Source organism: Lygodium microphyllum, chromosome 15 (assembly GCF_053477565.2).
Source record: "Lygodium microphyllum isolate KBCC chromosome 15, Lygodium_microphyllum_v1.1.10, whole genome shotgun sequence".
Taxonomy (NCBI): Eukaryota; Viridiplantae; Streptophyta; class Polypodiopsida; order Schizaeales; family Lygodiaceae; genus Lygodium; species Lygodium microphyllum.
In genome coordinates this window covers 129,252,814-129,396,992 of record NC_141149.1, presented here as the reverse complement: position 1 = coordinate 129,396,992, position 144,179 = coordinate 129,252,814, and the positions used below count along the sequence as shown (strand labels likewise).

General features: G+C 41.1%; 2 protein-coding genes across 3 annotated transcripts; both read right to left on the bottom strand.

Annotated features, from left to right (window-relative positions):
• Positions 1–1,402: 1,402 nt before the first annotated feature.
• LOC148025055 (ENTH/VHS protein) lies at positions 1,403–5,158 on the bottom strand. The gene is made up of 2 exons (XM_087694751.1): positions 4,726–5,158; positions 1,403–3,665 (listed from the first exon to the last, which is right to left on the bottom strand). Exons 1-2 carry the CDS (start codon positions 4,990–4,992, stop codon positions 1,872–1,874), a joined length of 2,061 nt encoding a protein of 686 aa, XP_087550877.1. The 5' UTR covers positions 4,993–5,158; the 3' UTR covers positions 1,403–1,871.
• A 32,750-nt stretch (positions 5,159–37,908) lies between these two features.
• LOC148025054 (uncharacterized) lies at positions 37,909–96,633 on the bottom strand. 2 transcript variants are annotated; one of them, XM_087694749.1, is made up of 10 exons: positions 92,600–96,633; positions 80,575–80,764; positions 80,334–80,484; positions 79,565–79,700; positions 78,518–78,592; positions 78,335–78,434; positions 75,894–76,164; positions 53,453–53,495; positions 53,269–53,372; positions 37,909–38,876 (listed from the first exon to the last, which is right to left on the bottom strand). In XM_087694749.1, the coding sequence occupies exons 1-10, from the start codon at positions 96,597–96,599 to the stop codon at positions 38,442–38,444; spliced, it is 5,505 nt and encodes a 1,834-aa protein (XP_087550875.1). In that variant the 5' UTR covers positions 96,600–96,633; the 3' UTR covers positions 37,909–38,441. The 2 variants fall into 2 exon arrangements, with proteins under 2 accessions (XP_087550875.1, XP_087550876.1); XM_087694750.1 differs by having other exon boundaries at positions 80,334–80,481.
• Positions 96,634–144,179: the final 47,546 nt, after the last annotated feature.

The window sequence follows — 144,179 nt, the reverse complement described above, 5'->3', positions numbered from 1 at the left end:
TCAATGTCAACTCACTCCCATGCAAAATGATTGTGAGACAACATCCTTGATTTTTTTAGAGAGGGTATTTAAAGACAATTTCATTGCAAAATGAAGTTTTAATCATACCTTAATTAATGCATTTATTTTCACCCAAATAAAGGAGGGGGAATTCTTGTGGGACTTCCTATCATATACTTTGGGCCATCCATTTCTCGAAAAGAGATTGTAAATTACTTCACATCATTAAAGCCAAGTCAGAATGTTATCAATCTTGTACGAACCATCGCCATTGTCCAAGTTGTCTTCATGCAAAGCAATTCCTTCAGACATCTCCAATAGCTCTGTAAAGGTGATCAAAAGGAAAAAGTTTCCATATGTAGATTTTCTAACATATTTTGATATCTCTAAAAACATGTCAACTTCTTCTTTTATGTCTTCAAGATCGTCTTTTGAAACATAAGCCTATAAGACATGGCAGGTGCACAACCACATCTACAACATTAACGTACACTCCCATGCAAACTTAAGCAAGTCCAACTACAAAATCGTGCATCATGGTTGGGTCTCCCATGTGCACATCCATACCCTTGAAGGGAATATCTTGCTTACTTTGTACATCAGTTTCTATAATGCTTCCCATCTTGCCTTGCCACTACAAATCAATAAGAATTAATGCTGGAAATGTGAGTTTGCCTATTGCTTGCCTGCCTCTAGGCACATGTGAGGCTTCAGTGGCATAACCCATTCCCAGCAATTGTACTACATCATCACGATGCTCCTTGTCTAACCTTGTTGCCCTAGCAAAAGGATAAAAAGCGAGTTGTTGTAGTTCTCATGTAAATATACATGACTATTTTACCATTTCACTGATTCAGGATAGCCCAAACCAACATGAGCAGCCATTAGGGATACAAATATCACAAATGTTATTAACAAGAGAGATGTCGAATTGAATTAGAAGCATGTTCATGATTTTCACATCGCAACAATCGGCAAAACCTGCACATCTTTATTTAGGATTTGCTTTCCAATTTTACACATTTCCTTTCTCAAAAAAGGAGTATTAGTTTTACTTCTTTCTCAAAAAAAGGAGAAAATTAGTGGCAATAAAATGACATATAGTTGCACATGTAAAACGCTTACTTGAATTACCTCCATTGCTATGTTTACACCTCCAAGCAAAAAGTTTTTGTTGAGGCATTTTCAAGAACTTGGCATTGTAATCAAGGTGTAAAAATACATTGTGTTATAAATTGTCAACAATTTGTTGTGATCCTTAAAAACTATTTTGGCAGCTCCAAAAATGTATTAGATGTTAATTGTGATACGGATGACCAGGGATTTCACCTGGTGTTCAATCAAGTTGGCTAAGGTTTATTAACTAGTATTGTTGAAGAACTGCAAGCAAGTACTTTTAATTGACGGACACAAGATCATAATCACAATAAACAGTTTTGGGACCAAGTTCAATAAACTTTGCTCAGACATCATGGCCATGAAAATTTGCTTTGATATGTGTGGACTAGTGCTGAAACATACTTTTTTACAAAATGCTCTTTGACATAAAATAAAGCATCGGTCTGTTCCAGGTACTGTAAGTTGGTATGCCTTCAAACACTCCACGTACACTGTTGTCCTGAAACACATCCAACATGTGGTGGGTGCATAATAAAGCATTCTGATGGGTGCATATCCCACTGAACCTAGAATGAGCACTACTACACAGCATGATATTCCCTTTAACTGTGCCACAAGATAGGTCTATGATCGACCTTGCCTCCCAAATGTCAAGTTCTGAGAGTTATCTGATTACAATACAGCATGGCCAGTTGCCAGATCTGTGTCCATATCTGCAGAGTTTATCAAGTAGCATGCTTTGACAGGTCAGTTCACCATTGATTTGCAAATGCCTCTTTATATGCAGCCTCCTGCTCCCGTGTAAGCACCCTGATAGTTGCATCATTAGCTCGACCACTGAGTAATCTTCCCCCAAGTCTGTCTTTTGCAGTACATTTGGGTTGCAGCATCGCTTTCAAAGAAGCCTTAGCCTTCTTGCTTTTTTGTTTGGGATCATCTAACCTTTCCAGGTCTTCCCCAATAGCTTCTCCAAGACCTTGAGAGGTCTGTGCAAGTGCGGCATTTCGCAGAACCACAGCATTATGCTCCCTATCTCTTTTAGCCTGAAGCCGTTTCTCAATTTTCTTGTTCAGCTCTTCCTCATCCTTCTTTCTGATGTTTGCCACAGCTTTCTGAGCAACCATTTTAACAAAAACCCTTTCTGACACGATTGACTTGCTATCCAACTCAACAGATTTACTGCTTCCTGCTGCTGATGCAGAACTGCAAGTTCTAGGTGAAAGGATGGGATTGCCATGCTCATGTCGTGGTACAACAGGACCATGTAAAGGGCACACCTTCAAGTCCCGCCTCTGGCACAGTCCTCCATTCTTCAATGGTGCAGAGCATGGTGGTATCTCTGACTGGGCTGATGTATAATAAGAGGCCCGCATAGTCATTTCTGCCACCTTCTCGGCTGGAAGCAGAGCATCGAAGTCAACTTTGCCCCAATGGCTCTCGAGTAGCAAACCCCTTTGATTCACTGGAACCACATCCTCTGCTCCCCACCTATCAAGATATGAACCCCATGGTACAACTGGAGCGTCTTCTAGAAGCTTTTTCCTGACTGGATCAATCTCTTGCCCAGAAGCCCTTTTCGAGCCATCGGAATTTGCAGCTGCATCAGATAGTATGGACCTAGTTCCTACTTCAGAAGTCAGCGTCTGTAACTTTGGCATCGAGCACATAGACTTGGGAATTTCTTGAACATCAGTATTCACAACCCCTCCATCCTCCCATATCAAGTCATCATCTTCATTCATATCCTCACCTACATTGCCAGGGTCTACACCCATTTCACAACATCTTGTTTTGGCTGAAACCAACTGATTACGAGTGTCAATAACACACCTGAGCAGGGAATTGTGAACCTCTACATCTTGTGGGTCTACCCTCATTAAAATGGGCATCCATCCCTGAGTTAAAGGAATATACTTGCTGACAATAAGTCTACACAATTCACGAATAGTATCAAACACAGGCTTGTTATCTTGGGTCTCACCAAGGATTGCTGGTTGACAACTTGCTTCCTCCAAGGCTCGACGAAGGCTGTTAGTAGTGTGCTCTTCATAATTGGAAGTAGACGCATCCACCCTTGCTGAAGCATTCTGTGCTTGCATGCTTGACAAAATTTCAAAGCATTCATCCAGTTGATTCAACGTGGACTGAATCTCAGCAGATAAGGCTGGGTAATCACCTTTCAATTTCTCATACTTCTTTTGAGCTAAGACCTTTGACCGCTCTTCCCTTTCTTTCCTCTGCTGATCTGCTCGAGCAGCAGCCTCTCTTAGATTTGGGAACTGCAGGTGTAATGTGTTTTTCAAGTATTCATAACCCAACCTAAGAGGCTTGTAATGTGGCCCAAACATATCATTCCATTTCTCCAAGATCTCCATGCTTTTGGCCCTCAAAACAGTGGCACGATTTGCAGGAGGAGGAAGAGGACAGTCAGAGCGATAGCCAACAGTATGAAGCATGAACAATTCAAAATCTTTCACCAGTAGGGTCCGGAAGAGCTTCGACCTTGTAAAGAGCTCATCAGCAACTAACAAGGTAAGATAACGAACCTGCTCAAGTATAAAAATATAATGTTAAAAAAGGCAGCCCGTCATCAAAATTTGAACAACAAAAAATGGCTCTAAAGGGAAACATATTTGACAGTAAGCATGTCTTTAAAACAAAGCACTCTGACACACCAACCAAAAATGCACATGCATGTGGGATTCCAGAGGGGCCAAGTAATACATTTCAAGAACCCCTTTATCCAGCAAATAGAGAGTATCAGTTTCTTGACAAGGAAAACCTACTCAAAAGTTTTATGGCATGATGGCCCAAAATGGTGCAGATGCTTGATGGACAATCTGCTTATGCATCGCAAAATGAAATTGAATAAAGTGAGTGTCAGGCAAGCAAGGATGGTACAACATTGTATGGGGTCTCAATACCCCACTTAGCCCCTCCTTGCAAATGGGTAAATGCTTCAGTGCTGAGCTGAACAGAGAGGAGTAGTTGATTTCTAAATGCCTTCAATCGCGCAGACAGGGCTGGCTGGAAACAATAATGGTGGTAAAATAAACCCGAGTGCAGACAGTGGCAACTTATCCCTATCAGCACAATCTTCTACAGGAGGGGTAAGACCACCTTTTTAGAGCTTAAATGCCCCCTACTTTGTCACACACGCATATCACTCTTTCTTTGAGGATAAGATAGCTCTAATGGGCCTAACCCTTTTCCAGCCATTGCAGGAACAATGATTGGCACAATCCTATAAAGAAGTTTGGACAACTAGAAAACGGTACCACATGTTTGACCGAGATTCCAGCCTACAGCTAGCTTTCAGGTTCTCACATTTTCGTCTTAACATTGACAAACATCTGCTTTGTAGCTTGACAAGATTGCTTTCTTATACATAGAAGTCCACAAACATGTATTATTTATTTGAGGATTGATAAACATATGTGACCATATAAGCAATTAAGCAACTGCCGAAACCTAATTTCATGGTTATGCAGAAAATGATGATGGACATTCAACTAAAAGCCCCCTTCTTGCATTTATATTTGCATAGACATCAAACCCAGTTCCCAGCGCAGATTACATGCGAGAATGTCAAAAATTCTGATGTACCTGAGCGTGGTTTTGTTTGAGCCTATGAAGCAAAGCGTCGAAGGCGGTGCAGACGAGGGCATCAGAAGTGCGGACAATCTGCTTGATGGACTTGATCAAGGCAAGATCCAGGCCATCGCCAGGCGAGGTGGTGATCGAATCGATAAGGGAGGCGAGGTGGGATGATGTACTACTACCATTCTGGTTGCTGATGCTGCTGTCAGGCGCCTCTTCGTGTGGGGAGCCTGTTTTCTTCCTCCCCATGTTATTAACGAACGATAAAGGCATTCTTCAGAATCCTTCCTCTGCTAAAAATCCCTTCTGTATCCTGCATCCTCCGTCACAATCCAATCCTTTTCCTGTTATGGATCCCTGGGGTATATATACCTCGTTTTTCCTGCACCCTGCGTCACGATCCTCCTGAGTCCTGTTATCAGAGCTCTCGGTCTCTGTATTATATATATCGATATATAAATTGATACCAAAGAGGTAATCTATAAATAACTTACGAGTAAATAATATTCTTTTGTAATTTATAAGTTATTTACATGTTCTTTTGTAATTTAATGCAAGAGTATTTTGTTATTTCATATTTACATTCATTTATAACTTAATGCAAAAGGAGTAGTATATTATGTAATGATTGCAACATCTCTAAAAAGATGCAATTCCTTCATCCATGGTAAAGAGTTGTTCTTGTTCTTTTTCCTTAGAAACCTTGAACTTTTGAAGATGCCTCAACGAATGTATCCCTCCAAACCGCTTACATTGACAAGAGTTGGCCTTCTTCAGCAAGATAGCATAGGCCTCGGAAATGACTTCAAATAGAATAGCTCAAGGACTCCTATCCTATTGCTATTGTGACCAAAAAGGGCTTTATTTTTAAATAAACAAATAGATATGCATAATATAACCCTTAAGACTACCCATACTCTATAAAACTCCTCATTTAAGTTGCCTCTATCTCCAAGCAAGGCTTATTCCCACCTCATTGCATGATGTGAGACAATCTTTTTCATTGCCTTCATCAATATGTTTCGACATATTTTCACCTCCGTACAATCCCATATGATATGTTTCACTGATTCCTATTCTGCTTGACAAAAGGGCCACATTGGTAAGATGCTTATGGACTCCGTATGTTTTTTGGTAGGTAACTTATTGGCCTTTATTCTCCAAAAAAGCATATTAAGCTTCAACAAGGGGGTCATATGTATATCCTCTTAAATGTTTTGTGAGGTGCCTACTCTAAAACCCTTAGGAGTCCTAGTGAACCAAAACCCAAAGTCCATGCACAATACTATCAAGTTTCCCCTTGAGAAATTGTGGACTTAATTGGACATAGGAGTTTCGCTTCTACTTCACAAGGGAAGTATGGGACAATCACCCCTAATAAATGTCCTACACTCACCTAATAAGGGTCACTTTGCAACCAATCAAATGTGAGAGTAGGCTAGCATCGTACTTAGTTCATAGAGAGGAGAGCTATATTTTAAACTTCCATAGCCATCAAGACAAGTATTTCACTGTATGCCATTAAATTTGTTTTGGAGGGGTTAGGGGGGGCGGGGGGGGGGGGGGGGGGAGTGTGATAAACCTGCACTCGTTATGCACTCAACACGGCACAGAAAGGTAACACGATATGAGCTCAAGGTATACTCTTGTATGATTCAATCCAAAAGCGGGACAACATAGACGCATCCCAGGACTACACCCTCGTGACGCCGCACATAAGAGGGTTCACCATTGGGCATAGGGAATCACACGTAGAGTGGAAACAAGGCAGGGCTTTGAGTCACTACTACTCCCTATATAGGTGCAATCAGTAGCAACGGCATGGTATAGCTACAAAGCCCTTACACTCACCCCCGCTTACTGGATTGCTGACCTCAGCAATCTAAGGGTAGCGTTTGTTATTTGACTCATCCGGGGTCTTAACGCAGCTTTTCCTAGCAAGCTGGTCAGTGTCTGCCGGTCTAAGGGGACTGCGGGGTCTTAACACAGTCTATACTATCAGACTGGCCAGTGTCTGCCGCACTAAGACGTTGGGGCTTTTTCTTTTTTGATGGAGTTATTTGTGATGATTGCTACCATGCGAGTCCACCCTCGACTCGATTACATTTGAGGAGTGGAGGCACATTTGGGGTCTATGATTGAGAACCACATTATTTGTTGAAGTGTTGAGACGGCTCAAGGGTCGGTAGAAGGAGCAGGGGGGTTCTCCTCGAGCCAAAGGGCGAAGGCATCCTTTCCGCGTTCACGGGCCTCCGCTTCTGAGATCCAAGTGGCCTCCTTGAGTGGACGCCCGCGCCACTTGGTGAGGTATTCGGGGAAGCCTCTTTGTTCCCGGCGTTAGAGGAATGCTTCTACTTCGAAGGGACCATTGGAATGGAGCATTGGTACGCGCCGTCCCCATTGGTTGTTGGGATAGAACCTGCGCAGAAGACGAGCATGAAATGCATTATGAACACAAACACTGTCTGGCAGGTCCAGCTTGTAGGTGACTTCGTTTAGCACTTGAGTGATTCGGTAGGGTCCATAGTAGCGGTGATTGAACTTGGGGGTCATGTTTTTGGGAAGTGACATATTCTTAGAGCTCACCAGGACCAGGTCTCCTTTGGCGAATAGTACCGCCTTTCTCTTCTTGTTTGCTTGCTCTGTCATTGTTATCTTGCTCTGCTCGAGACTTTGCTTAGCTGCTGCATTGCGATCTCTCCATTTCTTCAAGAATTCTTCTGCATCTTGATCCTCCGCTTTGGCCGCTCTGGATGCTAAGGCCAGTGGTGTAATGACTTCTTTTCCTGTGGCTAACTCAAAGGGAGTGTACCCCGTAGCCGAGTGGATGAAGCTATTATAATGGAATTTCAAGACATCAAGGTACAAGGCCCAATCTTTCTGATCCACTCTAGCATAGCTGCGGAGGTAATCTTCGATGCCTTGGTTGACTCGTTCTGTCTGTCCATCTGTCTCCGGGTGGAAGGATGATGAGAATCTCAGTTGGGTTTCCAGAGTCTTGAAGAGTTCCTTCCACATGTCGCTCATGAATCTTCCATCTCTATCTGATACAATGGCCAGTGGTAAGCCATGCAGTTTGAATACATGTGTGAAGAAGAGGCGTGCTACCTCCTTGTCATTCAATGGTGGTTTGGCCGGGATGAAGTGGGCCTGTTTGGAGAAATAGCCCACCACTACAAAGATGATTGTGTACCCATGGGATTCTGGTAGCTCCACAATGAAGTCCATGCTGATGACATCCCATGGGCGATTAGGTACTGGTAATGGTTGTAGTAGTCCGGCTGGTCTTGATCTTGGTGCTTTGACCATTTGGCAAGTGGGGCAAGTTTTGATGTAGTCTATCACTTCTTCCTTCATGTTCGGCCAAAAGAACTGCTTCCTAAGGGCCTCCAAGGTTTTGCTTTGCCCTTTGTGGCCTCCAATCTTGCCGTTGTGTATCTCATGCAGGATGAGTTTCTTTAATTCCACATTGTTGGGGATATACAATCTCTTGCCTAAAAATAGAATACCCTCTTCTAAGGTGTACATTCCATGTGGTGTCTTCTCTGCTTCCACATCTTTGATTATCTTGTGCATTTCTTGATCTTGTTCTAGGGCCTCTTTGACAAGTTCTATGAAGTTGCTGCTGACCACACTGATAGCTTTCAGGTCCGCTTTTCGGCTCAAGGCATCTGCTATTTTATTAGTAGAGCCGGGTTTGTGCTTAATCTCCAGGTCAAATTCGGCTAGAAGTCTAGCCAGCGGGCTTGCTTTGCTGATAACTTGGGTTGGGATTGGAAGTATTTGAGGGAGATATTGTCGGTGAAGACTATTGTATGCTTGTCTTGAACATAGTGCTTCCATTTTCTAAGGCAGTGGATGACTGCCAACATTTCTTTCTCATGTGTGCTCCACCTTGTTTTAGCATCGGTGAATTTCTTTGACTCATACGCAATGGGGTGACCCTCTTGGACCAGTACACCCCCTATGCCATAGTCAGATGCATCTGTAGAGATTTCAAAGGGTTTGGTGAAGTTCGGCACCCTTAGGGCGGGAGTTTGGCTCATGCACTTCTTCATCTGCTCAAAGGCTTCCTGCTGCGCGTTCCCCCATGTAAAAGAGTGGTCTTCTTTGGTGAGGTGGGAGAGGGGGGCAGTGATAAGGCTGTAATCTTTGATGAATCTTCGACAAAATACTGTGAAGCCTAGGAACTCCCACACTTCTCTTACAGTTTTCAGTACATGCCATCTTTGGACAGCTTCCACTTTCTTAGGGTCCACTTTGATTCCATCTGCTCCTACAATAAAGCCTAAGAATTCAAATTCTTTCACTGCGAACTCACATTTTTTCGGCTTGGCATATAACTGATGCTGCCGCAATTTCTCAAAAACTTTGCGCAAGTGTTGCTTGTGCTCTTCTAAGGTCTTGATGTAGACTAGGAGGTCATCTATGTAGATAATGACAAAGATATCTATCTCCGGTCTAAAAATTCCATCCATGAGGCCACAAAATGTGCCTGGCCCATTGCTTAGGCCGAACCCTAATACTAACCACTCAAAACTACCATATCGGGTACGGAAGGCTGTTTTTGGGATATCTTCTTCGGCTATGCGGATTTGGTGGTATCCTGATCTAAGATCAATCCGACTGAAGTGCTTGGCCCTATGCAGTCTATCTAAGAGGTCTTCCACTAGGGGCATAGGGTATTTGTTTTTTATGGTGATTTTGTTAAGAGCCCTATAATCTACACAGAGTCTAAGTCCCCCATCCTTCTTCTTTACAAACAACACTGGAGCACCAAAGGGGGATTTGCTAGGGCGGATGAATCCTTGTTCTTCTAGTTCATGTAGTTGCTTCTTCACTTCCATGAGCTTGGTGTGGTTCATGCGATAGGGAGCTCGTGCCGGTGGGGCAGACCCTGGAATTAGCTCAATCTTGTGATCCACATCTCGTCTGGGTGGTAGACCCTTGGGTAGTTCGGCTGGCATTACATCTTTGAATTCTTCAAGTATTTCTGCCACTTCTGTGTTCCTCTTCTCTTGTTTGGGTTTCTTGCCATTTTCTTCTTCTTCAATTGGTTGGATCATACACAGATAGACCATATCTCCTTGCTTGACTGACTTCTCGACTTGCTTTGCACTGCATGTCATGATACGTGGCCTGATACCGGTCCCTTGGACCGGTGCTTTTTGGGTCTGGCCCTTTGGTTGGTTTGTAGTTGGTTTTACTATTTGACATGATACTCCTGGCTTATTCTCCTTCATTTGCACCTTGATTGGGGTCCTACCAGGTAGCTGCATTCTTTCGCATGGTACTCTTACGCCTTCTCCTTGCATATCTAGCATCATTTCATTCACACCCTTACCAAACATTGCAATGACATACTTGTCATAGAATTCTAAGCCTAATATCACTTCAAAATCATCCATGGGGATTACTAAGAAGTTGAGTTTCGCTTTCCACTTGTCGGCTTCCACTTGGACTGCAAAGACTTGTTTTACTTCCTTGGCTTCTCCTTGTGTGAATGTTACTGTTAATCCTTCTGGGGCTTTTGATAGCTTCAATCCATGTTTTGCTGCACACTGTGGTGTCATGAAGTTGTGTGTTGCTCCTGTGTCCACCATGATAGGTTGGTTTCCTTCGCCCATTCGGGCTTTGATGTATAGATGGTGGACTGCCGCTACCCTGGCTGCCATGCATTGGGGTCGGGCACTAACTGACCCTACCCTTGTGTGATCCATACTCTCTTCACTCCCATTTGGAATTTCCTGGATACGCGGTGGTAGTGGTTCTTCTCCTCCATATGCACAAGTTGCATTCACCCTTGATCCGCTCGATGAAGCTGTGTCTTCTATTGGGCATCTGTTTTGGTAGTGTGGACCCCCGCATTTGAAGCATCTGATGTCGGTGGAAGGGCCTGGGGGTCTCCACCATGATGTGTTTGATCTTGCGGGCCCATATGATGTGCTAGGGGTTGGCCTGTAGTGATTGTTTCCCCATCTCCCTGCTCCTCTTGGTACTAATGCGGTTTGGGATACGGCCGTGGTGTTAGTGGTGTTTTGACTCCTTGTATCTGTGAATGCCCCTCTAGGAGCATTGGGCCTTTGGTTCCATGAGTTGTTGTTGTTGAAGGTGTTGTTGAAGTTGTTGTTGAACCTGTTTTGATTTCCTTGTGCTGTTCTTCTGCCTTCCAGGTCCACCAGTCGTTCCGCCATTCTCATGGCTTCTGCTAAGCTTGTTGGCTCCTGTCTCTCCACATCTCTTCTAGCCCATTCTTGCATCCCAAACAAAAATCCATGTAGCTTAGTGTCAATATCCATGTTTGGTAGCTGCAGCATGATTTGTCTATATTTGCTGACATACTCTTTAATCTTTCCCTATGCTTGCTTGAGGTTCCTCCATTCATCTCTCACTTTGAATTTCTCCAGCTTTGGAATAAAGTAGTCCTTCAGTTCTTCCCACGAACAGATTGTGTGGCCCTGCTCTTGTTCTAACAGGTACCAACTGGCAGCGTCCTCCTCCAAGTAAATGGCTGCCACCTCCGCCTTCCTGTCTTCGGTAATTCTTGAATACTTTAAGTACCTATCCACCTCTCCGATCCATTTCTTCAGAACCAACCCATCTCTCTCTCCCTTGTACTTGGCGGGTTGGGGCATCTTGAATTTTCCATAATCATCTTCTGAACTACTGCTATCTTCCTCTTCTTTGCGATGGTGCTTCTTCTCCTTCGTCTTGTCTTTCTTTTTGCTTCCTAATTCTACTACTTTCTCCTTCTCCTTCCTTGTATCTTGCGCTCTCCTAGATGACTCCTCTCTACGCGTTCTATCCATCTCCTCTTGCATTCGGTGTCTCTTCTCCTCTTCTTGTTGTTGACTCACCCATTCTCTATAGCCCTGCTCTACTTCTAGTTTTTTCCTCCTTTCTTCCTCTTCCTCTTTCATCTGCATGTTCCTCCATATTGATTCTAGCATGTCTGACATACCATCTAATTGTCTTTCTAGTCCGTCCACCTTCTCCTCTTGGGCCACTCTCCATTCTTGTCCCCTACTCTTCTTCCTCTCCTCCAGTGTGGGGAGGGTGATGTTCTCCCTTTCTTCCTCCATGTGGTTGGTGGTGGTGTTGACGCGGGGAAGCCGCGTTTCACCTGTGGTGGTGTGGGTCGTGCCGCGAGGAAGCCGTGTCATGTCTTCAGACGGTGGGATGTCGCGGTTGAGACGTCATACCGGAGCGATGCGTCGGGGGTCGACGCGACGTGGGGCGACACGACTGAAAGGTGAGAAGGATCGAAGCTTGCACACGAGCTATGGCGAGAGAGCAAGAGCAAGAAAGAGAGAGACAAGAAATGGGAACTCCAATAGTCACAATGTGTGACCGGGCCTTCCTTTATTTACTAGTCACTAAAAAATGAATGTAAAGAATAAAGTGACGTGACGGGCGCTCGTCACTTGCAGTGTGCAGTGGCGAGTACTGTCAGTGTAGTAATACACGGGGTGGCACGGTGGAGGCGCCTTTACCCCAACAACCTCCCACTTAAAGGCCAATCTGCCCCAGTGAGAAAGAAAGAAAAGAAAAAGACAGTACAACTGTACATAGGTACAAGGGATGAGGAAAGGCAATATCTCATCCAACGCCCATCAATCTCCTGAGGAAGGCAAAGCGCTCAGTAGTGAGGCTTTTCGTGAGCAGATCTGCAGGATTCTCGTCAGTGGAGATATTGACAAGGTCAACAGACTTGTCCTCCACGACACCGCGTATGAAGTGATACCTCACCTCAATGTGTTTTGTCTTCGCATGGAAGACTGGATTCTTAGCCAACTGAATGGCACTCATAGAATCCGAATGCAGTGTATGTATAGCATCAATCCCAAGGTCAGCAACTAGACGGCCTAGCCATATGGCCTCCTTGCAAGCCTCAGTGGCTGCAACATACTCGGCCTTAGTGGTAGACAAAGCCGTACACTTCTGAACCCTGGACATCCAAGAGACAGCACCTCCAGCATAGGTGAATACATAGCCAGAAGTGGACTTCCTACTATCTGCATGTCCTGCATAATGGGAGTCAGTGTACCCCACGACCCCTGTATCCTGGCTGCTATAGCAAATACACATATCTGTTGTGCCCTTCAGGTAGCTCATGATACCCTTCAAGGCATCCCAATGTTTCCTACCAGATGTAGCCATATAGCGTGCCACAACACCAACTGCAAAGGCAATATCTGGACGAGTGGCTATCATAGCATATATCAAACTGCCCACGGCTGAAGCATAAGGGATCTGGGCCATCTCGGCCCTCTGCTCGTCTGTCTGCGGACAATTGGCTTGTGATACCTTCACATAAGAAGGCAATGGACAGCCAATAGGCTTTACGTCCTGCATGCGGAAGCGCTCAAGGACTTTATAAATATACTCTCTCTGTGACAAGTAGAGGAGTCCTTGATGCATGTCGCGTCTAATGCGCATACGAAGTATGTGAGAGGCCTGTCCCAAATCCTTCATCTCAAAGCTCTTCTTCAGCTGAGATTTAAGAGCATCTAGCTCATCATGAGCTTTCCCTGCTATCAGTATATCATCCACATAGAGTACCAAAATAAGCAATGAACCATCACGGGCTTTCTTCGTGTAAAGACACAGATCCATAGCACTCCTGCTGTAGCCCTGTGACTGCATAAAGGCATCAAACTTATGATACCATTCCCTAGGTGCCTGCTTCAAGCCATAAAGACTTTTCTTCAACTTGCACACTAGGTGCTCCCTGCCAGGTTCTGCAAAGCCCTTAGGCTGCTCCATATAGATCTCATCATGCAAGTCTCCATGTAAGAAAGCCGTCTTGACATCCATCTGATATAGATCTAAGTCAAGTTGAGCAACCAAAGCCAAGACCAAGCGCAGGGTGGTCATCTTAACCACAGGAGAAAAGACCTCATCAAAGTCTACACCATGCTCCTGCTTAAAACCCTTTGCTACCAATCTAGCCTTGTATGCCGGCTTGGGGTGTCCAGGGGTACTTTTCAGCTTGTACACCCACTTGCATGGCAAAGCCTTCTTGCCCTTAGGCAAGGCAATCAAATCCCAAGTCTCATTCTTATGCAAGGAGTCGATCTCAGACTGCATAGCCCTCTCCCAGGAGTGACTGTCACCCCTGCGCATAGCCTCATCATAAGTGAAAGGCTCTCCTGCATCTGTAACCAAAATATAATGCATAGAGGGCTGAAATCTATCAGGTGGACGTCTGTCTCTAGCAGACCATCTCACTGTAGGCTCTGCTGCCTGCCCAGCTGCCTGTCCAACACCCTGACCATGAGCATCTGCTGCAGCTGTAGGCTGTCCAACTGGCTGTGCAGGAACTCTAGGCTCCTCCTGAAAGATCACTCTGCGGATCTCAACCACTTTCTCAGGCTGCCTGTGCATCTTGTCTTCATGGAAGACTACATCATGGTTGTGTACTGTTTTCCGTGTGTGCGGATCCCATAGGCGATAGCCCATCCCTCCTGAATCACCATAACCAAGAAAGATACATTTAATGCTCTTTGGATCCAACTTACTCCTCTTGTCCTTGGGCACATGGCAGAATGCCTCACATCCAAAGACACGGAGATGCGCATAAGAGGGTGGCTTACCAGCCCAAACTTCCTCTGCAACCTGGAAATCCAATCCACTAGAAGGCGATCGGTTTATGACATGCACTGCCGTACTAACTGCCTCAGCCCAAAAGCTCTGTGGTAGGCCTGCATGGCTAAGCATAGAGCGGACACGCTCCTGAATAGTCATGTTCATGCGCTCAGCCAAACGATTCTGGGCGGGGGTGTAAGGGGCGGTCAACTGACGCTTAATACCCCTGTCATCACGAAACTGCTCAAAAGCACGTGAGACATATTCTCCCCCATTGTCAGTCCTAAGGCATTTCAGCCTATACCCAGTCTGGTTCTCAACAAGAGCAAGCAAACGCTGAAAGACTGCCAAGACATCGGACTTTTGCTTTATGGGATAAGCCCACACTTTCCTAGAAAAATCATCAATGAAGGTAACAAAGTACTTCGCACCACCCATAGACATACACGGCATGGGCCCACAAACATCTGAATGCACCAAAGCCAAGGGCTCACTCATGCATAGCCTACTCGATTTCTTATGCGTAGACCTATTCTGCTTACCATAAAGACAATGATCACACGAGTCAAAACGTGCATAGTCCAAAGGCGGAAGATACTGCAAACCAGATAACATTTTCATTTCCTTCAAACACATATGCCCCAAACAGGCATGCCAAAGTGATACATGTGGGATAGAACCCACTGCCAAAACATGGTCTATAGAAGACCCAGATACAACAAGAGGATAGAGGCTGCCAGCCTTGGCGCCTCTAGCAAGCACAAGTCTGCCTTTGGTAATCTTCCAGGCAGAATCCCCAAAACAGACATGAAACCCTGCATCATCCAACTGTCCTGCAGACATAAGACTGAGCGTAAGCGCAGGTACATGACGTACATCCCTGAGCAAAAAGAAACTGCCAGTGGAAAACTGCAACTGAATATCTCCACAGCCCACAATATCAAGAGACCTGTCATCTCCAAGTCTGACTGATCCAGATACAGTACGGTAAGAGTGAAACCACTCACGGTAATGCGTCACATGGAAGGACGCACCTAAATCCAATAACCAGCACTGTGCATACATACTAGGTGTCTCAGTCAAGTGTGAGGCATCAGAAGAACTAGCTGCAAGTATGAACTCATCACTACCATCGGAATCCTCGGTCTGCATGACATTAATTTCTTCAATCTTGATGCTGGACTTCGCAGGTACTATGCTGCGATCAGAGGACTTCTCTTGCACTTTCTCTTTGCCCTTATCCTTGCGCTTCTCATTGCGCAACTCATGGCACTGTGGTCTGATATGGCCCTTTTTCCCACAATGATGACAAGTGACATTAGCGTTGCGTCCACGCGACTTACTACGCGACTTTCCACGAGATTTAGACCGACCCTTCTGCGAGTCACGGCCACGGTTATTACCACGATCATTCATGTCATTCCTGCCTCTAACTGTCAAAGCATGTGAAACACGAGAGGCATCCAAGTTTTTGCGATTAACCTCTTCCTGCAGAAGAGCACTCTCAACATCATTCAGTTTCAGAGTAGCACTAGAGGCACATAGGGTAGTGCGGAATACATCCCATGACTCATTCAGAGTCCCAAGCAAGAAAAGAGGAGTTACTTCCTCTCCAAAGGTGATATCCTGCAAAGTCAGGTTCTTCAGTATAGCATGGAACTGGCTCAAGTGAGCAGACATAGTCACATTATCCTTCATGCGTAGATCCATAAGCTGCTTCAACCAATACATCTGACTCGCCGGACTTTTCTTATCATAAAGATTCTTGATCTTATTCCATAGATCCCATGCACTCTGTGCTTCCTCAAATACATTATAATGTACCTGTTCAGTGAGAGACAATACAATCGTGGACTTGCATAGCTCATCAAGTTCAAGCCAGTCGTCATTGTCTATAGTTTCAGGCTGCTCCCCACTCAACCGAAGTGGCTTAATCTGAGATTTCTGCACTAAGACCTGCCAAATTTGACTCTTCCAATAAGAGTAGTTGGTACCATCCAACTTTGTGATGTTAAATATGGCATTATCAGTCGAAGAGGATGCCACAATGCAGGTTGGAAATGCACAGACAATGGAAAACTGCTGGCTGTTTTACTGCAGAAAATGCCCAAAATCCACTGAAATGAGCTCCAAATGGCGAGAAAAGTGTGCCAAAAGATGCTGCCCACTTAGTACTAGGTGCGGTACACCAAATCAAGATATTTTAGCATAAAAAATACTGCTCAGTCCACCAATAAATGCTTGCTGTAATATATTTCAGAATTGCAATAATGAGAGCAAACCGTCCCAAAATTTGATCTAATGTCAACTGAACAATGCTAGGTCCAAAGTCGGCATAAAGAGGAAAAAGCAAAGCCAAATGACAGTGAAAATATATGAGCATAACATCGAGAGATGTCAAATAGCATCTGCCAGTAAGAGGCACACCCCCAGACAGTCTAGGCAAAATGTAGAACCAACTGCCAAAACCTAACACAAATAGGTGTCTGCTAAAAAGAAAGCGGATCCAAAATTAAGACTTAGCTCATAAGCATCCTGTGAACCAAGACATATACTCAATGCAACATCCAATTTTCGGAGTATAATCCCAAAGTCTCAATACATCCATAACTGCTCAATGACATAGACTGCTCCAATAGCATGTAATCCCTGCTCAAGGTCAAGTAAGCATGCAAGATGCTCCCACTGGCACAAAAGGCGTACAATCAAGTTAAGGGCTCAAGCAACCCAAGACAAAGTACCAGTGACAAGTGACCAAGTCAATGCGTCATACGCTTCCCAAGAGCATGACATACATGAAGCAACTAATGTAGCAACCACTAAGCAAGACATAATCCCAATGGCAAGATCTCTATCAAGTCAATACATCCAGTAGCAAGCCAAAGCCAATATCCTTGTGAGTCGGAAGTGCTCAAAACATCCAAATTGGAGCTCCAAAATATTTGTCAAGCATGGACGAACTAAGAGGCATCAACCACGGACCAAAGCATGTAATGCATAGAGCTTATCCGTCAAGTACAGACAATAGGCATAAGCGGCCCAAATGCCAGTCAAGTCGACCAAACTGCCAATGACAAACCAATAACAACGGAGCAAATGCGATGCTCAAAATCATTCCAGAATCACGATCATGAGTTCGAAGTCGATCCCCAAAGTGTAATACATCATGACATAACCCATAGCATACATCCGGTATCGATAGAGAAGCAATACATGTGACAAATGAGCTTCAGCCCACTCATGTACAGCAGCTCTAAACAGTCCAAAACTGTCAATTTCTAGCCCAAAAACAATTCCAAATCATGGGCAAATCGAATGCATACATTCCCAAGACATTAGGCATCATGTAGACCGCATACGGGCATCAAACAAGGTAACCGGAGTAGAGTATAAGCATCAAATGCCAATGCCAAGTGTGGCTGCCCTGTTTCCAGCACTGTATAACAGTAAATAACAGTCCCAAATCAGCCAATATTTCAGGCCAAAATCATGGCATAATCATGTGCATACATTCCCAAGGCACTAGGCATCATATAGACCGCATACGGGCATCAAATAGCACAACCGGAATGGAGTATAAGCAACAAATGCTAATGCCAATGGTGTTGCCCTATTTTCAGCCTGTTATGACAGTCCCAAATTTGAAGAAATCAGCCCCGAATGATCAAGACCAATGCCCAAAGCTTGAATGACATCAAACATGAAGTCTATAGCCCTCTTGATCAAGGTAGAGAGCAAGAAGCAATGGCCAAGTGTGGAGCTGAAGTAGACGAGTGCTAACAGCCTGGAAAAAAATGGTGCAATCTGCCCTGTTGGTGCTGAACTTGCTGCGGCTACACATGGGCTGAAAAGGGGGTAATGGGGGGCTCAAGAAGGGCCTATCAAAGGCCTATGACAAGCCTCTTTGAGCCTTGATAGGTGTAAGGCACAATATGAGGAGAATAAGCTTCAAGAGTTTGAAGCCATGGCTGCCCTTGCTGTTTGCAACCTGTAGACTGAAATAAAACCCTCAAAGAATGATCAAATACCTCAGTATCAATGCCTTGAAGGTGCCTCAATAGGCCGGGAAGGTGCTCGGGAAGCCGGGGAGTGACGGGAGCTCGGGGAGATCGGATATGGCTGCCGGGATGGAGATCCAATACGTGAAGGGAGTCGATGCGAAGGTAGAGAAGCACCGAGTCGAGCTCGAGCAAGAGGAAGCCAAGCTCTGATACCAGTTGAAAGGTGAGAAGGATCGAAGCTTGCACACGAGCTATGGCGGGAGAGCAAGAGCAAGAAAGAGAGAGACAAGAAATGGGAACTCCAACAGTCACAATGTGTGATCGGGCCTTCCTTTATTTACTAGTCATTAAAAAATGAATGTAAATAATAAAGTGACGTGACGGGCGCCCACCACCTGCAGTGTGTAGTGGCGGGTACTGTCAGTGTAGTAATACACGGGGCGGCACGGCGGAGGCGCCTTTACCCCAACAACGACGTGGGGCGTCGCATTGTGGGTCGTTACGACTTCGATCTCTTCGGGGCACTGGATCTTTCCTCCTGCTTCCGTGAGCACTCCTTCACTTGAGCAAGAGTTGCTCTGATACCAAGTGTGATAAACCTGCACTCGTTACGCACTCAACACGGCACAGAAAGGTAACACGATATGAGCTCAAGGTATACTCTTGTATGATTCAATCCAAAAGCGGGACAACATAGACGCATCCCAGGACTACACCCTCGTGATGCCGCACATAAGAGGGTTCACCACTGGGCATAGGGAATCACATGTAGAGTGGAAACAAGGCAGGGCTTTGAGTCACTACTACTCCCTATATAGGTGCAATCGGTAGCAACGGCATGGTATAGCTACAAAGCCCTTACAGGGGGGGGGATGAAGGGGTTCATGTTTTAGCAACTCTCTATCTAGTGTTAGAAAAGTTACCAAACTTATTAAGTCCACCTAGCTATAGACTCTTAGTTCTCAAGACTAAGGCATTTTACTTTCCTCGATGAGTTTATTTTAGTCATCTAATTGGCAAGGTATATTACCACACTATATAAATATATTAAAGTAGCTTCTTTAAATTAATCTACTACATATAGTTCATTACCAATCCTTTAAGAACATGGACAAACACTTCAAAAAGCAATCTTACTATATTATTATTTTGGTTGTAGCTTCAATAATTACTAGAGGACAAAAATCTTTTCCAACCTCTTAAAATCTCCCCAAGCCTCTTTCCAAACCCAAACCTCTGGACAAAATTCAAATTAAAAAGTGGCAGCATTGAATATCATTAAATCGCTCTCTCTCCTTTACACATAATAACAACGGCTCTCTCTCTCTCTCTCTCTCCCCTAAAAAAACATGCAAGACCAACTTGCTCTCTCTTAGAGGGAGCCTCCTCTCTCTCTCTCTCTCTCTCTCTCTCTCTCTCTCTCCATGCGAATAGAGAGTAGGGGAGGAGCCTAGGAGAGAGTGCACCGGTCGCGCGCACACACACACACTCTCTCTCTGTCTCTCTATGGCTCATAAGTCTACCCTGATTTGCGCATGACTATGTCAATGTGGTCTAGAAATGTGGCGCAGCTTCACAAGCATCATCAGGGGAGGATATGCAAGAGCTGCAAAAAACTTCTCTCTCTCTGTCTCTGTCTCTTTCTCTCTCTCTCTCTCTCTCTCTTTCTCTCGCTTTTTCTCTCTCTCACAACTCCACAAGCAGCCAGGGACTACAAAAGGGATGTAAAAGATGTATATATATATCTGTCTCCACAGGCAACAAGTACAATGCAAGGGTAAAAGCCTTCTTGTGTGTGTGTGTGTGACTGACAATGGCAAGGGTGTGGTGAATGAGAGGGTGATTGTGGCGAATAGGAGGGTGACTATGGCAAGGTTGTGGCAAACAACTAGCAGTAGGCAACAATAGACTAGCACACATGAGGTGGAGGCTCTCTCTCTCTCTTCTCTCTCTCTCTCTCTCTCTCTCTCTCTCTCTCTCTCTCTCTCTCGTAGTTGCATAAGCAGTAAATATGATGCAAGGGCTGCAAAAGCCCTCCCTCCCTCCCTCTGTGTGTGTGTGTGTGTGTGTGTGTGTGTGACTTACAGTGGTGAGGTTGTGGCGAATAAGAGTGCAACTAATAGTGGCGAGGCTATGGTGAACAGCTAGTAGTAGGCAGCAATAGCAAACCAACACACAAGAGGACGCAACAATGCCAATCAATGACAACAGTAAGTAGAGGAGAGGCATGGCATATCACGAACACGAGAGAGAGAGAGAGAGAGAGAGAGAGAGAGAGAGAGAGAGAGAGAGAGAGAGAGAGAGAGAGAGAGAGAGAGAGAGAGAGAGAGAGAGAGAGAGAGATATAGAGGAGATAAAAAGACAAGGGGATAGAAAAGGGAGGGAGGGAGGGTGAGAGAGAGAGAGAGAGAGAGAGAGAGAGAGAGAGAGAGAGAGAGAGAGAGAGAGAGAGAGAGAGAGAGAGAGAGAGAGAGAGAGAGAGAGAGAGAGAGAGAGAGAGAGAGAGAGAGAGAGAGAGAGAGAGAGAGAGAGAGAGAGAGAGAGACATATATATAGAGGAGATAAAAAGACAAGGGGATAGAAAAGGGAGGGAGGGAGGGTGTGGGGGAGAGAGAGAGAGAGAGAGAGAGAGGGGGAGGAAAAAAGGCACAAGGAGGGAGAAGAGGGAGGAAGCAAGGGATGGAGAGAGAGAGAGAGAGCAAACGAGAGAGGGGGAGGAAAAAAGGCACAAGGAGAGAGAGAGAGAGAGAGAGAGAGAGAGAGAGAGAGAGGAGAGGAGAGGAGAGGAGAGGAGAGGAGAGAGCAAACGAGAGAGGGGGAGGAAAAAAGGCACAAGGAGAGAGAGAGAGAGAGAGAGAGAGAGAGAGAGAGAGAGAGAGAGAGAGAGAGAGGCACAAGGGGAAAAAGGGAGAGAGTGGAGGGAGATGGAAACAAAAAGAGAGGAGATGAAGAGAGAGGGAGAGGGAAAAAAAGAAGGGAGAGAGAAGGGCCGTAGAAAGAGGAGACAACAAAGAAAGTGGGAGAGAGAGAAACACAAAGAATAAGAAGAGGAGAGAGAGGACAATGGAAGAAGCGAAGAATACAAAGTTGCCATGTAGTACTTTGCTTTCCTCACTAGATTGCTTCATGGTAGCTTCATGCTACTGTATGACAACTTTGCTTCTCTCACTAGGTCGTTTCACAGTAGCTTCACGCAATAGCATGAAGCTAATGCCGTGAAGTGGCCTAGCATTCACACATGCAAGGAATGCTAGTAAAATATTAATCAAATAGTTTATTACAAAAAATCACTCTCATAAGACTAGTCAAAACTGTCCCCCCTAAGGTGGGACCTTCCAACCCCATAAGGTCAAGCTGGATGTAATCACCCTCCTTCCACAATTATAAAGGCATAAGAGATTTATCAGCTTAGTTAAGCTCTCATGTGCCTCGAAAGCAATCCTACATTATGGAAGTGCTTACCACTCGGTCCTTTGCCTCTACAAGTATACAAGTAGTAAAAAAAAAAAAAAAAATACCTATCACCTTCAAAAGAGCGTAAGGCCCTCATCTCACAACATGAGTTTTTATAGCATTCAACAATATGCTCAAGACTCATTATGTAAACAAATTACATGGTGTGTGACATAGATAAGATATGTAATCAAGGTGGATTGAAATAAACCAAGACGAACAAGGTAACAAAATAGATTGCACACTCAATAGGTCTTCTTTATTTCATTCCACACAAGTGGTTACATATATAGAAGAAGAGAGGTCTCAGTTATATAGCCTCGGACTTTCCATGTGTGTCCCCATTGTGACACACTACTCCTCATATTTTACATGTGTGCACCTATGTGGCATAATCCTCTCCACACCTCAGATCCTTATCCTCACACCATACAATCTCTAACACATAGAGTGCTTTCATACACATACAAATACAAAAGCTTATATTCTCAACACCCCTCTTATGCAATGTGTTTATCTTTTATCCCATCCAATGTAGTATTGCACACCACAATCACTACCTCTCAATGCTATACTAGAGTGCTCCCATGTAACTAGATATATCTAGTCCACCATAATGTTTGGTTTAGGCACCACTTCCTCAAGCCAATCCACCCCATCCTTTTGAAACAAACACAATTTTTTGGGAAAGGCACGACAAACCCACTCATGTATCAAACATGTGCATGCTCTTAAACATCATGCACTCAACAAATCTTTTTGAGATCTCAATCTCAAATAGAGGATCCCACACAAGCCAATTCTTGTGCAATCTCATCTTAAACAAACTTTGTCAAGATACACATGCATGTACATACATTCATTTTGAGCCTCTAGGTAGACTCAGACAAACTGTCCTTGTACCATGTGGGTGAATTATGATTTTATTTTAAGTACTCAACTTAGGTACATTTACCCTACTAACACATATTGGATATCTTTCACACACAAATATTATCACTTGCTTTTCTTATGTGGGAACAAAGGTTTATACAAAGCCAAAATTAGAAGGGAAAGGGTTTTTTTAAAAAAAGGATTGGGGATAATGGAAAAGACACATGGCAGCATCCTAAGCTTCATCTTTTTCTTCCTCTTACTATAGCCATAGTGCCCTTTTTTCTTCTTACTTATTAATAGCAACTACACGTCAACTTTTTTGCTCTCAATTTCTACATGGCAGAGCAATATACAATTATGGATAGTGACAACACATTGTGGACAAGTATGCAGCAATGGAAGGAGGTCATAGGGAGCTTAGAAACTCCATCAAGGTGTAGTAATGGCATCCTTAAAGGTAGATGTGACAACTCTCCCCATCCTTTGAGATCTTCTTAATATATTTGTCTATCTTGTCTCCATGGTTCTTCACATTCCCCTTGTACAACAACCATTTGACAATCGAAAGTGAGTCTCTCACCTTAAAGACTCTCTCAGCCATGTTGAAATATAGCTCTACAAGTAATCCATGGCGTGCATGGTATAGGCTGCCACACCCCTCATGCTTATATGCCCTCGTAGGAAACTACTGTGATAGCTAAACCAGTTGAGATCTTCTTCATTGTCTCTTTACTAGCCTTATGGTCTTTGCTTTCTCTACTCCATTAACTGGTGAGACAAGAGTAATAGCTTTGGGGGAAGCTCATTCTAGCCAAAGGTGGTAGTCCATGGAGTATCCCTTGGTTGCTTCTCACTTATCTTTCTCCTTGAGAGTAGATTTTATAGAGCAATTTTAAGATATTTTTTGGTTTTTTTAATAGCCATTTTGAGGGTTCCACAACTCATTTGGAGCAAAAAATGAATAACTAAGACTCATGCTAGATCCATTTTACAAGGTGCAATTCATGAAGTATTTTAAAGGTAAAGATGAAACGGAGCAAAAAGTCAACATTCTGAGAAGCATTGGAGTGTCAAGCCATCAATGTTGAACCAAAACTTTGTTTTTGTATGCAAACCTTTGTTTATCGAGAGAGATGTGGGACAAGCTATATGACAATTTAAGTGACTCAATTTTGGCCATAATTGAAAATATATGACTATAAGACTAAAGGGGATATCTGAAAAGAGGGAAAATGTTGTGAGAAATAAGGGGAATGGAGAGATAGATAGCATGAAAGGGGAAAAAAAAACGAGATGATGTTTTCCTTCTCCTCCTCCTATGGTAGACCAAATCAAGCATGTGAAAATAGAAGTGGAGCCTACACTTCACCCTCTATGTGATGATATTACTCTTATGGGCTGCTATAAAGTATATCAAAATATGAAATTTCAATCTTTTTCTCTACAAAAATACAAACTTTGTCTCTCCTCCTCCGTAATAGCCATTAACATGCATTCATATGAGAGAAGTGGGATGGGGGATTAAGTACGAGAGATGAATTATATGCAAAGTATGATTCTTGAAACACATTATTGAAGCATTACGGAGGTATTTTGAGCATGTTCGTAGCCACGAAAAGTGGCAACAACCTCAGGGCATCCATCTCATTGAGTGCATGTTTCGGTCTTCTTGAGTTTTATGCTTAAGTACTCACTTTTGACACATCATTTGAACATAAAATAAAAAGTTATTTTAAGGACTACAAGTGAATTCTTAATTTTGATCATGTTTGCTGCTGTGTTCTACTTTTCAATATTTATTTAAATATATAGACAAAACTTAATAAAAATACATTAAAATAGTAAAAAATATGTAAAAAAAAACAACGATTAGGAGAAAGTCAATGACACATTGTTGAATCTAAAAAAAATTTATTTTACATTAGTGAAGTACAATACATCATGAAAAACATTATTTTACTACATGAAAATGACATTCCAATAACGTTAGAATAGTCCCCATACTGTGCATCACCTTTAAGTTAAGACTGAACACTTAAAATTAGTTCTCACATGCTGAAATGATCTACTTTCTGGTGTATTATTATGGCTAGGATGGATTTATGTTATATTTTTTCTCTAAGGTAGCACAATGCTAGAGAACTCAGTGCCTTAGGGGCATGTAACACTGCTGCATTGCATAGTATATACATACAAAAATAGAAGGTTGTTTGCTACGATTGCATATTGTTTTCTCTCAAACCTTGATTGCATGCAATCATATGCTATATACATCTAAAGCATTTCCTTCCATACACCACCCCATAGCACTAGTGCGCAGATCGGATGTTGTATGCGTACGTAGCGAGCGCCAGAAGGTCCCCAAGAACAAAAGAACTCTACTTTTGCACAAAAAACAAGAGAGAAGACTTGCACAACAAGAAGCAAAAAGACTAATTGGGTACAATCTCCCCCCGTGCCTTGTGTGAGCGCTCCACAAAGCATGTATTTAATATATTATTCATCTCCAAGCTAAAAAAAAGCCCAAATTTACAATTAGTACGCTTTAGCTTTTGTGTTTGATTTTGTCCAAATAAAGAATAAAGCGGTTGGACGCCCAAAGAGTCGGGCTGTGCCCAAATACAATGTCCAATAACAAATATTTAAATTGTGCATCCATGCGCATACAAAATAATAAATATATGTCAAGTGCTTTAATAAATAAACGTATCAAAATAAATATTGGCGCTACGCCTAATATGTGCGCCCATCAAAAATGATAATTTCTTCTAGATAACTTGAATACATGCTATCGCTCAGTGCTTCCCGATGCCATTGGTGCCTGCTCTACACATCAACTGAAGCATTCACAATTGTTAGAAAAATAATAAAATTAAACCGACAAAAGTGAATACCTGGCACTCTTCAGCTACAATATAAATAAATTGGTTAGAACTCACTCCTAACCTTAATTTATTACGAGTGCGCACTCTAAACTCATAAACGTCCATTAATTTAAATATGTATTTTACGGAATCACCAGCTATGGAATCACCCACTTGCACATTAAATTAACGAGATGCCCAAAAAGGACATGCATCCCCATCGACTTTTCGCACAAGGAATCCACCTTGTGTATGAGCCTCGGCAACAAATATAATTTTACAGAATCCACCACAAAACCTCATGGAATCCACCGTGGAATATGCCTCTTGGCATCAAGCATATATATTCATGATGATTGAGCGAGTAAGGGAATACGAAGCCATACAATGTTTAGGGTTGTAGTGGGATAAAAGTGAGTTCGATTGGAGATAATGTGATACGTTTTGTGATATATAGATGTGAACCAGCTAATCGAATTCCTCACCAATTAAGATCACTCAATCTAAGAGGTCACTATTTTCAATCAAGGAAGTGCCTAAGTGACATTCATGTAGTCTATTAGACACCATTATGTTGGGAAACCTCCTACTTGGAGTTTGGGACTAAGCAATTAGTGCTTAGACTACAACACAATGTTCTAGTTTAGTGAGAAGGCTTTCTGGCCATTCTTCTACTAGGTCATGGCCATAGTGTGCTAAGTGTGTGAGAGTCCATGTTGGGCCCATTTTAGGTTCTAACAGGTGGTGTATTTGCTGAAAGTCTATAGGATTCTTACTAAAGGCTTAAAGACGTGGTTTGCATTTGCTGAAAGTTTATAGGATTCTTGCAAAGGGCTTAAAGACTTGTGCTAAGAGAAAGTCTATAGAATTCTTGCTAAGGGCTTAAAGACTTGTGGTTCACATTTATATCTCCCTATTTGAAGGTAGAAGGAGAGGAACAAGGGGTCATTCCTAGTGGTTTCAAGTATGTATCATGGCTTCTAAGATGATTCGTTTGACAAGTGCTAAAGAGGGCCTATCAATCCTTTCTAGATTGGCAAGGGCTATTGTTGGACAATGGGCCATATTGCCACACAAATGACCTCATGTTTGAATTTGAGGCATTACACATTAAGTCTTCTTATACGTGTCATACAAATAAATTTATTGAAGTGCCTAAGGGATAATTTTTACTTTGCGGATGGTTAAAGCATTACTTAAGAAAAGAGTGCACTTAGAGCTCATGTGCATGATGTCACAATTCTTGACTTAATTCCAGATCATGACACTATTCCAAGGATATGTCAAGTCTTGAATGATTTGCAAGTGTAAGGGAAACCTCTTAATGCTAGTATAAATATTACACTAAGTGATCCAAAAACCCTAGCTAAGGCCAAAGAACAAGAAATCCACTATGAGCAAAATGTTCTAGCTACTTGGGAGAACTTTTGGAGTTTTCCCCATACAATATATGTGTACAAAGACTTTTATCACCTAGTAGAGATCTTGATTATAATAGACTCTAAGAGAAGGGTGTGAGTTTGTACATCTAGTTTAAGAGTTAAGAGATCCTTTACATCATGGCAAGCATCTCAATCTTGGTAAACAACATGCTAATACCTACATATCCTTATAGGCATGAAAGGGAGGTGAATGAACCCATTGGACCATGTCTTGCCCCAATGCAGACAATTCAAAATAGTGGACTACATGCTTCTAATATGACTAATTCGAAAGAAACTTTACTAGAAGAAAATGGAGAACATGGCATTGGAACTTATGGTTCTTGTCTTGTGATAGCAAAGAGCCATGTCTCAAGGAAGCCATTCAAAGAAGGATGGTTTTGGTCATTTAGGAAAACTAAGAAAAGGAGAAAGAGCAAATATTGAGGCTCCTTACCTAAATTTGATTCTATCCTTGTACAACTAGTCCCCTTAAGTGAAAAGGTGGATAATAATAAATAAGAGACTATATTGTTCAATGATATGAGGAAAGTCCAAAGTATGTATGGAGACCTAAAAGTTTATCTAGAGAGGGAAACTTTGTAATTAGTAACTTAAAATATAAGACTAAGTATATGTGGGCTAGAAAAGCCATTAGATACACCAAGCATAGCTTGGTATCAAGCTCCTTTCAAGAAAAGTGTTTGAGTGGAGGACAATGTATTGTTGTTCAAGGATACATTAGTCCCACCTTGTGTAGAAATATGCAAAGGTTTTGTAGAAAGAGTTGTGGACCCAATCATGATTTTAGGTCATGGCATTGGAGACTACAAGTCTAAGCTCACAAATTGATATGGATCCCTTGACATGATTTTTCTAAATCATCGTACATGGAATGGTGGATGGAATGTAAAATTTAGTAAAGAGAAGGTAACATGGATAGTTCTAGGAGATTTGTAGGGACCGAGGGAGTGTTTCTCAACAAGATGTTATTGAATAGTGTGCTATCTTGATATGTTCCCTTGAGCCAAGAGGGACATTCCATTTCCTTTCTTGGGTGCACATCTTTTTGACTTGTGTGTTGTTGTTTAGTTTTATTATGCTAGTTGTTTGGTTTGCATTCAAGGAGGGTTTCACGCAGTATGGCATGGATTCTTGTTGATATCAAGTGTCCCTATCACCTTGTCCTTGCTTTGTTTTTCATTTTATTTTTTAGAAAAGGGGTAGGGATTATTTGCGATGTGTTATGTGGATTTGATTCCAAGAGTTAGGCTAGGGATTGAGTGGGCTTTCTGAGGGGGATGTCATATGATGCCCTCTAAGAGGCGATATTGTTGATGAATCAAAGTATTGTGAGCTTCTCTAGGCATCTAACCCATGCCATATTTATGCATACAATTTGTATGTTGACTCAAACATATTATAGACATTGCCATATCATTAATCAATATTTGGACAGAACCTTGGAAGCATGGATGTGGCATCTTTTCCAAGGATTGTGCTACAAAGAAGTTGTGTTGCCAAAGCTCGGTTGAGTTCTTGTTTGCATCCTTCCCAAATTGGATATAGTTTTCAGGCCATTTCAGTCTTGTGCTCATCTATTTTGGGGATATTCTCTTAGCTAAGTTTCAAATATAGGAGGCAATGGAATATTTATAGCCTTCCCCCTCTCCATATTGAAACACTCCAATACCTTCCCAATGTATTCCCTTTGAGATAGATATAGTATCTCTTTGTCTCAATATTGCATAATGTATATATTAAACAAAAATGTAACTAGCATTTTCCAAGTCCTCCATGTTAAAAGTTTCATGCAACCTTTAAGGTATCCATATCCATGATTGACTTCCTAGCAATCAACATGTCACCCACATAAAGAATTAAAATCATAAGGCTACCATCCCTAGCCTTCCTCGTGTATAGACAATAATCACTCTCACTCCAAGTGTATCCCTAAGACTACATAAAGGCATCAAACTTATGATACTATCCCCTAGGAGCATGTTTCAAACCAAATAAGCTCTTATGTAGCTTACATACCAACTACTCCTTGCCTTCCATAATAAACTCCTCAGGTTTATGCATGTAATATCCCCATGCAAGAAAGCAATCTTTATATCTATCTAAACCCACTCCATATCCTCTCTAGCAACCCAAGCAAGAACCATGCAAAGAGTGGTCATCTTGATTGCTATTGGTGACAGAATCTCATCAAAGTCAATTCCCTTCTACTTAAATTCTTTGGCTGCCAATCTTGCCTTATACTTAGGTAATGCATCAGATGGAGATATCTAGGCCCACTTACATAGCAATGCACATTTTTCCTTAGGCAAAGGAACAAACTCCCATGTAGCATACTTTTCCAAACAATCCATCTCTGACTACGTAGCCCTCTTCCACTTATGATTGACATCCCTACTCATAGCATTAGCATAACAAGATAGCTCACCACAATATGTAACCATGGCATACTCTAGAGACAAATTATATATATATGGTGGTCTAGAAACTCATATAGACCTATGTAAAACTACCTCAACAAGAGCCTCTAGATATCCCATCAATCTATCTTGTAAGACATGAGGCTACCGACCATCTCTTGGACTCCTACCCCATCATTTGGTGGATGTCCATCATGTGGAATAGGTCATACAATTTACTCATGTGTTGGTTGCCCATCCTCCTAAAATACCACTTTGCGGATCTCAACTGTTTTGATAAACTAATTTTGCATCTTACCCATCATTAAAGATGACATCATGGCTGCACACTACCTTCATTGATTTGGATCCCACAAGTGATGGACCATTTCATTGACTCTCAATAGCCAATAAAATTTCAATTTTTTAGACTTGGGATCAAGCTTACTCCACTTATCCCTAGTATATGCATAAATGCCTCATAGTTAGAAATGCGCAACAACCCAAAATCTATTAGTGAGACTTGCATTAGAGAGCATACTGCATACCCTTTCATAAGTGGTCATATTCACCGTCTCAACCACACCATTGTAAGCAAGATTCTCAAGACCTGTAAAGGCTCTCTTAATACCATGGATTGCATAAAAGTTCGTAAAGGCATGTGAGGTGTGCTCTCCACCATTATCAATCCCAAGCACTTTAGCTTCTTGACTAACTGATTTCCTAAAAATGCTAAGAACTTTTTAAATACATGCAGTACATCACTCTTCTTGCAAAGAGGATAAGCCCAAACATTTCTTATGCCATCATCTATAAAGATGACAAAGTACAAACCTCCGCCCATACAAATCACTATGAATCGGCCCATACGAATGACCATGAATCAAATCAAGACATTCTGATCTTATACTTCCATTACCTCTCTTATGTGACATTTTCATTTGCTTTTCAAAAAGACAATTCTCACAAAAGCCAAGATCAGACAAATTTAGACAAGATAGATAGTTCAAATGACACAAAACTTTCATTCTAGTGACTGACATATGCCCCAAATAATGATGCTATAAAGAAATAGATGGTTATTTAGTGGCAGCTACAACATGATCTTTAATACTAGAAACATGGAGAAAGAATACACAGTACGAAATTTTGGCCCTTTGGTCACAACAAGAGATCACTTGCAAAATTGCCACACATGATTACCAAATATCATTCTATAACCACAATTGTCAAGTTGTCTTGTACTAGTCAAACTTTTTATCAAGTTTGAAACACGTTGTACATTTCACAAGACAAAAGAAGAAACATTTGGCAAAGTGAAAAATGTATATCCGCAATGCCAACAATGTTGCATACATAGTTGTTTTCAAGATGGACACATCCTCTCTTTCCAATATCATAAATAGGGAACTTCTTCTTTGTGGAGTAACATGAAATGATGCTCCAAAATTCTAAAGCCAGTTTTGAGACATGCTATTATCCATGGCAACCAAGAATGCATCACCAAAAGAGGATACAAACAAAACATTACCTTGCCACATCTATTAATTTCCTCAATCTTTGCCTTGCTTTTCTCTTTGTTATCATCCTCATTGGCCTTCTTGCCTTTTAAATTGTTCTTCCATTTGAAGTACTCCTTTTTATGTATCCTTTCTTGTTAAAGAAGTAGCATTCTACATTCTTTTTGCTACAAGACTTTCTCCTTAACTTACCTCTATCACGAGAGTTTCCCCTAGCATTTGACCTTCCTATCCCATAAATGCTCTAGAGCTCTTTGACCCTACATTGTTCATTCTATTAATGATAGTCCTGAAAGTATCCTATCTCTTAAGCAAGGTGACGAACAAGAAAATTACATTCAATGAATCATGAAAGATAACCTTCTAAGATGTTAGTTTATTGAAAGTAGCATTGAACTCATTGAGGTGATTAGACATCACAACCCTCTCCTCCATGTGGAGATCAATGAGTCTTTTTAGCTAATAAGCCTACAAGGCTATACTTTCTTTTCTAAATAGGTCATCTCTTTTCCACAAACATCATATGCACCTGCTATGTCTTTCACATTAAAACACACTAATTTTAAGATTTTAATCATAATAGTGAAGCATGCCAGGCCATTCAATTTCCCCCATACATCTGCATCCATGTCTTCAACCTTAATCCCACTATATTTGACTGAATTCATTACTTCTTCTCGACCAATACAGTACAGATTTGCTCTTTCTAATATGAAGATTTTGTACCATAAAGCTTTTCAATGTTAAACAATGTATTCTCTAAACTAGACGAAGAAGCCATAATGACAAAAGTATATATGTACATCAAAATCTGCAACAAGGAATACCCAACAATAAGCTCAAAATAGACCAACAGATTGCAAACAGTGTCTCACAAAGCCAAGTAATGACTATCCAAATATAAACGAGCATAAAACTAATGCAAAATAATATTTTAGAACTCGCAAAGGAATATGACATTTTCTACAAGCTTCCCCAAGTATTCCAACTATCTTTTGAGCATAAACTAGCGTATTGGAGATCAAGTACATGGAAACTACCTTCACAAATCAATTTTAGCCCGCATAATCTCTAGAAAATGAGCATAAACCAATATAGACAACAAATCTATAAAATTCCATGTGCAATCTAAAGCCTAGAGTAATTTGGGAGCCTCTAAATGTGAGCTACTATTTAAAAGTGTTGTCCAAACTAGCACTATTCTATTTCCTGTAAAACAGCGAGCTCAAATTGTATAGAATTAACTCTATGATTACTTACATCTATAGCTCTCATCGTGCTCTTCTTTTTAAGCTATAGAACGTCTCAATTCAATATTTTATGAAAATTTTATGGCCAAAATATGGAAGTGTTGTCAGGCTACCATAGTTATCTATGACTTTTATAGCATGCTCTATATCCATTCAAAATATATAGAATAGCTCCTAACTAAGTGCTTGAAAGACACTTTTTCTTGTGCTTATATACATTTGAAAGGAAGAACATGGAAGAGAATATTGATTTCTATTCTCTTGAAAAGCTTCAATATTACTCAATCTCTTTGACCATCCAAAATCAAGCTATTTTGTATCAATTTAGCCAATAATAGCCATCCAAATGCAAGCAAATCAAGCTATTGAAGCCCTTGAATTGAGCTTCAATGGATCCTCAAACTGAAGCACCTACTTGCCTTATATGTAGAGCTCAACGATGAGAATAGTATCTCCATCAAGTTGCAGAAGCATCAATGTTGAAGAAAAAGCTTGAATCCTTGATCTTCATGACAAAACTTTACTCCTCGTGCTCCTCACTCTAAGCATAAGCTCCCACAATCATCGAATGTTGCTCTAATACTAGTGGAGAGAGAAGTAGTGATGAGATGCAAGGTAGAAGCTATGGAGTACAAGCGGATTGAGTATACACTATATGTATATACAAGGGATATATGCTTGACTATAGGCCATTGGCCTTTACCCCAACATGCTCAAGGTTAGGTATATATGGCTTGAGCACTTAGGCTCACATGGAATACATTATGCACTTTGAGATAGAAAAATGCTTAGAGTTGTTAAACTTTCTTTCTCATCACCTTGATCACTTCCACAGGGTCAACAATACCTTAGACTAAGCTTCTTATACTTTTCTAGGGATAGTGAGCTCTTCTTAAGTCTCATCCTTATGAAAAACTTGTCTCCTTCCTTGAAGTGGTGTATAGTTCTTTGGGGATCCTAGTAGAACTTTTACTAGTCTTGGGTAGCTTTGATGTCATAACAAATGTCTTGAACCTATTGGTCCATTTCTTGAAGCATAGCTTTAGTAGAGCTTGGAGTAGCGAAATCTTAATTATCTATTGGTATGTAACATTATAGAAAAATTCCATGTGTAGATGCTCAATTCACCTTCTTGATTCTTTGCCACAATAGAATCTTAAAATATCTAATGATTTGGTTCATGCTCTTAGTCTAACCATCATTTTGTGGGATGATAAGTAATACTAAATTTTGGATGACTTATATTAAGAAAATCCAAAACTTCAAGGTAAATTTGGAATTTGTATAGTCTTTAGCAATCTAAATAGTATGAATATCTCCTTGATAAACATTCATGCAATATTGGATGATTCGTAGGTAGTCTTGATTGGAATCAAGTGAGCAACTTTGGTGAACTTATATATCCACCATTGGCAATAGTAGGTAATTCAACTACGAAATCCATGCTTATAGACTCCTACTTCATTTGTGGAGTATCCAAGAGTTGAAGTTCCCCTGGCATCTAGGCTCTTTCTACCTTGACCCTTAGACAAGTTAGGCATTATATCACATACTACATTACATCTCTTTTCAATATTGCCCAATAGTAGCTCTTACAAACAATGTTAAGAGTCTTAGTATAGCGTAAATATCTAGCTATTGGGCTATTGTGAGCTTCCCACAAGATTATGGCCATAACATCTTAATTATTGGGTATACAAAGGGAAGCTTGGTAGTAAAGGCATCCTCATATAATAATCCATAATATTGGCTTGCTTCTTATTTGAGTTTTTGCCTTGAAGCACTTTTGCCATGAGCAATTCATAGTCCTTGTCAAGGAATGGTTTGGTATACAAGCACTAGGATAGGGTTGTTAAATATGGATATAGTTCTTAGGCTCTGTACCTTAACAATGCTATTACTTTTTGCTTAAGATAGTTACACTAGCATTATCATTTTAGGTTGACACTTCATTTCAAAATCAAACTTTTACTGTATCTCAATCCATCTTCTTTGCCTCATATTTAGGTGGGACTGGGTGAAGATCCACTTAAGGCTCTTGTGGTCTATTAGTAGATTGAACTTCCTTCCAAATAAATAATGTCTTCACGATTTCAAGACATGAAAAGCTAAAAGTATATCTAGGTTATGTGTGGCATGGTTGGATTCATAGGGTTTCAACTTTGATGCAATAAAGACTATAGAATTTTCTTCTTCCACCAAGACTCATTAAAATGATCACAAGTCCACTTGCATTGGTGATTATTTCAAATTATTGATTGAAGTTGGGGAGTTTTAGCCCTAGGGCTATGGTTATACATTCGTGGACCTTATCAAAGTTCTCTTAGTGCTTGATTACGAATATGATCAAAGTGCTCTTCTTGAATAAATTAGTCAAATATCTCACTATGAGAAAATAATGCTTAAAGAAGATTTGACACTATCTTGTTAGACAAAAAAAACTTAAGTTTCCTTGATTTTTTGGGCATTAGTGTAAGGAATAGATATAGGAAGAAGAGACAAAGAATATAGAAGAGAGAGAAAGAGGAGAGAGAAGGCTAGAAGAGGAGCAAGGGCAAAAAGAAGAGATAGGACTAAGTGAAAGCTATGAGCAAGGAGAGTTGAAGATAAATGAGACTTGTTTATCACTAAATGATGAAGAGAATAAGCTTCTTTACATCTTTTATACCTATGCTAGTATGGTTGCTATATTTCACTTATTTCCCCAAGATAATATTGATTTTTCACTTCTTTACCATCCATCTCTACCTAAAGGTTTTTTCCCTTAACAACTAAAGAAGGGATTTATTACAAATGGCTCCAAACCATGGAGATGATAGAGTAATCTATTTTAGCATTACGAAAATCTAAGAATCTTAAAATATCTTGAAGGAATGGGTTAGATTAGGAGGTGAAAAAGTATGTCATATCTACATCCATTTGGGAGCATAAAGCTTGCCACAAAATCTCCATGAATGGACTACTGCAAATAGTGAACAACATGTTGTCTACAATACACCTTGTAGAACTAAAATTGTAATAAGCTTGGTTCCATATCAGAAACGAGTCTAATGGAAATAAATGGGGCTTCACTTCCTGAGAAGTATCTTATTGTAGGGTCCATGTCTAAGTTATCAGTGTCTACTACAAATGTGCTTCACAAGGTCTTCAACAAGGTTCTATAGCAAGGAGAGGTTAGGATGGTCTAAGTCATGTGTTGAAGTAGGATTGTAAATTGTTCAAGCGACTTTATCCTAAATTCACTCATTGATTGTATAGACAAATCTTATGTATAGATTGTCAAATTAAGCTTGATGTTCTTCAAGTTGATTATTCTTTTTAGCTTTGATGCTTGAAGGTTTCTTATGCACTTGTAATTATAATATATAGTCACACATGCTCTAGATATGCTACTATGGTTCTTAGTCTCAATGGGTCAATGTTTAATATTTACAAGGCTTTTCAACTCAAGTCAATATGTCATCCAAGGTTAATGATCTCCTTGTGGAAAATTCCCAACTACGTTTCAAGGGTTGTTTGCTTCCTAACAAGCTCTCTCAGTGTCAAGACCCAAAAGGCTAGTCTAAGGAAAGTGACAATAATCCCCCAATTGTGTAGGTATGACTTGCAACAATTTATGCTATTTGGATGTACATCCCACTTACCCTTGAGGAAAATTCAAGACAATTTCCTGGAGTTTGGAATTTCTATTGTTTTCATTTTTGCACTTATCTAAAAAACTATTTAAGTCATTGGTGGTGCTAGTCAACTTGCCTACATGCCATGTGCCTTATCTATGGTATCACGTGGCTTCTCACCCTACCTATAAGCATGTCCTTAAGCTAAAACTCTAGAATGTTGTAATACCAATAACTAGAATAATGGCTTTATGTCCTTTTTGTCTGACCTGGGGAAAAAATACATAAAGCCATTACTATACAAGCACATCTAAATCCAAAAAGAATGATAAAAGAGACATCAACAATAATATAATGTAGAAAATCGAATAGATGTTGCAATTTAGTTACGTTTGACGAGTGCTACTCTCATTACAATAGATTTTCTTGACTTTCACAATGTGTACCAAAGGAAAAATGTCATTTCACTAAAAGGGGATTCAACCACTACTGAAGGAAGAGGAGAGATCACATACGTTGCTGATTTTACTATTACAAGGCAAATCAAGCCCATAATCAACAATGATGGAGCATGAATAACCTTATAGCTCTATGATTAAATATAATAAAAAAGCAACACAAAATGTAAGTATGCATTCCTTAAATGAGCAAGAGTAGGATGTGTGTAATCTCAAGGGAAAGCACTCAAGTAGTTTATGCAAAGCCACAAAGGAAAACTATTGGGAAAACATTCTTAATGAACTAGATATAACTTGCTCAAATTAGGGATCCAACAAATATTTCCTAATTCATAAGACATTTTTAATCAAGCCTAGTAGCAACTACCCTTAAGAGTACAAAGGTCGTGGTTATGTCCTCATGCCCATGTTAGATAATCAAATAAAATTTGTTATGGAAAATGAGCCAACACCCCATCTTTTTTACTTTGCAAATGGGCAATACTTATTGATTTTGCCCATACCATATTCCACCACACTAAAATTCATAGAACCAAAAAGTCAAAGTCTAAGGTCAAACTATTATTTTAGTCCCTAGTCACCCAACCACCTACTATGTTGAGACCATAAACATTGGTAATCATATCCTCGTCTCAATAAGACATCATAACAACTAAGTTTTATCATGAAATAAAGTAGTGATTTTTTTTTTGTTAACACCACATCAACCACGTCATATCACAACACAAAATGACAGGCCAATGAGACTATCGAATTACACTTATTGAAATCAAGCAAACTAAGGAGGAAATTGTTGATGGCAACACTTAGTACAAACCCACAAATTTCTTAATTCATGACATTTTGATGGTAAGTGCTTGCCATCCTAATGTACACATTTGATGTTTGGATTATAAACATTTTTGGGTTCCAAGCTCTCCACTAGCATTAACAATGGTGTACCTTATTGTTTGAGTGCAACCATCTCTTCAAAGATGCTAAGCTCTTTCTTGTTCCTTCCATCAATTTGGCTCATTCTAGTGGTTGCCAAGCTTTACTACCAAATTTTGTATACAATAGAAATCATTGATAATAGCTGCTTGGGATTAGTAGGTTGAGATTAGTCGTACAATAATGATTACCAAATGTCTAGACTATCCCATTGAATGGATGTGGGATCCAAGAGTTTATTAGATTGGATGCCTAGAAGTACAAGGACAAATTTATAGATTATTGCACATTTGTCTCAACGTGGCACAAAGCTTACTTCCACTTATACTACGCAAGAATAGAGAAATTGTTCGTTGAATATCTTAGAAGCACTTAACTACTTCAAAGTATATGGGTTCAGTTACTTTTTTTGGATGTCAAGCGACACATAGTGAGTCTTCAATTGGCTCTCTTACAAATGTATTAGAAGCAATAAAGCTAGCTTGGCAGATTGTCTGACACTAGAGGACCTAGTTAATGCATGGTCTTATTGTGTGATGTAAGCTCAAAGTGACAAGCCTTCCGAGCAAGCCCAAAGTGTTCTACCCTTGATACGCCCTAAGTTTGTGCTATGGGGGAAAAGGCTAGGATGTTAGAAGTGGAGCCAACTGACTGAGGCTATTGGACACACCTAACTTGAGGACCCCTAGATGGACTGCTTGTGTTGTGCACCCATCTAGGTTGGAGCTCTTGCCTACAAGGAAAAACAGGGAAGGGGGGGCTTTGTTGCAAAGACCTCAAAAATTGGATGGTTATAATGATATTCAATCATGAAAATATTACAAATAACAAATTGACTGTTCAAAACAAACAAAAAATCAATGGCATGGCTGGCCTGTAGTAACTTTTGTCTATACAATGAGGGTGTGGATAATATCTGCAAGTCCTGCTGTACATCCAACAGAAGAGGACCTTTCGTTTTATTTTTTCCCCTTTTTCATGTGCATGTGCATGGGGTTGGACTCTGGAACTTTTGCAATTTGGCAACCTTTCAAATGGATACTTTCTGCAGAAGATCTTTGCACCAGAGTGTGTACGGTACCTTTCACAATTTGGCAACCTTTTGAGGCATTGATTCTGATGAATGTACTTTCTCAAGAAGATCTTTGCACCAGTCCCTCTCTGACAGTGAAGAGTTGGCATCAAAGGAGAATGGCATTCAATATGTCTCTTTCACCAGTGTTTTCAAGTTATCCCAGGCTGTATTTCATTTCTAACTGTTAGCCACATTTCCCATTGTAAATAGTCATTAATTTCCTTGAAAGAAAGGTGTGCATCCTCGATTTCAGCTGGAAACAGCATGTGTTTGATTCTGCAATAACAACACAGGCTTGATCCACAAGTCCATGTCACTGTGAATGTCATCCTGTAAAAATGGGACCTGCTGCTTCAAAGACGCAAGCTTCCTTCGGAGCTCATCAGTTTCATCAAAATCAATTTCTACTCTGGGAAGTGGGATGAAATCTGTGCCACTCTCCATTGAGATCCCATCACATTCCAATGGTACATTGGTTGGCTGAGTTGAGCTTTTCTGTTCACAGAATCCAATAGCTCCTGCTACAAAGTACCGGCGCTTTCTTTTCATACCAGCTCTTCCTGACCACACACACAAAACCCTTTTTCCTTTACTCTTTGGATGGTGCAGCTTGCAAGCTGACCGATCTGGACACTCTCCAGTTGAAGCAAAAGCTGGGCACACCAATGTGTGTTTTTTGTTGCACTGCAATCATACAAGAAATAAGGCTATCATACCCTTTTTAAAATTTGAGATGTGTTACAATAAGATTCCCAAGGCAGAGTTCTATGTCAAGAAGATCAAAGCCTGTGATCATGGAATCAAACAACTTGAGAAAAAGATAGACATCTGGAAATATATGCAGAGGTTTGACTAGTGTAAAAACTCATAAACTCTATCCTTGAATAATTACAACTTCAAGAGATTTAAACCTTGTTACTCTCAGAACACGATTCATCTAAACTTTGGGTGTAACAGTACTGCCTTAAGCCAACATTGTGTAGCTATGTTGTCCTAGGCATGTGCACACTAGAGGTTAGAAACGTGTCATATCAGTCCTGAATGCTCCACTGCTCACTGCCTGTCACACCTCTACCCTGCCATCCTCAGTGTTCCGTCTCTGCCTCCAGCAGTGCCAGCACACCCCCCCCAAACCCAAAAAAACACACAAAAATTTCCAATCCCACTTTCAGTGCCACTGTGCACTTACGAGCAGCTCAAGCTCATCATTTCTGGGCTGCACGGCCCACTCCTTACCTTCCTCCCTCCCTGCCCCCTTACTGGACTCTTGCTAGGTACTGTCCCACCAATGACCACCTGCGTCCACTAGCCCAACACTTCTACCTGCTTTTGTTATGTCTTCGTATATTAATCTTCCAGTAGATGTCAAACTTGGAGTTGAAATGGATACATTAGAAAACATGAGACTGTCTCTCTAGTTGGCTTGCCAGAAAAGTCTAGTATAAGGCATGAATGGGCTCAAAACGACCTGACCACCTGCACTGATCACTAAAAGATAAGGGGCATGAAAGCTCCTCAGAAAGGACCAACAGCTGAACATACTCAAGAAGAAACCTGTCAAAATGTAACCCTTTTCAAAGATGAATATCCATAGCAAGGCAATAGGAATTGTCACCAACTGTGACAGGGATGAAAAACTCAGCACGCAAAACTGTCAACCATAGTTGTAAGCTACGAAAGGTACAATACAGTACGGTGCGATACTGTACAGGACTAAATGGTATCTTAAAGATTTTACAAGGTACAATAACAGCACATTAAAGAAGTAACTTGATTATTTTGGACAATCAATAATAAAACATGCTTTAAGCTAAAATAGCAATGCCATTAGAGTATAAGATGAGTACAAGAGGGTAACAAACCAACTCTATGGCATAATGCTGCATGAACAACCTGAGCTACACGTAGATACAAAAAAGAGAAGTGGGGGGCTAGAAACATGGATGGAGAGAGAGACCTAAGATAAAAAATCACTACTATCATCGGTGTCATCCACATCAGAGGGCTAGAGACATTCTTGAGCTCATCCTCACTAATGAGGTTACCATCATCATCAAAGAGAGAGCCAACACGAAAAAGTTAAAACAATCAAGAAAACGGTCACAAAACTGTCAAAAAACAATTAGAAAATGGCTAACAATGCCCCAACAGTACTATAGTGTTGGGAATAAAGGGCCACCGTGCCTTTTATATGTGCTCGGGTGTGAATGCGCTCTTAGCACTTGTACTTTTCATATACCTATCACTAAAACCTAAAAGAGCTACAACTCATTGTACCCACACATCGTGCATCTCTCTCTCTCTCTCTCTCTCTCTCTCTCTCTCTCATATTACCATTGTTGACCATCGCATCTCCACTGTGCACCTGTCACTTCAAACTGGCATCAGAGCTGAAGGTCATCGCAAGCGTGCTTCCCGGAGCCAGTCCGAGATGTGCCAACAGCAAGTTGTCAGTTTGGATCAGGTGCCAGTTACGCAGGCAGCGTGCAGGTTACAGGTCACAGTCGGTCAGCAGGCCACAGGCTGCAGTTGATCGCATGCATCAGGTTGCTGGTCAGATGTCAAACAGGTCGCAAATCCGCAAGTCAGAGCACACATTTGACAGGCAGGCAGCAACATTGCGGCAGCTCCCATATCAGTGCACATCACGAGCAGCATCCCAACATTCAATGTTTTTTCTCTAGGCAAAAAACCCACGTTTTTTTTTTCAAAGGTTTACCCTTGATAAATTTTGGCGGGTTGTCACATGCTTGTAAGCACAGTTTGGCAAATCTGAGAGATTAGGCATGCATTTACTCTTGGAAATTGGGGCTTTTGGCGTATGTCCAAAGATTTTGCTCAGCTGAGTAAACTTAGTGGAATTTGCACACATTCAAGTCTCAAAAACTGGGGCTTTTCATGTATTTGGGGAAATTGCAGTGGATAGGTACAAATTCCTAAAATTGACACATTGAATCCCTCACAATTTGGGGCTTTTACAAAAAATTGCAAAATTTGTGTCAAATTTGGTCTTGGTATGTACTTACAGTGTAGTTTCTATGCAATTTGAGCACATTGGACCCCCGACAAATTTGGGACTTGTGAAAAATTTGTAAAATTTTAGCAAATTTGGATTGTGGAATCTACTCAAGAGTTATATTTGATGCAATTTGAGCACTGAGCAGAGAAATTTTGTTTGGCTTTTGACCGTATGAGTCAAATTTGTGCCTATGAATGCATTCAGAGCAAAAATTGCAGCTAAAATTTGAGGCTTCTCATGCAATTGATGTATTAGCCCGTGGCACAGTTGCAATTACTTGTGGTGTGCTGTAGCCCACATTTTATGACTGAAAATTGATTTTTCTGCAATTACTTGTTTTTCCATTGCTGGTTGGTAATTGCTTTGTATCTTCGTCATTTGTGTGATAGTTGGGCTCACATTTGTTGACTTTTGAGTCACTTTTCAGCTGTAAATCATGGATGGCAGCAGTGAAGGCAACAATCTTTGCACATTAAGAAGTTTGAGGGTGCACACAACTTTGCTATATGGCAAAAGCAGTGCTACAATATCTTGGTGCAAAAGAAATAGGTGAAGCCCATAAAGATAAAAGGAATAAAACCAACAACCATGGATTAAGATGAGTGGGATGAGTTAGATGAACTTGCACACTCTACCATAGAGCTTTTAGTATCAAACACTTTGCTCTTTAACAAAGAGAAATTGAAATCTACTTATGATATGTGGCAAAGACTTGAGGAGTTATATGCTCAGAAAAGTAAAGCAAGCAAGGTTTATTGGTCGAAAATTTTAATGGACCTTTGTATGAAGGAAGGTACAGCCATGTCAGTACATTTAACTGGATTTAACTCTATTTTCAACCAGCCAATTGCTCTGGAATTCCACATTGATGAGGAGTTCAAGGCAACATTTTTGCTATGCACTTTGCCTGAAAGTTGAGACACTTTTAGAACAACAATGACTAACTCCAATGCCATGTTGTTATATTCCAATGTGGAGAGCTCATTACTCATGGAAGAGCTAAATAGGCGAAATATTTCAACAAACAAGTCTTCCAATGCACTACATACTAGAGGCAGATCCCAACAAAAGGGTAGTTCTGAAAACAAAGCAAGCAATAAGACAGGTGAGAAAAATGTAGAGTGCTATCATTGTGGCAAGAAAGGGCATTTCAAGTGGGATTGCTTTAAGTGGAATATAGAGAAGGGTAAGGACAAAAGCACTGATGATAGCAAAGATGAGAAAAAGAACAACCAACATGCAAAGAAGAGTAGTGTGAAGATAGAAGAATTCAATGTAGTCAATCACGAGAGTGATAGTAGCAATGATGTACTCATTGCTTCTTCTTTTAGTGCACAGTCATTGATTGCAAATTCTAATGATGGCATACACACTTGGATTCTTGATTCAGGTGCTTCATTCCATGTGACACCACACCGTGAGTGGTTTTCTGACTATAGTGGTGGTATTGTAGGGATTGGCAATGTGCAATTGACAGTCCAGCATGGTTTAGTGTTCACCTTGCATAAGTGAGATATGTACCCCAGCTCAAGAAGAGCTTGATAAGCACAAGGCAGCTAGATGATGAAGGCTATCACACCACTTTTAGGGATGGAAAATGGAAGACATGTAAGGGATCTAGGATCGTTGCTAAAGGCTCTAAGAGTGACATTTTGTATCCATTACATGTATTTAGTGTGTGTGACCATGTTGTCACCATAACCAAGCAGCCAAGTGTGTCTTTGTGGCATAGGCAGTTGAGGCATATGAGTCAAATTGGAATGAAAGTGCTTTCTCGTTTGGGTTATTTGCTATGTTTGAGGTATATTGATTTTGATCATTGCATTTTTTGTATACATGCACACTTGAGAGTATTTGGCTATGAGGCTTTTGTGCATATATGCAAAGAAAAACGCAACAAATTGGAGCCAAAGTCCTGTAAATGCATTTTCCTAGGATATAGTGACGAGGGTGAAATGGGGTATAGATTATGGAATCCCGAGAAAAGGAAAATTGTAAGCAAGAATGATATTATCTTCCAAAAAGATTGCATGCATAAACAACTTGAAAAAACTGAGGAAGTCAAAAGAGTTGTATTCCGAGAAGAGATACCTATAGGACAGCAAAGAGTGCCCATTGTACAACAGCAAATACCTGCTATAAATGACCCTATAAATGCAAGGAATGATGCTGAAATTGATCTGCAAAAAGTTGCCCATGATATACCACAACTTCAACGAGGAAATGTGCCAATAGAGCAGTCGGAACAGGTAGGACAGCATACTGAACCCTTTGAACAGCAAGCTGTTAATGCAGATTTGCAGGCTAAACAGTTTGCAAACACTGATTATTGGATCCGTAAATCGACCGGACATACCAAACAGTCACACAAGTTTGTTCTTGGTGCAAATTATGTTGCTAATTATGTCATGTTGACAAATTGTGGTGAACCATCATGCTTCAAGGAAGAAATGGACAGAGAGGACAACAGAAGTGGCATAAAGCTATGTTGCTAAAGATGAAATCTCTATAAAAGAATGGTACTTGGGATTTGGTGCATTTGCCCAAGGCAAATAGTCCTAGCATGCAAATGGGTTTACAGTGAATGTCATTTCTAGTTCCTCGCCAAAGTACAAAGCACGACTTGTTGCAAAAGGGTACAAGTAGGAACATGGGATTGATTTTGACGAGATCTTTTCTCCTGTAGTCAAGATGACTACTTTGCAAACCATATTGGGCTTGGTTGCATGTGAGGATATGGAACTTATACAAATGGATGTAAAAATTGTTTTATTACATGGTGATCTGCATGAGGACATATCTGTACAACAGCCAGAAGATTTTGTGGCCAAGGAGTAGGAAAAGATGGTATAAGTACTTAATAAAAGCTTGTATGGGCTGAAACAGGCACCGCATGAATGGTATCATAAGTTTGATACATTCATGCAATCACACGGATTCAAAAGGAGTCGAGCGGATCATTGCTTATATACCAAAAAGGCAATAGATGGTAGCCTTATGGTGGTTTTGTATGCGGATGACATATTGATTGGTGGTAGAGATATTCATGCTTTGGACACATTGAAGCAGAACCTACATAGCAGTATTGACATGAAGGATCTTACCTAGGCAAATTACATTCTTAGCGTGCGTATACTCGAGGACAGATCAAAAGGTCTTCTTTATCTGTCACAACAGGAGTATGTATCCAAGATTTTGCAGCATTTCAATATGGAGGGGAGAAAGGAAATTAGCATACCATTGCCTCTATATGTGAAACTCATTGTAGAGGACAATTTCACCAAGTGCAAAGAACAGCCCTACATCCGATGATGAAAAGGCTGAAATGGCCAAGATTCTATATGCTTCAATTATGGATAGCTTAATGTATGCTATGGTCACTACACATCCTAACATAGTATTTGCGGTGGAAGTGGTTAGCAAGTACATGGCACATCCTAGTAGAAAGCATTGGAAAGCGGTGAAAGATATCATGAGATATCTTAAGGGCATAGAGGACTTGCGCGTTTGCTTTGGAAAGCAGAAAGCATATTTCATTGACTTTACAGATGCAAACAATATTGGTCATACTAACTACAGGAAGTCTACTTCAAGATATATATTCATCTTCACAGGGGGGGCAATTTCCTAGATTTCCACGCTACGTAAGTGTATTGCATTGTCTAGTACAAAGGAAGAATATGTGGCTGCCACTGAGGCATGCAAGGAGGCTTTATGGCTTTTACATCTGGTGGGAGAGCTTGGCATTACTGATATCCATGTCCTCCATTGTGATAGTCAAAGGACTAGATGCTAGCACGGAACCACGTCTTTCATGCAAAGACGAAGCACATACAGATGAAGTATCACTTTATCAGGGATGTACTTGACAGCAAGCGCATTGAGCTTGTCAAGGTACATATAGATAGTAACCCTGCAAATCTTACGAAGGGTCTTCCAGTAAAGCGGTTTGCTCATTGCTAACAGATGATGGGAGTTGGATAGTATATGTATTTCAGCTTGTACATACTTAGACTTAGCTTATTCTTTTCTTCAACCTTAAGGCACACTATCTTTAGGTGGGAGGTTGTTAGGAATAAAAGGCCACTGTGCCTTTTATACGTGCTCGGGTGTGAACGTACCCTTAGCACTTATACTTTACATATATCTATCACAAAAACCTAAAAGAGGTACGACTCATTGTACCCGCACATCGCCTCTCTCTCTCTCTCTCTCTCTCTCTCTGTGCCATTACCATAGCTAACCATCGCATCTCCACTATGCACCCGTCACTTCATATAGGGACAAGAATAGCTATATTTTCTAGTACTAATTTGTATAATGTGATAGAGTATGAATTGTGCGATATGTATTTGTATGTACAATGTACTGGTACCAACAAATGACTATTGCAATAGTGAGAACTCCATAAGAATAAAGATATAATAAGGCTCTCCTCTTAGCAATTCATACCATAAAGATGGGTCCAGGTCTCAAACCCAACTAAACATACCAAGCCAATGAAAGGTTAGGAACCAAATTGGAAAGATGTTGAAGTCCTTGCACATAATGAAGAGATATAGATGACAATGAACAAAGGTAAAGGAACTCATTTTGAACAACAAAGGCACATTGACACGGGGCATAGGCACTAACAAAAGCAATTAGAAACTAGCGACTAGCAACCCGCACAATAGTTGTCACACTGGAAACTCATCCTACTGACACAAATTAACATTGGCACTAACAATTGCTCAAATAGTGGTACTCTAACCATGGTCATGGCTCAAAAATGATACATTATGCACCCTAGCAATGCTCAACCTGACACATCTTGCACCACATATATATAATCCATAAGATCAAAAGAGAGAGGTCTCATTCAAAAGCATCCTACATTCCCCTCTAAATTATAATGCCTCCTCTACCAAGGGGCATAAAGACTTGCTAATAACACACGAATTTTGAGCAATAGCATGCATTTCTTAAATACTCCCCCTTCAAGCTAGTGTGGCCTCTAAGCTGACCAAGGGTGTGGACTGTTGCCAAAGGCAAAACACAAAACCCAAAACCTACCACAATACTCTATGTGGATCTGCTTTGCTTTGTGACCCTCCACTCCCCCACCATGCTCTACACTGGTAGTCCCTTTGCTGACCCTTTGAAACTGCACACACACACATCCCCCCCCCCCGCCCCCCCCTTTGCAGTGACAATCCATCACCTTAGGCTTGGTTGTCAAGCCGTCCACCTCCCCTTTGCAACTCCCTCCCCCCCCCCCTCTTTGCAGTGACAATCCATCACCTTAGGCTTGGTTGTCAAGCCGTCCACCTCCCCTTTGCAACTCCCTCCCCCCCCCCCCCCCCCCCCGCCATCCACCACATGCAAGTTGAATTGCACCATTGCTACTACCCCTCCCTTCGAGGCAGCCTTCCCCCTAGGTATTCCATAGCACTCTCAGAAGGTCCCTTATGAAGACTCGTAATGGAAATCCCTAGTCTCACACTGAGCACTCGGCAAGTGCCCCCTAGTCACACGCCTTGCGCACCACACTCATAAGAGCATCCCTTGTTCGTTCGTGCCACGGAAAGGGAACTAGAGGAGACCATGATTTTCGGTAAGATCGTTGGGCACTCTCCATCTAGGAACCCAAAAGGAACACATCTTAATTTAGACTAAAATCCAAACAAAGTATCCCACACAATATGCCTCTATGAGATGTTTATTCAATAAATAGAAATACGTACAAGGGCCTAAAGACCCAACTATAGTCATTGTCACTATCATTTGATAGTAATGACTTTAATGTGAATGCCAATGCTTTGTTCGTATTTTCAGATTCACACTCATAGTCTGAATTGATGCTGGTTGAGTGTTTTTATCATTGCCCACCCCAACTTTTTTAAAACATTTGTCAATTCTAAGCCTTTTATGATAGTTGCACTTTGCGGGCTAATCTTTGTCGTTCCTGAAGAGGGCCCCTTAGTCATGTCTATGTCTTTTCCATGCCAGTCTTCTTCCATGAAAACAGCTACCATCTCTTCATAGAACATCTCCTGTCCCACATTTGTGGTTATGACAGTTTCTTTAAATCTTTCTTCTTCAACCAAGCTATTATGAAGCATGGCCTTTTTGTCATCATTATCAAACTGACATTTAAACTGGTAACTTGTGGAAGAGAAGGCATAGGGCATTGAGGTGTTGTTTGAGAGTTTTTGACAGATATAAGGCATGCTATACTATACAGTGGCATTTTTTAAGAAGCCTTGGATCGTCTGAACTGCTTCCACCTCTTTTATAGAAACTAATCCATATGCCTTCTCACATAATACAAAGCTGGACCTTCCATAGTGCAAAGCCCTGGTACCCAAGAATCTCTCAAAGGTAACCCTGTACTTTGAAATGCTCATGAAGATACCATCTTGTAATAAGAACAAAAACATAAGAGAAGAAAGCAGGCTAACAAGAGGATGGCTGAAAGCTGATGATTGTTGTAATAAAACTATACGACTGGCAGAAATGGCATGGACTATATTCGCCAAGCAGTGTGTGAATGTTCAAGAGAAAAGACATAAACATTCTATTTGTGATGGTCAGGGACAAGCTGGAGTAACGCTAGCAACACCAGACTGACTGAAAGCATGCAGAAAATATGCCACAACCTGAAGAGCTGAGTGTGGACTGACTAAGCTACACCTGAAGAGCATGGAGAAGGTAAGAGCTCTCAGATGGCAAAATAAAAATGTGGTCTGATGCCACTGTTAGTGTGGAGACATGTGAAGATATGATGAGAGAGAATAATATAGAAAAAAAGAAAGAAAGTTACATTAATGTCCTGTGGAGGCCGAAACTTATCTGAAGGACAAAATCAGGTATAGTTATCATTGTTTGTACATTCCACTTCGGGTGCCAAAAAGGCATAATCAATTGGAAATCAAAAGAAAAGAAAATATAAAAGTAAGCTTTAAGGTCAACCTATCCTTGTAAGACAGGGGTGTTATATGTCAGGTCCATCAAAACATTTTAAAATGGTCACTTCCCTCCCAACTTGGGTGTCCAAAACTCTGCAATGATGGCTCTACCGTGTCTGTAGACCACCCATTTTCCTTGTCTTCAAGATTCATGTACTTCAGCCAATTCTTGCTCCCAGTTCTTGAGTTGGGTGGATGTGAGCTCATCTACCATCCATATCTTAGTTCCTTGGAAGGATCTAGTCCACTTCATTACTTCTATTTTTTCTTGCATGTTTGTGTATCTTAGAACTAGATGTTTTACTTTGACCACAATTGAAGGATCCCCAATGTTAATGAATGGGATGGTTCTACACACCTTTCTTTGTACGATTTCATGCTCCGAAACAAAAATATATTTATTAATCTCTTCATCTTCCAAGACTTTGACCTTGTCCCATCAGTCATCCAAGCCTCCTACCCTGATTTCCTTGGTGACCCGAGTTTCAAGCTGTTTTTCTCCCATCTATGTTATGACTTCCTTTACTAGGATCTCCTTCTACGATACAAATTGATGTGCCTCATGGATGGTCTCGTCTTCACATTTCTTTATCTAGTCAATGTGCTCTTCCAATTCTTGAACTTTCTTGCTTGTTCCATTCAGCTTCTCCTTTAATATTTTGTTTTCTTCTTACAGCTGCTTGACCAGATCCAGTAGGTATCACTCCCAAGGGGAAGGCCTTGTTGTTGGCTTTGACAAAGGAAATGCCAATACCTTAGAAAAGCTCAATTTGGATGGCATCTCTACCTATAGATGCAAGCATCCTTTGTATAAGTACACACTATATAGTCATATGTAAGTGAAGATAACAATGAATAAGGATGCTATTCATTTTGTACCCATAAAACTCTCTTGTGTTCCTCTCTTTTTTTTCGTAAATCTTGTGTTCCTCTCTCTCTCTCTCTCTCTCTCTCTCTCTCTCTAGATTCTACATGGCATCCCACCATTGCTTCCGTCTCAATTGGTTTTGGATTGACGTTCAATGTTCATTGTAGCTCATGCTTGAGGCAAGGAGTGCAAGGAGTGAAGTTTTGTCATGAAGATCAAGGATTCAATTTCCTTCTATGACACCAATGCTTGCTTCCCGCACATTGATAGAAGTACTATGCTCATCATCAGCATCAAGATCTAAGTCAAGTAGGTGCTTAAGCCATTGAGGCTTGATTCGGGATGGTAATGGCCCATTTTGACATTGATTTGGGCAACCATTTGTGGGGGATTGAAGCAAAAGAGCCTTGCTTTGGATACTTGGAAAGAGATTTTGGTACATAGTTTTGATGTATGTAGCACAAGGCTTGCTTAAGTAGGGGGGTAGCTTGTTATCTGGAAGTAGGGGGCTCGCTTGCCAAAAGCACATGGATACAATATCAGATGTGTATACAAAATATGTATGTGACACAAAATAGAGAGGCCCAACAGTTCAATAAATAATAAGTGGAGTGCACACCTAATGTCCCCCATTGACTCAATGATAGGGCTCACAAACAAAGATGACAAAGCAATACTACAAACAAATGATCAACCTAGAGGTCATTGCGCTAACCTTATTCTTAAAGCTCTACTTCAAATCAAGCTGTAGATAGGTTCAACAATACCATGAACACATAATCGACCTAAAGATCATCACATTGATCCCATTTCTTAAAGCTCTACTCCAAATCAAGCTGCATATAGGGTTAGCTTGTCAAAAAATAAGATTCAATAAATGAGCTCTTGGGAAATGATTACTCAAACCTGGAAATTTACCCTTATGTTCTATTTTTCATGTGCAAAAGAAAGGTGAAATTTTTCCATCTCTCTATTGATTACAAAGCCTTGAACAATAGACCATATCAAGAGCAAGCATCCCATCCAAAGAATGATGATAGAATAGATAGTTTGGGGGAAGCCAGCATTACATCTGAATTGATATGAGATTTGCTATCATCAGATTCACATATAGCACCAAAGGACATTTCAAAAAACCTTTGGCTTGTATGAGTTTTTACTCATGCATTTTAGCTTCACTAATGCTCCTACCCCCTAACACCACACTGAATTCACAAAATGAAGGACATGCATGCATAGCAACTAAGAAACGCGTTTCTTTGAATTTGAAACTTACGAAACATTTCTGAGAGTAAAAAATGTGGGCTTTTTTTTTGTGAGTTGGAACCCAAAACATGGTTTTTTTGACAAAAACTATTAGGCAATGTTAAACATGATGATGATGACGTGTAATGACTCGTGAGGGCTCAAGATTTTGAATGAGAGATTGATTTTTTTTTGTGATTTTGTTTAGTTATTAGACTTTGTCAATCTAGTATCTATTCTTGTCTTGAGAGTTGAATATTATACGACTTTAGTCTCATTTATGAGTTATTTATGATATATTATGATTAAGTCTTGATTTTGGCATTTTGTCAATTTGTTTTGAAATGAGAATCATGATGTTGCAACTTGACTCAGTCCATATTGTAGATAAGCTATTTACATGTTAATTTCAATTTTCTTTGTATGATATGTATGAATTATAATGTTTTGAGTTCTAAACCATAGTTTAGCTTGTCCAAAGACTAACTTTGATATAAGTGACAAGTCAATAATGGATCATGGATATGTAATGTATTATTCTCAATTGACTCTATTATCATTCAAGCTCAATTGGCCATTCTTTGTTTGAGAGAGAGTTCTATAGAGGTTTAGAACCTCTTTCCTCAATCAAAACTATTAAAAATCCCAATATAAAAAACCCACGTTTCTTATTTTACCCCCTCTTGAAAGAAACTTACGAAACACGTTCTGATGTTTTGTTTTCCGAACATTTCTAACGTTTCTGGCTGCTGTGCATGCATGCCGCATTCTAAATTTTGTTCAAATTTCGAAATATACATTACTCGCAACATCTCAAAAAGTTACACTCACAGTGCCTTTGGCTTAGCGCTTCCATTAAAATGTTCATTTGGCAATGTTAATTAGTTCAGTTAAATAACACATTGTTCTTTGCACATGGTGGATAACAGTTATAGTTTTGAATGCCTTCTCAATTGCAACATCCCAAAAACTTGACATTTAGTGATCCTTTGGCTAAGTCCTTCAATTACATTTATTTGGCAATGTCAATCAGTTCAGTTAACACACTGCCCTTTGCACATGGTCATCATAGTTCTAAATGGCTTGTGCAATGCAGTCGAATGCCTTTGCTTACAAACTGTTTTGTGTAAGCATCTCAATGCAAAGATTCATTTTATGGTCTTGTTTGTTATCACCATCATGGATTTGAGCAATAAAATATTATGAGTTCTTGTCCTATCATTGTCATGGCACTGGGTGTCCACCTGCGAAAAACCAAAGACAGTTCTATTTTCACGAGATTTTGTGTTGTTTAGTTGTGTGTGTGATGTTGTTCTTCTTTGCAATTTGTTTGGTTTGATTTTTGTAGTTTAGGTTCAGTTTTTCTTGGTTGTGCAAGTGTCCCAATGGATGCAAAAAAACGAGATACCCAAGTGTTTCCATGATGCGGGTGATCTGTCAAATTCTTGGGAAGAAGATTTACAGGAAAAGTGAGGAAAGAGAGTCAAAATCATCAAAAAGGGTATGCAGAACACACTGAAAGACAATGCCAAGTGATTATGACCAAAAACTGTGTAAACTGGCTCCAAATAAAATGTTCTTAAATGAGGCTAAGAGTGAAAAAGGTTCATGTCAAGTGGTTAAGTGGGAGGGTGCCCAAGAGTTTTGAGTTGAGTGTGCCAAATGCTTTAAGTCAACCTGCTACATGACTGGAAAATAGAAAAGCAAGCGATCATTACAGGAGCTATGCCTTGTGTTATGAAAAGCAAGTTGGGTTTTTGGAGAAAGCTAGAAGCAGGGACAGATCTGTAAATCAGATCACAGAGACTTATAAATAAGGGCAAGAGTGATTGAAGGCAGCCTGGGCAATCTTGGATCATACGTTACACCAAGTTCTTAAGATCTGAGAGCTTATCTACTCCTTATCGGGTGCCTTCGGCCCAGGAAGGCTCGCTCGGAAGCACTGAATCGAAAGGGGAATCTTATCTGATAATACCTACTGCTGTAGGTGTTGACTAGAGGAAGTTTTACTGCTGTTGTTGAGCCTGAGATAGAGATTTTTGACAGGTTTTGGGACTGGAGTTTGTTCTTGTATTGTCAAAGATTGTACTTTACCTTGTATTACTGTAAGAAGATATTTGGATTGCATAGAGAGGTTAGGCTTAGTCCTGACAGTGTTGAGTCCAAGCCTCCAACTTGGGAGTGTGTCTGCATATTCCAAGAGTGTATTTGCAGTGTACAGAGTGATTTACCAAGTAATTTATAGGTTTCTTTTGGTACTCTTGATTCTATCTCCTGCCTTGATTCTTCCCTTTAACCCCTGTGGTTTGCGGCTTGACACATACCCCCCTCGACATCGTTAATTTAAAGAGAGAACAAACCTCTGATAATTATACAAAAAGAGATAAAGGCTAGGTCCAGCATTCAAGGTTTTGCCATCCTAGTACCCTCAGAAGTTTCATCTTACTCAAATGGAGGTTTTACTGCAGTCGCAAAAAGGGTTCATCAATTTTTGCAGCTATGCAACTACTTTTTTTCAACAACTTGGCATAAAACAAAGGCCTTTAAGGACTTGATTATATATGAAAGGTAAGGCGATCAGTACCAATTGAAACATGAAGCACACTTGGCACACATAGTTATGATTGAAAGAAGCATATCTCTGCTACCTCTAACAGGGCACTGTTTCTTGTCAGCAACACACCAATTAATCTGGTGCAGGTACAAGTTCATACAACCACTCTAATTTACTGAAGCATATAACAGGTTCCTTTCCTGCTTCTTTAGGATAATTATCAAGTCTACAAACTGAAACTTAATTTATTTGAATGCTACAATGTCAACACATTTGAAAATTTTTAGATCCGCAAGCACTAGAAATGACCATAGGATCTGAAATTCCCCATTTATTCACACTAGACACAGATATCACCTGCATATACTTGGGAGTCTCGACAAACTGTTCATTCTAAAGCTATAACAGTCTTAACATCAAACCAGATCAGCAACACATACCTCATCCCCATTAACGCAAAATCCCTTCAGAAATCCTTCACAAACTGATGCTTTCGGATTAACGCTCACATGTCTATATGGACAATTTTCATTCGTACACAACCCTGAACATTAAACTGACCAAAATAAGAATTTGCAATGGAAGAAAGAATTTCACCAAGAGGCATCTATGGCCAAAACTGACCTTCAAGGAAATAAGAACAATCAGGCATTCGCTCTGGTATAACCTGCAAGAAAATGAAACTCTTTTTTTAATTGAACATGAAATAATGGAATAGAAGCCCCTCACCTCCCATGATCCACCAAAACTATATTTATCAGCGAAAATTTTAACCAAAAGCAAACCATTTACTTTCTGAAACAAGCCATGTTCCTGGAAGAAGTCATGTTTCTGCTCTGCAGAAGTATTAAAATTCTCTAAAAAGTGACGCCCAACAAGCTGTATTTTCCTAAGTACATAAATAATATTACCTTAACCCATCATTGCCAATTAAGATTCTGTTTGGTCAACTAGTTTGGGCATCTGCCTTAAACGTGCACCAGTTGAGCAATTTTTCTGAAGGTTTGCACTTTTCTGCAGAATAAGCCTAAACTTCCCCACAGTATTCTTTAAAAATACACAATTTCTGCATAATTTCAAGATGCAGAAGAAAACATAAATGCCCAAGTGCAATGTTCAACAGCATGCTTGCAATTGCGAGGGATAGAAACAAAAGCCAAATACATGTCCCTTCTTAGGATTGCAATCCACGCTATTGATTTTGTCATGACCAACTGAATATCAACATTGAACGTCCCAAAAACCCAACACCACAAAATGGCAACTGCAGGACTTAGTACTATCAGAAATGGTAAGAGGGATCTTCACAATTTACGAGTCAATGACAAGAAGGCTGTGGGCCCCAGGTGGGATGTCAAACATAGACAAATGTACAATGGGTGTGAAGCAAGGCTATCCACATGCTTTGGACTAAACATTGACAAGATTACTGATTTCATTGAAAGGAATGGCCGGATAGGAGCAACCCTTGTAGAAGTCTTGATCACAATATTGTTCATGATGGCATCATGATTCCCTTAAGGGATTACAGCACCATGTTGATACTTGCATGTTTTCTGCCTTGAAAGAGACCCCGTTGTAAATCTGGGGAAGAGCAAAACCATGGTCTTAGTACCTTAGCTGGTGAGGAGTTGCTATCTCAGCACCAGAGTTTATCAACCAGGCTGATATAGTGGAGTGAGTATCCTCCTATGTTTACCTTGGGGTGCGTCACATTCTCTAGACTATAGTTAACCATGAGGAGAGATGTAGATGTGACAGTCACACAAGGATTTGGAGCCCTTGCTACCCTAGAGTGAGTGCACCCAAATCCAGTCCTAGGAGCCAAGGACAAAAATATGTCTTTTTGATACTCTAAGCCTTGGTGCACAGAGCTTTATGGACACCTAAGCTCCACAGTCAACAGCAAAACATGGATAGACCATTGATGATAGGCACGATGCTACACAGAAAACCATCAATACCACATCAGATCATCCAAACAGAGCTAGTTCTCTCCATGGTAGTGGAGGGTCTCTTCCAAGTAGCCATGTACATCAATAGATTATAGGAGCTGACTCCAGACAGGTGCCTTGGCACTAGGCTCTTCACAGCAACAAGTTGCTGAAAGAGCCGACAGGATGTTGGTTTGAATAGACCATAGTTGCCAAGAAACCATTCCACAAGGTTAGAGAGCTTGTTTCATACTCAGATGTTTCATAAATGTATGAAACCCCTATTTTAAACTTTCACAAAAGCCCTACCATTAAAAGAATGTTGAACTTTTGTAATCAACATTTATCATGGATGACGGAAATTTGCATTGGTTGCAAGAATTTTGTTTGAGTTGTTCATGATGGCAGTTTATATTGATGGCATTCTTGTGTATTTAAAGCTAATGTTAGTCATGGATAATGGACCACGATGCATGTAAATATTTATGCTATGTTGAATTTTCATTAGCATTGTACGAAATCATGAATCAGGATCAACCTATGTTTGCTACCCTGCAAGAGCCACATTCTATGTTTATATTAAGTCTCATAGTGCTTTTCCATCTCGAATGAAATCCGTTTCTAGCTTTTTACGAAACTCATAAGAAACCTATGAGACCCATTTCATACCTCCAGTTTCAAAAACTCCTAGCAACTATGGCATAGACTAGTACATGGCTGAGGGGATGGGAAGACACGACTTTTGCAAAGAAAACATGAATGTACTGTACGAGCAAGCATGTCCAACAGTCATTGTCTTTCATGGGAGTGGGCTAAGGAATGCTAAAAGAGAGTGTGTCTTCTGAAACAGATTCAGAACACAGGAAACAATCATAACTCAATGTTGTATGTTGTCTTGGCAACAACAACGGCAGTAGAGGAGGCCAAGTGCAGCTGTCCACGCTGACTGACTTATGCCTTATGAAAAGTGCCAATACATCACACCATGGGTGTTGAAACAAATTGTGTGATGGCCTACCCAAATCACAAGGGCAGTGAATATCTTCTTCCGAGTAACTCAAGAGCCCCTCCAAAGAAACCAAGATATCAAACTGAGGGTGCCACAAAGGACTGCCCAGGTCTCAGAGTGCAGCAAATGCAGAAGCATATAACAATACTGAAAGAAAGAAGTGAACACACACACACATTAGAAAGCTGAAGACTGCAGCGAATGAATGTTGAAAACTGAAGGAAGATATATACAAGAGCTGTGTAAGTATAACCAGCCAGATATCTTTCTCAACCTGCACACAAAGTGAAGTGACCGTGACCCAGGGCCAGGCCAACCTACATAGGCGAAAAATAATACAATAATCTGACCACACCACCAGCTTCTGCAACAAACTGTCAGGTGGCAAAACTGTCCAACCTGCCTACTGTGATCTGCCTAAATAAAATAATGAAAAAAAATACTGCAAAAAATGCAGCCTGCCATGTGCCAAAACTGTCCACCCTGCCTGCTATAATCTGCCTGCCCAAATTGCTACCCAAACCTGGCAACTACCCGAAACTACTGTCTGACCTGCTCCTGAACATTGCAATGCTGCAGAAACTGCCCTAGTCTACCTTGTGCATGCCTGCACCCGTCCAAGAGGTGACCAAATCTCTAACACCCCCTCTCAGATCTTGGAGACAACATAAGGCTAAGGGATCTGGAATGCTCATGAAGAATGGCCCAAGGAAGTGCCTTGGTGAACAAATCTGCCAAGTTGTCCTCTATCTTCTAATACTCCACATCAATGCTCCCATCCAAGATCTTCTCACAAATAATGTGATATTGGATCTATAGGTACTTCATTCTAGCATGAAATACAAGATTCCATGAAACCAGCCTCCCTCCTCGGAGAGGGCAATACTAACCTAATTTAACAGCAATTACAACAAGTAATTAATTCACATAAACTGAAAATGCAACTATTACCACTTTAATCTTGGACAATGGACAACCTGTTGGCCCAAAACTAGCGCCCATTGCAATATTTCTTAAACTTTTATTACAAACGGATGGAGTACAACTGTGATCCTCTAACCTACTCTGCTAATCCACAGTGTCACTTGGTGTCAAACTCACCAACAAACCTCCAAACCAATTTTCCCCTTGGTTTTTTAATCGGGGATTGGCCTCAACCCTCCTCCCCCTAGAAAGGTAAATTCAGCCCCAAATCTGGTATTGGGTGGCTAGCCTCTTGAATCTCCTTGAAAATCCTCAATTTCAGCTATTGGTATTCAAATCCTAAACCCTGAATTCTAAGCATACATCTTGAGGTGGCTATCGAACCCTAATTTTTGCTGTAAATTAGGGTCTATAGAAGAGATTTTCCAATATCTCCACTTCTAATGACTCAAATGGTTGGATTTTGCTCAGATAACTTGAGAGATGGTTGGAAAGGAGAGAGAATGTTGTACAAAGTAAAATTTCAAAGTTTCATCTCAAGAAATACTGAAAATTTGTTGCTATCCTGCTCAAACAACCATGGAAGCTATCACATATAGCTTAGGAAGACCAGAAAGACTACTACCCCCTCCTACATGCTGTCACATGCGCCAAAGGGACCTTAGGTTGCTGTCACCTGCTCCTGGAGGGCTCCAAACTGCTATCATCTACTATAGGAATGATTCCTGGTGGCTATAAATCACATCAACAACATTTCTTGCTCTCTAGCAACCTCCTTCTCTCTCACAATGACTGGAATAGACTTTCACTAACCCCCAAAAAATGTATTTTCCACTTGCATGGGCAAGTTTTGCCAAGGGACAATCTTTGAATCCCGTTTTCCAGCATTATCTAGGTTATTAAATTAATTTTTAAAATATTAATTCTAAAAATTAATTTAATAATTATTCTAGTGCCCAAAAAATTAATTCTCCCACTCAATAATTAAATTAGCTAGACCAATTTGTCTCCCAAGCATGCTTGAGCAATTATTGACCCTTTGACCAACATTAATTAATTAATTAATGCCTAGTCTCTAATGTCACCATTGACATTAGTGGCCAATGAATTGGTCTAGGCCCAAATCTTACACCACATGCCACATAGTATATATCAAGCATAACTTATTACAACTTTTGCCTTTGGCACAATTGATATCTCATGGTCTTGGGTCCCACACTGTGAAATAATTAACTTCCACCTCACATATGCAAGTTACATTTGCACATTCGTTTAACTCTTAATCAAATGTTAAGGAAAGTAATGAAATTTCATGTCCTCGTGACATTCCGTGCCAAAGCTCTACAACTCTCATTGTTACATAGAAGAGTAGTAGTCCCTGTCTATGAACAGCCAAGCTCCTCCAACAACCTCCAATGCCAAAGAGTCTCACAAGTTGTAGACCAAGCCACTCAATTTTCAGCCTCTATAAATGCAAGGGCAACTATAGATTGCTTCTTGCTACTCCAGGTAATCGCACCTATACCTAAAAGAAAGAAATAGCCTATTGTCGATCATCTATGATCAACATTACCAACCCAACCTGGATTTGTCCAACCTTGTAACACCAATCTCGAATCACCTACACTTGCTAGATAAAATAGGCCAAGATCAAGGGTCCCCCCCACTAACGGTAATATTGGTAAGGAAAGCAATAAAATTTCATGCTCTCGTGACATTCCGTGCCAAAGCTCTACAACTCTCATTGTTACATAGAAGAGTAGTAGTCCCTGTCTATGAATAGCCAAGCTCCTCCAACAACCTCTAATGCCAAAGAGTCTCACAAGTTGTAGACCAAGCCACTCGATTTTCAGCCTCTATAAATGCAAGGGCAACTATAGACTACTTCTTGCTACTCCAAGTAATCGCACCCGTACCTAAAAGAAAGAAATAGCCTATTGTCGATCGTCTATGATCAACATTACCAACCCAACCTGGATTTGTCCAACCTTGTAACACCAATCTCGAATCACCTGCACTTGCTAGATAAAATAGGCCAAGATCAAGGGTCCCCCTCACTAACGGCAATATTGGTAAGGCAACGTGCCAATGAACCTTCTTACGTTCACTCACAAAACCTACAAGCAAACCAACTATGGAAAGGTACAAATCACCTCTACTATTCAAAATTCAAATCAATGACTCAATTAACTGTCTATAGCAGGAAGCATCTGCTACCAATGAATCTGTATGAGTCATAGCCTTCCAACCTGGATCCATGGGATTATAAATGGGCCGACACTCAAACATCTCAAAGGTTGTCAAGAACTCCTACGTATACAGCTACTAGGAGAGAGAGATCCCTTCTCAGTCTGCCAAAACTCATGACCTAAGAAAAAGTGAAAAAGCCCCATATATGACATCTCAAACCCCTCATAAAGTGTTTTCTTAGTCTACCTAACTACTTGGGCATAGTCACCTATCAAAATGAGATCATCCACATAAAGCATAGACATTACATGCTCTCCAACTGACGTGTGGATATACAAATTTGGATCGCAAGTAGATCTCTAATATCCCAACTTGTCTTGAAGAAATGAGACTATCTTCTCATTCCAAGCATGGGGAGACCATTTGAGACTATAGAAGGCCTTCTTTAACATGTATACCTTACCATCAATCTTCTTCTTTAAACCTATATACCTTACCATCTAAGGTCATAGAAGCCTTGTGCGTATCAAGTCTGCCATCACTAAGGGTCATAAAGACCCACTTGACTCCAATTACCTTCCAAAAAGTGGGCCAAGGCACAAGGTGCCAAGTGTCATTTTACTCAATGAACACCACCCTCCTACTCCATGGCCTTCCACCAATGATCATATTGTCTCTTGTTTTTTTGCTCCAATATATCACTCTCCCGAGGAGTATTGGTATTGAAAAACTCCTGATGAAACCCTCAATCCACGCAAACTAAGCTAATCCATTGGAGACAAACTATTCACACTTGTCAAATCTCATTGTCTTACGCTTCCACCCTAAAGAGTTCTCCTCAAAGATAAGCCAATCCTTAAAGTGAGAGAAAGCTTGTCATTTCAATGCCAAAAAGTAAGCCCATCTCATCCTGCTATAATCATCAACAATCAACATAAAGTAAAGACTCCCCTTAAAAGACTCCATCTATATAGGTCCACACAAATCTATGGAAACAAGCAACTTCTTTGCCTATCTAGAAGCCTTGCTAGGAATTGCATCTCTATGTTGTTTACCTTGAATGCAAGATACACTTGACGAATGGCTCACCAAACATCTGGCAACCCACGCACAAACTAGCCACAAGTTGCCTTCTGAAGGTACTAATAGTTAAGGTGACCAAACCAAATATGCTTGGTCTGAGATTGGGAACTGCGAAGAAGAGAAGAGCTAAAGAACTTGGCATCTTGTAGACCACATTCTCCTCGTACTTTTGACAAACCATCCATCTAGTCTTGCCATCAAGAACCCAAAAGAAATATCTTTCAAACTCAACCATGAGGCCCAAGTCCACAAATCATACTCACCAAAAATAGATGATAACCTAAGCCAGGAACATAGAGAATCTCTGATGTGTGGCATAGTCACAAGTGATGCAAAAAGAGATGGTGACAAGGGACACAAACGGAGAGGAATTGACATCATTTGTGAATATATAGTCACATGGCATGGGACATGGGAAAAAAAGAAGCTACTATTCCCACAATCCTTAACTCCAAAAATAATCGTCACTTGTGACTATGATGTGTGGGTACCACCATGCCCATTCGGAATCAATTGTATATTGCCCTTGCCCTATATTGGAACTAAAGAACTGTCACCGATCAAAATGTGCCCATGCATCGAACACATTTAGGCAATGCCACTTGGAGAAGGGGTCATGTGGTGGGAAGCCTCACTGCCCACAATCCACTCTCGAGACTATGGGGCCATTAATTCTACATCCGTGGTAACTGTGAAACGCTTTTCACTGGCACTAAAACGGGAAACGCCTGAAATGTTTCAATGAAACACGAAATGCCCTAAGTGAAATGGCTAACTGAAACCACATTTTTAAATTGGAAAAAAAAAACATTTTTTCTTGCTCTTTTGAGAGTTTTTAGACACTCTGCATGTAGGATAGACATCATTCGTTGACATGAAAATATTCAGCTCATATAAATATGTAAGTTGCAATTGATTATTTATAAAGAAAACTATCTCATATATATTATTCAACCATTTCACTTGGGACTTGCCCAAAGGTGAAACGTTTCGGGGTGAAACGCAATGTTTCAAGGGTGAAACGTTTCGCAGTTACCTTAGCTACATCAGATGATCCTGTATAGAAGACCAAATCACCTTCATAGTCCTTTTTAGTCTTCTCCTCCTCCTCGTTTCATCCTCCTTGGTATTCTTATTCTTATTGAACAAACTTTCTTCCAATGACCTATCTTACCATAGATATGGAAAGTGGACTCCTTTTCCCTCTTGTTCTTGCCTTCCTTCTTTTGCTTCTACTTCCCCTTCTTTTGGAACTCGACTTGTAACAACCTGAAAGTTTTGAGAATTGGTATTGCTTTTCTTGGTCCGACACCATAGGAACCAGCTTTTCCTACTTAAGGGTCTCCATCCACCCTAAAGCAATCAAGGCAAAATAGAATACACAGAATCTAGGGGCCAACTACAACAACAAAGTAATCGCCATGTCCTCAAAGGTAATCACCATCTTGCCTATAATCTGAACATATATACGTAATTGTCAAAGCTTATTCATATGCTCACGCATGGAAGTGGACTTGCTTGAGTTCGAAGTCCGTAGTTACACCTCCAAAGAGACCCTCTTCGTGAAAGTCATCCCACTATATAGTTCATCTAACTCCAACCATATCTCACAAGCACTAGTCAAATGCTCGATGTGAAACAATCATGACTAGTGTGCAAGAGAGATAAGAATGAGAAAATACGAGCATTCAAGTTGTCCCAATGAACCTATACCTTCCCCAACTCCACTTTCTCTGAATTAGAAAGTTTGGAAGGATCATTAGCGATCGAGCAATCAATGGCCTCAATCACAAGCTCCACCACATCATAATAGTCCAAGATGGCAAGCATCATCATCCACCAAATACAATAGCTCTCAATCTAGCTTCTAATCTTGTGGAAGAGTCAACAGCATGAGGATCTTTCGGTCCATGATAGCCTGAAATTCCATGTCAATTTTGGAAGATCCAATCACCTAAATACCCGCCACAAGAAAATGTGTAGCCCTCTCTGACTCTGAAAAGCAGCTTGCTAGGGCTTCCTCCATTCATCCTGATTTTGCTTTACTTGCCGAAGAAATCTGCTATGAAAGGCTGAAAACACCACCTTTCTTCCTTCCTCAACAGCAAATCCTACACAAAAAGAGCAAACAAACTACCTTTCCCACATGTATCTACTCACTTCAGGTGTCAATGTGCAGCCCTCCCGCTCACCCTTGAACTCTGAAAATGTGTGTCACACTTAAACCTACTCTTCACATGTGCCCACATTCAATCAACCTTCAACACTACTCTAATACCATGTTACAGTGCAGCAAATGCAGATGTGTATGACCAAACTGAGAGAAAGAAGTGAACACCTAGGGGGGAAGGGGAGAGTGAAACCAACCTTCCTTCCGTGGATGGGTGGTAAATACAGTAGCAAACAATAAATGCAAATCTGAAAATACAAATTTACCTATTGATCTTGGACAATGCACACCCGATTGGCCCCAAAATTGGCACCCCTTTCGGTATTTCTTTAGCTTTATTGAAGAAGAAGTTGATTTACAATGGGATTCTCCCAATCCCCTTCACAATCCAAACTCCCCTTGCTATCCAAAGTGACCAGCAAGTCTTCAATCTAATTTGCCCCTTGATTTGGGCACTTAATTGGCCTTCACCAACTTCATAGACTATGAAAATGCCCCAAATTCAATGGTTGGCTAGTCGTCCACCTAGATTTAGCTGAAATTCACCTTCAACCCTAAAAAATCCAAGTCTTGGAGCTTCCAATTTCTGGCATGCTTCCCGAGGCTGCTGCTAAACCCTAATTTCTACTGTAAATTAGGGTTTATAACAGAGAAATTTGCACCCTCCAAGGGTCCAAATGTGAGTCTTCGAAGCAATGAGAGAGAAAGCTGTAGAGAGAGAAAATTCAGAGTTTTGTCGCGAAGAATGACTGAAAGTCAGTCAAATGCAATTGTTGCCCTGCCACAACAGCATTAAATGTTGTCGCCTACAGCTGAGACATCCAAATCAGCTGTCACCTTGTACCTGGATGCAATCGCCCAACGGTTCGAATCTGCAATCGCCTGCTTAAAACTCACTCATGGATGGCTGCATTGGCTGAAAATAGGCTGGCCATGGCCGCTCACAGCTCTCCCACATTTACTACAGCAAGAATAATCTTATTTTTCCTCTTCTTCAGCCTTTTACCAGCCTGTATGGGCAAGTTGCCAAGTGGCAGCCTTCACAAACGGTTTTTCCAACATTATCCATCATTAAGTATTAGTTTTCAAGTCTTTAATTACTGAAAATTAATCTAATAATTATTTCGAGACCCAGAAAAATAATCTGACTGGCCAATAATTAAATTGGCTAGGCATCTTCCACTCTCAAGTCTCTCTGTGCCATCTTTGACTATTAGATCAACGTTAGGTACAATTAAATGCCACATCTCTAGTGTCACCAAACTGACACTTATAGCCAAATGAATGACCTAGGCCAACAATTGACACCAAATACCACCAAGTACCTATGCAACATAACTTATAGCAACTTTTGCCTTTGACATCTTGTGATTTTCTCGAGTCTTAGGCTCATAAATTTACTCTAACCCCAATTGCACCTCACATGTACAACATTTACTTAATCATATGATTAAAAATTAATCCACATGTTAAGTGAGGTTTCAAAAGTACATGCCCTCATGACAGCCCTCCCCCTTGAAATCCTTGCAATCGTCCTCGATTGCACTGTTAAATGCATCAAAAGCAAAGTATTACACTAGAATTTCCATAGGGCATCATAGTCAACACAACATTGCGCACTGTTGTTCAACCATTCCATATGCCCAACATATGCTGAAAATTACCAGCCAATATAACATAACTTAAAACTCACAAAAAATCTCAAAAACATTGCCAGATTATCATGTGACATGTCAATTTCTCATGAGCTCAACTTATCTGGCAAAACCAAACCATAGTATAGCGAAAACCAAGTATAAACCATGGCTTAAATATCTATGGCATCATAAGACATGTTGCTATCCATAAAACCAACTAAATAGCACTCAATATTAATGATCATATGTTGAAAGCCAGCATTCGATAATCAGCCCCTAATGATCATTAACTGATGCTACACCAAGCATAACCAATGCCATACCAAGCATAAATGATTACACACCGAGCATAATGGATGCAAATGTACAGTTTCAGAGTTGCAATGAAAACCATACCGATCTGCATACCAAACATAGTGACTGTTACACTGAATAGTGACCTCTTGGCAAACATATTGTTCAGCTACAGTATCCTGAATGTATGCCAAATACATTCGAGATCCACTACTTCTAGAGTTGTCCATTACTGAGGAGCAGAGGTGCTAGCTCGCTCACACACCATGTCGAAACTTTGTGGAGCAAGCTGATCTGCCCACTCTTGCTCGGTTCTCGACATAGGTGGTTCTGGAGAATGAATTAGTGTTATTGTATTCAAAGTCATTTAAACCTACTGTTGTTCTTGCTTCTGCAAAGAGATTTCAAATCAAAGGCCTAGGTTTCTCAAAGAGTATCACGCTCTGATACCATGTAAAGAAATACCCTAACACAGAAACACAAATAACAATCGTACGACAAAGCACAGATTGATAAAAGAACACAGTTAGGCTTAAGGTAACTCAAAGACAATGAACATAGTGAATAAATGAAATGATATGATCATTGAATATACAATGCTCATGCAATAAATACACTATGCAGTGAATGAATACTGAACCTCAAACTCCTGTATCTCAAGGATCAGGGCAGGGGTAATGAGCTCGAGAGTGTGTTATACTCTGAACGGATCCCGAATCGCAGTAAGCCAGCCTTCGGTTGTCAAACACCAGCAAACACAGCCAAGGAAGGCTGGATCTAATACAGATGGTAGTGCAGGAGAGAGAAAGACTAAAAACGCAGGAAAACCCAACGGCAGCAATCAGTATGCTGAAATCAAGTCGAAACGGTGTGTGGTAGGCTGGAAACAAGCACCAGACTGTTATAGACAGCAATGGCCAGCTTGGACCGCAATGTCCTCCGCGTCCGGGGTGTGGGCAGCAAGCTGAAATAGCTGAAATCTGCAAAAACGAGATTATTTTTTGAATGGAGAGTGATCAGCAACAGTCGCTCTATTGTAAACAGCTGCAAACTACAAGTGGAAGGCTGAAAACAGGCGCCAAACTGTAGATGACAGCAAGGGACGGCTGAGACTACGATATCCTCCGCAAAAGGGGTATGGGCAGCAAGCTGAAAACACTTGAAACCTGCAAAAACGAGATGGAGGGCTGAACGGAGGGCAACATACTTATTTATAAAAAGTTTGGGCCCTCCCAAGTGGGTTTGTACTTATGCGACACAGACACTCTCTAGGAACGCATTTCTTTTAAATAAACAAGGTTTCTTCATTTATTAAGCATGTTTTGGGGCTGTTTTGGTAAAGCTAATGCATTTTTAGCTCAACAAGGGAGTTTGGATTGCAAAGGGGATTGAGAAAACCCCATTGTAAATCAAGTTCTACTTCAATAAAGCTAAAGAAATACTAAAAGGGACACCAGTTTTGGGGCCAATCAGGTGTCCATAGTCCAAAGATTAGTAGGTAAATTTGTATTTTCAGTTTTGCAATAAATGCTTAGTGTTGTAAGTTGTAATCAGGGAATTACCACCCATCCACTGAAAGAAGGCTGGTACATGAGATCCCTCCATAATTCTATGACGTATCCTCTAGATGGTAGGGGAGCTAGAAGCTCTTATGCACATTAATGGAATCACCTGGTTTTTTTTTTTCGTTAATCTTATTTTTCTTTATTTATCCACAATAAGACTCTCTTTGCCCCTCCATCCCAAACCAGCTAACCTGTTTAGGTGGCCTGTATACAGCAACTTCTTCTCTTCTTCAACATCATCAATCTTGGTCATCATATCCTTGTCTTCCTCAGCAAATGTTTATACCCACTAATGTTGTACGGTACTGAGATTGTTGCTTGTGGCTCCAGATTCATGGTTCTAGTCCATGATTGATGGAGGCTGAGCAAAGATTTATCCTAGACAAAGAAAATGGGCATAATCCATGAATCCAACATATGTGCATTGTAGGGGAGCACTTGGGCTGGTAACACAGCATGGATTTTGCTGTCAGACAGTGTTTTCTTTATATACATTCGTTGTCTTTCTCATTATGAGAAACTACTTTCATAATTTCACGTGGCGGCCCCGTCTCAGTAGTCATTGATGAGGCCTGTTCTAGCCCATGACTGATGGAGGCTGAGCAAAGATTTGTCCTAGACAAAGAAAATGGGCATATTCCATGAATCCAACATATGTGCATTGTAGGGGAGCACTTGGGCTAGTAACACAGCATGGATTTTGCTGTCAGACACTGTTTTCTTTATATACATTCGTTGTCTTTCTCATTATGAGAAACTACTTTCATAATTTCACGTGCCGGCCCCGTCTCAATAGTCATTGATGAGGCCCTCTTTCCCTCCCTCCCTCCACTCTTTCCTTCTTTACCACACTTTCTCCTATGTACAATTTGAAAAATGTGAGACAACAAATAGGCATCTACAAATGAAATGTCCTTTACATCTTGCTTTACCGATTCCAATTCTGTTGGAGTTGTACAAGCATGAAGAGCTCACTCTCATCTCATAGCATATTCAACATGCAGCTCATGCGCTAGATACACAAAGAAGGTTGCACATAAGTTTCATGTAGCCATGGGCAAAAATGATTTCTTCACATCAATTTAGTTGTAAGTGTCCCTATTTTGCCTTCTGTCCCCCAATTACATTGAGCAAGCATATTTTCTTAACATCAATTTCATTGCAAGTGATCCTTCTTGCGCTCGTGTCCCCCAAGGCTTGACTTCTGAAATATTACATCAATGTTCTTGATTTGTTCAAATCACTACAATTAGTTCTTGTGGATGTTGTGATGGCTGGCTGCTAGGCTTACAGCATCTCCACCTTGTCAAAATAATAGGTATACTATGATACCATGTCAAAATGCACGACGGTGCAAACATGCAGTAGGGTTTGTGGGGAGAAACACAAAGTGTGTTTCGCAAACACTGAGAGAGAAGAGAAACTCAAAAACACAAGAAGAGCACGGCAATGATACATTGAATCATGCTGTGAGAAGAAAAGCTGATACAGCAGAGCTGAAGCTTAGAAGATAATTGTACTATCATGTCTAAATCAAGAGACAATACCTATGAGAATCTACACAATGAAGGGAGCGAGACATAGTTCTCTAGGCAGTGGGCTATTGAAGAAATCATTGAAAGGTGAAGGACAGTTGTTGAGGGAGTAAAGCACGGTCCTCTAATGCCGTTAGGGATGAAGAAGATGATCACTAGTTGTCTAGGGAGCCAAGCGCAGTCCTCAAACACCAGGAAGAGGACTAGGCTGCAAAACCTAGTAGTAGAATGCCACAGTAAAACGCCACAATAGAACGTCATAGTAAAACGCAGCAGTAGAGTGCCGCAGAAGAATGCTACAATAAACACAATAGTAGAACGCAACAATAGGGATGAATGGAAGGTGAAAGGTGGCCACAAACTGCAATGTCCTCTAGTGGGGGCATGGGCAGCAATGGAGAGAAGAGGGAAGAGTGACGGAGTGAGGGAGAAAATGAGGTAAAGAATTAGTGAAGTGGGGTGTGAATGAATGAAGTGACTACCTATTTATAGGCATAAGTTGTCTAGTGTGGCGCACCACTGTGTGGGCATCCACCAAAAAAGTGACCAAAATGAGGACACCATCCCCTTTTGGGGTTGTCAGTGTGAAATCCTAAATGAAGTGTGTAAACTAAAGAAGAGGTTTCTCAACAGCCCCTCTCAAGTCCAAAAAGGGATGAAGAAAGAGGAACAAGAAGAGAGATAATGAAGTAGTGGATCCCGAAGATTCAAGATTTCCAACAGAAAGGTAACTTGTAAAAAGGAACAGTAAACAAGATAAACTCTTGAAACTAACTCCACCTTGGGAGATAAGCCACTAGCTCTGTAACTCCATACTAGAAGGAATTTAAAGGCCTCGTCACTAAGTCATGGCTAAATCTCCAAGGCCCCAATCTAGGCAATAATACCTAAAGATATTGGGTATCAATAGAAGAAATGACTACTCAAGGATAGCCATCCCCAAAGAGTAAAGGGTGGGTGAAGAACTTCATGATGAGGAGGTGTTCCCTCTAAGGGCAATCCGCAAGGACCCCCTCTGAGGGTGGAGATGCAAGGGCCCCCTCTGAAGCCGAAGAAGAAGTAGGAGCCCCCTCAAAGGGGAAAAAGAATACATCCCACTCTAAATCCCCTCTGTGTCGACAGATAGAAAATCTAAAAACTCATGGATCACAAACTCTGAATCATCTAATGACAAAGGAAGAGCCGCCGATCGTGCTGAAGAAGATACCTATGGTGTCAAAGATGTCGAATAACTCCCAAAGGTAGCCTCTCATGTCATGAGGACATGTATTTTTGAAACCTCACTTAACATGGGAATTAATTTTTAATCACATGGTTAAGTAAATGTTGCACATGTGAGGCGTAACTGGGGTTAAGAGTAAATTTATAAGCCCGGGACCCGAGAAAATCACGGGATGTTAAAGGCAAAAGTTGCTATAAGTTATGTTGCACAAGTACTTGGTGGTATGTGGTGCCAATTATTGGCCTAGGTCACTCATTTGGCCATAAGTGTCAGTTGGTGACACTAGAGAAGTGGCGTTTAATCATACCTAACGCCAATTTGATAGTCAAAGAAGGCGCAGAGCACTCGGGAATGAAAGTTGCCTAGCCAATTTAATTATTGGCCAGTCAAATTATTTTTCAGGGCACTGAAATAATTATTAGATTAATTTTTAGTATTTCAAGGCTGAAAATTAATATTTAATTATAAAAAATACTTGAAAACCATTTGGGAAGACTACCACTTGTCAAAAATGCCCATGCAAGACTAAAAAACGTTTTTAGAGGCTAAAGAGAAGCATTTTTATAAATTCAGCCTGCAAGAGAGAGGGAGAGGAGGCTGTTGGTCTGACTTGCAGCCATTGGAGGACCTTCTGAGGCAGCCAGGGGCTGAAGAAGACCAATCAACAGTAGGTGACGACATCTATAGGCTGTTGAGACAGGGCAACAGTAGTAAATGTCTGATTTCCTTCAGTTCTTTGCATCTACATGCTGTTGTGGCAAGGCAGCAACTGCATTTGACTGATTTTCAGTCATTCTTCGCAACAAAACTTTGAATTTTCTCCCTCTACAGCTTTCCCTATCATCTCCTAGTCATTTCACAGTCTTGCTCCGAAGATCTCAACATTTGGACCCTTGGAGACTGAGAAATTTCAGATTTCTCTATTGTAAACCCTAATCTACAGCAGAAACTAGGTTTTACCAACAGCCTTGGGAAGTGTGCCAAAATTTGGAAGCTCCAAGACTTGGATTCAATAGGGTTGAAGCTGTTTTTAGCCTATTCAAGTGGAGGGACCAGCAAATAATAGAATTTGGGGCATTTTCCATTTCCATCAAAGCGGATGAAGGCCAATTGATTGCCCGAATCAAGGGGCAAATCACGTTAAAGACTTGCTGGTGATTTTGTATAGCAAGGGGAGTTGGAATACCGAGAGGGATTGGGAGAATCCCATTGTTAATCAACTCCTTCAATAAAGCTAAAGAAATAACGAAAGGGGCACCACTTTTTGGGGCCAATCGAGTGTGCATTGTCCAAGATCAGTAGGTAAATTTGTATTTTCAGATTTGCATTAATTATTTGCTGCTGTAATTAAGTTGTAATTAGGGATCTACCACCCATCCACGCAAGGAAGGTTGGTTATATCTCGAACCTGAGTAGTCAAGGGTGGGGAAAGGTGAGACTCATACAAAGCCAAGAGTGGGCAATAGTCATTGTCTCTCAATGGAGGGGATTGCGAAGCCAAAGTAATGGAAGGTGTTGAACAACCATTGTCTCATAAAGGAACAGACTACTGAGGGGACGGTATCCAACAATCACTATCTCTCGAGGGAGCGAACTGCAAATTGTCTAGGTGGCATTCTTGAAACCCTAGAAGAAGTAGAAGCAACCTCCATAGGGCATTGCGGCGGTCACAAGAAGGCCGTAGTACCAATCGATCCTTTTGTAGCTCGAAGGGCTTAGTACGTATCAGATACATCTTATTGCCTTGAGCATAAAAGTCTGAAAGCTAGTGGAGAATAAACTCTATCACCCAAAAGGAAGAGGTGGCACAACAAGTATCTAGGGGTAGACACATATACTCCAGCGGGGTAGGGAGCAAATGTCCATGTTGACAAGCATCGTTGGGAGTTCCAATGATGCCAGAAGAGAAGCATCCAATGATCTGTCCATTTGTCAATGGAGAAGTCATAGCACTGGAGTATCAACTAGTAAAAGGAAGGGTGGATCGAAGAGAAAGAGAATGGTATCTCTGTCTCCTGTTGATGCAACAGAAATGAAGGGGGAAATCAGTAGATGATGTGGAAAACAAAGAGAGAAGACAAACTTAGAAACACGAGAAGAACACGGTGATGATACACTAAATCATGTTATGAGAAGAAAGGCTGATACAAGAGAGCCGTAGCTTAGAAGATAACAAAACTATCATGTCTAAATCAAGCGACAGCACCTATGGGAATCCACACAGTGAAGGGAGCGAAACGCGGTCCTTCGAGCAATAGGCTATTGAAGTTTTTACTAGAAGGTGAAGGACAATTGTCAAGGGAGCTAGACGCAATCCTCTAATGCCGTCATGGATGAAGAAGATGATCACCAGTTGTAGAGGGAGAGAAGTGGAATCCTTGGATGCCGAGAAGAGGACTAGGCTACAAAATGCAACAGTTGATGTATTTGAAGGGTTGGTTCCCATTTCATGTAGTGATACAACTAGAGCTTCAACAAGTGAACATAATGTTCAGCCAGCTGCTCCATTGGGTAATGCATAAAATCAACCTATGGCTGATCTGAATATACACCAAGATGCTGAATTTGAAGTTCGTACACAGTCAAGAAGCTAGGCAGATGCCTAGATGGTATTTGCAGACTATGAAAGATAGTCATTTGGATGCTCTTATTGCTGGTCATACAAGAAGGCAAGCTCGTATGCATGATGGTGCACATATCATGGAGTTTGTTACAACAACAGATACACTTGATGATGAAGAGCTTGAATGTTTTGAAGATGCACAACATAGTGTGCATTGGATGGCAACAATGCAAGCTGAGTTTGATTCTATCATAAAGAATCAAACAAAGGAATGCAGATGGATCCATTGACAAATATAAGGCCAGGCTTGTGGCCAAGGGCTACGCACAGAAGAAAGGCATTGGCTATGAGGAGACATTTACTCCTACATCCCGCATGACTACCATTCGGTTTATGGTTTCTTTGGCTGCCCATTATGAATGGACTATGCACCACCTTGATATAAAGATTGCATTTTTACATAGGAAACTTCAAGAAAAAGTGTATGTACAGCAACCCATTGGTTTTGCAGTTGTGGGATCTGAACACTTGGTGTGCAAGCTGAAAAGGGCTTTATATGGTTTGAAGCAAGCTCATCGAGCTTGGTATGCAAAGATTGATGCCTTTTTACTCAGCCAGGGATTCATAAACAACTCATTAGAGTCTACACTTTACGTATATAAAGAGGGGGGATCCTTGTTGGTCATATGCCTTTATGCTGATGATCTTCTGCTTGGAGGGACACATGCTGATCATATTTCAACATTCAAACAAAATTTGCAGCAAACTTTTGAGATGTCAGATTTGGGGCCTTTGCACTATTACTTGGGCATTCAATTCATTCATGATGCTAGAGGCATTGGATTGTCACAGTCTAGATACATTGGTAAACTTCTTGCGAGGTTTGGCTTACAAGATTGCAAGCCAGTTTATACACCAATGGAACTTGGACTAAAGCTGTCCTTGCATGATGATAGTGATCTGTTTGATATCCATTGGATTGTCACAGTCTAGATACATTGGTAAACTTCTTGCGAGGTTTGGCTTACAAGATTGCAAGCCAGTTTATACACCAATGGAACTTGGACTAAAGCTGTCCTTGCATGATGATAGTGATCTGTTCGATATCCATACGTATGCTCCAATGGTTGGATGTCTCATTTACTTATGCAACACAGGGCCAAACATTCAATTTGCAATTTCAACCCTGAGTAAATATATGCATCGGCCACACATGTCACATTGGCAAGCTGTCAAGCGTGTTTTTTGTTACTTGCAGGGTACTTGGACTCTTGGCTTGCTTTATGCCAAGGGGAGACCATTGCACCAACATGCTTACAATGATTCTAATTGGGCTGGTGATTACGATTCTCGTCACTCCACTAGTGGTAATTGTTTCTTTCTTGGCTCATCTTGTATCTCTTGGCTTAGCAAGAAACAAGCCACTGTTGCCACATCGTCATGTGAAGCTGAATACAAGGCAACTTTCACTACCACAGTTGAATGTATATGGCTTAGACGCTTGTTGGCTGATTTGGATGTATCTGTCACGGAGCTTACTCCTTTGTTCACTGACAATCAGAGTGCCATTGAAGTGGCATGAAACCAGTGTTTCATATACGCATGCAACACATCAAGATCCACTATCACTTTGTCAAAGAGAGGCTACATGCAGGTGATATCAGCCTTGTCTACTGTCCTACCACCAGTAATGTGGCAAACATCTTCACCAAAGCTCTTCCTTGCGACAAATTTGAAGCATTCCACAATGCTTTAAATTTGATCTCCTTTGATGGATGACCCTTGCATATTGATCACTCTTCACTCCAAGGGGGGTTGTTGGGTTTGGCACACCCCCACCCTCACAGAGGAGTGTCGGTGATCCTCAGTAGGACACTTGGGCACTTTTTACTCTCCTTATGAGAGGTTTTTTCCCCTAGATTTATTTCCTTTTATTTTATGTGCCCATGTTACACAATTTGGACACTTACCGTGTTTTACACCTTTCGGATGTGAACATACTCTTGCAACCCTGAGGTTTAAGGGTTGTACTTTGTACTTGCAACTTACACTCTTCAAATTATTGCATTACGTGTCGTGCTATCACACTCACACTCTCTTCACTATCAACTGTACTCTTAGCACTGAGCTTTGATTTGTCCTCCTCCTCACATCCTTCTACTACTACTTCATCTTTGAGTATTCCTACTCCATCCCCATCCCCTCAAGTCCTTTTAGGGTTTCCGAGCCATCGAAAGGGGAGCCTTTCTCTTCGGATGAGGGAAATTTACTTTCACTTGGTAAGAGGGAGTCCCTATTCCAAACAGGTGCATTGCAAGTCCCAAAGGCTACTCAGTCTCCTTTCACAGCAAGATGAGCCTATCACCATTCTACAATGGTATTGGCAGCTTATGCACAACTCTCAAGAGAACTCAAGTGTTTCCCACTTTCCTATTATCTCTACAGGCCCACATAGATCAACCAAATTGCAAGCCTAGCAAGATAGTTCACTCTGCGTGAAGAACTATGCCCTTATGTCATAGATTCTTCAGTATCATGAGCCTACTATAGTTGATGAGGCTCTTGCATATGATATTTGGTGCCGTGCTATGCAAGAGGAGATCAATTCTATTGAGCATAACCACACTTGGGAGTTGGTTTCACATCCAAAGAAGCAAAAGGTGATTGGTGTGAAGTGAGTAGACCAAGTACCTTGCAAATGGATCGTTGGACAAGCATACGGCTAGGCTTGTTGCCAAGGGATCTTTCCAAAGGGTCCGGCTAGATTACTCAAAGACCTTCATCCCTACGTCTTTGATGTCTATGATTCAAGCTATCTTGACTCTTACAACTCATTACCACTGGCCAACCTTCCATATGGATGTAAAGTCTATCTTTCTGAATGGCATCCTAGAGAAGGAGATTTATATCTCAGAGCTTCCTAGTTTCCTTGTGTAGGGAAGGAGAATCGTGTTTACAAGTTGCAGAAGGTCCTCTATGGCCTAAAGCAAGCTCCTTGAGCTTGGTACCACAGGATTGATCAATTCTTCTTACAAAGTGGCTTCCATCAATCAAATTATGGCCCCAACCTTTATTACAAGATTGAGGGTGACAAGCATGCTTGTCATCTTGTATATGGATGACTTGATTATCATAGAGAGTGACTCGCATGAGATTGACCAGACTCGAAAAATCTCGGGACAAGAGTTCGACATGACAAATCTAGAAAAATCTTGAGACAAGAATTCGACATGACAGATCTAGGGATCCTACACTTTCCTTGGCTTGGAGATGTATCATATGATGCAAGGCATCTTCATCTCCCAACACATGTACATCTCTTGGTTACTTTTAGAATTTGGTATGGCCGAGCATCGGCCTATTTCTTACTCCATGGACCTAGAGTCCAAGTTTTTGATGACTGGAGATCCCCTTCCAAATGCTACCCATTACATAAGCCTTATTGATTCATTGATCTAGCTTATTCACACTTCGCCGAATATTTCCTTTGTGGTAGCATTGTTGTCTTCTTTTATGAAGACTCCTACATAGGCTCACTACAAAGCCACTTTGCATGTTCTGTGTTATTTACAGGGGAATCAATCCTACGGGATCACGTACAGAGAGGGGGCCACTCTTTCTAGATGGAGTGACTCAGATTGGGTAAAGTGATGTGGATTGGAGACAATGCACTACATGTTATGCTTTCTCCCTTGGAACAGGAGCTATCTCATAAAGTAGTAAGAAGCAACCTACTATGGCACTTTCTTCCACAAAGGCTAAGTATCATGCCCTTTGTTCCATAGCTATGAAGGCAATTTGGCTCTACGAATATTGGCAGAGATTGGCTTTCCAAAGACAAGACCGACTTGGCTGCGCGTGGCTAACCAAAGTGCCTTAGTTCTAGCAAAGAGCCTCATGTTTCATGTTCACATGAAGCACATAGAGGTTCACTATCATTATGTATAGGAATGGATGGTGGATTCCAAGTTAGAAGTGGTCTACCATTCTACGGAGAACAATACGGTGGATCTTTTTACGAAGCCTTTGCCCAAGGTTTCTATGCTTCATCACATGAGATTGTTGGGTCTTTAGACTCTCCCAAGATCTACTGCAAGGTGTTAGCCTACCTTAATTGTCAATCTGTCATGTCCTACTTGTGAGGCCTAGTAAGAGTCTAACAGGGATATTTGGAACTCTCACTATGCTTTCTCCTCCAATCCGTATACATTTTCAGTGTTTGTGCTGTCCTGCTACCTGCTGATCACTCCCCGGACTGCTGCAATTTTTATTGGCCTGCCAAGTCATCATTTCACTGCATTAGATGCAATCAGCCAGTTTTCCCTGATCAGTAGTCGTTCAGATTTTCAGTTTTACTGCTATTTATAGCAGTCAGGCTGGCTGGGTAGATCATTCTTCTCTTTGCTTCTTGCTTTCTCTTCTCCTCTCCTTTTCTGTCCGTGTTCGTGATTCTCTTCCATTGCGCACTCTCACAGAATCTTTGGTGACCTAAAAAGATGTGAGATGTGAGTAGAAAATGAGAAAGGTGGCAAGTTATTGTGTCAACACTGAATACTTCAACTTCAAAATGATAGAAGAGGACTAACATGAAGTAGTCACCCTGAAAAAGATGTATATTACGACACTCAGCACCTGCAAATTAGCGCTCCAAAAAAAACATCACAAACCAACTAACAATAGCATCAACTACATTGAAAAACCAGCAAATTTTGAGACTTCACGCCGCATGTATTTCTTTCATCTATCAACTTAACCAATTGTCAAATTACCAGACCCAAAAAAAAGAAACGGATTAATGAGTTCCATTCAAAAATGTGTTCAGGGTAAACAACCTAGAGACAACAGATTACAGTACTTTTGTGGTCTAACATAGTTCCAAGTTTTGTGGATTCAAACCAAATGTAGAGAAGATCATTTACTGAGGTCACAAAGGTATTACCTTGTGGGAAAACAAGCAGTTTGACCCTGAACAAGTTCCCTTTAAAAACTTTGTGCACACAGCCACCTTCTCTGGATCATGAATGTATGGGCATTTCCCTGCACCTTTGTTACATTTTCCAAACCGAGTATAAAAAAGGCAGAACTGCTGACTTTTGGCACGACGAAGACGGGCACTATGCAGGCTCCACCTGACCTTTTCATTAGCTAAAGCACGTGTTGCAGCTTTAGGGTCCCTTACAAGTTGATGGCCATGTCCAATACGCACATACCTTTACAGATATGATATTAAAGTCAATGACCAGAAGGAAAATGAATAAAATACACAGGTCCTCCTTACAGACACATTAAAAATGCAACATGGATGAACAATATGAGGTTTCTGATGCCCATAATATGCAGATTGACAGCTATGTTTACAACCACATATGCAAGGGGTGATAGTGGAATCCAACTACATCTTTTCCAAGTCAGAAATATACGTATGATAGAAAGGGCTGGTAGACAAAGTGCACAGCAGCAGTCTTCACACAATGCTTGTCAGTTTGCAGCTGAAGCTGCAGCAGGCAGTCCTGCACTTTTTTCTTATTTTGGGGAGCTAAACAAGAGGCATGGAAACACTTCAGCAGAAGGAATCGAGCAGGCTTCAGGTCTGTTCAAAGGAGTTCTTCACAAAAATCAAAACACAGTGCAAATATCAGAGTAGATTTTTAGGCCTTATCACTACAGATCACTTCACTTTGGGAGTCCATCCTCTATCCTGTCCCTTCTAATCATAGTTTCCATTGTCACAAATGCTTAATGGGAACGTGTAATGCATGTGGTGTACATAGAATTTAGTTCTATCAAAGAGATGATCTTGACGAGCAGAGTAAGGGAGTACCTATCAAGGTCTTTAAAGATATAGCAAGTACTAGGATCAAACAACAGTATTCCAATAAGTTATTGTGATGAACATTTGCAGGCAGCCAAAATTTGCCTAGGCACCCATGGAGGTGCAAGTGTGTGTCTCATATTGCCCAATGGTTAGATCTACAAGTGCGTTGACCGGGGTGCTTGATGGAGCTCATGTGGCAGATAATGTGCATAACTCGCACAATCTGAAGTGAATGCATGTAAACTGGACAGTTAGGAATGGCTGATAATAGAGTAATATCCATGTTGACTATAGAGATAGGCAATGGGTGCTTAAGTCATCCACACATCAGATCCTCCAAACGACTAGCATTGTAGAAAAAGCATGTAAATCAGAAACAGTTAACCATATATGCAGCCTGCTCTCTACTCCTCCACGACCACTAAGATCAAATGATGGCAGGCAGACTCATGCAAAATCTACCTATGCAGTTGTGAAAATACAGGTACCAGAGACAACTGCAGCTTATGAACAAGACTACTGCTAGTTGCTTGTCAATCATCACGTCATTACATGGTCTGAAGATCCTATATAGAACACTCATTTCAATTCTCTTCCATTTACATTCTTTGAGCAAACATGCATACAAGCAGAGGTGAAAAACCTTAGTTCTGGTACCAAATGTTGGAAAATCAGAGGCAAGGAGACAGAATAAGTACTAACTGTCCAATGAATTTAGGGCAGTGACTTTGCATAGTTGGTATAAGAGAATATAAATGGAGCTGAAGAAGGAATTTGAAGCGATCATCTTCATAGGATGGTGCTGAAGAGGGTGTTTAATTTCCATTCTGTATAGTCTGTGCTATCGACTGTAAGCACAAGGCCAATAAAGGCTATATGCAGTGAGTGACACCTAACAAAATAATGATATGATGATGCATTCATCCTAATCAACCAGTGACATAGACAAACCTTAGTTTCCCTTACGTGTTTTAGGTGTAGAAAGTCCTATCATTCTTGTCAGTTGTAATCATTCATATATAGTACAATTGTGCATACCACAAGTCATATACTCCCTTGTGAGAGGAAGTCAGGATCGAAGCTCAGCAGAGAAATCAGTGGACAATATGAGAGTGAAGCACGGCACCCAATGCAATAGACTGAAAGAGTGTGTAGTGAAAGTACAAGGTACAACCCTTAAACCTTAGGGTTGTAGGGGGTGTTCACACCTGAATATGATAAGTGCCCGTAAGTGTGTGACATAAGCACATACGAAATAGGACCATAAGTCTGGGGGAAAAAACCTCTCCTACCGAGAGTAAAAAGTGCCCCAGTGTCCTACTGATCACCGACACTCCTATGTGAGCATAGGCGTAAGTGAGGCATAAGTCAAATACCCAACATCCCTGATCCCTAACTCTCAAGTACTGAGTTGGGCACTCAAGCTGTGTGTACCTCTTCAAATAGGAGGAAACATGCAGTACACTATTCATAACTCTTAAGACCCCAAATAAAACACAAAAGAAGTTTGGTTGGTGCACCTCAGAAGTTGAAAAAGACAAAATGGAACAATAAATAATGCTTACTCTGTTCCCCCTATAGATAACCTTCTTGGTGTAGACAATAAAGCAGAACCAATCGTTTGACCAGATGATGACGCATCAGCATTATCACCACCCCACTGATCTGCAATACAACACGATGGAATCGAACAACCAAACAAGACCAGCACAATATTGATGATACCATTTGTTAAAAAATATAAATACCAGGCAACCGTTGTAATGTTCGTCGTGAAGCATCCATCTTGTAACGAACCAAGCCAACCGTGATGATTCGCTCTCCTGTACAAACACATCCTTGAAAGCTCTACTAGATGAAGATAAATGCAAAAAATAAGAGATAGCAGAGTGAATCAAAATCTTTAAGCAAAAATTCCAGTTTTAAAATCAAGAAACAAGTCCGCCAGCTGTTTGATAAGCTCTATGAATATAAAAATAGAAAAAATTAAACCATCTAAGTCTCAAACAGAATCATTTCACACAAATGAAGTGATGATAAATGTAAAAATTTAAAATCAAGCTGAAACTTCACTTAGCCAAAGCCAAAATGTAGAAAAGAATAGATCACACTCAAGGATGTTTGGCAGACATCAAAATCTCAACAAACATTGCAATTAGATATGAAAGCAAGTAATATTATGCAATGGACTGTTCATCAGGTACACATACCACAATATAACCCTTCTGATATGACAACCTCATAACATTCCAATGTAAAGACTACCAATTTTTATCACTCTTAGCCATGTTCAGCAGATGGCATATGCAGTATTCACATAAAACAGCCCCATAACACCTGCATGTAGAAACAAAAATTTTCCCCACTGAATCAGGCTATGCCAGGGCTGGAGTTCAGCAATGTATATGCAGTCCTCATTTGCCTAGCGATTCTTTCTGACATGATAAAAGCTTTCTCTTCTAAGCTTTCATATGTAATTACAGCTCACCTTTAGTAATCCTTCATAAGAAGGAAATACACATCAGAGATCTACACGGTTGAATAAACATTCTACAAGGTAGTTTGGTTAATTCATTAAAGTTGGAAAGTATAAAAGACACAGAATAAAACCATCAAATCAGGCTACCCAAGTTCCATGTATTACACACAAAGCACAAAGGGATCAAGCATCAGAAGAAATTAGAACATACAAGTTTTAATAACTTTTTTTCAAATGAAAATTGGAACACGGGACTGTTCAAAAAGCTAACGTGCCATATCTTTATTTGGTCAAACAAAATTCCTGAAAGCCTTACGTGAATGAAGTTTACTGCGACGAGAAGCTTGACGAGCCACTCGTTTAACGGCCTTGGCCTTTGCCACAGCAGTTGCAGCCTCTACCACTTCTTCTCGACGCCGTTTTTCAACAGCTGCAACTGCCTTAGTAGCTTCCTGCAATCACACAATGTGGAATAGGCATGCGAATGCAAAACTCAAGCACAAATAAAATGAGTCTTATACTCATATGCAACATTTCAGTCTCAACCAACACATATATTAAATACTCCTTAATATTTAGGATATTGATACATACTAGTCTAACTGAAAATGTGGTCAAGAATGTATCTTACTATATGGAATAATTGATGAGTATTAGTCTAACTGAAAATGTGATGAAGAATACATCAATTGCATGGAAAACAAACACCAGAGGATTGGAGAGAATGGCATTCATTATAAAGAAAACAACTCTGAAAAGTCTTTACACATTTGGATAGGCATAATTCTCTAAAGCTTAAAATGCACAACCCACCGGGGGCAAAACAAACATTACAAAAGGGCATGCTCAAAATGTTGCAATCTGCTTGGAAATACAAAAGAAAGAAGCAGTGATTGTCACAATACATGGTAATTGAACACAGAAAACAAAGGCGATGCCAATATGTCACTATGCAAAGTTGATTGAATGTCTGGGATAGAAAACCACGTTATAAGCAGATGTTCCTTTTCAATTTCTTCTTGAATGTATCCTTTCTTTAGGCCAACTTGTAATATCTCACAATGCTTTGAGAAATCACCTCTTACCTCACTAGCTTGCTTTGAACGTTTCTCAATTGACTTTGTCCATTTTAGATTAGCACCACTTATACTTAGCACGCCTGATCTATGAAGAGAAAAGCCACCAGAAGAACGGGTATAGACAGGCTGAAGCTTACGCAAACGTTGAAGCTTTCTGCTGCATCACAAAAATCACTCATTTGAGTGAAAGGAGTGTTCCATAATTAGTAAAACTTTGGAGGCTAGACAATAGTCAGTTTGCTCGTACCTAATCAAAAACAGCAATGATCCTTTCTTTCCTTTCCGAAGAGCTTTGAGTTGGTCTCCAGTAATATTAACTCCAAGACCTTGACGCTTCCATGGCAAGAGCAAAGGTAAGACACTTCTTGCTTGTGACATTGGCCCGCCCTTTAAAGTCCATACTCGGGAAGACAATGCATGGCGCTGCCTTTTGTGAGCTGATCAAACAGAAAAAAAAGAGACTGCTTAAAACAAGGCAGAGAAAACCATGTGAAGTGGCTATGACACAGTCAATAAATTCGCTCAAAAAGAACATTACAACACAAAACTCTAACTTACAACACATTACATCAAAAACCGAACATAATCTGATTTTGAGACAAACACCAAAGCATAAACTCAGACCTGGTCCTGATATGTGAACAATGTATCCTATGATATAAAAGATGAGTCTTAAAATACCTAAATGTATTTACCTTACATTCCCTGATGCAATCCAATCATGGAAACATTCATAACAATCTGTTTCAAAAACAGAATGACCTCTGGAAAAGCCCATTTTTCACACTACCCTACGCCCACAACAATACAATAGATGATAAATATCAAGTTTTCCTATCACAGTCTAACTTGTGATCATCAGATTTCACGATATGCAACCTCTCCCACAAGCCCAGAACAGCTGCGTTTTGGCTGTTTCATCCTCTGCCCACAGCTGACTGTCATCATCTTCGTCATCCAGAATCCAGTTCTGGACTGGATGGCTGGCCTCATGTCCTGGGATCTATGGTACACTCCTTCAGCATCCCTCACCCACCCCGTTAAGAGACAATGACTGTTGGACAGCCCTCCACTCCTTAAGCATGGATTATATCACACCTGGTATACTCAGTTTGTTCCTTTAAGTTATTCTTTCATCTCGTACATTACCCTTTGCACCATTCTCTACACATTCTTTTGTTAGTTGTGTTCATTCATACACTCTGTGCATTCTGTTAGCCGTAGGTTTCTCATTCATGATGCTATGAGTTCCTGATGTTTGGGGCTCATTTCCTCACATGCTTTCAAAGTATAGGTGCTACAAACAACCAAGTTGTCTATAATACTTGCACTTTTCAAGAAGATATAAACTAACATTTAATATCTCAGATTATCCCATCATGGTGGACAAAGTCACACTCTTCTTGATCACCGATAGGCTCCCTGCAAGAAGCAATAAATCATTCCATAAGGCTCATTGTCCATCCACGTGTTCCTCAATCTTCTTTGGCCCAACTTCCTCATTAACACATCAGAGATGATGTTGAAGGAAGGCACATATAAGTAGTGGCAATCAGATATCAAGACTAGCCATCTCTCGGCTCGGGTTGCAGGTTCATATATACCTCTCGGTTGAGCCACTAAATTTAGGAATTTGATTAACTCATATTTAGCTTTTTTAAAACCATCCCTAATGAATATGATTAAATGGCTTATTTTTGGCAATAGACCAAATGCACCCCCAATCCTCTATAAATAGAACCCTACATAAGTGCATTCCCATCCCTCATTCATTATTCCAGCCAGCTATCATCAGTCCTCTCCATGCCCACTACTATCTACACCCCTTACTCAATGGATACCCCAGTTCGTGGTGCTCCTAGAATGCTGCCTCAGATGTCCATGCAGTCTCACAGCCTGGCAACTTAATTCAGGGAGCTTCCTTCACATCAAAGACTCATCACCCGACTTTCTTTCATCAGTTCCCAGCTTCTTTGTTTAGTTCAGCTGGTGTGCAACCTATGGGCACAATTGTTCATGATAATCTTGACCCATAACAATATGTTAACATGAATAGAGGTGGCTCAAGAAGAAAAAGATCAAGTAACAAAGAAGATCCAAAGTATTGCCTAATGTTCAAGGGGAAGGTCGCACCTCCACTTCCCTAGTGATCAACAGCTCAATTGTGTAGTGGATCTCAGATGTGCTGACTTTACATCCAAGGTACTCTATGCTGACAGTATTTTTGCCATTGGAATCACTAATCAATGTACTAGTCTTTGTGAGTTGATATGCAAATGTGTATGATTTGCACCTAGGCTCTAAAACTATACATTTGCAAGGCTATTGGTATGTATGGAGTACATGGAATATATGGAGTATACATTTGGATGCGATGTACATTTGCAAGGCATGTATGGGACACATGGATGATATGTGGTGTACATTTGCACATCATGTAAGAGAAGTACATTTGCCTGCGCTACATGTGGTTTGCAATTGATATATGCTTTACATGAGTATCATGTGGTGCATCATTGCTATGAGGCATTGTTCATCCTCAATCTATGCATTACTTTGCCTTGGTGGTCAAAATTGTGTGGGGTTTTGGCATGTGGATACACACCATACAGTTCTAACAATGGTTATGATTCATGTGTATGAATTGTAAACGGTTTAAGTGGTTAGAATTTCAAACATGTAGACGACATGAGCATGGTTAAGCGATAGGTGCCCATGCTATTTGACTATGATGCTAGCATGTCACTAGAATGATAAATGGACTTAATGATTTTATGAAAATGAACTCTATTTCTCATACCCTAGCTCTCAACATAGTGACCATTGCACCAGTAGTGAAAGATTTGACACTAGGGCATACAATGGACAAGTGTGCAAGCTATGTGGGACAAGGCAAAAGGAACAAGCTACAACGTGAAACTTTCCTTAAATTGAAAGCTTGCACCTTAGAGTTGAGTTACGTTGAATGTTTCGCCCAGTGGGCAGCTAACTTAAGATTAATGATAAAATCGTTAATAAGCCCTTAATTAAAATTGTGATCTGATTAAGGAGCAGTTGCTTATTCATTTGAAATTTTGATATTGGCTATTTTGGGGCTCTCTTTCTCTCATTTTAGAGTAGCCCAAGATTGGAGAGCTATAGCAACAAAAGGACATGCATGCTTGTTGATTTTTACCACAATGAGTAGCAACAGGAGAGTGTTCCAAAGTGTTGGACAGCCGGGAATCGATCTCTTTCTTCTCCTTTCTCTCTCCTAGGCTGTGTAAGCTATGTTTTATAGCATATCAAAATTAGAGTTTTCTATTTACAATAGATCAATGGCTAAGGTTTGTAAAAATCGGTCGTTTTGGGTGTGGACTTGCTTGTTAAAGACATTCCAACCAAAATGCCCAATGTTCCCCTTGTTTTGGGTCGCCAAATCTTTGAGGATTCGAGGCAGACATCAAGGAAAATATATTATGCCAGAGATCAGGGTTTATGGGTAGTAGATTTACGGGTCTAAATTGCTTCAATTGGACAGTGAATTGAAGGTGCACTAGTTAGGGCAAAGCTCTAAGATTGTTAGATAATCTAGGCTGAGGCCTCATTCAATGGATCGGATCGGCCTAGGACTAAGGTTCGTCCAAATTCCTCACTGATTACAATGTGGCAACAATGAGAGACCATGAATGCATTTCTCAATGTCATGTTGGTTAACATTGGAGTGATTGCAGCTCTATATGCTTGAAGACACACTAGGTTGACTGTGTAATTGAGATAGATTCACATTGGACAAGGTTTCTTTGCTAGTTTGAATAGTGTATGTGCCGTAAGTTTATATTCACTGCCCTATAGATCACATCTACAAACAAGTTACACAATATGTATAAGTAGTAGTAGCAACGGATGCTTTTGATAAATTGCAGTGCAATCAAGGGCTATTGCAAGGATTTCAAGGGGGAGATCTATCACATGGACGTGAATTTTTTTTGTTTTGCTTAGCATTTAACTTAGTTGTTAATCATATGTGCAAATGTGAGATGCACGTGTTGTGCAAGTCAATTAAGTCATGATGACAGGCCAAAAAATCCCAAGATATCAATGGGTAACAAAGGAAAAAGTTGTAATATGTTATATCAGTCAAGTACTAGGTGGTGCCCAATGACAAATTTTGGCCTAAAATATTGTCATTAATGTCACAAGTGACATGAGGAGTTAGGCATTAATTAATTGATTAATGCCCAATGCAAGATCTAATAAATGCTCAAGATTGCTTGGATGACAAATTGGCCTAGCCAATTTATTGTCAATTGGCACTATTCTTTGTAGCAATAATTAATATTAAATTAATTTTTAGAATCAATATTTTGAAGACTCGTTCCAACATTCTACAAGTTGAAGGAAACAGGAGAGAGGCCAAGCTGCTACAGCCCCCTATACACAAGGCAAGTGACAACTAATCAAGGATTCCTACAAAATGGCAACACCAAGGTTAATCATCCCAGAGGCCAACGACTACATTTTGGGCTCCAATGTGGCTTCGAGTGCAATCAATCAATCATTCGTAGCAAGGCAGTATTAAATTTCAGCAAATTTTGATAATGAAATGCTAAAATTTCTCTCTCCAACTTCTTCTCTATTCTCTCAACCAATTCGCAACTTCCCTTAAGAGATCTCAGCCAAATTCAGTCCCAAGGAGGTGCAATTGAAGAATTTCTATTGCTAAACCCTAATTTAAATTTGCACCAATTTTGTCATCCAAGGATTAAATCAAAGGCCAATCCCCAATCAAACCAAGGGGCGACTTGGTTTGAAGGCTTGTCGTTCCCTTTTGGCAACAAGAGGCATTGGATAGTGAAGGAGATTGGAGTTAAATATCAGTATACTTCATCCATTCTAATAGAAGCTAAAGAAATAACGCAAGGGGCACTGATTTTGGGGCCAACTGGGTGTCCAATGTCCAATATTCATTTGGTAACATTCGTATTTCAATCTATGTGAATTTTATGATTGCTGTAATAAGTGCTTAATCAAGTCATTTACCACCCTATCCAAGAAGGAAGGCTGGTTTCAGCAAAGGTCAATGATGACAATCTTCAATGAAGTGACCGCTATTGCCGTAGCAAGTGTACCGAATGGTCTGTACTTCCACCTTTGAAAGTAGCACCAATATGTCAACCATGTATCAAATATGTAAAGGGAGAGGGGGGGAGAAAAAAACAGTAGTATCTCCCAAATGAAGCAACAAAATGAAGAAGAATATAGAATCTAAGAGTGTTGTTACTTCCCACAATCTTTATTCACCTTTACTAATGAAAATGACTTTTAGCAATGAAAGCCTTAGTAAAACTCGATCCACTTGTATCAATTACCTTGAATCCCTCTTTGTGCTCCAAAACAAGCGGAGCTACCCGCACAAGAGTTTCTTGAACATTGGAGGTAAGCAAGCTAGTATAGAAGACATCATACTTGAAATATGGCAACTAAGTAATAAGAACTATCGCCATGTCCTCTTATAGAAATCATCCTAGCAAGTAATGTCATGAGGACATGTATTTTTTAAAGCTCACTTAACATGTGGATTAATTTTTAACCAAATGGTTAAGTAAATGTTACACATGTGAGGTGTAGCTAGGGTTAGAGTAAATTTACGAGCCCAAGACCCGAGGAAATCATAGGATGTCAAAGGCAAAAGTTGCTATAAGTTATGCCGCACAAGTACTTGGTGGTATCTAGTGCCAGTTGTTGGCCTAGGTCATCCATTTGGCCATAAGTATCAGTTGGTGATACTAGAGAAGCGACATTTAATGGTACCTAACACCAATCTAATGGTCAAAGATGGTGCAAGGACACTCGGGAATGGAAATTGCCTAGCCAATTTAATTATTGGCCCATCTAATTATTTTTTAGGACACCCAAATAATTATTAGATTCATTTTCTGTACCTAAAGACTAAAAATTAATATTTAATTATGAATAATGCTGGAAAAACCATTTGGGAAGACTGCCACTTGTCAATAAGGCCCATGTAAGATTGAAAAACGTCTTTAGAGGCTAGAGAGAGGCATTTTAGTGTATTCAGCTTACGAGAGAGGGGGATGAGATGCTGCTGGTCTGATTTGCAGCCATTGGAAGACCTTCTAAGGCAGCCAAGGGTAGGAGAAGTGCCTAGAGTAGGAGAAGACCAATCAGCAACAGTAAATGACTGATTTTCTTCAGTTCTTTGCATCTACAAGCTGTTGAGATAGGGCAGCAACAGTAAATGACCGATTTTCTTCAAATCTTTGCATTTACAAGCTGTTGAGACACAAGGCAACAACAATAAATGACTGATTTTCTTCAATTCTTCGCGAAGTCTGAATTTTCTCTCTCCTCAACATTCTCTCTCATCTCCCAGCCTTTCTATAGCTTTGCTCCGAAGATTACAACATTGAGATCACCAAAGGCTGAGAAATTTCAGATTTCTCTGTTGTAAACCCTAATCTGCAGCAAAAATGAGGGTTTAGCAACAGCCTCGAGAAGTGTGCCAAAAACTGGAAGCTCCAAGACTTGGATTCAACAGGGCTGAAGTTGTTTTTAGCCTATTCTAGTGGAGGGACCAGCAAATCATTGAATTTGGGGCATTTTCCATCTCCATCAAAGCAGGTGAAGGCCAATTGATTGCCCAAATCAAGGGGCAAATGAAATCGAAGACTTACTGGTCATTTTGGACAACAAGGGGAGTTGGAATACCAAAAGGGATTGGAAGAATCCCATTGTACATCAACTTCTTCTTCAATTAAGTTAAATAAATACTCAAAGGGGAACTAGTTTTGGGGTCAATAGGATATCCAATGTCCAAGATTATATGGTAGAGTATGCATTTCAGTTTTGTGAATTTGTTAATTGCTGTAAATAATGCTTAATCAAGTTATTTACCACCCTATCCGAGGAGGAAGGCTAGTTTCAAGTAATGCAAGCTTGCCCCACCTGTCATCTATCTTGTTGATATGGTCCTATATAGAAAGTGAATCATCAATAGAAAGCATTCGGAGTCTCTTAGATCTTGGACAAATTTAGTCCCAAGAGAGTGCAATAATTTTTGTTATGCTAAACCCTAATTCACAGCAAAAACTAGGGTTTACCAGCCATTTGGGAAGAGCTTTCAGAATTCAGGGCCTAGTTCTTGAAATTTAGTAGTTGAAATTTGGGATTTCACAAAATTTCAAGGGGCCAATCAGCCAACATTAAGTTTTATACAAAATTTGTCTTCCAAGGAGCAAACTGAAGGCCAATCCCCAAGCAAACCAAGGGGCAAATTGGTTTAAAGGTTTGTTGATTGCTATGGACAACATGATGTATTGAGATTGAAGGAGATTAAGATGGATTTGTGTACTTCAACTTTTAGCAATTCAAGTTACAAAAATACCACAAGTGGAACTAGTTTTGGGGTCAATCCAAGATTAAGTCGTAACATTTTCAATTCAGTTAGTGAATTTTATGCTTGTTGTGACTAGTGTATAATCAAGTCATTACCACCCTATCCAAGAAAGAAGGCCGATTTCATACATAGTGAGCAAAGGTCTTCTAATAGTAAAGAGAAGAGAGCTTCGTCCACACCTCCACTGCGAGGCTATGCACATGCACAATGACAGAATCCTGCAAACTCATAAAGAGAAAAGATTGCACTCTAGAATTGAGTCAATCCCAAAGGGCTACTTGATCCATTACAAAACCAATGCAGGGATCTTCTATTGAATCGGAGATTGGGGCAATAACAAACTCCCATGAGTTAAAGGTATCAAGGATACACTCCACTTTGCAAGGCCAAAGGGAGTAGTTCTCACCATTGAGTCAATCTTCTTTGGGGAGAAAAGGAAACATGAGCACTTGAACAGAAGAAGCCATGATGGCTAGGCCTATAGCACAGCCCTATGAAAAAGAAAGAAAGATATATATGAACATCTACCAAGGCCAAATTTGGCCCATACAGTATAACCACATATAATGATGATGGTTGCTAAGAATCAAAGTGCGACATACTAAGATGTGATCTGTAGACTGTGACGGCAAGATGTGATATGTGATGATGGTGATATACAGTGCTAATAAAATATGTGGAGGATTGGCACGGGCGGTAGCCCACGCAGGGGCGGGGGGTGTTTTTGATTCTCTCAACCTATTAGAGTGAGAACGAGGTTTTGAATGTTGACCTTCACATAACTCTCGCGGCAGCCTAACTAATATGGCCACATATTGGCAAATGATTGAATGGTCTACGTATCTAAATCATCAAACCTATCAAACCAATAGTCCATAACTATTCAAAAGAACCTACAAGCACATTAGGAAATTTGTGTTTCTTATTGAGATGCCCAAACAAAGGATAAATCAGCTACACCTTGCAAAAGGAAATTGTAGTTGCCTTGCATGCTTCACGAAAGCCCCGAACAAGGCAAAAAATCAACGTTCTTCACAATAGGTCTACTCCAAACAGCAAGCTAAGTGTGGTCTTCTCTTCATAAAACCTTTGAATCCTCACTTTAGTGATGATACCATGCGAAAGTGTGCAACAGAAGAGGAAACACGAACACGGAGAGAGAAGGGAAGAGAGACTACAATGAAAGAAGAGAATGGAAGGAGAAACATTTGATCGCATCCTGGCAGGAGATGCTTCATTTTGTAGTTTGGCGTCCTCCGGATATTCGTAAGAAGGAAAATTTGTTGCAAGGAGAAATACTAGCTTCCTCAAGGTTGTTGGATTGGCCACAAAAAGATTTGCAACGAGACAAGTTTAATCAGATGGCTAGGCTGGGATTGAAGATAGTCCTTGATGGTGTTATTCCTGGGCAGCCCTATCTTTATTCTTTCAGGCGTATTCGTCAGTACTTTAGGGTGCCTCGTGGATATAGTGACATTTGGTCATCCATACAGGACAATCTTTAAAGGTTCTTTCCTTTGCCTACATTACAGCCATTGTATCCATGGCGTGACTCGATGTTTGTGCTTCCTAATGATTTTGAGAAAAAGTCAGCCAATCAGATATATCATGAGATGGTTGAAGCTAAGAGATGGATCACGGGGAACGTTAATAAGTTATGGCATCTTCAGGATAGCAAAAAGAAGTAGCGGGAAAGATTTATCTAGCTTTGGAAGTCTAAGGTTCCGTATTAGGGTAAAGTGTTCATGTGGAGGCTGCTCATTGGGGGTCTTCCAACGGGAGATGTGCTCCCGTGCCCGAAAGATCTCTGCAGGTCGTTGTGTTTCCTGCACTACATGTGATGAGACATTGCTTCACCTCTTTGTCTCTTGCCCTGTTGCGCAACAAATCTGGAATTTCATTTCCCAAGTGTGGTCCTCGGCAACTCAGCACCGCATACCAGCCCATTCGTGGATTATGGGAAATATTTCCTCTATGCCTTCTTTGCATTCAGATTGTTCTTGCCTATTCCATTTCCTTAGATGGACAGCCTTGTGGCATATATGGCGTACTCGGAATGCCTTTATTTTTGATTCAGCATCAGGCATCCATGGGCATGTGGCCCATGTGCGTGGATTAGTGTTATGGCAAATCTCTTCTATGATGTCAGTTGACCTGGTTCTTCTCGATATTGCTGCTCCCTTGCTGGTGATTGTTCGCTCTACTCCAGCTGTTCTTTCTGTGTGATTTATTAGTACTATTCATGTAATAGGTTGTTCTGGTTGTTCTGATAGCCTACAGGCCTCATCTTAATATTTCCAGTGAGAGAGAGTTTATGTCTGTTAGTTCTATGCTGACCTGATGGTCTGATGTAAATATTTACTACTTAATTCAATTATCTTTACGAAAAAAAGAATGGAAGGAGAAATTCTGCACTAAGTTGAATGAAAGTTGAATACAAAAGAGGACTGATCAATCTCTACATGCAGCCCAAGTTGTTAGTGAGGGCACCAGATCAGGTTGATGAGGAGAGGCAGCACCCGAAGACAAGAAGAGTCCCTATACATCCAAATGTGCTAAAACTTACAAAGGATGAACCTATAAATGATGTGCCAAGTATGGAGGCTCGCTATAAATAGCCAAAATCAGCCAAATCTAGCCAACCTGCTCCTCAAGGCCCTAGATATGTTGGCTGACTATACAATATGAATAAAATAATCAAGAAAATGCTGTCATCATCATTCAAAATGGTTGTCCCATTCTGGCCAGTGTGAACGCAGTCCAGACTCACTGGAAAAAGGAATGCACCAAGCTGGAAAATAACCAGCTAGTGTGAACACTCCTAGATCCAACTGAAAACGAAATGCATGCTCTAGAAAATCAAAACACGTGATAGACTGAGTGTCAAAGCTCCTAATGTCCCTGTTTGACTCCAACTAAGTCTCAAAGGCAGGAGATGACTATGCATGACACATGATTACTAACATGAGGGAGCCTGCCTACCTATAAATGGGCCCTAAACATGAGCAAATCAACCAGCTCAACAGCATGCCCACATAAATGCCACTCGTCCAATCAAAAGCTAGTGCATGAAATTGGGCGGCCAGTCTACACACATCTGCCCACCTAAATATGCAGAGACTCACACATGAGATGTCTAATCTGCTAGTAAAAAGTAGAAGTAGTGGTAAGCCTTTTGAGGCTTTCCTCTTGTAAGGATGACTCTTTCTACTTATGCATCAGAGCCTGAGGATTCTAGATGACGGGATGTTTTGCTTCATCCTTTAATATGTATCCTTGAGTCTTTTCATAGTATGATGAGTCCATGATTCACATAACTTTTTCTATGACACGTGAATTGGACTATTCTACATATAGCCTCGTAACTTTTTTCTGGTTCATAATGTTTGAACTTTACATCTTTAACTTACATGGTTTTATACATGCGCAACTTATGTTATTAGTAAAGTTAATTTTAGATGTATATTTTAATGAGCATATGAAACAATACCATACAAGTTAGTGAACTGAATGAATCGTAACTGAATACGTAGCTGGGCAGCCAAATCCTCCCCACATAACACCTATCAACAAGATTGGAATTTGGGAGATTATCCAACTAGGGGTAATGTACCTCACCACGGAAAGCAAAACCTGATTAGTCATAAGGATGTGTCTAGCTGCATACAAATGGACTAGGTTCTACTGTGCTAATTAATGTATGTATTTGAAGCCAAGATCAGACAGAAATGCCTGCAGATGACAAACATTAGACCCCGAAGGCAAATAGCTGTTAAGCAGTTCCTCAGACCAAGGCCCTAACACCTTGTTATTTGTTACATGGGTTGTGAAGGAACTGAACAAACTGTTTGGCATTAAGTGAGCTACATCAGTCTCACAGTAAGCCAGTTTTTTGCCCCATGCTAGTGAGCTAGACCTACTCACACTTTTGAGGCAGTTTGAAACTCACTCTCAGGTGACTCAGCTAGACCTAGATTCAAACTCGAGTTTCCACAATGGTCTGAAATTAACTTTTCATCAACCTCAGACTGCTCGAGTAGTCAAGAATAAGCTACACCTCTAGTACTCCCTAAGCTGGTGGGAATGTGACAACAGTCCTGCCTACACCAGCCATGGACCCATCCATGCCACATCAACACTGTCAGCATTTCCCTTAGGCTACACCTACTAGGGATCCACATGTAGACATTTAAGCAAAACTAATGAAGAATGTGATTGCTTTAGAGCCCCAAAAGCAGAAGTGGATGGTAACAGGTGCATAGAGGGATGCTTTGAAAGAAAAATGAAAAGGGAAAGAAAAAGACATTGTTGACAAAATCAGTTTTTTTCACCACCATTTAACCCAGCAATCATCAGCTGGGATCTGAAGTAGCCATGCTTTCATTGCATGTCAGCCAGTATCATACCTGTGACAAGGTGGATGGCAGCATGCTCAGAAAGCGCTGTAAGAAGTATGCACGGAATTAAAACTTAGAATCATGGTTTCCCTTTGAGAAGTCACGCCAAGAGCAAGCCTCTCATACTCAAATTCCCTAAACTTATCCACCAAAGTCCAACCAAGTGCTGGTATATTGTGTTCGTTTCCAAATTCTCACCCAACTAAGTACTGTCATTTTAGAAGACTGAGAATGAGAACATGCATACACAATATTAGACTCCCTATGTGAACAGTGGTACTCCATTAAACTTAGAAGAGGGATAATCACTTCTGCAAAATAGTCTCTGCTGTCATTTAGAAAAGCAAAACAGTATGCATAAACAGGATAAAACTTATGAGAAGAAACTGAAATTGCCCGTTCCAAGCCATGAATAAAAGAATATTTAAAACAACATACAGATCATTATAGAACTCCTCATGGAATAATAGAAATACCCTTTCTTGAAGTTGTTGCTTCTGCTTGTCCTCTAGTGACTTCAAGTGTAGCTCCTTGTGAGCTCTTTAAAGGGCTACTACTTGTATCTGTCATCTCTGTAACATTTCTCACCAATTGATTCTCCTTCTTTTTGTAATAAAGATCTCGCATAGCAGCAACAGACTGTGAAACACCAGGTTGAAGGCTCTTCCCTGATCCAAGAGATGCAGGCGGTAAAGATGCAATAAGCTGGTTAGCTTTGCTTTTTACATAAATAGGCAAAGAAGCTTCAGTATTCTTTATAGCACCGCTGGTTAACGAGGTCCGGTGTTCTTTGGAGCCTTCAAGGCTGTCTACAGTGTAAGATCCTGCCTGGGTTGGCTCATCAGCTCCTGTAGTCCCTGGAACTGACAAATTTTCAGGAGGCAATGGCTTAGTTGACTTCACCACTGGTGGATGAATCACAGCACCTGAGGTATCCTGTGCTGTGGAACTGTCTAAAGCATGAGGAGCAGCTGGTGTATGTTCAAAACTTGACGTTTGTGCAGTATCCTCATTTGAGGACAACTTTTTGGTTGAGAAAACCTGTTTGAAAGCTGCCCTGGTACTTTTTATGGTATTCTGAAATGGGTAAATTCTGGTTAACCTCGGAACAGGAGACAAAACTTTCCCAGCTGCTTCCTTTCCAGGCACTAAGGAATTTATGCCACGTGCCGCAGGTGACATGGAAGCCCTCACTAGACTGTTTCCTTTCCTCACATAAGAAGCCAGCTCAGAGCCCTTCTGGTTTCCAAAAAATTGAGAGGCCTGACTTGTAGCAGGTACCCTGGACACAGGTTGCATGACTGGGGCACTTTGTGTATTACCACCAGGCCTACGCCATGTATGAGCACCTGCACGCACTCTTCCACGTGGCTGATGAGTTCCTGCCAGCGGCTGTTTAGAGGGCATGTGGTTAGCCTGGCGATCCTGAGCAATCAAGGGAAAAGGCTCTGTTTTCATCCCTCTTTCAACAACTTGTGCAACACGAGTTCCGCCCCCCGCAGTAATGGCTGGCAACACCTTATTTTCTGTTGCGCATGTCTTTGGCAAAGTGCCCTGATGTTCAGATGGTGTTGAAGTTGCTACTGTGCCAGCCTTATCAGTTCCTAGACTGGCTTCTTCGAAAGTCCCTTGATTTTCAAAACAGCCAATGTGTGGAGAGACTACCACTCCAGATGTCCTATCAGGAGGTGCCTCAGTTTCTACTGGTGAAACCCCCTGCTTAGACACTACTGCCTCAGATGTCCTATCAGGAGGTGCCTTGGCTTCTACCAATGAAGCCCGCTGCTCATTTGGCAATTCAGGTGCTGAAACTACCTTGGAATCAGCCTTCCCAGCTTCCACAACAGCTGTAACTGAGTTCTCTTGCCTGCTTTCTGCCACGGAAGCTGTCAGTGATTTACCAAACAGTCGCACTTCTTTCTCTGCAGCTGCCCCTTTTGACAAGTTCAATGGAACCGGTTCCACAAAACCAGCCCAGTCACGAAAGGCTGTATTGATTAGATGAATACTACCTTTATCACTCATTGAAGGTTGTGGTCCTTCTTGCTTTGAGTCCTCAACCGAGTACAAGTTTGGTAAAGAGGAAACTATAATGCTGCGTGAATTATCTGGAATGTCACTCATAAAGCCATGTTCACTTGCAACATGTAGTAGAGAGTGACATTCCATTTCAGTTGATGACGCTACATTTATCTCTTCAAAACAAGGTTGTGAACGACCTGACCTCAAAAACTCACCAGTATTTGGCACCATGGGTACCGTATGCTTCTCAGCATCATGATTAGGGCTACCAGCCCCAGAGATAATAGGTGACAATGCACTTCCCAAATGCTCGTTTTTCTCCAGGACACCCCCCTGAAGCAGAGGCATTTGACCAAGCCCACTGGATGTTGAAATTTCCAACTGTTGCATTTCCACACCAGCAGGATCACTTTCGGTATTACCACTGCTTGGTAAGAGAAAGGTGGCGGCATTGCTACTTGTCCTGCCCAGAGTGCTCGATAAAAAGCTAAGTTGCACAGGACTCTGTTCATGCAGTTGAAAAGGTGCCCTAGCAGTCTCTGAAAGATCAGGAGATTGTTGGTTAAAAACACTCGCATCTTGAGTGGCAGAAAGACCCCTTGATGTGAGAGATGTTTCTGTCCTGTTCTTTGAACCAATAGTCAAGTTTTGGGCCTGCACTTCTGAAGGTTGCAATTCCTTTGAACCACTTTTCAAATTTGTGGCAACCTCTGCTTGCATGTCAGCATGCTCAACCTCCTGCTGTTTGATTGAAATGCTTTGGAAATGTCTCACTGCTGCGGCATCCTTTGAACTGTGCAGTACTCCATCCTCAGGGCGTAAAGAACGGTCATCTTGCTGGACATCACAAGGACTGCTACCTTTTTTAGAATACCTCTCTTCAGAATGAAGCCCACGAGCTACAGCCCTGTCACTCTTTTTGGACTTGGATGCAGTTCCACAAACTTTTGCATCACTGCCATTCACTCTTGCAAACCTTGGCTTCATACTTTTGCGTGGTTTGGCTTCAACCACACTGAATGAACGATCGGTCAACTTTGACTGCTTCTGCTCCTTCTGATCTTTTTTGTCAGAATTGTTTTTGTCCTTACTAGGAGTACCACTTGGTTCTACCCCAAGTTTCTTGGACCACTTACTGGATAGGTTCAGATGATCATGCCTATTTAAGCTTTGATCCACATCCTCGCTCCTGTCGGCAAACAGTTGGGCAAGTTCCCGGCCAGGAATACTTGTAGGCCTGTTTGTGACACCTCTCTCTTTATAGTAAGATTCAACAAACACGGACTTTGTTCCATACTTTAGAGGAAATCCTGATCCTTTGGCAGAAGCTGATCTTTCATCAGTTGCAGCTACTCTTCTAGACAAGGATGGAGAGTTTGGAGGGAAAGCCCTCCATTCTGGTTGTATTGTTTTTGCCTGTGGCGTGACATGTTGTAAAGACTGCTGCTTTTTACTGGACTTTGTAGGAGGAGTGCTAGGTCTAGATCTTTTGCTGGTAGTGAACACTTGACCATCTTCTCGATCATCAATGTCATTGAACCTGCTTGCAGCTGTAAGAACTCTCCGCAGAAGTGGAGGACCTCCTGAAGCATCTGGGGTCCTGGGTAGTACTGCCAGGCCAGGATCATGGAATCTCTTATGCCTTGAGACCCTACCTCGCTCCATGTCTGTCTCCTCATCTCTATTCCGCTTGCGAAGCCCACGATCAGTGATTCGCTGTGGGTTTCTAAGAAACTGGTGGTCTGCTACTTCTCTTTCAGCAAAATAGCCCCGTGTAATGTCTGCTGTGGACGAATCGTTTTCGTAGAACCCACTCCTTTGCATGTCGCTAACGCGAGATCTTTCTTCGTCGAGGAACAATTTTGCAGATAGAACGGCAGATCTTCTACTAATGTCCAATTCGGACAGAAATGAGTCACTCCTTCGTGGTTCCTCTCTGCTGTCCCTAAACTCTCTGACAACGACAGCCTGTCGGAACCGAGCATCATCATCGAGGGCAATTCTGTGGTGATCGGGTGGCGAGTGGAGGGTGCTGCCATGCGAGTGGGGCCGCTGGCTCCAGGCCTCTGCATCCAAGCTTCTGGCAAGCTGATGGTGGGGGGGATGATGATGACTTGTGAGGGCACCCGAGCCGCCATTGACGCGCTGGCGGTAAGCAAGGATGGAAGCGTAGTCGATGCCGTGGTCGAGGGGGGTGGGAGCAGGGGTGCGATCGAGGGGGGCGGGGACCGGGGTGCGGTGGGGGAGGGTGGGGGGGTGGTAATGCTGGGAGGGCGGCTGAAGCAGGAGCTGCTGCTGCTGCGGGGTGTAATGAGGGGAGAGGAAACTTCTAGCCATACTGCCTGCTCCTACTGCCCCTGCTCCTGCTCCTCCTCGGGTCTGATTGCGGGGGCCTTCTCCCCTGCGCTGCTGATGATGATGATCGTCCAGATAGGCGGAGAGACGGGACTCCATTGTCGTTCTTTCCTATCTATCAACCAACCTGCGTTTCCCCGGCAAATGTAAGACTTGTAACGTATATATATATATATATATATATATATGTATATATATATATATATAAAGGGAAGCCTCTTCGCCCAGGCTAGAAGGCCAAAGGAGCCTTAACACCTCCATTGTCTCCCTTCATTGGATGATGGTTTTGAAAGCCCTAACAACTCCAAGAGGAGGCCTCATTGGATGATGGTCTTGGGATTTACTGCTGTACATTGTTTGGGCAGCAAGGTTTTATCAGGGACGGCTTATACATAATGCTCTTTGTTGACATTTGGGTGTCCTGTTGGATGTATTGATGCTTGGTCATCATGGTTTATGCTCGAATATGCTATTTGAGAGCTATTGAGCTTTGATTTTGATTTGATGCGGACACTTTGTTCTTGGTTGGGATTTATGCTACCTTGGTTGTGACAGGTTATTTTACCTCCAGTTTGGTTATGCCTATGGTCTACGGGTGCTCTCAACTACTCGGGATGATATGTTGATGTATTTGGATGATGTCACTTTGATGTTTATGCTCCCAAATGCTTCTTCAACAAAGAGTAGAGCTCAATTCTTGGTTCACTGTCATTTTCTTTGCAACTGGCATTTCACTTGACAAGGTTTATGCCCGGTGCTACCCGTTATGGGACTTATGTCTGATGTGGATGCTTTTGGGTTCGGCTATAATATGGTAGATGTTTGGGCTTGAATCAACTTGCATTTGAGAATTTTGTGGAGCAATTTGCATTTGGTTGGCTTATCACTTATGCAGCTTGGATGCTATTTGGCCCTTAAAGCCCCGATTATGGATCTTGAATTTACTTGGATGCAGATACATGTTTGAGCAGTGCTTGCTTTATTGTCTTGGTAGTTGGTTATTGAGATTTCATTGCTCATTGATGCTTGGTTCTTTGTGGGTTACTCCTTGATCACTAGACTTCTTAACAGTGCTTGCGTTTAGCAGTTATGGCTTTGTTGCTTTTGTGTTGCCTAGCTTCTATGCTAGTTGGGTTGCTTTTACCCATACAGGTCAGAGAGCAATTGCTCTTGATACTTACCCAGCTATGCACTTTGTTTATTTCCATGTACTTTACAAAGCCACTTATTTGGATGTTGTTGTACAAATACTTGGGTTTCTCCTGGAGCTTGACCATTGCAGGATCTTATGCCACTTACTGGTCTTGCATTGACTTGGATGCTACTATGTGGTTTGATGTACTGCAAAGTCATGTTTGCCATTATGGTTATGGACTAATTTCATGGCTAAATACCATATGCTCTTTTGACAGATGTCTTGGCCTTTACACTATTGTGGTTGGTTATGTCATGCACTTAGCTACAAGTCTTTTTCATGTGGGAGCTTATGCATCTCTAGTTGATGCTTTTGTGCTTCCCTCTCCAGTGAGGATGGAAGAGTACTTGCAGCAGCATGCTTCTACCATTTGTGCTTCTACTGATAGTTGTCTTTATGAGTAGGTTCCCATGCTCAGTAAGAGCTTGATTTCTGTCAGTCAGCTACATGATGCAGGTTCCTCTGTTTCTCTTCAGGATAGGTCATGGAAGATTTGTCGTGGTTGCTTGGTTTTGGCCAAAGGTTCTAGAGTTAGTTCTCATTACCCAGTGCATGTCTCTCATGTGGGAGATTCTATGGTTGCAGTTATCCGGATACCACATGCATTGCTATGGCATTATCGCCTATGCCATATGCACGACAGAGAGATGGAGATCTTGTCTCATTCAGACTCATTATTGCCTCCTATGTCACTTACGAATCTTGATGCTTACCCTGATTGTACTCTTGGTCTTTGCAGAGCCCCCTTGGCTTATGGCAATCATACGAGGAATGCTCCTCTAGATCTTGTCCATTGTGCAGTATATGGACCTATGACTTCCCAGTCACTTGGTGGAGCATCGTACTTTGTGACCTTTATTGATCATGCTACCCACTGTGTTTGGGCTTTTCCCTTGGTGCAAATTGAGGATGTTGCAGTTATGCTTGACAGGTTTATGGATTCTGCTGGTAGTAGGCCTAGGTGCTTGCAGATGGATTATGAGAGTCATGCCCCGCTTTCGAACCACTTGTCAACAGTATGGCATTGATTTCTTTTGCCCACAATATTATGGGATTGCTCATGGCATGTGCCTGACCTTACAATCAAAGGTTGCTTCTATGCTTACCATAGCTGGGTTGTCTTATGGCTTTTGGGCTGAGGCCCTTATGATGGCAGTCTATTTGGTTAACAGGATGCCATGCTTGACCTTGGATCGTATTACACCCCATGAGGCATGGAGTGGCATGTAGCCCTCCTATGATTACTTAAGGATGTTTGGTTGCTAGGTATCTATACATATGCCACATGAGCTATGTCACGTAGATGTATCCTCCTTGGTTATGGAGATGGTGACTTTAAGTCCTACAAATTATGGGATTTGGATGCCCAGTAGGTCATACGCAGCCGTCATGCTATCTTCTATGAGACATAGACACCTCTTAGGCCTCTTGATGAGCGTTCAGTACACTTTATGTCTAATTTTACATCAGCTATAGTGCCATTACAGCAAGTTGTTTATGCTGAAAACGAGGCACTTATTGGCCCAGATGACATAGCTATGCATAGCAGTCAGGGTCAGGATGTTGGTGGTTAGTTGCTAGACCCCTTGCAGGCTCATGAGAGTCGTTTTCTTGTAGTTTTGCAGGCTGAACAACTAGCCATATGTCAGTCTTCCGCTTCGCTGATGCCACATGTAGCCTTGAGACTCTATTGGACGAGTGTACCGGGATGTTAGCTCTCTTTCACTGATTGACTCTGAAGAGTTTGACTGCTCTCCGCTATCTTGTATGCACTACGGTGATGCTATGCACGATTCTGATGCTTTATAGCTGTTCACTCATGAGTTGTGCTTGCTTCATGAGAAGCATTCTTGGATTGCTCCATTGTATGAAGCTGCGGGATCGCTTATCTCTTGGATGTCATGGACTCGGGGATGATTGAATCTTCTTCTATAGAGGTTCCTGATAGTTCTTGCACAACTCGCTTTTTGATTGGGCGTTGGGTGAGATGTCACGATTCCTCACCTTGTCTTTTGTTTTCTTTTCTTTGTTTTCACTCCCCAGCCACATTGGCCTTTTAGTGGGAGGTTGTTGGGGTAAAAGGCCCTTGGGCCTACCCATGTACACTGTGACTGCCCATTCTTTATTCATATACAATATGATAGTGCAATAAGGCTGTCAATTCAGTTGGACAGCACCTACATTGTGTGTGCTCTTCTCTCCCGCATCTTCCTCTTCTCCTTCTCCACTGCCATTGCATCCCCTTCAAGGATGACCCCAATTTTGAATTAAGTGAGAGTTTGGAGTAAAAGATCTTATTAACAACATGGATTAGAAACCTTAAGGTTAAAAAATCTAGTATCTACCTTGAAAGTATGTGTGGAAGTGCACAATTTATCTCTCTAGTACTTTTTCCATTTAGGGCTACTTGTCAATCAAAGTCTTGGGTGGCAAAAACCTCTCAATATAAGGGAAGGTTTGATCCAATGTCAACTTATGGATTAGTACCATAAGGTTTTTGAGCCTCACAAGTACCCAAATATGAGAGGAATGACCCTTGAGCATTACACCCAAGCTACAATAACTAAAGCCTTTAAGCATCAAGGAGCAAGTGTTATGCATCAACCTCAAAGGAAAAAACCTATTTTTATTTAGAGGCACCTATTTTAACATCAAAGATAGACTAACAAGTAGATTTTTGATGCTTCAAACATCATCAATGTGTAACTTTGATGTAAATTGAACAATCAACCATGCTTTGATGAAATCCCATGCTATATAAGAACTTGCTGATCCTCTTGCACCAAGCTCTAGGTGCTTGCTTTAATCTATATGATGCCTTCCTCGACTTGCACACGTAATGCATATATTTTGGAGGTACATATCCTTTTAGTTGATCCATGTATACTTTCTCTTCTAGTGTACCATTCAAGAAAGCATTTTTGACATCCATTTGGTAGAATTTCCAACCATATATAGAAGTTAATGCTATAACCAATCTTGATATAGTCATCTTAGCTAATGGACTAAATGTCTTCTCATATTATGTTTGTGCAGCATAACCCTTTACAAACAACCTTGCTTTGTATCTCTCCAATAAGCCATCAGATTTGCACTTGGCTTTGTATATCCACTTGCAGCCAATTGCCTTCTTGCCATAAGGCAACTCAACTAGATCCCATGTCTTGTTCTTTGACAATGCATCCATTTCCATGATTTGCAAATCAAAAACAAAGGGAGTGACACTGAATGTGTATTCTTTTCCCTATTTTCTTTCAAATTTCTTCCCTACTCAATCAAATCTCTACCCAATCCTAATATATTAGTATTAGGATTGGGTTGCTATGTTCACAGTGTTAGTGAGTAGAATGCTCAATCTAACATTAGAATCACAAAAAATTCTAGTCCTCCAAAAATTGTGGGGATTTACAATAGGAGGAGGGTCCTAATGCAACCAAGCTCCATTGTTCATCAACTTGTGAGCTAAACTATATGTGCTTGGGAGCAATGTTAATGTAGCTCTTGGGCACTCTCTTGATTAGTATTTGGAGGTGAGGTGCCCCTTTAATGGGTACTTGGTTGTGAGACAAAATAGTTCATGTTTTGAGTAAAGTTCATACACATAATGTTGTAATGATGTGAACTAGCTATAAGTAGTGCAATGTATGTTGCCGTATCAATGGTCCATGCTTCCAATCTTAGATATTCCACCCTCCCACGAACTCATGAAGGTTACCTATGAGGGTGATTATCTTTGTTACTTGCAAGCTTAGGACACATGTTTAGCATAAGCACTCTTTGGTTCTTTTATGTATATGTTCTATGTGTGCTTTCATTACACTCAAAACTCAGAACTTCACATCAATGTTATGATGATGCCACATTTGTTGTGTTCAACACCATTGAATACTTGTCGATGAAATGATAACAAACTAGTAGTTTACTCTTGTATTCGATTACCCAATGACACTAAAGTTAGCCATCTCTCCCAATGTTGAGAAAAGGAAAGGGGGGGGGGGGGGGGGGGGGGAGGATATGATGATTGGTGTGTTTATCTAGTAAAGTGGCCAATCTAGCAAGCTTGTTGGAGAAATATATCTTTAATAGTATAACATGCCTTATGAAGTTCCATTTGATTCTATGAAAAGTCTTTTCTATTCAAGTTTTAGAAGATCACTCTCTATCTAATATGTGCTATTATTATGTCTTCTACTTTTGATAGATCTGCATTGATAATATACAAGGCATTGCTCAAGGTTGGGATGTTTTATAAACAACCATTGATAAGATCCTTTACAATGTGCCTAGAGAAGAGAAATGCAAGATCAAATTTGTTTAGCACTAGTCTTATTTTGCACAAAGTGTAGCATGTACTCCAAGCTTCATCGAAATTTTGCAAGATCTTAAAATTCAAGAAAGGATATTGTACTTTTGAAGTCATCATACATAAGGGTAAATACACTAATAGTATATCAAGTGCCTGGTAAAAACACTACATAGCTTCTAAAATTGGCTCTACTTGCATGACACATTCAAGATGCACTCGACTTGTAGCCTCGATCATCAACCCATCGTTCCATTGGCCTGACAATCTGATTTGGCATTGGCTGTTGACCCACAGGAACAACGTTAGGATTTGAACCTTGGACTCCAACATTTGGTGGAGCCAACTGACTTGCCATGGGCATAGTCACACTGGGAGGAGCTGGCAATAAAGGTACATTCTGAACCATACTCCCTCTCCCATTAGGGTTAGTCATAGGCATCCCTAGACTTCCATTCATCAATGGTGGATTGCCACTAGGTACTAAACCCCCATTAACATTCATTCGAGAGGAGTAGGTAGTTTGTAATCGTGCTTCCACTCCCTCTGCCCGCGTAATAGCGGTGTCTATATCTGTGAAGGCCACACTACTCAATTCTACTTGGATTTCTACATGTTTTAGTGACTTGATAGTGTTTTATGTTTTGCACATTCTGTATGATCGAAGCATTGCGCATTGTCCAGCTTTTGTTCTAAATAACAAAAGGTGCACCTAAGACTCCTCATGTACCCTAAGGGCTTTGAACCATAGTCATCGGAAGGGAGACTCTTGCAATGTTAACCAAGTCCCAAAGCATCTCAAAACATCGGGAAAACATCCCCAAAGCATTTGGGCATCAAATACCAAGCCTCGGGAGCATCACATAAGCTAAGAGCATGACATTTTCTTGTTGTAAATCAACTCAGATCTGTTACAATAAATTATGTGATTAGAATTTGGTAGATTTGACATTACCATTTGCGTCAGAGCATGCCAAAACCCCAAGTTAGACTCTTACCTTGCCTAAATCGGGTTCCGGATGCCTGAGATATGAGAAAAAATGGTATTTTTGAGCTAGATTTTGAAACAGGTGCAAAAAAAACGTGAGTTACTACTGTGGAATATGCTGGTTATGCTGAGGATAAGGGGGCAAATGGGGCATTCAAGGTGCCCAATGAAGCCAAGGAACACCTGCAAAGAGCCTATGAGGATCGGGGAGAGGCAGAAGATGAAATCTTACCTCAGGGGAAGAAGCCATGGCTGGCATTGAAGCTCCAAGATCTAGGTCTTCAATCCGGGCTGAAGTAAAGCCGGGCCAAGCTCCACGATCAAGCTCTTATCCAAAGCTCTGATACCAGTTGAAGGGGATTCAATGGCATTGGATAAGGAGAAGAGGAAGATGCGGGAGAGAAGAGCATACACAATGTAGGTGCTATCCAACTGAACTGACAGCCTTATTGCACTATCATATTATATATGAATAAAGAATGGGCAATCACAGTGTACACGGGCAGGCCCAAGGGCCTTTTACCCCAACAATCCCACATACACTAAATGCTTGACTATCTCAAAAAACCTAAAAGCAACATCCTTAGGACCATATTGGACAAAATGGTCAAGTTGTTATAAGAGGATTTTGTTGGAACTCTAACATAAAGCATAGACTCTCACTATCACTCCAAAGGCTAGCTTGCACATGCAATTCCAGTGTCATTGAAGTGGAGGTTGCATGGTTTGATATTTTGCACACAAGGATCACTCACATAAGAGCAGACTTAAACATCTTGAGTTCAATGCATATTCCAACCCATCCCTTTTTGGTACGTTGGGTTCAATCCATAGGTCATCTTGTAATTGAGGAAAGTGTTAAGGACCTTAACCCCTACACACCTACTTAGAGTTTTCACCTTAGGGGATATTGCTATTCTCAAGCTAGCCAAACTTGCCTCAGACTTAAGTACCTACGTGTGTTAAAACTAGTAATTAATCTCAATAACCCTCCATGAAGCTTCAACCCAAATAGAAAATGATTCAAACACAACCTTGAGGTAAAAGTATATTAACAAGAGGTAAAACTTTATTAGACTCGCTTTGAATAAATTTCCCGTCAACCAATGCATTGGCATACTGGGTTCAACTCAAGTGTGAACTACTACTTGAAACGTGCTTCGAGGGCTTGAAAATAAGAACGTGCCAACTCAAAGACCGCTCTCAAGGGTAAAACTTGGGACTTAAGTGGATCAAGATTTTCTTGGAAAGGAAGGCCAATCTCAACCAAAATTCACACATCCTACTTGTATATGTGCCATAGAACATTATTAAGAGAGCTTGGTGTCAAGCAAACAACCCTTGAATGTTATTGGAAATTTACCAGAAACATTAACCTTGAATAACATGTTGCCTTGTGTTGAAAAGCTATGGAGATATAAAACATTTACATATTGAGACTAAGAGCCATACTAGCATATCTAGTGCATAAGTGATTGCACATCATAGTTGCAAGTGCATAGGAAACCTTCAAGCATCAAAGCTAAAATGGGCAATCAACCCAAAGAACATCGAGCATATGCTGACCATCTATATAAAAGAATTAGCTATACAATCAACGAGTGAATTTAGGAGAAAGTCACATGAACAATTCACAAACCTACAACACATGACTTAGACCACCCTAACATCTCCTCACTAGATAACCTCATTGAAGACCTTGTGAACCACATTTACAGTGCATATGGATCCTACGATAAGATACTTGGAGGGAAGTGAAGCCCCATTTAGTGGCATTATACTTGTTTTTGAGATGAAACCAATAGAGTTCCTCATGAGTAGCAATCAAAAACTCAACACTAGAAGACCAATGCAAAACTAAGGGAACAACTAGGGATATTTAAATCAAAGCTACGATACACTAGCTAGAGTGGTGGATGATGCCAGGAGGCATATTCCATGGTGGATTCCATGAGGTTTTGCGGTGGATTCCGTAAAATTTTATTTATTACCAGGGTTCATACACAAGGTGGATTCCTTGTGCGAAAAGTTGATGGGACGCCTGTCCTTTTCAGGCGTCTTGTTAATTTAATGTGCAAGTGGGTGATTCCATAGCGGGTGATTTCGCAAAATACATATTTAAATTAATAGACGTTTATGAGTTTAGAGTGTGCACTCGTAATAAATTAAGGTTAGGATTGAGTTCTAACCAATTTATTTATTTTGTAGCTGAAGACTGCTAGGTATTCACTTTTGTCGGTTTAATTTTATTATTTTCTAACAATTGTGAATGCTTCAGTTGATGTGTAGAGTAGGCAGCGGTGGCATTGGGAAGCACTGGAGGATAGCATGTATTCAAATTATTATCATTTTTTATGGATGCGCATCTTAGGCATGGCGCCAATATTTTGACGCGCTTGTCATTTATTTATTATTTTTGTATGCGCATGGGCACACGATTTAAATATTTGTATTGGACATTGTATTTGGGTACCACCCGACTCCTTGGGCGCCTAATAGCTTTAATTCTTTAGTGGGACAAAAGCAAACACAAAAGCTAAAGCGTGCTAATTGTAAATTGGGCTTTTTTTTAATAGCTTGGAGATGAATAATATATCAAATACATGCTTTGTGGAGCACTCACACAAGGCATGGGGGGAAATTGTACCCAATTAGTCTCTTGCTTCATGTTGTGCAAGCTCTCTTCCTCGTTCTTTGTGCAAAAGTAGATTTCTTTTGTTCTTGGGGACCTTCCCGCGCTCACTACGGGCGCATACAGCATCCGATCTGTGCACCAATGGTATTAGAGCAAAGCTGAGATTGAGAGCTTCCAATCGCTTACCATCTCGTGCGAAGGCGGAGCTCCTGGAACGATCGAGCTCTATAGTTAGTCTCGTGGCAATCGGTCAATACCAGCATGTTCCTGGCAGTCAAGAACCCTGTGCTACACACTCAGATTGCGCAGGACTGGCTTCTGTATAGGTGGAAGACCACGCGGGAAGCTTCTCCAACAAGACGTTTTTTTTTAAAAGAGATACAGTAAGCAAAATCTTCATTAGTAATAGCTTTAAGCTTCACAAAGCTTAAGCTATTGGAAATTTGACGACTTGCTGCGTGAGAATGTACTTGATGCTACTGTCGTCCACGAAAAGCTGCCGCCGTCCTGGTTGTTGACAAAACGATTAGTTAAAGCTTTATTAATTAAAGCTTAAGTCTCTCTTAAGTCTTACTAAGGCTTAAAATTCAATCCTTAATCTCTTCCATAGCCTGCATTCACACGAAAGTACACCTGAACTGGTTTTATAACTCTCTGGAAGCCCCTGTTCACACATGTGGATTGACAGAACCAGATTCCAATGAACAGTTTGCAACACGCAATATACATGTAAGATTATTTTTGGGAAGATGACCATGATATCAAATTCTGCATCCGCAAAGGAGAAATACTACAAAAATCCATATTATAAAAAAAAAGAAATAAGCCTTGTAAAACCCGACTTTGAGCTACGCTCATCCCGCTAACGAGATTTCGAGTGTGGGAGGTCTTTTGGAATTTTGCAGGATGTCCGATCAAACCATGGAAGATTTTATGGCTGAAGGTGACCTACCCGAACCAACGATGGAGCAAAAACTAGATTTGATTATGATGCAGCTTCAAGAGGAACGAAGAGCACGACAAACCTTGCAAGCTCAATTGGCCAATCTGCAACGATCTACCGCCGACCAAGATGGACCGCAATCTAAAGATCTTATACGATGTACGATCGATGCAACACTTGAAGCGCAATCTATTTGAAAAGAAACAAAGATAAGTAAAAGAAATTTCAAAATTTATACTTTCAATGGGTCACGTGATGGAAAGACTGTACTTGCTTTTATCAGTCAATTTGATGATTATTTCCATGAAGAATAGCATGCTCTGAGAAAGACAAAATTAAGCATGTCACTAATCATCTAGTTGACCGAGCATCCCTATGGTGGACTGTTTTCCGCAAAAGCATTGATTGTCCTACTACTTGGGAGACTTTCCAAAAGAAAATTTTGCAGAATTTCCTTCCACCCCAATTCCATGAAAAAGCAATCAAACAATGGGATCTTTTGTAACAAAGGGATCGTGAGCCTATTTCACAATATACCGAGCGTTTTGGGAACACTTTATTGCAACTATGAATGCTTGAAGATGTACCTGAGGCAACCCATAAACAAAAGTTTATGTCTGGCTTACTTGGACATTTTTATGCAGAGGTCAACATGTTCAAGCCAACGACTCTCGAAGATGCAATTTCCTTGGCCCATGACACTGAAGACAAAATTCGAGGACGAGAGACCACAACAATTTCAAAAGATATCCGATTCCTAAGGTAGATGATCTCATGGACAAGCTACAAGGATCTGCAATATTCAGCAAGATAGATCTTAATTCTGGATACCATCAAGTAAGTTTGGACACATCTAATATATTCAGAACTGCATTTAGAACACAATTTGGACACTATGAATTCCTGGTTATGCCTTTTGGTTTAACTAATGCACCAACCACATTCAGTCGTATGATGAATCATATATTTTTGAAGCATCAGCATTGTGTCATTGTTTTTTTTGATGACATATTGGTTTTCATTAAGAATGAGAACGAGCATTATGAACATTTATCTTTGGTTTTTAAATTATTAAAAGAGAATCAATTATATGCCAATCCAAAAAAGAGTGAAATTTTCCAAATAGAAATTGAATATCTAGGACATATTGTTTCATCTGAAGGTATTAAAGTTGACCCTAAAAAGATAGAAGTAATTTTGAATTGGTCGATACCCAAAAATGTGCATGAATTACGTTCTTTCTTAGGTCTTGCTAGCTTTTACAAAAAATTTGTGAGAAATTTTTCATTGCTTGCATTACCTTTGACAAAACTATTAAAAAAAGGCATTGTGTATCATTGGTCTGACAATCAACAAAAGTCATTTGATTTACTGAAACATGCTTTAACTCATGCTCCTATATTGCAATTACCTAACTTCAATAGACCATTTTTCTTAGTAGTCACTAACGCTAGTGGATCTAGAATAGGAGCAGTCCTTATGCAAGATTCTCATCCCATAGCCTACTCTAGTTGCAAACTTAAACCCTCTGAACTTAAGTATTCTACCTATGATAAGGAATTGCTAGCTGTAGCACAAGCTTTATGTCAATGGAAACATTATTTAATGGGATCTGAATTCATGATTAAAACCGACCAACAAAGCATTAGACATCTCCTTAGTCAACCATAAATATTTGACCAACACATTAAATGGGTTGCTTTTATTCAAAGTTTTCATCCACTCATACAATATCAACCCGGAAAAGAGAATGTTATTGCCGATGCTTTAAGTAGAAGACCGACTATTCATAATATTTATGTGATATCTTTTGACTCTCTTCTCCCTATGAAAGAAACTTATGATCAAGACCCTACTTTTCAAGCTTATTGGAATAAACTAGTTGCAAATAATTGGATTCCTATTGATTCATTGTCTTACACTAATGGATTTATGTTTTATGAAAAAAGATTATGTGTGACTATTCCATTTCGATCATTTGTTTTGCATGAAATTCATTGTTCCCTATACCAAGGTCATAGAGGAATCATTTGTACTTTACGTACACTAATTGAATATTTTTATTGGCCACACATGGAAACTGATGTATCTAACTTTGTATCTGAATGCTTAGTTTGTCAAAGAGTTAAAAGACAACATGGTAAACAATATGGTTTATTAATGCCTTTACCAATTCTAAAATGACCATGGGAACAGATTTCAATGGATTTTATCATTGGTTTACCTAATACTAAAGCTAATCATGACATGATTTGGACTATTGTTGATAGGTTTAGCAAACAAGCATATTTCATTCCATGCAAGAAAACATTAACTGCATCTCAAGCTGCTCAATTGTTCTTGAAAATTGTTTTCACTAGTCATGGTTTGCCAAAAGTTATTATTTCTGATCGTGATTCTAGATTCTGCAATAATTTTTAGATTACTTTGTTTGCTAACTTAGGAACAAAGATTGATTTTTCATCTGCATTTCATCCTGAAACAAATGGCCAAATAGAAGCTACTAACAGTACCATATTAGATCTTTTGTGTGCATACACAATTTCAAAACCACAAACATGGGATACACATTTACATTTACTTCAGTTTGCATACAATAACACACCACATACAGCTACACAGAAAGCACCATTTGAAATTATTTATGGATATAGATTGCCTACACCTGTTACATCATTGTCAAACAAAGTTCAAACTACTGATGATATTGCTAACATGCATGCTACTATTTTTGATGAAGTTAAAGATATGATTGCCAAAGCCCAGTAATCATACACAAAACAAGCCAACAAGAAAAGAAAAGCTATGAGTTTCAAAGTTGATGATTATGTTTGGTTACGAATTGAAAAGTGAAGATTACAAAGTGTTGACAAACACCCTGTTGTAAAATTAGCCCCTAGATTTTATGGACCTTTCAAGATCATTCACAAAATCAATGATAATGCATTTAAACTAGAATTACCACAACACTGGAAAATTCACAACACTTTTCATATCAGTTTATTACGACCTTTTAGAGGACAATTACCTGTACACCCTGTATATGAAAACCCTCCTTTGTTAGAAGAAGAAACTGAAATCCTTGAACCTGAAACTATTCTAGATACTAACTTTATGACCACTAGAACTGGCTGTAGATATTCTAGATATTTGGTTAAGTTTAAAAATCATCCTGTTGAAGAGGCCCAATAGATGCACACTCGAGATCTAAGTGCTTACCCCACACTGTTGGCTCCACATTGAGCTAACAGCAATTGAGGACAATTGCAATCTCACCCCAGGGGTATGATGCCAAGAGGCATATTCCACGGTGGATTCCGTGAGGTTTTGTAATGGACTCCATAAAATTTTATTTATTATCGAGGCTCATACACAAGGTGGATTCCTTGTGCGAAAAGTTGATGGGGACGCATGTCCTTTTCGGGTGTCTTGTTAATTTAATATGCAAGTGGGTGATTCCATAGCCGGTGATTTCGCAAAATACATATTTAAATTAATAGGCGTTTATGAGCTTAGAGTGCGCACTCGTAATAAATTAAGGTTAGGATTGAGTTCTAAACAATTTATTTATTTTGTAGCTGAAGACTGCTAGGTATTCACTTTTGTCAGTTTAATTTTATTATTTTCTAACAATTGTGAATGCTTCAATTGATGTGTAGAGTAGGCAACGGTAGCGTTGGGAAGCACTGGAGGATAGCGTGTATTCAAATTATTATCATTTTTGATGGGCGCGCATCTTAGGCATGGCGCCAATATTTTGATGCGCTTATTTATTGAAGCACTTGATATTTATTTATTATTTTTGTATGCGCATGGGCGCATGATTTAAATATTTGTATTGGACATTATATTTGGGTACCGCTCGACTCCTTGGACGCCCAATAGCTTTAATTCTTTAGTGGGACAAAAGCAAACACAAAAGCTAAAGCATGCTAATTGTAAATCGGGCTATTTTTTTTAGCTTGGAGATGAATAATATATCAAATACATGCTTTGTGGAGTGCTCACACAAGGCATGGGGGAAAATTGTACCCAATGAGTCTCTTGCTTCATGTCGTGCAAGCTTTCTTCCTTGTTCTTTGTGCAAAAGTAGAGTTCTTTTGTTCTTGGGGACCTTCTGGCACTCACAACGCACTCATACAGCGTCCGATCTGTGCACCAGTGGTTAAAGACCAAATCACTTCTGAAAACTAACTAGAAGAAATCCAAAAAATAAAGGACGAGTTGGAAAAAACATTAAAACTCATAAGTAAAGTGAAGATAGCAAACACTTAAAAAAACTCATAATTAAAGTGAAGATAGTAAACACTGTAAAAGGCTCTATTACTGATCTCATCTAAAGGTAGAGCTTGAGTAACAATTCCATAGTGGAAATTATTGCTTGATTAGTAACAAATATACTTAGTTGCCTAGGGAGAGGAACCTTTACCAAAAGGAGCAAACTGAATTTCCTAAAGTATAAGAACATATGGACGAGTATCAATTGAACAATGACATTTAGAATTCACATAGAAAGTTTGAAGCTAATGACCTCCAACTTGTTGTAGAAAAGTGGGCACAATCCTTTAGCCTTTTTGCATAGTGCAAAGTGTGAATGCCAAGAAAATCTATTGCAATCAAAGTAGCACTCCTCAAGTGTAGCTAAATTGCAACATTTGTTCTATTTTCTACATATCTTCTTGTTGATGTCTCTTTTGTCTATTTTTTGGGATTTTGATGTGCTCGTATGGTAACGTCTAAAAGTAGCGAGCTGAGAGCATGTGTATTAAGTCGTCACTTTTCCCCAAGTCAAACTAAAAGGACATTAAGCCATTATTCTAGTTATTGGTATTACAACATTCTAGAGTTTTAGCTTAAGGATAGGTTTATAAGTGGCGTGAAAAGCCACATGATGCCATAGATAAGGCACAATGGCATGTAGGCAAGCTAATAGCACCACTAGCGACTTAAAGAATAGTTTAGACGAGTGTCAAACATCAAGACAATAGAGATTCCAAACTCAAGGTAATGGTCTTGAATTTTACCTCAAGGTTAAGTGATCGTACATCCAAACATCGAAAGTAGCTATAATGCAAGTCACACCTACACGATTGGGGGATTATTGTCACCTTCTTATGACTAGCCTTTTAGGTCTCAAAACCAAGAGAGCTTGCCATGAAGCAAACAACCCTTGAAATGCTACTGGGAATTTTCCACAAAGAGATCATTAATCTTAAATGACATATTGACTTGAGAGTAGAAAAGCCTTGTAAATATATAATTGATCCATCGAGACTAAAAGCCATACTAGCATATCTAGTGCATGTGTGACTATATATTATAATTACAAGTGCATAGGAAACCTGCAAGCATCAAAGCTAAAAAGACTAATCAACAAGAAGAACATCAAGCATAACTTGACCATCCATACATAAGATTCGTCAATACAATCAATGAGTGAGTTTAGGATAATGTCACCCGAACAATTTACAACCCTACTGCAACACAGGACTTAGACCACTCTGACCTCTCCTCACTATAGAACCTTATTGAAGACCTTGCAAACCACATTTATAGTAGACATGGACCCTACAATAAGATACTTGTTGGGAAGTGAAGCCCCATTTATTGCCACTAGACTTGTTTATGAGCTAGAACCAATAGAGTTCTTCATAAGGCAACAATTAGAAATGTAACATGAAGACCAATGCAAAGCAAAGGGAATAGATAGAGATGTTTAAATCAAAGCTATGATACACTAGCTAGAGTGGTGGCTGAAGACCATGCCACTCCTAGAACTAATTTGAAGAAATCCAAAAACAAATAGATGAGATGAAAAAAACCCAAAAACTCATAACTAACATGAAGACAACAAGCACTTTAAAAGACCTTATTACTAAATATCATCTGAAAGAGCAGAGGTTGAATATCAATTCCATTATGGAAATCGTTGCTAGGTTAGCAATAAATATACTTAGCTACCTAGGGATAGGCACCTCTACCAAAAGTAGCAAACCAAAATTCCCTTAGGATAAAAATATATAGATAAGTATCAATTGAATAATGATTCTTACAATTTACATAATATTCAAGAAAGTTTGAAGCACCTCAAAGTTGTTGCAAACATGTCAGCACAATCCTTCAACCTTTGTGCCTTACAGAAAGGGGTAGACCCTAGTTCATTGGTGTGGATAGTGTGGTTCCCTTCAAAAAGGTAAGCTTCTCCATGCTCAAAGATATCTCTATAAAAAGATTCTCAAAAGGTGGCTACAAAGACAAGCTCATAGTCTACTTATGAATGTCGAGCAAGGTGAAGAGGTTTTGGGGAAGGGCAAAAAGTGGGCTTTTTGAGCGAGCTTTTCTGGGCAACCTCCATTTCTTATTCCACATAGTCCACTTATTCCACCCCTAGATATTTCCACCTCCACCAACACCGCTGCTACCACCCACCACTACCACTATCTCTGCCACCACCGCCCCACCACTACCTCCACCACCACCACCACTACCACTACCCTCACCACCTCCATGATCACCACCACTACCTTCACTCTGTGTACCTATCTTTCTCTCTCTATTGTCTCTCATTCTCAATTTCTCTCTCTATGTGTATATTCCCTCTTTCTCTTTCTAAACACAATCGATCAAATAGTGCTCTATCTCATGTAAACGATTCTCTCTCTCTAGCACATAACATGGGCACATTCATGAGATCACCCCAGAATGGTACACCATGACCCACCTCTCTCTCTCTCTCTCTCTCTCTCTCTCTCTCTCTCTCTCTCTCTCTCTCTCTCTCTAATTGCTCCATTGAAAGGGAGCGATGGATCGAAGGTTGGACTCGAGACCTATGGCGGGAGATCAAGAGCAACAAAGGGAGAGACTAGAAATGGGAACTCCAACAGTCACAATGTGTGACCGGGCCTTCCTTTATTCAAACTATCACTAAAAGAATAAAGAATAAAGTGACAGTGACAGGCGCCCGCCACCTGCAGTGTGCAATGGTGGTGACTGTCAGTGTAGTAATACACAGGCGGCTAGGCAGAGGCACCTTTACCCCCAACAACCTCCCACTTAAAGGCGAATCTGCCCTAGTGAGGAGTGAAAAGAAAAAGAAAAAAGATAGTACAACATGTACACATGTACAACAGGATGAGGAAAGATGTCATCTCATCCCACGCCCATCAACCTCCTGAGGAAGGCAAAGCGCTCTGTAGAGAGGCTTTTCGTGAGCAGATCTACAGGATTCTGGTCAGTCGAGATCTTCACAAGATCAACAGACTTGTCCTCAACGATCCCACGTATGAAGTGATACCTCACCTCAATGTGTTTCGTCTTCGCATGGAAGACCAGATTCTTGGCTAACTAAATAGCACTCATAGAATCCGAATGCAGCGTAGGGATAGCATCAATACCAAGGTCAACAACCAAACGACCCAACCAAATGGCCTCCTTGAAAGCCTCAGTGGGCTGCAGCATACTCCGCCTCTGTAGTAGAAAGGGCCATGCATTTCTGTACCCTGGACATCCAAGAAACAGCACCTCCAGCATATGTGAATACATAGCCGGAAGTGGACTTCCTACTATCTGCATGTCTTGCATAATCAGAGTCAGTGTACCCCACAACTCTTGTATCCTGGCTGCCATAGCATATGCACATATCTGCAGTGCCCTTCATGTACCTCATGATACCCTTCACGGCATCCCAATGCTTCTTGCCAGGTGTAGCCATATAGCGTTCCACAACACCAACTGCAAAGGCAATATCTGGACGAGTGGCTATCATGGCATACATAAGACTGCCCACTGCGGATGCATAGGGAATCTTGGTCATCTCGGCCCTCTGCTCATCTATCTGCGGACAATCAGCCTGTGATACCTTCACATAAGAAGGCAATGGACATCCAATAGGCTTTACATCCTACATGCGGAAGCGCTCAATGACTTTATGAATGTACTCCCTCTGTGATAAGTAGAGGAGTCAGTGATGCTTGTCGCATCTAATGCGCATACCAAGTATGTGAGTGGCCTGCCCTAGATCTTTCATCTCAAAGCTCTTCTTGAGCTGAGCCTTAAGAGCATCTAGCTCATCATGAGCTTTCCCTGCTATCAACATATCATCCACATAGAGTACCAAAATCAATAAAGAACCATCACGGGCTTTCTTTGTGTAAAGACATAGATCCATAGCACTCCTGATGTAGTCCTGTGACTACATAAAGGCATCAAACTTATGATACCACTCCCTAGGTGCTTGTTTCAAGCCATAAAGACTTTTCTTCAATTTGCACACTAGGTGCTCCCTGCCAGGTTCTGCAAAGCCCTTAGGCTACTCCATATAAATCTCATCATGCAAGTCCCCATGTAAGGAAGCCGTCTTGACATCCATCTGGTATAAATCCAAGTCAAGCTGGGCAACTAAAGCCAAGACTAAGTGCAGGGTGGTCATCTTAACCACAGGAGAAAAGACCTCATCAAATTCCACACCATGCTCTTACTTAAAACCCTTTGCTACCAATCTAGCCTTGTATGCTGGCTTGGGGTGTCCAAGGGTACTTTTCAGCTTGTACACCCACTTGTATGGCAAAGCCTTCTTGCCCGTAGGCAAGGAAACTAAATCCCAAGTGTCATTCTTATGCAAGGAGTCTATCTTAGACTGCATAGCCCTCTGCCAGGAGTGACTGTCACCCCTGCGCATAGCCTCATCATAAGTGAAAGGCTCTCCTGTATCTGGAACCAAGACATAATGCATCGAGGGCTGAAATCTATCAGGTGGACGTGTGTCTCTAGTAGATCATCTCACGGCAGGCTCTGCTGCTTGTCCAATGCCCTGACCATGAGCATCTGCTGCAGCTGTAGGCTGTCCAACTGGCTTTGCGAAAGCTCTCGGCTCCTCTTGAAATATGACCCTGTGAATCTCAACAACTCTCTCAAGCTGCCTATGCATCTTGTCTTCATGGAAGACTACATCATGACTGCGGATGACTTTTCGCGCCTGCGGATCACAAAGACGGTAACCCATCTCACCTGCATCTCCATAACCAAGGAAAATGCATTTGACACTCTTAGCATCCAGCTTACTTCTCTTGTCCCTGGGCACATGGCAAAATGCCTCGCATCCAAAGACACGAAGATGCGCATAAGAGGGAGGTTTTCTAGTCCATACCTCCTTTGCAACTTGGAAATCCAAACCACTAGAAGGTGCATATTGCATACACCCTCCTGTATGGTTCCATTCATCCGCTCAGCCAAACCATTCTGGGGGGGGTGTAGGGGGCGGTCAATTGATGCTTAATACCCCTCTCATTACATAACTGCTCAAAAGCACGTGAGACATACTCACCTCCATTATCTGTCCTTATGCATTTTAGCCTATACCCAGACTTGTTCTCAACCAATGCAAGCCATCTCTGAAACATAGCCAAGACATCGGATTTCAGCTTAATGGGATAAGCCTAAACTTTTCGTGAAAAATCATCTATGAAAGTAACAAAATACTTTGCACCACCCATAGACTGACAAGGCATGGGCCCACAGACATCTGAATGTACCAATGCCAAGGGCTCACTCATGCATGGCCTACCAGACTTCTTATGCGTAGACCTAGTCTGCCTACCATAAAGACAATGCTCACATGAATCAAAACATGCATAATCAAGGGGCGGTAAGTACTGCAAACCAAAAAGCATTTTCATTCCCTTCAAAGACATATGGCCCAAACAGGCATGCCAAAGAGATACATGTGGGATAGAACCCACAAACAAACATGATCAAGGGAAGAAGCTGATACAATCAAGGGGTAGAGACTGCTAGCCTTGGCACCTCTCGCAATCACAAGTTTGCCACGAGCGATCTTCCATGCAGAGTCTCCAAAACATATATGATATCCTGCACCATCAAGTTGTCCAGCTGACATGAGACTGCATGTCAAAGAAGGTACATGATGTACATCTTGCATAACAAAACTGCTGCCAGAAGGAAACTGCAGCCTAACATTACCAATGCCCACAATATCAAGAGAGCTGTTATCAGCCAAGCGCACAGAACCCGAAACAGTACGGTATGAATGAAACCACTCTTGGCAAGGTGTCACATGAAAGGACGCACCTGAGTCCAAGAGCCAACACTGTGCATACATAGAGTGTATCTCTGTCATCTGCGAAGCACTAGAAGAAGCTGCTAGGATATATTCATCATCATCAACATTCTCAGGCTGCATAACATTGATCTCTTCAATTTTAACACTGGACTTTGTAGGTACTATGCTGCGATCAGAAGACTTATCCTGCACTTTGTCTTTCCCCTTATCTTTGTGCCTTTTATTGCGCAATTCATGGCATTGTGGCCTAATATGGCCCTTTTTTCCACAATGGTGACAAGTAACATCTGCATTCCTGCCATGGGATTTGCTATGTGACTTCCCACGAGACTTGGACTGAGATTTCTGAGAATCTCGTCCATGGCCACTACCACTGCCATGCTTTCCATATCCATCATTCCTGCCTCTAACTGTCATAGCATTGGACACACGAGAGGCATCCAAATTCTTACGGTTAACCTCTTCCTGCAGAAGAGCACTCTCAACATCAGATAATTTCAAGGTAGCAGTAGAGGCACATAATGCAGTGTGGAATATATCCCATGACTCATTAAGAGTACCAAACAAGAAAAGAGGAGTGTCATCCTCTACAAAAGTGATGACTTGCGAAGTCAAGTTCTTGAGTATAGTATGGAACTGGCTCAAGTGAGCAGACATAGTCACATTCTCTTTCATGCGCAGATCCATAAGCTGCTTCAGCCAATACATCTGACTCGCTGGACTTCTCTTGTCATAGAGATTTTTGATCTTTTTCCACAATTGCCATGCCCTCTGTTCTTCCTCATAGACATTATAGTGAACATGTTCTGTGAGAGACAATACAATAGTGGACTTGCATAACTCATCAAGCTCAAGCCATTCCTCATCTGGCATAGTTGCAGGCGGATGTCCGCTTAACCTCAAAGGTTTGATCTATGATTTTTGCACCATCACGTGCCAAATCTGGCTCTTTCAATAAGAGTAATTCATACCATCAAGCTTAGTGATGTTGAAAATAGCATGATCAATGGACAAACTCACCATAATGCAGGCTGGAAGACTATAGACAGTTCAAAATTGCTTGCTATTTACTGCAGAAAATGACCAAAAAATCACCAAAATTAAGAAAAAATGGCGAAGAAAGTGGAACCAAAGTTGTTGTCCACCAAGTACTAGTGAAAGTACATCATTTCAGAGTGTTTCAGCATGAAAAATCCATGTTAGTCCATACATATATGCTTGCTGTAATAAATTTTAGATTTCAGTAAAAGAGAGCTAACAGTGCCAAAATCGGATCCCAAGGCAATCAGATACTGCCAAGACCAAAGCCGACATCATGCGGGCATAGCATAAGCATATGACAGTCGATAAGCATGAATCCAACACCCAAGTATGTCATACAAACATCTGCTAGTGAGTAGGCATACCCTCCGGGCAATGGGGCAAAGTGTTCTTGCCACTACCAAAACTTGACACATGTAGGTGTCAGTTCACAAAGATACGGATCCAAAACTAAGACTTAGCTCATAAGCATACAGTGAACCAAGACATATGATGTATCATCCCAAAAGGTAAGAAGTTCCAAAGTCTCAAGTGTCTGTAACTGCTCAATAACATGTAACGTCTCAATGCATAAAAGTACCACTTACTTAATGTCTGATAAGCATTCAAGAATGCTCCCACTGGCACAAAAGCCGTATGTACGAGCTCAAGAGCTCAAGCCAAGGCAAGACACAGTGCCAATGGCATAAGTCCAAGACAATACATCAATAGTACATCTCGAACATGTAGGCGGTAGAGCATCCGTATGTAGCATCCATAAGTATGTAAGACATCAAGTACATCCCAAGATACAACTCTGGAAAGCCAATAAATAGCTCAAGTAAGCTCCGAGAATCCAAGGTCAAGCCAAGACCGAGCTCCAGTAGCAATAGTCTCCAAACAATGTAACTAGCATGTAGTAATGGCATAGGCTAAGCATGTCGACTGGTCAGACATAAGCAACATACATGCCATAAGTACATCCAAGACGGAGCATCCAAATGCTTTGCAAAGCAAGCTCAAGCTCAACCAACGATCCTAAATCAAAACCAAGCTCTATGTCGAGCCCCAAGTGTCAATACATCACCATATATGCCCGAAACATAGCCCAAAAAGCATAGGCATAAGTATACATGAGTAAAATGACTTCAGCCCAACTGTGTACATCAATGATTTACTATTCAAAACTAAGAATTTTAGCGCCAAAATCAGCTCCAAATGGTTGCCAAACAATAGGCATACATTCCCCTAACATCCAAGCATCAAATGGGACCAACCGGGCATCAAATGACAATGCCAAACAAGCTGTAGCATCAAGTGTCAGTGTAACATTGCCATAAACTGCATGTGGACTATTATGTCAGTCCCAAAACAGTGTTAAATCAGTCCAAATGCTATGCCAACACATCAACTATCAAAACTAAGCATCAAAGCATGTTCATATGCTTGAAATGGAGCCTTTCCAAGTGCCAATGGAGGCGGAGAGCTGCTGTTGTGATTATCAATGTTGAAGACACATATGGGAGGGCTACGTGAATTCGCCAACTATAAATGCTGGTCCTGGGGCTGCAAAAAATGGTGGCCACTTCGGAGGGGTCTGGTTAAAGCTAAGGAATGCCTCAAACAAGCTCCAGCAAGTCTTGTTCAAAGGCAAGTGAGATATGAAGCAAGGGAGCTTCAATGGTGGCTGCCCCAATCTTGTTTACAGCCTATGAGACCTAAGAATTGAGGTAAACCCTGAAGAAAATGATCAAATACCTCTGATGTAATGCCCTGAAGGTGCCCAACAATACCGGGAAGGTGCTCGAGAAGCTGGGGAGTGACTGGAGCTCGAAGGAGTCGGATATGGCTGCCGAGAAGGAGACCTAATGCAAGTATGGAGTTGATGGGATGCTGAGAATGCCACGAACCAAGCTCAAGAGTCGAAAAGCAAAGCTATGATACCAGTTGAAAGGGAGCAACGGATCGAAGGTTGGACTCGAGAGCTATGGTGGGAGAGCAAGAGCAAGAAAGGGAGAGACTAGAAATGGGAACTCCAACAATCACAATGTGTGACCGGGCCTTCCTTTATTCAAACTGTCACTAAAAGAATAAAGAATAAAGTGATGGTGATGGGCACCTGCCACCTGCAGTGTGCAGTGGCTGTGATTGTCAGTGTAGTAATACACGGGCGGCTAGGCAGAGGCGCCTTTACCCCCAACATCCATGTATTTACTTTCTATCAATTTCTCTATGTACATACAATTTCTCCCTCTCATTCTACACACACACACACACACACACACACACACATATATCAATCACTCACTCACTCTTCGTGTTTGTCTCCCTCTCTCTCTCTCTCTCTCTCTCTCTCATGCATGCGATCAATCCATATTGTATAATCATTCCTCACATTGGATTATGGCATGTGTTATAACAAACACTTCTCTTAAATCCTAAATCTCTCTCTCTCTCTCTCTCCCTCTCTCTCTCTCTCTCTCTCTCTCTCTCTCTCTCTCATAATGCGAATGCTTGTGCGGCCACTCTGTGTTTTTAGAACTTTAATTGCAATTGATTTATACCTCCCCTCTCTCCCCCCAACAAATTCGATACAATATATTGTGTTAACTTTGGAAATAGTGCTTTTGCTCAACAAATTAAGAGAGACAAGGTCACCAAAGGCTTGTCAATATTTTGACATAAGTTGTTTAACTGAATTGTATAATAATACTTTCTCGACAAAATAAAATGCAGTTGTGTTAAGAGATAGTGTTGGCATTGCATTGCTGGTCACAGTGTAGGTGGTGTTGGAAAAGTTCTACTTCCAAATACAATGTGCAAGTTTTCTTTAGTGAGTGTGGATTGGTGTATCAACACGCTGGCATTTGCATCCATTCCAAACACTCATAGGTACACATAGTATAGGTGCTTGCATGTCAAATACATTTTTCCTTTTGCGACATGGTCCATGAAATCATGTCAATTACATGTTGGATTCTTTGCAATGTGCACATCATAACACTCCTACAAGACACTTGAGTTAGGTGTCTCTAGTTTGAAAAGCTCATGCTTTAAGGGCTTCACCATTGTGTGGCTCTTCACAGTTGCATCTAGAGCCAATGCCGAGTTATCCTTTTCCCTGCAGCTTGAAACACCTCTTCGATATATACATGAGCCCTCATTAGTATCCACTTCTTGTGTTATCTTTTGTAAAACAAACCCACTACTCTCCAACATGCAAATTTCTTCTATGATCAAATTTGTGTCTTGTGCCACTGGCCATACTTGTGGAACCTTGGGTGATGCGTGATGAATGGAAGAATAATTGTTCTATGTATGGTCCACACTATTATTATAGAACCACATGAACTAGTGTCACATTCAATGTTGATTGCTAGCTTCTTCTCTTGAGCTAGTGGACCGCTCCATGATGCCCCAAAATGAAGGTGTAGGCACCCCATGCATCATGTTTTTAATTGTTTTTTTGCATTTTTCCTCTCTAGCTCTCAACCATCCTTGGCATTGCACATGATTGCGAGCTAAAATCCTTCTTAAAGCCCAAGCGATGTCATGGGTGAAGGACTGTCTCCACCACCATTTCCTCTGAAGAATTTGATGATATTACCCTTGATTGGTTGGAAGGCAAAGGGTCCACAAAGTTTAGTTTTCTTATGCCCTTTTTTCTAGGTATGTTTTTGGTCACATACTCAGGCTTGTGAGAGGCATTGGCTTCCACTAAACCCACTTTCCTATCAACCTTACGTTTTCTTGCTACAGTCTCATTTTCCCCTTGAAAACGCAACTTTCCATGAGGCTCACCAAGCTCGAAGAGGAATCAATTGCATCATTTTTTGTGGCTATATACCTCCACATGCCGCAAAAGTGCTTATACTCGTCTTGGAAAATCTTGCACACATATTATGATATGTGTATTTGGAGACTTTGTTCCCAATGAAATAAGCAAGATCTTTTCCTTCCTTGCATTACATTGTCTAGACCACCATTGACCACTATGTAGATGGCCCTCCAATTGGGCACCTGCCTCATTTGCCATGAATCCTTGAAAATCAACGCTTGGATGGTCACACTTCTACACGACTTCATTCATCTTTGTCCAGAAAAAAGCTTGTGCATTTTTATTCTCTTTCTTCATCTTACATATTGCCAGAGTCATCAACTCTTGTACATTTAGAAACACAAAACATGAATGGAAGAGTAAGGAGAACTATGTTTACTAAGTTCATGTTGTGATGGTAGAATCGTGTAAGAGAAACTACCTTGGTTCATGCACATGTGCTGCCATGGTGGTCCAATCATTAATGCGATGCACATGGTTGAAGCATATCTAGCTCTATCACGTAGGTCCCTAGTGCCATTCCTTCGTATATGATTCACTAAGTCAACCCCTGAGGTTGGCCCAGTCATTGACATTTTGAATATAAAGCACCTACTATCATTGTCAATGGCTTACCCAAGAAATAGGCTACCATGGAAAAATCTATATGCACAACATTGCTTTAACTTTAGAAGATGAGATTCCGTTCCCTGATCGGTCTCAGCACGTGCTATACGGACTATGTGTTTTAATTTGAATTCACGCATTATTGATATTCATATACATGACTTTTTAATGATATTTTGGGATGTGTTGTAAATGGAATAATATGTTACACGTTGCTTTGAATGAGTGGTTGGAGTTTCTTGAGCATCATCGAGAGTTCAATGTCAAACATGGAAATACCTTACTCACAAACTAGGGCACTTGTCACTAGCCTTCTAGCCAGAGTCATTTGTAGGTGTCGAGGTCCAGCAACACTAAATTCTCTTACCATTTCTTCTACGATCTTTTGCACCTCTGCACTCATGGTTATGTGTGCCTTGATGATGGATGAACAGTCTTGACATTTGGGTTTGTTGATATCGCATAATACACTATACACTTGCAATTGGAGAGCAAGATGGGGGGTTCTTACAATAGAAGCATCCAAGGCTTTCGAGATCATCCCGCTGACATTCCAATAGTCAGTATATTGGTATTAAGTTTACTTGCATGTGGCATGTATTTGTGAGAGTGCGCAATGGAAGAAGGAAAACACACACACACACACACACACACACACACACACACACACACACACACACACACACACACACACACACACACACACACACACACACACACACACACACACACACACACACACACACACACACACACACATAAGAAGTAGAAAATGAAGGAAGAAATACTGCACTGATTGACATGAATGCTGAATATAAAGTTGTGGATTGATCAGTCCTTGCACGCAACACCCCAGAGCGTTAGTGAGGGCATTAGATCAGGTTGATGATGATGGTAGCACCGAAGACGGAGGAAGATGACAGAGTCGGAGTGTGCACCTGCTAAGGAAGGAGGGAAGATGATAATACAATTGACTGCCAAGTGGAAAATGGCTATAAATAGCCAAAAAACCCACTGACCTAAAATTTGAGGCCAAAAATATGTTGACCAACATTTAATGCTTGTAAAAATGCTAGAAATGCTTAGAAAAATGTACCAAAATCATGTCATGCGACTCTGCAATCATTTTAATGATAGTGGAGCGAATGAAGAGTCTTGTACGTATCCATGCCACCTAGTTTGGGGAGCCAAAAATTGACTAGCCATCATAATTTCTATTTGGACACTCTAGTTCTTCGATGCATTTGCTTCGGCGAACAATACTAGGAAATGCCATTAATGTTGACATAGACTTTATCTAGCAATGGCCATTATACTTTTGCTCCATACCCTCTATCTGATGCATATTGTCTACTACTAATAGTGGAAGCTCGTACACCACATTGCCATCATATAAAATTGGGATCTCCTCCACTCTCTTTTGCAGTGTTTGTATTCTAAAACAAATGATGTAACACTCGATGTTGGCCCCTCCCTCGATGAAGACATTATATACTCAACCATACTTACAGCATAAGAGGATTTCCATATGCCCTCCTCTTCCACATCAAGCATGATAGGAATGGTTTTCTTTTTTGCATTGTCCAAGGGGGTGGTGAGGCTTCCACATTGGTTGTTGTTTTCTCAACGCTGCAAGGGCTTTGGGTGAGGCCTACTATGGGGGAAGGCTGCAATGTAGGCCCATTTCCTTGTTCAACAAAATAGTCTTGTGAGACCAAGGTGTCCAAAACATATACTTGGCTAGCCTCATGGTCATTGTTGCAATGGATCGACATGCTTTGTATTCAGGCATTCGCATGGGTGATCGCAAGAACACGATAGCCATTGCCATTGTAAATATCTTCCTTCTTTGGTATCAAGAACCAACTGCTTGTGTAGTGCATAATAGGTTTGGCACAAAGGGAGGATACATATATGTGGGCCTTGGTGTTTGGTTTAGCACTTGATGCTGGATCCATTTCCAAAGCTATCTATATATGTACGAATACATAGGTTAGATATGGGTGTCATTGAAAGACTAAGTGTGTTACCTTCATTGATGACTATACACATAAATTCTAGGCATATCCTATTAAGTAGGAATTGTGAGTCTTGGCCACATTTCAGCATTGGCTTGCTTGGATTTGGAAAATCTCTCTCATATGCTCATTTTGTGTGTCTTTGGTTATGAGGCTTTCTGCCTTGTTTCCAAGGACAAGTGTAATAAGCTGGATCCTAAGTCTCAGAAATACATCTTTTTTGGTTATGGAGATGCAAGTGAGATAGGCTATCGCCTATGGGATCCACAGGCTTGGAAGGTTATCTACAACCATGACATTGTTCTTCATGAAGAGAAAATGTATAAGAAGCCTGAGCATGTCATTGAGGTACACAATGTGATATTTCAAGAGGAGCCTCCTACTACTGTATAGTTAGCCAGACAACCTACAATAGTTGGGTGATGCTCCGGTGGCCCAAATCCCTAATACTCCATAGGATTTCCAAGCCCATAGCCTATTTTGAGGTGTTCTATTAGAGATAGAGAACAACTCGCATGGTTTGAGCCCTCTATGGATTATGTTATGGTGACAGATATTGGTGAGCCTCTTACTTATGATAAGGCCATGCATAGAGGTAATAGTCACTCTTGAGAGAGGAATATGCAGTCAGAGTATGACTCACTGTAGAAAAAACATAGGTGGGATTTAGTTCCTTTGCCTAGTAGAAAGCGTGCTTTGCCATGCAAGTGGATGTACAAGTTGAAAAGTACCCCTGAATAGCATATAAAGCTAGATCAGAGGGTTTCAAGTAGGAGCAGGGTGTGGACTTTGATGAAGTCTTTTCTCTTATTGTAAAGATGACTACCCTACATTTGATATTGACTTTGGTTGCTCATCTTGACTTGGATCTTTATCAGATGGATGTCAAGATAGCTTTTCTTCATGGTGGGGACTTGGACGATGAGATTTACATGGAGCAACCTAAGGGATTTGTAAAACCTAGCAAGGACCACCTAGTGCACAAATTGAGAAGGCCTTAAGTAGGCTCCTAGGGAATGGTACCACAAGTTTGATACTTTTATGCATGATGATTTTATACATTCATAGGGATATTTCCGCAATGATATGGATTTTTGTTTATACACAAAGAAGGCTTGTGATAGCAGCTTTATGGTTTTGATCTTCTATGTGGATGATATGTTGATTGTTGGGAGTGCTCATGATGAGCTGGATGCCTTGAAAGGTCAGCTTAAGAAGAGCTTTGAGATGAAGGACATGGAACAAGCCTCACATATTTTTGGGATGCACATTACTTGTGATCACTTTAAGGGGTAATGTGCATCTAAAAGGTTCTTGAGCAGTTTCATCTTTAGGATGTTAAACCTATTGGTTGTCCATTACCTTCTCATGTAAAGGTTAATCATGCTGATTATTCACAGTCTGATGAGTAGAAGGCTGAGACGGCCAAGATCCCTTATGCATCTACAATGGGCAATTTGATGTATGCCATGATAGCCAATCTCCCTAACATAGCATTTGCAGTGGTAGTTGTGACCCGCTATATGGCTACACCTAGTCGATGACATTGGGATGCCGTTAATGGTATCATGAGGTACCTGAAGGGCACAATATCTATGTGTATCTATTATGGTGGGGAGGATATAGAAGTCATGGGATACACTAACTTTGATTATGCAGGATGAGATGCAAACAATAGAAAGTCCACCTCTAGCTATATCTTTATCTTTGCTAGAGGTTTTGTCTCCTGGATCTCTAGGGTGTAGAAATACATGGCCCTCTCTACTACAAAGGCAAAGTATATTGTAGCCCCACTGTGGCTTGCAAGGAGGCTCTCTGGTTAGGCCAACCTTGGCATTACTGGTGTGGTTCCTACATTGCATTTGGATTCTATGAGTGCTATTCAATTGGCCAAGAATCAGGCCTTCCATACAAAGATGAAGCACATTGAGGTGCTTTACCACTTTATTCGAGAGGTCATTGAGGACAAGTTCATTGAGCTTGTCAAGATCTCAATTGACCAAAATCCTGTAGATTTGCTCACTAAAAGTCTCTCACAGTAGAGCACTTTGCCTTCCTTAGGAAGTTGATTGGCGTTGGATGAGATGACCTCTATTCCTCATCTTGTTGTATTGTATGTACATGTACTACTATTTTCGTTTTTCTTTTTCACTCCTCATTGAGGCACACTCACCTTTAAGTGTGAGGTTGTTGGGGGTAAAGCTGCCTGTGCCTAGCCACCCATGTATTATTACATTGTTGACACCCATGCACCGCCTGCACACTGTAGGTGCGAACATCCATCACAGTCACTTTATTCTTTATTCTTTCATTGACATTTGAATAAAGGGAAGACCGGTCACACATTGTGACTGTAGGAGTTTCCACATTCTCTCTCTCTCTCTCTCTCTCTCTCTCTCTCTCCTCCCACCATAGCTCTTGCTTCCGCTTCGTGCTTCCACTTCAAGGCTCACTCCCTTCAAGACGACCTTGAGTGCAGTGTATCTGACAAGTGCAATGTGAAGTGTTTGTGAATCCATAATCCCTGTGATGTGTAAAGATATCGGAAAGAAAGCATATTTGTATCAAGATGTCTAGCAACTTTAAACAAAATCTAGCTCTAGCCTATTAAAAAAAACACCAATCTCGACCAAGACTATCAAGCTCTCAAGCTCCACATATCCAAAGTAAGTACAAAAATAATTTTTACTCTACACAAACACAAAAAATTTAGTTAGAAACCAACAAGACAACCAATCACTCAAATAATCAAACACAAAAATTCCTTCTATGGGAGCTTTCGCTCAACTGCCAAGACCCACGGACCGCTTATTGTTCAAGCGTTCCAAGCCGAGCACTAATGGCTACCTCTCATATAGTTGACGCGCCATCCATATCTACGGGTGTAGTGAGCTTACCTCCATGCCAATCGAGTTACCTCCTCTCCCGTGCACTCCGGTAGCTCCACTATCCAAGTGCAAGCTTCAAGCAAGCTCCATTCTCAAGCTCCATGCTCCAAGCTCTATAGCCGCGAGCAAGAGAAGAGAAGAGAAGAGAAGAGAAGAAGAGAGGAGAAGATGGAGAGCTTCTCCTCCCCGCTCCCTCACCCTCACACACTCACTCCCTCACACTCTCACACTCCCTCTCTCAAGCACAAGCTTAAGCAAGCAAGAAGAAGAAGAAGAAGAAGAGAGCCACTTTTTGCCACACACAAGAATGAGCTTCTCATTCACTTTTCAACTTTATATACAAAACCCTAAATCCCCTTTTGGGTGGTCATCCCCTTATCTCCTTTTTTTACATGGCCGACCGTGGCCTAGGCCCTTTTTCCCATTGTCATTCTATCTTCCTAGCTTCCTTTCCACCACCCGTTTACATTTACAAATTGCACGGGTGAGAGTCCGGTGCTCCTTGAATTAAACCATGATGCGCTTGTGCTCTTTTACAAAAGTATTGACTTGCGCTTTTCCTTGTGTACCTTGTTCCCTTATTTAGGACTTTTCTGTGCTTCTTGTGTTTCTAGATTTTTCTTAGTGCGCCTTCGTCTTCCGTTTCACTTTGCCTTGGCCTTTGTCTTCTGCTTTAGCTTTTTCAGATTTTCCACATTTGTTTGTTTGAGGGTTAACATTACCCCCCTCCTAGATGAGTGCCAGTCCCATGGCACTCACCATTGTAGGTAGCAGGCTTTGGCCTACACTGAAGACGTGGGTGAAGGAGACATTGATGGTTGTCGTGGAGGAGTATTGGTGGTGGTGTGGAGGAAGGTCATTGGGGGCACGTTGGTGGCCTAGGTGGCTAATGGTAGGGTTGTTGGACTTGATGGTAGGGTTGTTCTTTGTTGGGGATTGCACTAATGGCCAGCACGTGTTGGTTTGTTGGATATTTTGCACATGATGATTCGTGGCGGGCTTGCAGGATGATAAAGGATAAGAGTTCAGAGTTGGGTGTCAATGAAGAGCGAACGACACTTTCATTGGAGTCTTCAATACCTGCAATTGAAAACCTCTCATAGGTGGTCTCTCCCTAGGGGTAGTGCTAGTCTTCTCTATCGTGCACAAGACATAGTTCAATTAGTTTGGAAGACAGGTCAAACTCTAAGCAAGCTGAGAGTATTGTCCTGCACTTAAGGACCCAAACTATGTACATGTTTCGGTGCAGATATTATGTGAGTGCTCATGCAATACTTAGATATTACGTAGTTAGAAGACCACGATTGGTTTCTCGTAACAATGTGTGGATGAAGCAAAGTTGTCCATGTTGAGAAGAAGTACATGTGAAGGTGTATGCGACACCCTTTGCATTGTGACTGCATGACGTAGTATAATTGAACACAGGGACACTGCACTGTCGGTAGATAGCTGGTAGCTATTGGACCTGCGTGATGAGGATAGTGTACTTTTCATGGCCATTCGTGCGGTGCTTACCACAATTGATTGCAATGGTATTAAGGCAGAGTGCAAGAGGGAATCGTGCGAGTGGGTCAGGGTGACATGTCTAACCATAGGCGAGACAAGCTCCCTAGGTATGTCCTGTCCTTGATGTGCCCTGAATAATTGTGGGTGATGCTAAAGGGCTAGGGGACTAGGGACGGAGCCAGCCGACCAAGGTCACTGGACGTACCTAATTTGAGGACCCCTAGGTGTTGTGCTGTGATCGTGGGTGCTTCGTATCTTTTTGTTTTTTTCTTTTCTTTTCCGTTTTCTTTTTCGTTTCCTTTTCTTGTTTTTTTTCATTTCTTTCTTTCTCTTTTTTTAAATAAAAAGACTTGCCTGGGTACAACCATTGCAATATGTTGAGGCTATTAGCCTTTCAATGGGTTGGGAAATGTCAAGCTTCGAATGCTCACGAAATGGATATTACGGTGATGATTGTGCCCTAGCTTCACTCTTAGAGAAGTAGTTGTTGAGATGGGGAGATACACATGAGATATTGCAACCCTCTTTGGAACGTGCGATATTGGTACAAGTGGGGTAACAGATGTCGTGAGTGCTCGGCGTAGAGTGTAACCCAGAAAGAGGAAGTGGTTAAGCTCATTCTTTGGGCCATGCGATGTGGGCATTCGCAAGGGTGATTTTTGCTTTCGGCAGCATGGCTTTGTTGCGGCTCTTCGTGGGGTTGGTGGTCTTGTGGTGTCTTGGGTATTGAACACTTTTGCACAAAGACTTGCGTCATCCTACATCCACTTGTCACTTCATGAGAGTACATGCACGGCTCATGCCACACTATAATAAACCAATGCAACACAAGGAGACATCACTTATGTGAATTCCATGGTGTTGACTTAAATACTTATCACATGCGCTTGATTATCTTTTTCTTTTGCTAAAGATGTGAAACATAATAAACATAGATATGAAAATTTTGTACAATTGGGAAACATGTCAGTACGTAACCCTTTAGAGACAAAAAGTCATGGCCAGGTAGCGTTTGATAAGCCTTTTACATAACATGGGGCTACTCCATTTGTACGAGGCAGGGCGAGTCTGGGTGGTTGGGCGACTAAGGCTTTGCTGGTGAGGGCTCCTGCGAGGTTGGGCAGGGAAGATGTCGCTCGGGATCTGAATGGTGTAGTCCCTGGCTGCAACTATTTCCAGAATACTTTTGAACAATGCATCAAATTCTTGCTTGTCTTGAGCTGCCCTCTCCTCTTTCGAGCACCTGGTGCTTGAGCGTCTTTTGGGGGCCTGCATGACCGGGTTGCCATGCATTGTGTGCTCCCTTGAGCTTCTATTCCCTTGGCCTGGGGATTTTTTGGCCTACGTCCAGGGCGGTGTCACTTGGGGCCTCGTTTCTTTGCGTACCTTTTAAGGCTAGGTACATAGCATTTCGGCGGCGGGGCTTGTGCTGCATGCTTCCTTTGACGACAGATAGTGTCTTTGCAAGCCAGCTGCACTAGGTGCTCCATGTCTGCTATCGTAGGGGGACCTGCAAAGTGCGTACCAAGGATTAGGCCTTAAGACAGGATAAATTGTTTGCATGGAAGGGATTATACAGTGGGTTATCAAGTGCACATGATGAGAAGGGGAGAGGTGAGGCATGCAGTGTTTATTGTAGAGGGATGGCCCCCATGATGATGTTCATTTGGCCTCCAGCCATTAGCAGATCTTGGCTCATGCTAAGTTGCGTGGACTGGTTGTCATGGAGTGGGGCAGGGCTCATCCTTGGAAGGATAGACCAGAAAGGGGGAAAGGTGTATAGAAAGGAACAGTACCCTGTCTACACCATCATAGATGTTGGTCAGAGCTTCCTATGGTGGTGATGAGGGTTGCATGCCCTTCACCTAGAGGCGGGAATGGTCACACAACTTCTAAATGTGTGGTGAGAGGAGGACCTGAGGAGCTTAGCCTGTTGAACCCAACTCTTCTCCCTGTGCTTGATTATCATTGCTTGTGTGTGTTGATATTGTCTTTACAGGGTCACAAAATTCATTGTTTATTTATGTACATATTTACGAATCCATGTCACTTCACGAGGATAAAAGCCAATTGTAGAACTCCGGATTGTACTAGAGTGTGGCACAGGCATCTAGTACTCGTGGCAGCTTACTCAATACCGATAGATATTTTGCAACATCGAGTAGCATGGAACCTTGTCCGAGTCTACTGGCAACATGTAACTCCTTCTCAGTGAGAACCTTATCAGACAGAGAGTTCTCTTGGCTAGGTTCAGCTAAGTCCATACCCTGAATGGTAGTTAGCACTCGAAAGGAAGTTGGTGCCACATAAGTTGGGTCTCTTTGAGACTGCCATTTGGCCAATCGCTCCTCTGAGACTATCATGATCTGGGCTCCTAGTTCGGCCATTGCAATGCGGTTTTCACACCAACGTTGTTCAAATTGACTTCGACCCTCAGATTGTTGCTTTAGTTACTCTATCTCTAAGAGATTTGGTTGGCAGAGCATATCATTAAATGTTATAGTTAAGCGTAGTTCATCGGCTTCCTTGTCAAGGATGAGTCGCATGCATTCATGTAGAAGCCTGTTATAGTGCTCGTCAAGATGTTCTTGCTCTTCCCAAGATAAGGGAAATGGCAAGTATTCTTCAAGTTGCTCTTTAGGGAATGTGCCCATATCTACTAGGACATAGACACGTGCGAACACTTTGAGCTTAGCATCCAACTCGATTAAGCATTCTGCGACACTTCTATGTTCAACGAGGGCTTGCTCGATTGCTATCTCATGCAAGGTTCTAAGAGTTTGCCTAGGCTTTATCATGGTTGGGGGCTCAGGCCTAGACGAGCAAGATTGGTCAACGCTAGGATTTCTTATGCTCTTGGGGTTTCCATGTTTCTCTTGAGGCTTTGTTATTGCCTCATGGTTCTCCTTGGATGTGACTGGTATAATTTTTTCACCCTGTTGTGACAGCATTGTATCCACTCTTGATTGGTCAATACAAGTTCTGTTGTCAATAGATTGAGTGTTGCAAGCAACCGTTGATGGTAACGACTGCTTTGATTTTTCAGAGCACATGGATGTGTCTGAGATTTCACCGCTACTAGGAGAGGCATTAATGGGGTCATTGGTGGATGGACTCGATGCTTTATTCCTCAGCTCTCCAGCGCTCTTGGTGTCAATGTTCTTGGGGCCCACAACCACCTGTAACTGTTATTATTTTCGCTGTTTTCTCCTCTTTTTCTTGGTCAGTGAAGGTGCATCTCTCAACGACTTAGGATCCTGGACTAGGTCAATTGTTGATGTGCTTGGTTGGGCCTTAGCATTCTCTTTCTCTAGTGCATCCTTATGGGACATAGCCGTGGCTTGCTAAATAGCTTCGCTAGGTTGTGAGGGTACACCTGCCTCCCTTTTTGGAGAGTCTAGCTCTTCAGCCAATTCCCTTCTGTTTAACTCCTCCAGCCTAGGCTTTAAGCACTTTGGAAGTGCTGGGGCTGTCAAGGATGCTCGTTGCGGCACCTTCTCCACAGGTGAACTGCTAAGGACATGTTCCGCAAGGGGCGTTCTCATGACCAGAGGTTGACTACTGTGATCCCTGATTGGAAGTAGTAGCAGCTATTTCAGTGGACTGGCTATTGTTAGTAGATTGCAATGTCAAGTCCCTAGGTCGATTGGAAGTGGTCGTGTCTTTTGTTGCCCTTAGAGTATTCACTTGTGTAGATCGAGCATCAGTTGAGCTAGCCACGGTGGATTGCACATGCATATCCTTAGGTTGAGAGCTAAGGGTGGTGTCGTGTCCTACCTCTTGGACATTTGGAAGCTCTAATGTAGGTAGAGATTGTGATTGAGTAGCTGCACTTGACGACTATTGTGCTTCATGTGTCCGTTTAGGGGAAGAGGGTGTAGGTGACTTGGGACTTCTAAGTGGCTTTGACACTAGCTGGGAGATTTTCTCGTGGCTGTTAGATGATTTTGCTATTTGCTTTGTTGAGCATTTAACCTTGCCATGAGCAATGTTGAGCCTATGATGCCTGCTATCCTCTTGGGGAATCAAAGGCTCCTTGGGCACTAGTGGCTTTTGCGTATCCTCAAAAATTACATCTGCTATCTACTTATCAAGCATGCTAGGCTAAGGATCTACCCTCCGATTGGTCCCATTTGGTTTCTTGATTTCGACCATGAGGGGCTCGGTCACTCCATCGTTGTTGACTCGAGACTTGGTTTTTTGTTTAGATCTCCTCCTATGCTTCTTTGCTCTTGATACGATCTGGCCTTCAATTGACAGAGGAGGTTTAGCAGGGGGTTTTGGCATCCAAATCCATCGGTTACCTGCGTAATGCCCTTGAGCATGTAGCAACGCTTTGGATATCCATCGCGGTTTTGTGCTGACTCTCCATCGATGTCTTCGTCTATAAGGCTTGGGCTTCTTTTGGGGTCTTCTATGATATTTGTATGTCCAAAGCCCGTCCTTGGCATTGTCTCTTAACCTTCTTGTTTTAGGCATGGCCTCACTCATTGGTTCTCGTTGTTCGACCTCTGCTTCTATCAACTCTTCCAACAAGTCCTTGCTCTCATCAGTAGGCTTGGCTGTTATGTCATCACCTTCCTTGCCTTTCCCTCGAGGTTTGATGAGGTCACCCTTGCTAAAGGTTGTGACTATCCTCACATCCGGTAGTGTCAGGTGTATCCTTTATGCTACATAGTCGGCCTCACACTTGGTTGCCCTTTTGAAGGGTCTTCCTAGGAGGGTTTCCTTTCTGTAATTAGCACTATTTGGAGGAACATGAAATAGGATAGGCAAGCTTTCCATTTCAATTGTTGCAAGGATTTTGCACTTCCCTATGAGTGCTTGTGGGTGTCTCCCGTAAGGGCTAAGAGTTGCATTAATTGGTATGAGCTCTGGTTGGCCTAGTAGGGTCCATGATTCATAGGTCAAGATATTAAAGTCTGCTCCTTCATCAATCACAGGATCGATGGTATGCTCTCTTGCTTTTGGTTGCTCTTTTGCAAGTGAGAATCCATGCTCATGTAGAGCCATTACTACACTAGGGTCCAACTTGGAGGACTTGTCACAATGCGTGTTTTCTCTCCAACCTACTTGGGGGAGGTGCGGAGGGGGCAGAGCCCCCTCTGCGGGGATTCGGGGGGCAGTTCCCCCCGCCCACAGGGGCGTTATGGTAAACGCCATGCCCAATTTGGAGGACCATTTATAGCCAAATTTTGAACTACTTGCTCTAAGTTTCAGCCAGTGATGGATTTGTGATGTGCCTTTAGCTCTATATAGCCTTTGGGGTCAATTTCGGGGTTTAGATGCGTCAAAATTTGTGTTCTAGATGCCTGTCCGATTTTGACAGTTTTCCGTCCGATTCTCAGATGTCCGATTTTCAAGAGTCCGATTATCAGAATCGGACGTCTGATTTTGGGTTGGGTCGATCGGTCCAGTGGTTTGATTTTAGTCACGTCCGATTTTTTAGATCGGACGTCCGATTTTGACAGGCGTCCGATTCTGTACCCGTCCGATTCCTTGCGTCCGATTTTCGTGTGTCCGATTCTGAAGTCCAAGTGTTCGATTTTCAAAATCAGACGATCAAACAAGCAAAGGTGGTCCGATTCTGGGACCTGGATCGAAAAAGTGGTCCAATTTTCAGAGTCGGATGGTCTGACTTCAGAAATCGAGCAGTCCTATTCTGGGACTTGGATGGCCTGGTCCGACAACGTGGACGACGGCTTGCGGGTTGTGCGCGGTGCCTCAAGGTCAATGCCTACTCCACGGAATCGTCCTGTGCCTTCCAAATAGGTGCAAAACCCTACAAGGAAATGCTAAACTTACCTGGGATCACTGTGGCGCTCGAATCGATCGGCACTTCAGAGGTTTCCCCACCATTCTCTCTTGCTCTCTCCCTAGCTCTCAAGCTCACTGTGGTCTTTCTTGGTTCCCTGGGCCTCTTATTGCTCCATCTGAGCCTACTGTAACCTCAGAAATTAATCCCTCATACTCTTCCAATCAGAAATATGAATCTGTGCCCCTACTTTCCTGTCTCTAGCAGCAGTAAAACCCTTTTGTTTTCTTCTTTTTCCTATCCTACACTTAACCTAATGCAACAGAAATAAAAAACAGAGATAGAGATGGATGGTCCTACTCTAATATTCAACAACAAATCAAAATACTTACTTGCTCCAGGGATTAAAACCTCCTAAATTTCCTAACTATCTCGAGCACCAGTTCAGGCTACAAACCCTACTGCTATGCTTGATTCGATGCGCACGGCGCTCAAGGCTTGATTCCGTCAGACCCGGCAACGGAACCAAAATGTGGGAGCTTTCACTCAATTGCCAAGACCCACAGATCGCTTATTGTTCAAGCGTTCCAAGCTGAGCACTAATGGCTACCTCTCACATAGCCGCCGATGTGCCATCCATATCTACGGGTGTAGTGAGCTTACCTCCATGCCAATCGAGTTACCTCCTTTCCCGCGCACTCCGGTAGCTCCACGATCCAAGTGCAAGCTTCAAGCAAGCTCCATCCTCAAGCTCCATAGCTGCGAGTAAGACAAGAGAAGAGAAGAGAAGAGAAGAAGAGAGGAGAAGATGGAGAGCTTCTCCTCCCCGGTCCCTCGCCCTCACACACTCACTTCCTCACACTCTCACACTCCCTCTCTCAAGCACAAGCTCAAGCAAGCAAGAAGAAGAAGAAGAGGAGAGCCACTTTTTGCCACACACAAGAATGAGCTTCTCATTCACTTTTCAACTTTATATACAAAACCCTAAGTCCCCTTTTGGGCAGTCATCCCCTTATCCCCTTTTTTACATGGCCGGCATGCCCTTTTTCCCATTGTCCTTCTATCTTCCTAGCTTCCTTTCCACCACCTGTCTACATTTACAAATTGCACGGGTGAGAGCTCGGTGCTCCTTGAATTAAACCATGATGCGCTTGCGCTCTTTTACAAAAGTATTGACTTGCGCTTTTCCTTGTGTGCCTTGTTCCCTTATTTAGGACTTTTCTATGCTTCTTGTGTTTCTAGATTTTTCTTAGCGTGCTTTCGTCTTCCGTTTCACTTTGCCTTGGCCTTTGTCTTCTACTTTAGCTTTTCCAGATTTTTCACCTTTGTTCGTTTGAGGGTTAACACCTTCCAACAAGACACAACTCTAGGGGTTTTTAGTTTATGTGAAAGAGGTTGACAAGATGTCTCACATATGTGCACTACCACTTTGCCTTCCTTTATGTACATATATTTGCAATGTGTTTGTGTATGCATATGTACATGTGTGTGTGGGGGAGAGAGAGAGAGAGAGAGAGAGAGAGAGAGAGAGAGAGAGAGAGAGAGAGAGAGAGAGAGAGAGAGAGAGAGAGAGAGAGAGAGAGAGAGAGAGAGGTGACTCTAAACCCTAAGAAGATAGGGTTCTCTCTCTCTCTCTCTCACTTGTAAGAGACAAATCTCTTTAAATGGCCTTAATACAAGCTTTAATAGATGGCCTTTTAAAGGCCAACAAACTACTTTACAATAACATGCTAAAATGGGGCCAAGCTAATGTTTTTAAGTTTCCAAATTTGGGATTAACCATAAGGTTATATAGGCCAATAGGAACTTTGTGTGTGTGTGGGGGGGGGGACTATTAGAAATTAATAGGCAATTACATTAGAGTTACATGAGAGAAAGGGCCATGGGGGTAAATGCAAGATTATGGATGCCAAGAGGAGCCTATTATCTATGTGTGTGTGTGTGTTTTAAGGGACTATTAGGACAAAGGGTTAAGCAGGCCAAGAGGAGTTAGTAGGACGATAGGTGAGGGAACAAATATGCCATTTGGAAGCCCAAACACTGTGCATTATAAAGGTCCAACACTATAATTTTAAAAGTGAGAAATGTAGGGATCATCCTAAGGTTATGTGAAGTAAAAGGAGTTGTATGAGAGAGAGAGAGAGAGAGAGAGAGAGAGAGAGAGAGAGAGAGAGAGAGAGAGAGAGAGAGAGAGAGAGAGAGAGAGAGAGAGAGAGAGAGAGAGAGAGAGAGAGAGAGAGAGAGAGAGAGAGAGAGAGGTCTTTAAATCCTAAGAGGTTAGGGTATTTAGGGTTATATGTTTATTTCACACAAAATCCTATAGCAAGTGGCATTATGGATTAGGGTATGATTCTCAACAAAGTAGACTTGGATTATTAGGCAGAAGTGAGGGTTTAGGGTTTCTTATGTTGTGTCAATTTATTTTTCATTATCTTCTTTGATTCATGTGGGCGGCAGTGTATTTATAGCTTCATACATGTCTCACACACGTGCAATGTGCTACTTTGCCTTCCTCTATGTACATATACTTTCAATGTGTATGCGTGTAAATTTTTGTGTGGGAAAGAGAGAGGAAGAGTGAGAGAGAGAGAGAGAAATGAGATAACTCTAAATCGTAAGAGGATAGGATCGTGTGTGTGTGTGTGTGTGTGTGTGTACGATTTTTAGCTACATGCATCCTTGTCTATAGATGTATTGTTATCTACCTTCGTGGTCATTATTAAAAAGCTAAGAACAAATTTATCTACATTAGTGTACATGGTATCTCAAACATATGGTTGTCACACAAAGACCTATAATTATTATTCAATGCAATTCATTTGATGCATACTATAATAGAAATGTGTGTTAATAACATGCTTAATTATAACATGTTAATAACACTCTAAATAACAACATGTTAATAACATGCATCTCAAGGTTAAGCGACAAATCTCTCACACGGCCTTAACATGGGCCTTAATTGATGATCTTTAAAATGCAGTCAAAGTACTTTAGAGTTACATGATAGAAAGGAGGCAAGACAATATTTTAAAGACCCTAAAAGATAGGATTAACCATAAGTTTACATAGGCCAAGGAATCTGTGTGTGTGTGTGTGTGTGTGTGCGCACATGAGTGCAAGTGTGTGTCTCATAAGCAACTTGAGAGTTTAACTATTAAATGTATGAGTTTAGAGATTAATAAACAATCACCACAAGTTACGTGACAGAAAAATGGGGATTTTCAGAGGTTACTAAGGGGATAAGAGCCTAGGGTTCTCTCTTTCTATCTCTCTGTCCCCCACATGTGTGTGTGTGTAAGAATATACTTAAGAAATAACAATTATATGAAATGCTTCTTTCGAGAGATGTATTTTGTTAATATCCTCTTACAATAACTTGTTTCTGTTATTTTTTAGATATTTTATATAATATGTTTAGAAAATGGTTTTTAAATTGTGTATTCCTCCCTTTCTTAAGCTTTTGCTTTGATGCCTACTCCAAGTTATGGCTAATATCCTACTTTTGAGAATCAAAACTATCTATAGTGTGCTTTATGGATTGTAACTAGCTTTGCTATTATAAGGAGTGTAGCCAGAGTCATTGAGCGTGTGGAGTTTGATCCCAATATAGACACTATGTTTCCCCTATTTGTTGAGAACTCACACATATGTTGCATTCAATGTTTCTGTGTTAACTTGGCTATTCCTAAGACCGAAATCACAAGTATAAAAGATCTCACACAGATAAGATACCCATTAGTTGGAAAAAGAATAAAAGTTAGGACTTGTGTTGCCTCATGGCTGTACATTAAGGCCACATAGCTCCTACTAGGTGGTTTGGGAGTATCAGGCTAGGTATTTTTATTTTGTAATGAGCATACAATGTAATGATCTTTGTTAGTTTTATGATTTTTTGATTAATTATATTTTAATGGTGTTTAATTTACATTGTGTTAAGAAATGAGCTAGAGAGAGAGAAAGAGGTGAGAGAATACTGCAAAGAGAGAGAAGAAGTGCAGAAGTGAGAGAAAGAGAGTGGCAAGGAGAGAGAAATTCTAGAAATGGAGAGAGAAAGACTGGAAAGAAGAAGAGAGATGGCTGGAAGCCATGAAAGGATAGGAGAAGTTAGAGATAAATAAAGGAAAAAGATGTGTTATTGTGTAAAAAACTGATTCCTGTACAAATGTTCTTTGCCCTTTTATATGCCCCAAATTCAGCTCTTTACATTCCATCCCCACTTGGATGTTTTTGTCCTCAAAAACAAAAATGGAACTTATTACAAATTGCCAAGTAGTGGAAAGGGCAGAGTATTGTGCATGGACTAAAAGTAAATTGGCCTCATCTTCAAGGATTCACAAAATAAGTACCAGTAGAGGGCTAAGAATTAAGTACATAGTAGTGACAACCATTGAAAAATATAAAAATGAAATCTTGGACCAAAATGTTGCCATAAAGAGCTCCTCCTAGATGGAGACTCTATGATGTCCACTACAGACCTTTGTTGTACTAAATCTGTAATAACTTTGGATTGGTTGATTTGAATCTCTATAGCTCCAGATGAACCTCTCTTTAAGTACTTTCAGCCCATATGACTTACACATCTCTATCATTAATTTAACATGTAATCTGGTCCAAAACAAAGATTTGTTTTGTATTGAAACAAAGCCCACTAGTTAGCATGGTAGTTGTCTCAAAATTCTTAAAGGTAAGGACATTATTCCCAAAGTGATGATGGTCCACACAGAGAGTTAAGTCTAGCCCTTAGCCTCCTGGGTCAAAAGGAAAAGTAACATCCTGTCCATGCATCATGACCACCAAATTAGAGATATCATCACTCATGAAATAATATGCATGTACGAATGAATCCACAAAAGCATAAGCAACTAAATCAAATAGAAGCCCATGGTCATGGTCTTCCTCATTAGAAATTTCATAGGCTGCAGCTGTACACCTTTTATCTTCCTCTTGATTATCATCAAAATTGTCTTCAATATGACTTCTTTATCTTCTTCATTTGAATATTCAAGTACCACAAATATCCTTACATTCTTTGCTTTGCACATATCTTTGTGATTAAAATACATCAGTTCAGGATATCTATAGCATATCTAATCACTGGTTAATTGCTAAGCTTTACAGATTGTAGACCCAATGTTGCCCATATCATCATTATATAGATCAACAATAGAATAATCATACTATTGTCCATGGTACTCATGAGAAGCATATGGTTGAGAAGTACATGAATGCTGCTCATAGTCATATGGTTGAGAAGTACATGAATGTTGCCCATATCATCATTATATAGATCAACAATAGAATAATCATACTATTGTCCATGGTACTCATGAGAAGCATATGGTTGAGAAGTACATGAATGTTGCTCATAGTCATATTGCTGTCCATATAGATATTGGTATCCATGAGAGAGTGATTGGCTATACTCATTGTTGTACATATTTAGCAATGATTGCAATAAGTCTTGTTGAACTACTGCATCAGCTATGGCAATCAATACAACCAACATATACCTATCATATACATGAGCCAAACCCTCTTGTAAAACAATATTACCATAAAGATTGATAAGAGCTTCCAAGATGCATGGTTGTACCGATTGATCCATATGAGATGTCAAATGTTTGACAAGTGCTCGTTCTATCCAGACGGCATCTATCACTTCAGCTGCCATTATGGTTGCATCAAAATGCATAAGTGCATATGCGAATATATCAATCATGTCAATCATGTGAGCAACTGACTTATTGAGTTCCAATGCTCTTATGATGCTCATAATATTGCTATTGGATGCCACTTGCCTCCTATAAGACACTTCAAAGTCAATATTGTCTTGTGGTACATGATAAGAATCAAAACCATGTGAGTAATACTCTTGTTGAAGCATCTCTTGCATTATAAACCACAATTGTTGATAAAGTTTCCCTACCATTGTTACTTGCAATTCTAACCAGTAGTAACTATTGCCACTGCTAACTTGGTAGATATCTTGAGTGGTGTACCTCAGAAAAGTTGTACCTTGCTATCCTAGTAGATATCAGCTAGTTGTACCTTAGTCAGTCCACAACTCTATCACTTTGATAGTGTTCTAGTTCTTGGTACTTGTGTTGACCTTTGTCTACATCACCTAGTACACTGAACAAGCCTGGCAAAACTATTGGACTTTTAGGACTTGGGGCCTTGGACATATGGCAGTCAAATTAGCCAAGGCTTTTGGTGCTGTGGTTACTGTTCTCAGCAACTACTAAACCAATCTCCTACTATCTTTATCCTAAAATCCATCCTATGGATGAAGAATATTAGCAATGTGATCAGCAACACAAAGACATTCCTAGAAATTGGTTAAGCTTCTACAATCCTGAGTTAATAAAGTCATAATGAAGTGGATTGGTTAAGAAGATTGGGTCTTTAATATAGAGAACTTGCTGAATCAAGATAGTTTATAGATAATAAAGATTTGGACTAGAAGAACTCTGCATGGTGTTGAGATTCAAGCTCTTAGTCTTTGGTGAATTGTTTATCCTAGTTGAATAAGGAGGTTAAGTCACATTGACTTAATCATGGTTAGTACTAGGTCGCTTGGTTTTGTATGCGTGTAGTGCATACAGTTGACTTTAGACTCTGTTGATGGAATGAATTGAAGGGAGCATGTCTGCTACCCTTCGTGCCTGTGCCTTTGTCATGGACCACCTCTCTCTCTCTCAGAATGCTAATATGGTATTAGAGTGGTTGAGTCTGGGTCAGTCCAAGAAGCTCCCATTACTGCCATCCGCTATCACAAAGAGATACAACAGTAAAGAAAGCTCCGTCTGCGTTTTTTGGTCTCCATTTCTTGCGTACATTTTGTGTTCAACCTTTCTTTTTGCAGTGTTCCGTTTCTGATATGCAGAGCTCGTCTCCTTATCGATCATTTCGAGCGGCATGGCTACCATCACCTGCAAATTGCTTGCGTCACTCTCTGACTCTCGGATTTTTGTGACGGTGATAAGGATGGATGTGGCGACTTTACAACAGCTGCTTCTTTGTTGGGAGTGCTTGATGCAGCTATGATGTTTGGCGACACAGAGAATAAGGAGAAGGAGAAGAAGAATAAAAAATGGCCTCACACTGCAAGCGTCTGACCATGATGCTGTTCAAGAGAGTAGTGTCTTTGATCCTAATGCAACATCATCAAGTCCTATCATAGCCCATGCATTCACTCAACAATTTGCTTCAGACCTTCTGGACCATGGTAAATTGCATAAATAGCAGCCACATTTGCCAGCAGTGCCTGGGTAGTACAAATATTGCTGGTGGCTTTCTCTCGTTGGATGTATTGCTCACGTGTCTGCATAGACATACAGAGTGCAGGTTTCGCACTGGCATCAACACTCACACCAATTATTCTGCCAAGCATTGATCTCTTGTACTCTTGAGATGTTGCCAGAAAAGCAGCATGAGGTCCACCATACCCCATAGGCACACCAAATCGTTGTGCAGAACCAACCACCATGTCCACACCAAACTCTCATGGTGGATTTAACACTATCAATGCCAGCAGATCAGTAGATACCACTACTTTTGCACCGTTAGCATGGGCTACTTTTACAGTTTCTGACAGATCTAAAATCTCCCCATCTGTTGCAAGGTATTGTACCAGAATCCCACAAACATCTTTAGCACTAATCAAAATCTTTGAGACTGCTGACTTTTATGGTTATATCAAAACCAGTAGCTCGGGTTTTGCATACATCAATCATTTGAGGGTGGCAGTGATCAACAATCAAGAAAGTATTCTTCTTACCTCTCACAACACTACTACACATAGCCGTGGCTTCAGCAGCAGCAGTGCCCTCATCAAGCAGAGATGCATTTGACATTGGCATACCAGTAAGATCTGCAACCATGGTTTGGAAATTGAGCAATTTGGGGTAAAGCACTCATGGTCATGTCGATAATTCTGTGACAGAATATCATTGTATCTCAGTGAGTAGTTGAAGGATTTTTGAGAGTCTATTTCCTACATGTATTGGATCTTATGCAAGCATCATATCAGATTGGAGTACAAAGTTGTTGATGTAGTGTCACTGCAGTTAAATGGGAATAAAAGACATGTGCTATTTGAAAATGCAATAGTGGTTATTGCTGCAGTTTTATAGTAAAAAGTGGTTGTACTATAGGAGGTCACTGAAGTATATTGCCTGTTGGCATTTTGGGAAATTTATTGGTTTTGTAAAGGTGGAATGTTGTGAGAATTAAATACTCAATTTTTGAATAGATTTACTACAGCTTTTGCAGTGGGGCTGACTGTTAATAGTTTGTGGTAAGACTATTTGGCATTGTTGCGTAAAGAGCTAGACAAGCATTGGTGCTTTGCCACATGTTTGAAAGTGTATGATATCAGTGTGAACTAAAATTTACTGGTTTTGCAAAGCTGAAGACCTTGAAAATGTTAAACATAAGAGAGAAGGATACTATCACTCAGATAGTTAGACTACAACAATTTTGTTCTATGGAAATTCAGGATGTCTAATTTCTTAATTGGAAGAGGCTATTGGGACCTAGTCACAGGTCTTGAAGATGAGCTCAAGCTATTGGAGGATAGACCTCCAACACAGGATCAATTAAAGGCACACAAGACTTGGTTGAAAAAGGCAAGCAAGGTCTTGCATTGGTTGTCATTATGTGTGTAAAAAACAAAGGCTATGCAAATTGCAAACCGTACTTCCCCAAAAGCTGCTTGGGACTTACTGATAAAGAATTATGGGCATGTCACTCATGTGAGAAAGACACAACTGAAGCAAAAATTCAGCCACATATCCAGGAATGGAAGGTCTATTGAAGACTATGTTAGTGAGATTAGATTCATTGCAGAACAACTAGCCTCAATTGGAGCTGAAGTTGACGATGATGATTTGGTGGCTACTACTCTCCATGGACTTGGACAAGAGTATAAGCAGTTTGATACTTTCATTTCAGTGCGTCAGGAGCAGCTTGACTTTGATGAACTTGTAGCACTTCTATTGCATGAAGAAGTGAAATACAAGTTTCAATGGGTCTAAAAACAGCACGGACAATGTCTTCTACTCCAATCAGGGGTAGAGGTGGAAGAGAAAGATCAAATTTTAGAGGAAGAGGTGTTGGAAATGCATATGCAACCTATAGACAATAGGATATCGGATGGCAAAATAGGCAGTCTCAAGTAAATAGAGGTGCCTCAAATGCTCGTGGAAGTGGAGGTTATTCAGCTAGAGGAAGAGGCACTTGGCAGCAGCCTCAAATGACTCATGGACAACAATCAAATGCAAATAAGGATTGCCATTATTGTGGCAAATACGAGCATGTAGCTAAGGATTGCTACAAGAAGCAAAATGATCAGAGAGCAAGAGGGAAGCAACATGGTAATTATGCTTCTTCTAGTGGTATGCAGGAGGATGACAAGTTGTTTGCAATGCAACATGTGAAGAAAAGGTTGCTTCCACAAGGCAAAGCAGATGATGTATGGCATATAGGCTCAGGGGCATTTAACCATATGACTCCTCATGGAGAGTGGTTTGACATATTGGTAGAAGGTGCTCATGGATATGTTTGCACAGGGGATGATACATAGCACAATATTATGCATACATGTATTGTTTCCTTGATGATGCATGGTGACAGGAAAAAGAGTCTCTATGATGATGTGTTACATATATTCTCCATAACCCCAAAATTACTTTCTGTGGGACAAAGGGCTGAACAGAATTTACAAGTTAGATTCAATAGAGATGGATGCTACATTGAAGAGTATGGTCAAGGATGCAAACTCATTGCTAAAGGCAAAAGAAATGGTAGGACGTTTACCTTGGATACAAAAATTCCAGCATTGAATGGTGCTATATACTCACATGATAATGTTGCAATAAGGGATATTGAGATTTGGCTTAA

Excerpts from the sequence above, each read along its gene's own strand:
- LOC148025055 (XM_087694751.1), bottom strand. The coding sequence starts at position 4,992 with ATGCCTTTATCGTTCGTTAATAACATGGGGAGGAAGAAAACAGGCTCC. Across the intron at positions 3,666-4,725 it reads TCAAACAAAACCACGCTCAG|GTTCGTTATCTTACCTTGTT; the intron begins GTACATCAGAAT and ends ATACTTGAGCAG.
- LOC148025054 (XM_087694749.1), bottom strand. The coding sequence starts at position 96,599 with ATGGAGTCCCGTCTCTCCGCCTATCTGGACGATCATCATCATCAGCAG. Across the intron at positions 78,593-79,564 it reads TCGCAGTAAACTTCATTCAC|GAGAGCGAATCATCACGGTT; the intron begins GTAAGGCTTTCA and ends GTGTTTGTACAG. Across the intron at positions 78,435-78,517 it reads AACATTACAACGGTTGCCTG|ATCAGTGGGGTGGTGATAAT; the intron begins GTATTTATATTT and ends GTTGTATTGCAG.